At 48.2% G+C, this 138,158-nt stretch overlaps 2 protein-coding genes and 6 long non-coding RNA genes across 14 annotated transcripts; 6 read left to right on the top strand and 2 right to left on the bottom strand.

Moving 5' to 3' along the window:
- Positions 1 to 161: 161 nt before the first annotated feature.
- Positions 162 to 2,424, bottom strand: LOC121073433. The gene is made up of 3 exons (XR_005821711.1): positions 2,021 to 2,424; positions 1,440 to 1,603; positions 162 to 441 (listed from the first exon to the last, which is right to left on the bottom strand). It is a non-coding gene; the product is annotated as an uncharacterized LOC121073433 (long non-coding RNA).
- A 511-nt stretch (positions 2,425 to 2,935) lies between these two features.
- Positions 2,936 to 41,214, top strand: SGPL1 (sphingosine-1-phosphate lyase 1). 3 transcript variants are annotated; one of them, XM_040564616.1, is made up of 14 exons: positions 2,936 to 3,060; positions 18,856 to 19,021; positions 20,870 to 20,937; positions 22,847 to 22,994; positions 24,574 to 24,653; positions 26,219 to 26,347; positions 33,108 to 33,196; positions 33,995 to 34,100; positions 34,552 to 34,650; positions 35,691 to 35,840; positions 36,051 to 36,289; positions 36,910 to 37,056; positions 37,996 to 38,116; positions 38,212 to 41,214. In XM_040564616.1, the coding sequence occupies exons 3-14, from the start codon at positions 20,917 to 20,919 to the stop codon at positions 38,350 to 38,352; spliced, it is 1,470 nt and encodes a 489-aa protein (XP_040420550.1). In that variant the 5' UTR covers positions 2,936 to 3,060; positions 18,856 to 19,021; positions 20,870 to 20,916; the 3' UTR covers positions 38,353 to 41,214. The 3 variants fall into 3 exon arrangements, with proteins under 3 accessions (XP_040420550.1, XP_040420548.1, XP_040420549.1); XM_040564614.1 differs by lacking the exon at positions 2,936 to 3,060 and adding an exon at positions 10,812 to 11,444; XM_040564615.1 differs by lacking the exon at positions 2,936 to 3,060 and adding an exon at positions 18,346 to 18,554.
- An 808-nt stretch (positions 41,215 to 42,022) lies between these two features.
- On the bottom strand, positions 42,023 to 47,006 carry PCBD1 (pterin-4 alpha-carbinolamine dehydratase 1). Its single transcript, XM_040564617.1, has 4 exons — positions 46,616 to 47,006; positions 43,675 to 43,806; positions 43,231 to 43,311; positions 42,023 to 42,719 (listed from the first exon to the last, which is right to left on the bottom strand). The coding sequence occupies exons 1-4, from the start codon at positions 46,955 to 46,957 to the stop codon at positions 42,621 to 42,623; spliced, it is 654 nt and encodes a 217-aa protein (XP_040420551.1). The 5' UTR covers positions 46,958 to 47,006; the 3' UTR covers positions 42,023 to 42,620.
- Positions 47,007 to 57,039: 10,033 nt separating this feature from the next.
- LOC121073598 lies at positions 57,040 to 61,290 on the top strand. The gene is made up of 3 exons (XR_005821833.1): positions 57,040 to 57,117; positions 60,057 to 60,161; positions 61,157 to 61,290. It is a non-coding gene; the product is annotated as an uncharacterized LOC121073598 (long non-coding RNA).
- Positions 61,291 to 65,463: 4,173 nt separating this feature from the next.
- LOC121073596 lies at positions 65,464 to 97,110 on the top strand. Of its 3 annotated transcripts, none has more exons than XR_005821831.1 (12): positions 65,464 to 66,121; positions 75,637 to 75,782; positions 77,508 to 77,697; positions 78,104 to 78,352; positions 78,662 to 78,756; positions 79,374 to 79,455; positions 79,904 to 80,167; positions 82,923 to 83,064; positions 83,511 to 83,642; positions 84,494 to 84,657; positions 85,737 to 85,966; positions 97,078 to 97,110. It is a non-coding gene; the product is annotated as an uncharacterized LOC121073596 (long non-coding RNA). The 3 variants fall into 3 exon arrangements; XR_005821830.1 differs by lacking the exon at positions 97,078 to 97,110 and adding an exon at positions 95,547 to 95,846; XR_005821829.1 differs by lacking the exons at positions 78,662 to 78,756; positions 97,078 to 97,110 and adding exons at positions 78,792 to 78,899; positions 88,144 to 88,441.
- Positions 97,111 to 97,811: 701 nt separating this feature from the next.
- On the top strand, positions 97,812 to 113,857 carry LOC121073597. Its single transcript, XR_005821832.1, has 5 exons — positions 97,812 to 99,311; positions 100,689 to 100,806; positions 109,104 to 109,318; positions 110,735 to 110,800; positions 113,772 to 113,857. It is a non-coding gene; the product is annotated as an uncharacterized LOC121073597 (long non-coding RNA).
- Positions 113,858 to 116,971: 3,114 nt separating this feature from the next.
- Positions 116,972 to 124,297, top strand: LOC121072984. Of its 2 annotated transcripts, none has more exons than XR_005821457.1 (4): positions 116,972 to 117,095; positions 118,212 to 119,098; positions 119,709 to 119,831; positions 123,626 to 124,297. It is a non-coding gene; the product is annotated as an uncharacterized LOC121072984 (long non-coding RNA). The 2 variants fall into 2 exon arrangements; XR_005821456.1 differs by lacking the exon at positions 123,626 to 124,297 and adding an exon at positions 121,102 to 122,631.
- A 284-nt stretch (positions 124,298 to 124,581) lies between these two features.
- Positions 124,582 to 133,225, top strand: LOC121072983. Of its 2 annotated transcripts, XR_005821455.1 has the most exons (4): positions 124,583 to 124,832; positions 130,242 to 130,329; positions 130,411 to 130,522; positions 130,986 to 133,225. It is a non-coding gene; the product is annotated as an uncharacterized LOC121072983 (long non-coding RNA). The 2 variants fall into 2 exon arrangements; XR_005821454.1 differs by lacking the exon at positions 130,986 to 133,225 and having other exon boundaries at positions 124,582 to 124,832; positions 130,411 to 130,505.
- The last annotated feature ends 4,933 nt before the right edge of the window (positions 133,226 to 138,158 follow it).

The raw sequence follows: 138,158 nt of genomic DNA, 5'->3' as shown, positions 1-138,158 counted from the left end.
CTTAAGGAGTTAAATCAGTGTGCTCATGGATACCTGCCTGCTTGCCACAGCAGCTGGAGGTCTGCTTGAAACTTAGAGCCGAGAGGGCTGTGCCAAATGTTGGGCCAAAATAAGTAGGAAAACAATCAACTCATGAAGCACTGAGCATTTATGGTCTCCTTGAAGTGAGCGATTGCTTTACACCAGGTGAAATTCAACACCCAAAAATATTGACTGGTGTATTTTAAATGAAATGTTGTTTTCCTCTCACTCCGAGTTCCCTTGGAAATTATCTGCTGGCAGTGTTACGGACAGAAATAGGACACCAAGCCCCTTGCCCCAGTCTCCAGCACTCATGCTCCAGGTCGTCCTCACCCCTCTGGTCAGCCACGGGGGGCTCGCCACCGGGGAGCCTGCCTGCAGGTCCCAGTGCTGCAGGTCCTGGCGCAGCAGCTCCACGACCTGTTGGCAGCAGAAGGGGGCACAGGCGGTCAGGACAACCGGGTCATCGTGCCCCGGGCTGCACAGGGGACAAGTGGCAGGGCAGAGGGGCACACAGGCACCTCGTCTGCCAAGGTGTGACATCGGAGTGGACTTTGGCAAGGGTGGGCATCATGCCCGGAGGTAGGATGAAACCAGGTGATGGATATGGCAGCATCAAAGCCCATTTGTTGCAAGCCTCATCCCACCCAGGGTGCTGGCACGGCTCTGGACATAACAGGCTCTCCAGGAGCACCTCCCCAAGAAGCGGGAGATTTTTTCTGGTGCAGATTTTCACCAGAAATGCGTAAGGGAAGTAGTGAGACCCAAACTCTCCTAACCTGAGGACTCAGAGGAGAGCCAGAGTGCTGCTGGAGAAGTCCTGCTGTGCCTCAGGGGTTTGCCAGGACAGATCCTGGCTAGCTGGGGAATTTCCAGCTCTGCTTCCAGTATCCCATCACCCAGGGGCAGAAGGGAGGGTGAAGGAAAACTCCCCAGGTAGTGGCCCGCGGTGGCTTTGAATCCCATTCCGGGACACTCATCCTTTCTGCCAGGGACCAGAGGTTTGTGAGAGCAGGTCTGGCTGCAGGTCGAGGAGTGGGAGGTGGCTGTGTCAAACCAGTTCCTGGTTTGGCTCAGGTCCCTGCATTTTCCTTGCTGGGAGCCAGAGACAGCGAGTTCGTGCAGGACGAGGGGATGTGTGGGCAGGTTTGGGGTGGGGAAGCTGGAAGCGTAGGAGCAGGATCGTTCCTGTTGCACCTTTCACCCCGAGCGATGCGCTCTTATAAGCTTCCCTTTTCCCCCAGGGGAGTCCCAACCACCCCAAAGCCCAGGACTTGTAAAAGTGACGGAGCAGCCTCAGACCGAATGTGTTCATCTGCAAAATTGGAAAAACTGAGGATGCGTGAGGAGTTCCCAGGTAACCGGTGGCACTGAAAAATCCCCCAAAGCCCCAAGCAGAGACATTTCTTACCACCCACCTTTGCATGCTGTCCCATGGGAGCACACCAACGAGCAGCCAGCCAGGGGATCGCCTTGTTGGGGGGGTCCCCGATGGGTGTCCACTGTCCTGCCCCCCCCAGGGTGGTGGTTAGGAGGTGGACCTCCATCCAGGAACGGGATGAGAGAGGGCTCGGTGCTGAGCCTGCAGGGAGAGGGGAAAAGCCATCAGGGGAAGGGGTTGGCATCAATACCGGTGCTTTCCCTTATTCCTGGAACATCTCTGCTTCTGCATCTCCATCCAGCTTGGACAAAGTGCGATCTGGAGTAGTTAAGCTGCCATCTCTGTATTTTTTTATTTTTTTATTTTTAATGAGAAGTGAGATAAAGGATGTCTTTCACCAGGAGAGGTGTTCAGCTGGGAACATTGCAATGCATCGGGTGGGATCTGGGAGGGAAACAGAGGAATAGGATGGACATGCGATTATCACCCTTGATGCACTGAGGATTCGCTGTGCCAAACCTCCTTCTAGAAAAATCCGTGCAGATGCCATTCCCTTCCCATATCACACCCTCACCACCCCAGCAAAGCTCCCCACTCCTCTGTCCTGCGCACCCCTACCTTGGACGTGGATTTTCCTGGTAAAGGTGGAAAGGAAAAGGAGCGGTGACTGAGCCCACCAGGGTGACAGCTTCTCCTCCAGGGGGTCTGGTGGCCGCGTGGTGCACCACCGAGCTCACATGGTGATGCCTGCTGCCTCCTCTTTATGGGCTGTGGCGGCATCACCGCGGGAGCAAGCGGCGACTGATGCGGGACGGATGCCAAGAGGCAAGTCACCGCTGAGCCCGGTGGAGGTGCTGAGGGGCAGAAAATGGAAATGCAGGGGAAAACCCTGGGAAACAAGACTCGTGCTTGCTGGTTTCCATGCAGCTGGCCGTGGCCAAACATGTCCCCTCAGTATCTGCTGTCACTTGAGTGGGTCTCTGGAAAACGGGGACCCCGGTGGTTATTGCAGCGCTTAGCCTTGCTGCCTGTGGGGCAGATGCTGCCCGTAGCTCCCCCATCCCCTCCTAGACTCCTGCAGAGCAGCACCAGGAGTGAAAATAGGGATGGTGCTGCAGCTCCACCTGGTCAGGATGTCCTGGAGAATGGGGCCACCGCTAGCTCTCACCATGGTGCTGACAAAACCCAGGGGGTACCACTCTTTGGTGCTCGTGTTTATGGATTTCAAGGTTGGGGGAAATGTCTGTTTGTTTGATTTGATTGGGTACTTCCCAAGCACTTTTCCAGTTCTTGTAAACGCAGGCAGACTCTTGTCCTGCTAAAAGACGATTTACCACAAAGGGGGGCCTTTGCAATAACTCCTGGGGCCAGGTGTCCCTGGGGTAAAGCTGAGGGCACTACTGGGCCTTAACAGCCCCAAACAACCTCACCTGGGGCCTCCACCACCCCCATGGCCCCTGGAGAATATTTAAGTCCAGTCTCCAGCTGGGCTGGGTTTCTCAGTCTATGAAGTAGCTTTGTCTGTGTCCCTTTCTGCCCCATCTCTGCTGCTCCTGGATGGGAACAGACTTGGTTTGTGACCTTTGGGGCGGTAGATCCCTCAAGAAGCTGTGGTTGTTCCCAAAGCATCCATCTTCTCCTTGCTGCGGGTCTCTGAGGTAGGTGGGATGTACCCTGGGGCTTTCTGTGGGAGATGGCTTTGTGCTGGGCAGCCTGGGGTTTGTCCCTGCCCCTGGGGTTCCCCATACAAATGCACTCAGCTCCAAGGAGCAGAACTCTGCAGGTCTGGTATTTCTGTAGGACAAATGGCTTGGGAGAAGCTGCAATTCCTGCAAATGCAGCTTGTTCTGCGAGCAAGTCTCTGAGTGGTGCCAGTGTTGCCTGTTTAAAAAGCAAACAATAATCAGACAGGTGAAAATACTTGGGCAGCAACAGTAAAAGCTGGGCTTGGAGAGGTTTGGAGCTATTTTTGTATGGCTCTGGCCTTGAAGCAGCCCTTTTTGAGACGGTTCACCTAAGCTGAGTCTGATAAGTGGGGTTCTCCCTTCCCAGCCTATTTTTAGGCAATTGTTTTGCAGGGAAAGCCCAGAATGTGCTATCTGGGTAAGGAAAGCAGTCAGTGCCAGTGACGCCTCTCCTAAGAGGCACAGAAGAGCGAGTTTCTCCTTGCTGAGAGGCTCCCAAAATCCCCCCATTTGCAAATTCATGCCTTATTGTGTTAGGGTTGCTAGGCTGCATTGCTCAGGGCAGCAGCAACGCCTGCCTCCCTCTCTTTTTTTCCCCTTGTTCCTTCACCCCCCCACCCAAAAGGGGCTGTGGAATAATGCCAGGGCTCATTTTGCATTGCCCACCACAGCTCCATGTCGGGGGGCTCAATGGATGGGGTCGGGGGGACAGCCTGGACATGCAGAGCTGGTAGGAGCTGAGGTCCCCTGAGCCCAGGCTGTGTCTGTATTTCGGGTCTGATAAGCAGAATTAAAGGCTTTGCTGCCTAAAGCACAATGGTGTTTTGTGGAAAGGCAGGGAATACGGCTGGGGTCGCCCGGCCCATCTTCCCTGCTTCAGCAGTGCTGCTTGGGATGAGCCCCTTTGCAAAGACCCTCTGCTGGGGGGTGGGTTCTGGTTCCTATGGTGAATTTATCCCCGTGCCTTACTGCTCTGACTGCTATAAACACTTTCTTCATGCCTCGTCTTGCTGCAGTTTTACCTTATTACTTCTAGCCCTGGCCACAGCTGACATGGAAAGTTGTTCTTTCTTCTTTAAGAGAAGAATTTGAAGATATCTTGGCTGCAACCCTGTTTCCTTCTCTCACCTTCCAGACCCATGTTTGTTTCTGTCATTCCCCTATAAAACTTTGGGAAGCAGGTGAGCCATGGGGCCTGGTTCCCTGTTGAGGTATTTGCTCTTCCTTCATCCCCCTGGGAGCTGCGGGTGAAGGTTTGGTTTGGAGGAGCCTACCCCGCTCCCTTTGCCCAAGCAAACGTTCTTGCTGTTATTTTAATCCCCCTCTGCTCTGCTCTTGGACTTTGGCACTGCTGTGAGCTTCCCTGGGCTAGTGTGAAGCACATGGTGAAGAGAAATATCCAGGAAACTTTTCCTTTTTTAAAGATGATAATGCTTTGTGTGAGCCCTTGAGATGTGACTAGATTTGTTAAAAAACCAACAGTGCATATGCCTTCCCCCACCGTGTCTTCCGTCTGCATGGTTCATTAGTTTGTAATCTCAACAATTGCTAGGGAAACCTTTCTAATCTTGTCAATCGGCAACGCGACTGCTTTTTAATTTAGTTTGTAAGTAGTTTTTAAAGTCAGGCTATGCCTATGCTATTGATTTGGGTTTTTGATTTAGCAAGTGGCTGTTTAACAAGATCTCTGCCACGCTGCTTTAATGCCTTTCTGCGAGGGTCAAAGAATGCACCAGGATGGGAGAAGCGTTACACAGATATTGTTTATAAATGCTGTGTGTTAAATCAACTTTTCTGAAGGGCCATTTTGTGTTACTTGCCTTCGGTGAAACTGAGGTGCTTGAATTGCTTTGGAAAATGGTCTGCACTGCTGTGCGTGGGTGGAGGCTGTAGGTAGGCAACACATCCTTAGCTGACACATTATTCTGTTGGGGATTTTTTTTTTTGGAAATGCAAAAAAACCTACATGTTTTAGAAGATCTTTAGACTACTGTGCACCTTTCCAGCTTTGGGAGATGGAAGTCACTTCTTAATCCAGCTAACACTGGGGGAGCGGATTGCTCTTCAGTAAGAGTTAGTCCTCTACGGGTGCTTTTCTGCTGATGCTGGGAGCAATTTCACAGCCTCGTGTTCCAAGACCTGGTGATGAGATGCTGATAGAGGTAGGAGTAGCCAGAGGATGTGAAAAGCCTCCTGTTGGTGCATGTTCAAGTCCTAGCTGGCCATTAATTTTTCAGTGTGTGTGTGGTATCATCAGCAATGTCTTTGCACGCTGGGGTGTAATTAGCAGATTACCCTTTGTGTTGGGTATCCAGTTACTTGGCTGAGCGTCCTGATGTTGAAGTGAAATGTTTTATTTACCAGTGCAACCTGAGCCAGCAGGATACAAGAGCACACTCCGCTAATACCAGAGTGGCCAGAGCAGCCAATGCTGGGATTGTTTTTCATATAATCCTTTAGGTTGGAAAAGACCTTCAGGAGCATCAAGGCCAACCATCAACCTGACTTGCCGAGTCTCATCACTGAATTACATCCCTTAGTGCCACAGGTGCTCATAATCCCTGCTGCCACCGAAAGCATCTCTGTCTTGTGTAGCACTAGATGACGATGAAGAAAGTCCTGGGTGGTCCCAAGAATGGTGAACAAAGCCACGTGTGACTTTGTTCCAGTTTATTTTTTGCTCTAGGGGGTCTTGCTCTTCAATTAATACTTGATCTGATGTTGCTCAGGCACAAGGAAATCACGGAGGCTTTCCTGGCACATGCATCTTGTTCTCACCAAGCTGCTGATGTGCTCTGGGGTTGGACGTGGCTCATTCATTGGACTTGTTCTGATCCTTGAAAAGCCTCGAGTGCAGCTGGGAAACCTCCTGTTTCTCTCCCTTCGGAGGCGATGTGCGAGTCATGAGGCATCGGGCCAGCTTGTGCTGCATTTTATTTACATTTTTACAATTAAACAAGTGGTTGATAAGATTGACAAGGAAGATATGGCTATGGAGCTTGTCAGACAGAAACCTCTAAACACTTTGGGTGATTTACAGAACAGGAGGATAGGAAGACTGTTCTCCAGTGCAAGATTAATAACGTGCTCACTGACTTAAGTCACTTCTTAAAAGCAATTTATCATTCTTTTAAATGTGCTATTTAAAAGCTATTTTTTATTTTAAAAGCTATAATGCATGATGACTCGTCAGCCGAATGGTGGAGGGTTTTCCTCTCTGATTTCTTTTCCCGTGCTGAACTTCAGCAAGAGCAATCAATCATATTAAAGAAAGTGTTTATATTTTTTTCTCTGTGATCACCTGTAGTTTAGGGGGGAACAGTATCCAGAGTCCTTAATTATTTAATCTAAATTGCCTTCTTCCTCCGCATGTGAGGTCTGGGTGTTGTGTTGGGGAAAGGGGCCAAAATAATTTCTGGGCTGTATATTGGGGTTGGGAGCTCGTGTGCTTCTTTTTGGGAAGGCTAATGCTGGGGAGTCAGCTCCCTCTATGGTCAGAAGAGGGAGAGACAGCTTCCTTCTGCAGGTCTTCCAGTCCATATCATGGAAGGGCTGTTTTTTTGTCTGCTGTGTGCAAATGAAGTCTTGCATCTTCCTAAAACCGTGGTGTAAATCCCACTCGAGGTGATAAATCTCTCAAGTGTGTGAGATGGAAATTGAATCATAACCCTGGGCTAATACACCTCAGCGTGTGATAAGAGGTGCAAAAGCATTTGCAAATGAATAAAATTGGGACTTGAATGGGAACACTGTTCTGTGGTGTAAGACGATAGACCTTGAAATCCTTCTGTGTTGCACTGGAAATCTGGCAAAAATGAAATGCTCAGTGTTAGGTGCTCCTGCCTGGAGGCTGCTGGGGGTAGGGTGAGGCAGAGGAACTGCTGTGTGTGGTTTTTGAAGGTGGTTTTTCAGCCAGGAGCCGGTCAGGATTTGTGCTGGTTATGGGGTTGTGGCTTATTAGGCTGCAGGAACCCCTTAAAGGGTGGCAAGTCTGGTTTATTTTCCAGGTTTATTTTGCAGCTTCCAAGAAGCATCGCTTGTTAGCATCACCTCAAAGTATTTATTTTCTAGTTTGACAATATGCAGCTTGGACAGCTGGCCAAAGCCAGGACGTGGTAATTCATGGCATTGCTCCAACCAGGGCTGGATCCTGGTGCTCAGGCTGGTGAAACACCATCACTCACATAGCTTCTGCGAGTGCTAACGCCTAAAGCCAGCAGAAAGCATGAGGATCTCTTCTGATGCACCTTGGCATGTTATCTTCTGCTATGTAATTAAGATCTTTTCTGCAACACAGCCCGCATGTGTCCCTGTAGCAGCGTGAGCCAGCTTGCCACCAGGATGCAGCGCTGATACTGCTGCTGATGGCAGAACAAAGATGTTGGTGCTTTGTTCCCCATTGCTGCCTTAAATGGGTGACAGGAACAAGGCGGATGTGTAAACGACCAAAAAATCCCCTGCTCTGGGTGGGGACTTGTTCAGCTTCCTGCACCCTGAGCATCCTCAGCAGAGGACAGCACAGTGCTGGCACTAGGACAAGTCTGGAGCGCTGCAGCGAGGTGTCACCTCTTGAGAGGCTCTCAAACACCTCTGTGGATGCGAACTGGGGCAGGATCCTTCCAGCAGGACCACCCCCTTGAAATGGAAACCTAAAGCATTATGGCTATAGGCAGCGCCAAAAACCCTATGGGGGAGCGCTGGGGTAAATGCTTGCAAGGAACACCCAGGCTGGTTGGGAAATGTTGGTTGCTGCAATCTGCAGCTCAGCAGCAGGAAAAAGATTCATTTGGGGAACTACATGTAGGGCTATAAAACTGGACAGGAAAAGGGGGGGGGGGGGAAATTGCTTTTTTTTTTTTTTTTCCCTCCTACAGAGCTGCTGCTCTTTGGGTGGCTTGCCTTTTCCTGATCTTGAGCTGTAATCACAAAGTGCAGTCATTTCCTAAATTTTCTAGGGTAAAAATGTTGAAAATATATCCCACCGCTTTCTTTAACTCCTGTGGAGTTTATATAAAGCCAGAGTTTTGTGTTTCTCATTGCGTACACAAAAGGCATAATGTAAATGTTTATTTCCAAGGGCTCGTGTTTCAGCACTTTGAGTTGCTTCTGTGTCCCAAGCAACTTGAAAACAAGAAAAGAAATGTGATTCCTCTTAATTCCACCAATTTTGGGGCAATTTTCTATAAGATGAGAACCTATGCTGTCTGCCAAATAGGAATATTTTATGGCGTTTTGAGGAACTGAGCCCATATGTGCACAATATAAAGTTGCATAAATTAAGATTACAGGAAAGGAGCTTTGCTAGTGTAGAATATAGCTACCATTCTTGATCCGTTTACTTATAAATCAAAAAAATCAACTGAAAAATTCTAGGTTAAACCAGATATAATGGTTTCTATGTAAACCCTTGCTTATGCTTTCATTGCAAGGGCCCTTCCTGTTGATTTCTTGCCCTCTGCTCGTGCACAACCATGCTAACAAAATGTGCCAAATGATGGCAGAAGTGAGATTAGGGCTGCATTAACACCATGGTTGCTTTGATGGAAATGTGGGCCTTGTACAGACTAAAACAGGGAACACAGTTTGCTGCTTCCACTCTCTGTTTCTAAATAGTTAGGTTCTTTCCTTAAAATGATCAAATTAACTGTGTTGTGTTTTTATGAGATGACCTGCTTAGCTGATGAATTGCTCACAGTCAGTATCTGCCCTGTGCTAGTAATTGATGGCTCTGTGGGCGACCAGTGTGGCATTTCCTCTCTTCTGTGATTAGGCAGGGGAAGCCAGTAGGAAACACCCTCCTCGGTGTTTCACATTCTCCAAACAAGTAGGTGAACCCTGCCTGGTGGGCTGCTTCACCTGAACTCTGCCCTCAGCTAAAACAGCATGAGCGGGCAGTGCAAGTGACTTTAATTTTATCGGTGCTGCTTTCCTACTTCAGAAGCATGTTTCTGCTCAATAACCAAACAAGACAGCCCCCCACCCCTGCTGTGGAATTGAAACCCTCGTGTGAACGTGCTGAGGACCCTTTCTGGCAGGGCTGGGTCCCTGAGCTGTGCCGGCTGCTGGGGCTGAGGATGTGGTCGCGTGCTTGGGATTCCTGCCCTGGTGGCATAAAGGGTTTGGCCAGCGGAGGAACCCTTGGAGGTCCAGATCTGCTGACTTGACAGCGGCTCAGTGCTGCGAGCGACTTCCCAGCATCGCATACTGCGGTCTTCAGTCAATCAGCAGGGAATGTATGGGGAGGAAATGAGGCTGGGGTGAGACGCAGCGTGTATGTCGTGGTCTGTTCTAGCAAGCCAATGTGTTTCTCATTTCCATCTTCTGCAGGCCATGGCTGGCTGGAGGAGAGGCTGTAATTCCTGCCTGCTGGCGAGCAATGCTGCTTGCTAAGAGCACAGGTTTACTGTGCCTTGTGCATGAGAACAGTGGTTGGAGCTTTGCTGATTTAGCTATTGATTTCTATTTCTTAATGCAGTGGTGATGTGCTTAGGCAGGCAGCATGAACCTGCTTGTAAATGGTGAATGTCCTGCTGGGTTGATCTGGGAAATGTTTGCCCCCTTTTCTAAATTTTCAGCCCTTTTTTTTCCAAGCCAGCCTTTAAAGGAGAGTGTGAGACCTCTGCTTGAGCATGGGCGATGCTGGCAGGAGTGCTGGGTGCTCCTGGGGAGGCAGCTCCCTTCTCTGCGCATGGAAAACCTCCATGGAGTGAGTTTTCCAGTGTCAAGGCGAGGTCCTTAAGCTTGGACCGAAGGCTGTGAGGAAGTTGTTGTCCTTTTTAATGTGCTTTGGAGAAAGTGGCTCTGGCTTTTGAGGCTTGTGAGTTATCTGGCAATGATTGTGCTCCTGATTCCCCAAATGGCATCCACAGGGTTTACACTTAAGTGGCTTCTTACAGCAGTAGCAAGACCTGGCACTGAGTGACCTTATTGTATAGGAACATACGTTATGTTGTCACATAAGAGCATCAGGGACATGGAGGGGGAAACAAGCTCATCGGATAACTGAGTCCAGGCTCCTCTCTGTGCCAGCAACTCCATCCTTTCATAACATCTAAAACTTCACCTACAAATCAGGGCTTTTTGTCCCTGCTTTTCTTGCAGAAAGGCTGCTGCGGAGCCTCAGCTCTCCAGCGGCAGCAAGCCCTTTCCCAGGTCTCAGCCAACCTCTGTCCGTTTGTTCCCATGCCACCATTGGCCCCTTCCTGAAAGGGCTCTTCTCCCCCCTGCTGTCCCTTCCTCCCCACCCCTGGGTTTATAGCAAGATATCATATTCCTTTCTACCTGTGTTTAGCTAAACTGAACAAACCAAGCTCTCCGCTTCCTGGCATTGTGTGAAAACGTGTGAAGCCGAACAAGATTTGTGATGATGCATCCTTAAGAGGCTTTTGAGGTTTTTAAGAAACAAGATTTCTTCCTGCACCCTAAATGCTATTTAGACCTTTTTTAAATAATATTTTTTCCAAATATCAACACTTTGTGAAAGTTTGAGGGCCTCAGTGCTCTTTGATTCAGCAAGTACAGCATGTCTGGAGTTGCCTTAGACTTTCTTGCCAAGTGCACACGATGAAGACCTACTTTGTGAATCTGATAGCGGTTTAATAACAGATCTGTTTGTTCCCTCCTGCTAAAAAGAACATCTGATAGCTACGAATACTTCTAAAAACAATCCCATGAGGGCAGTTTTCTTGAGATAAAAGTGCTGTCTATCTGATGCAAGATGCCATCGTCTGTGAAGAGACAGCTTGGATGGCACAGTGACAGCTGATGAAATGGTTTAATACAGCAGAGTTAAATATTTGCACTAGCCAGGAATGCCCGGAGCTGATGCTTGTGCACTGTTTTCAAAACCCTGCAGAAACAAAGGCACAGGAGGTCAAATGCAAACATTATAAAAGCCATGCAGGAACCTGTGCAAGCTGCTGGATGTACCCCTTTTGCAGCAGGGCTGTGTTGTGTTGTTGACTAAGGAGATTTTGAGTTCATTTTAAGAAACCTGAGTGCCTTGAGTTAGGAAACGTGACCTGAGAGGCCAATGTATAGTGCGTAGATCTGGAGGGCATCGAATAACTGCAGGCTTTGGCCCAGCTCTGAGGAAGCAAGGCGTGCCGCGCAGACACGGTCAGCGTGAGGGGCTGAGGCTCCTCCGTGAGGAATTACTGGGAGATACGGCCCTTTCTCCTTGTCGCCCGGCACTTAAGGCGCTCCCCACGGCCGCCCTGCGGAGCTGCCTGGGCCCTGCTCTCCGGCGCGGCCCGCAGCGGGCGCTGTGGTGCGGGAGGCCCAGGCTGGGGCGGAGCCGAGCGGGGCCGGGCCCCGGAGCGGCGGCGGCCGAGCAGGAGGCGGCGGCGGCGGCGATGGTGAGCGGCGGGGAGCCGGGGCCGGGCGGGCGGCGCTGCCCCCGGGGCACCGGGAGCTGAGGGGAGGCCGGGCGCCCGCTGCCCCCGGCAGGCAGCGTCCCTCGGCGGGCCGGCCGCGGAGCCTCGCAGCGGGCTCCCCGGGGGAGAGCAGCCGGTTGTCGGGGCTGGAAGGCCGCTGTGTGTTCGGGGTTTGGGTCCTCGGAGCAGACGGGGGCTTGGGGAAAGCTGGTTCAGGGGGTGGTGTGCTGGGGGTTGGAGCTTTCTCTGAAATACGGTGTTTCTCCCGAGTTGTGGCGCGAGGCTGCGATCCTGCCCGTGCCCCCAGCAAAAGGGATTGCTTGGCACTGGGAACTTTCTTATCTCAGTGAGGAAAAATCTCGTTTTTCCTCATTCACTGTGCGCTTCTAGCCTCCTAAGCACAGGGTTCTTGGCTTCTCCTCTACCTGAGGATCTGCTGACCCTGCTGATGGAGGTGACACCTCGGTCCTCGCCTCCCATTCTCTGGCCTGTTTCTGCTCCTTGGTGATGTTACATTGAACCTCATCATCCCGTTTATTTACCAGCAGTTTGGCTATGGTTGTGATCAAAACCTTGCTGCGACCCTCGTTGGCAAAAGGTTTTTGGTAGGGCCGAAAATTTCTGTGGATACGGGTTTGTGGATGTCGCTTGCCCCTGGTGCCAACCGCACCATTCTGGCAAAAAAAAACAAACCAAAACAACAAGGAAAAAAAAAAAAAGGGCAGTTTCAAAGTGCTCGCCCATTGCAGAGCCTGCCCCACAGCGAGGGTTGTTTCGGAAGGCCTGACCTGCTTGTGCTCCGTTTTTTTCAGCTGTGTGTTTTTGACCTGTTCTCATTCCCTGCTTCCAGGAGGCTGACAAGATTCCCTTCCACGTGTGAGTCGGCCTTAGCGTCGGAAATCTCCGTGTAGTGGCTAAATGGCGATGGCCTTTACTGGTTAGCACAGCGATAAGGGCTTTGAAGCATGTGTTAGTGCTGTCTGTAGACCATGAGATGAATCTGAGGTCTGGCTCCTCGGTGGTGTAGCAGCAGGCGGGGTGGCTGCGATACTCTTAGCAGCAAAGATTTACATTTCCTAGAAATTCGCGGGCCGCCATCTATTGGAAGCCTTTGTGTGCTGAGATCTTCCCTCTGCTTTGCCCACCCTCACTCGTGGGGCACCCATTGTGCCATGAACCAGGAAGGGCATGTGAGGAGCAAGGGTTTTGCACGGTGCTTTGCTGGGATCGGTAAGGATCCAGTGCTGTGGCGAAGGAAAGGACCCTTCGTCCATGACAGCGGCGCTTGGTTTGCGCTGATAGCGGTGGTTTTGCTTGCATAACCCCGCCGGGGAGCCGTGCCAGGCTCGGTGCTGCCTTTGTGCTGCCTTTGTTCTCCGCTGCCCGCTCCCAGAACAATTGCTGTGCCATCGGCTGCTTTCAAACAGCCCCGCCACGACTTTATCTTCCAGAGCTTCGCATACCTCTGCGTGGCACCGAGCTACTCGCCGAATGTTTCACATAAATACCCGTTTTGTTCCCCAGAAGGCAGGCAGAAAGGACTGCATGATCAGCATCTGAGAGGGTGCCAAGCAGAGGAATGAACAAATGTGCCCAGATGAGCCCCAGCCCAGGGAGGACTGAGCCCTTCTTTCGTCCTTGTTGTTGTGGAGGCTGGGAGGATGTTTCCTCGCAGAAACCGCACCTCTGCGGAGCCAGCGACCCCCAGGGAGAGCTGTAATGGGTTTATATTGAGTGAACCCAGTCCCATCTGAGACCTGTGCTATCTGGAGCATGCCTCGAGGCGTGCAGGCTTTGCTTTTGTAAATCCATTTGTTGTAGAGAGCAGAGTGGACAAGAGGTGACATCTCGTGTGTGTTTTGGGTTAAATGTTGTTGCTCCACAGCGGAAGGCTGTTTCTCAAGCACTGCTTAGTTTCTTCTTGGCTTTGTAGGGGAGCAACTGGTAGGCTTTTCACAATAACTGCTCTTTGTGTTGTTTTTTTCTCTTTTCCCTCGCCCCCATGTGAAATCTGAATTGCACCTCATTTGGAAAGTCCCTTGAGCTCTTGTAAAACTACACTTTTTTTTTTTGAGCCTCAAATCAGCATTTTTCCATCTTGTTTTGAGAGTTTTATGTTTCCTCTCTGCAGTAGAGCCCAGGGGTGCTGCCGGTCTTACTCAGAGTTGCTGCCTTGTTTGTTTTTGTGCTGAAGCTATAATTAGCCAGTCTCTAGCCACTCCCCTTGAACTCAGGGCTGGTGGGGTAGTAAGTGTACATTCCTTTCCCATACACAGTGTATGGGGGGGGGTGGGGAGACAACCAACTAGAGGGAAAAAAAGGCTTTCAGTATGGCAGCAGTGGAAAACATGACCCAGAAGAAGCTGGTGGTACCAGAGAGTTGCAGTGAGATAAGCATGACCTGAATGTGTTTTTCTTTCAGAGTTCAGCCCTTGTGGCTCCAGGTTCACGATTCTTGATTTCTGAGAGATTCTGTCTGCTGTCACCTCGTGTCCCCATGTCTTCTGTGGGGGGCAACATGCTAAAAAAAACTCAGGCTGTGATGAGGAGCTGGCTAACAAATGCCGTGTGCCTGGTGCTTACGTAAAGGTGTTTGTCACCTCTGCTGGGGCTGGGGGTGGCAGGGAGGGACACAGGAGCACGTTTGTTACTCAAGCACGAACCAAACCACTGCGCGTGCAGTGACTCGCACCCTGAGACAGGGGTGGCGTTGCTCAACCACCCCTTTTCTTGTAGGAACCTGGCTGCAGGCTGGGAGGCTGGTGTTCGCCGTGGCCCAGCCGGTTCTGCGGTCGTGCCGGTCCGACATGCCCTTTGCGGCCGGGTTTACACCGGCAGCAAGGTGCTAGCTCAGGCACAGCTAATTGAAGTCTTCCTCCTCCTTAGGTGCGTGATAAATAAGCAAATTGGCTGTCCTTCTGCAGCATATTTTTGGTTGGGACCTCAGCAAGCCGTCTTTGTGGCAGCAACACGTGTGTTCTGCCCGCTGCCCTCGCCGGGCTTCGCCAGGCAGCACAGTTGCTGTGAGTGGTCTTCGTGCCCCTTAATTTACTACGTGCTGAGTCGCACGGCACGCCGCCTCGCTCATCACCTTCGTCCCAGCGAGGGAAGACAAATGGCAAACCCAAACGTTAGGCTTCGGACACGGGGAGTTGGTGGCAGGATTCCTGGGCTGGGAACGTGGCCGGAGCGTGCGAGGAGGCTGTGCTGGTCTTCCTCGTCCGCAGGAGGCACCGCTGACATCCAGCCACGGCTTCCCCCGCTCAGCGTTTGGCACCGAGGCCAGAAGGTGGCTGGAGGTGCCAGGTGCCTGCTCAGGCGGGTTATTTAGGCAGGGTAACAAATGCTGTGCTGTTCATACTGTTACTGGCTGATTTACAGCTAACTGAAGTGTGCGCACTCCAAAAGCTGAGGATGTGGTTTGGTCTTAGCAGTGCCTCCTCTCACAGTCAGCATAAGATTCATGCTATTACTTAAAATAAACTTGCCTTCAAAAACTCCTTTATTCTCTCTCCCACTTTAAATACTGTCCTGGGGGAAGGAAGATTCTGCTGATAAGACCTTTTCCCCACTCTTCCCACAGGTAAACTTTACAGTGCTTCCACTTTACAGTGTCAGAAAGGGGAGGCACTTGTAACAGAAGTGTGAGGCTCTCCAGTATATTGCCTTTCTGTCTCTCTCTCTCTCTCTCTCTCTTTTTTTTTTTTTTTTAAGGCTTATTTGAGTCCTTTAACTTTCAGCCAAGGAAATGCTGTTCTGGCAAAACTACAAAATCTGCTCGTATTAGCTTTGGCAATTTTTCCCTTCTTTCTTTTCTATCATCTGGGACAGAAGAGCATTACTGCAGTTAATTTGTCCTCTTTTGTAGTCGTGTAAGTGCTATATCCCTGGAACAGCTCAGCTGGCTAATGGCTTTTAGAAGTAAAGTCCTAAGGATGTATTCCTAATCTGTAGAGCTAAAAATTCAACATGTAAACTGCTTGGGTTGTTGAGTGCATTAATACCAGGACAAATGAATACTGCAAGTCCTAATGATAGCAATTAGTATTTTATCTAATACCTGGGTCTGTTGTAATGCTCTGAGAATTAGAAATAAATCCTCCAGTGGAAGTTTTCCCCTTTATTTTTCAGTGTGCTCATAAGTAAGGCTTTTAAACTTCTGGAATAGTCCTGTCTGGTGAAGCTTTTGTGGGGGGAAGGGTCTTTTAAGGACATAAAACCAACTTGTCTGCTCTCCAGTAATGGGAAGGGAAACCTTTTTTGTTTCGATATCTTCACAAATAAGTAGATTATTATCTTACATGAAATCCTGCCCTGTGTATTGACTTAAAATCAGGCCAGCTCAGTGTCTTTAGCCCAGCTGGGGAAGTGGTAATGGCAGGGGCGAAGGGATGTTCTAATCCCACAGAGCTGAAACTGCATCTCTGCTTATTGCACGTGGCCAACATTTCTTCTGGCTGAGCTCAGTTAGGAAATAACTGCGAAATGCCCGTGTCCTTGGGGAGTGGACGTGTATGAAGCCGGGGAGTCATCGCCGTGGCAGTAAGGGACGTGGCTGAGTGATGGGGCTCGGTCGGGTTGGTGATGGGACGCAGCTTGAGGGCTGACTTGGTGATTTTGGTCTTTTCCAACCCAGAAGATTCTGTGGTCAGCTGCTGTGCTGAACCTGAGTTTTCTGGGCACGGCTGGTGGGTCTCAAATCGGTGCCGTACCCCCAGCAAGTGACAGTCAGGTTGGTCTTGGAGCTGTGATGTCTCACCAGGAGTCCAGACTGGAGACTGGGTGCCAAACCTGCCTTTTGACTCCAGTGTGAGGGGCCCTTCCAGAGCCGGAGGGGGAAGAATTAAAACAGCTGGGCTAAACGGAGGCATTTATTACCCCTGCCTCCTCCCTGTGAAGTAAGGAAGCAACGTGGAGCTGCAGCAACGAGGCTGCCATCACGCGTTGTTGGGGGTAATAAAACCAGGGCATGTTTGAATGATACCTTTGGAATTAAGTTAGCAATCCGGAGAACAGAGGCCTTGTGTCTTAGTGGATACGTGGGTGCAAACAAGCACTTTAAAATCACTGAGTGCTGAGAAATCCCGTTGCACAGCTAACCAGTTTCCCGTGCCACTTTGCACAGTTGTCTTAATTTCTTTTCAGTATCCTCCTAACTCGATCAATCTCGCCCTTTAAACTCTTGTAAGTATGAAATGACTGAAGGAGAAAGTGAGAGGTACAGAGAAAGCTTTGCTCTCTCAAACTATTCTTTGCAGTGATCCCAAGAGAAAGAAATTCTTGGGGTTAGCATTAACATCACAGATCTTTTCTTGTTTGTTCAAAGCTTGGTAGCATCGTTGGGTTACCAAATAGCAGTGCTGGTGCGCGTGCTTTTGCCTCGGTGCATACTTAAGGTAAAATATTTTGTTTTACATCCCAGTAACGTAAAAGTTAGCTGAGGCATGTTGCCTTGTATTTGCAGCAGGCAGAGCAGAAAGCAGATGGGTCAGCGTGTGTGTTGCCGTGATGCCTTCATTACAAACCTGAGCCTCTTTTCTTTTTTTTCCTGATGACAGTGATGAGGAAACAGGGTTGTGCAGCTGCATCCTGGAGTGTCACAGCTTTCAGATGATCCCGAGCGAAGCACGGGGATGTCTGCAGCGAGTTTGGAGTCGAGCAGCCTGCGTTTACAGGGCAGGTTGTCCCTGTTGGTTAAGCACTCCTTTGCAGGGATTGCTCCCAGAAAGCTGTGCAGCCTTGCTGAAACTTGAGAAGTCCCTCTGGTTAGCGGAAAAGGCAGACCTTCCCCTAAATGCACCCGTTAAATCGTCTTCGTGGTGCCGGAATTGGAGGGCTGGGCGTACACTAGCCGTGGCCTAATTGCGGCGGGTTGTGTGGCTGCCTTTTTTCGGGCAGAAGTGGCTGGTGTGTTCTTAAACTGCCCTTTGCCCAGCAAACGGTTGCTAATTGGGCTTCTCGGGGCTGCTCCTCCCCGTGGCTTTGCCCTGTTCAGTCCCTCTCCTTCACCCTGTGCTGGGGTAAGGGTGATGATACTCCTCTGCAGTGGGCCGGCACTCTTGTTTGACAGATTTTTTGTTTTAGCCTTACATTTGGGTTGCTTTAGTGTTTTTTCAATCCTCTCACGTGTATTTTACTGCTTTTCCAAAGCAGTGATTGCTCATTAGTGCTTTGTGAGGCATCCTGCCTTTCTCCTCTGGCTGTTTGGAAGCACTTGGCCTTTTTAAGCTGCTGGTAGCCTTTCCCGTTGTGTTGGAAGTGATGTGCCACCCCTAAGGGGGACCCCAAAAAAACAACTAAATGCTGCTTCTGTTGGTAACTTGCCCCAGAAGTGAGATCTGTGCAGGGTGCTGAGAAGGAAGTTGTAGCAACTATTACCTTAGTGGTTTATCCATCTTTGTAAGCCACTCCAAACCCACCAAGGTTCTGACAGTGTAAGTATCAAGGATTTGTATTTCTCTTTTGTAGTGCTGGACATTCCCCTGGACGGCCCTCCAGCAAAACTGGGGAACACGGTTTGGGAGGAGGCTTGGGCAGAGTGCTTTGGGGGCTGAAGAAGATTCCAAAATACTTTTATCTGGTTGTAGCACCCAACGAGGTGTGACTACCTGGATCATTCTCATCCCTAGAACACTAGATTCCCCACAGAAAATTGTTTTGGAGCCCCCCTGTTTTGGGGAAATGACCTTTCCCCCTTGCATGCATCCTGTTGTCCCCACCCTGTTCTCCTAGGCTTGAAGATGGCGTGCTTGGAAGCTATTGATTAGTAGGTGCTTGGGCTCTGTCCTGGCAGTGATTGCTAATTTAATATTGTAATTATGATTGCATCACAGTTTTCTGGTGTTCTTTTCTTCCAGTAGCGTTTGCCTCTGCTGTCCTTCCTCTGTAAGGAATGCAATAATTAGATCTCAGCCCTGAGGAGTTGCTGAGTACTCACATCTTAAAAAAAAATCCAGCTCTAGGTACTTAAATAGCCCTGTTCTGGTGGTACGTGGTGAACGGTGGTAGCTCAGTCTTCCCTTGCCACCTGAGCAGATAATTCCTTGGGAAGAGGAATATTGTGGATAACACAGCTGCTTCTCTTGGGCCATGGTAAGATCTGGTGGTGCGTCTTGGGACCGTGAAGCTTGAGCATCCTGCTCGTCTGCCAGTGGCTCTTCTCTCTGAAGTCTCTAAGGATGTGTTTTTATCAGTGGTTTTTAATTGGAAATGAGTGACAACGTGCCCTACCTGTTCCTTTCACAGGCATTAGGGAAAGCAAGAGGGGTCTGTGTGCTGAAAAACACCTCAAAAGACTCCAGCGGAGGGGAATTCTGTCATTCGAGCACTTTTGATGCCCTGTTGGTGTGTGTTTGAGCTTTTCTTAATGCCTGTCTCGTTTCCCTTGGTGTAGGATGCCATTTCTACCTACAAGGAAATTCTGCAGGTGTACTGGGAGACTGCAACGGGCTTTGTGAACGCCTGCTGCGATGGGCTGGAGCCCTGGCAGTTAGTTGGGTTGACCTTTTCTTCTACGCTTTTAGCCGTATGGCTGCATGGCTTCCTCTTCCAGCCCGAGAGTAAGTATTTAAAATGGGTCTTCCCTTTGTGGGAAGGGAGAGGGGACAGTTTTTCTCGGGTAGTGGGGGGAAAGGGGCAAAAAGAGACTGAGCATCTGTTAAAACATGCCTTCTGCTGTCAACCAGGATTGACAAAACCCTATTCCGAATTAGGGTCAGGGCCTGGGTAAGCAGTGAAACATCCCCATTCCTGCAGAGGGTGTGGCAGGCCAGCCTGGAATGTGCCTGCATCTCCTTCCGTTCCTTCGGTCTCCCTTCTGCTTCTGGGTAGGCCCTTTACTCATCACAACACTCCCTTGCTCAAAACCTGGGGAAGTCGATCCAAGAGCTGGGGTCCTGGGAGCTCAGTCACTAACAAAGTGTCTGGGTTGCTTTTGCTCTTGATTGCTTCCCTTCCTGGGGGAGAAAACAGGCTTTTAGTTTGGTGCTGGAAACATGTTTCATCCACAGGAGGTCCAATATAATTGTGTGGTTGTGCTGCTTTTTTTTTTTTTTTGAGCCTGTCCCTACTTTGAGCGATTTCTGATATCGGCAGCTCTTCAGTGGGACCTCTTCTGATGAACCTGCAATATCTTCTGGCTCTGCGTGGTTGTCAGGGATAACTGCCTTGCCCTTGGAGGAGAACAGTGCTTTGCAGATCCCTCAGGCCTCAGGGTTATGCTTATTTTTGTTAAAAACAGCAGAGTTTTTAATTAGCGTCTGTGCCTCTCTGCTCCTCAGACAGGCTTTTTTTGAAAGGCAAGAGTAAGTGAATAGTGGGAACGTGTGCCCAGTATAGGTTCTTGGCTAATGTTTGTACTGCTGCACAGTATTTTTAAAATATTGACTAATTATTATGAAGTCTAATTAGGCTGTCTGAATATTTCAGCGATTTATTTTTCCCCTCAGTGTGGATGTTAGTAATTAAACAGTTTGCACACAAATGTGCAACAGAAAAGTTATTTTCAGAGTGCTGACAAATATTTGCTACAGAATGTGCCAGACTGCACTTACTGTCCTCCTGCAGCTTTTCAAAATATATCTGAAGTATACATAAAATGGGGGGAAAAAGGCTGATGCTGTAGATAAGATTGGGAAGTCCTAAAATGGTTGATTTTTCTTTTAAAGCTTGTTTAGCTGTTTCCTGGTGAAAGTGTCTTGTGACTGGTGCTTGGCTGAAACGGCTGGAGGACTTAGTGGCTATAAAGCAGCTCTGTCATCCCGCGTGCATTCCTGCCTTTAAAGTTACCCCGGGAGTTTTCTGGTGTTTGCCATCAGTGGGTTCTCAGGGACAGAGGGAGAGTGTGGTGCCACGGAGGTGACACCATGTCCTCCCCTCCATCCCTTCTTTCCCCATGGCCTGGGAGCCTGGTTCATGTTGCTGAACGTTTTCATGTTGTACTATCCTGGTTTCAAGATGCAGAAAAAAATTTCAACAAGCTTTTACCTTTTTGCTGGAGACCTTGTCTGTAGCAAATCCAAACTCCCTCTCCTTGTAAAATTCCATGTGTGGGTGCAAGTTCCCATTCAGGCAGGTGCTGGCCTTCCTTATGCCTCGTTTGGAAAGATTTTAGCCTTTTTAGTTTGTATGACTTTACTTGGTGGCCTTAGGAACAAAGTAGGAAAATGAGTCAAATCACTGATTCTGATAGACGATGGCTGCTGTTGTGCAAACCAGTTCCTTTTGCAGCCTGGCCTGTCTGCTTTCTGATGCACTGCTCTGTCTCTCCACATCCCCTTCGTGACTGTTACTTTAGCCTGCATCAGAAATACCAAGCCTGTCATGGGTTGGGGTGGAAGTATTGTGCTCCGAGTCAGTTTTTAGTTTGTTGAGTCATGTTAGGTTAACTTCTGACTCTTGTCTTTCAGGTTTAACATCCCGAATTAAAAAACAGTTCTTTAAACTACTGAGAAGAATGCCATTTGTTGGGGCTATAGTAAGTATTTGAGCAGCTGTTTGTACTGTTATCCCAAGCCCTTGTTTTAGCCTGTGTAGCTGTGTCTCGGAGAACCTACAGTTCTGCGCCTCTTTGCTGTCATGTCACTGTAATCATAATGATCCAAAGGTATAGATCTGGATCTGCTGCCGCCTGGTTAATGAAAGATAACTTCTACCTAGTCTTTTTTTATAGTAGTTTTGCTCTGATAAAGTACCACTTTTTTTTTTTTTTTTACACCAAGTATCAGTGAATCCAGCAGCAGAGTTGTGCAGTGGCAGAATTTTCCAATGGTGTTTCCTCCTTGTTAGATTTCAAGAAAATAACTTGATTCGTGGAAGACGAGGACACGATGAACTTGAGTTGTTCTGGAACAATGTCTTGAACAAGTGTGAGATAGCCAGGCGTCTGTTGTGCAACATGGAAGGATAATTGTTTTAATCGATGACTGGCCACAATTAGTTCAGAGCTCCTATCTGTTAGCATAGTTAGCATTATAGCACAGCGATATCAGAAGCTTGTGTAATCATTAAAATGAGACAGGCTTTAGTGTCTAGGAGATGTTTTTTTACTTAAAAACTTGAAACTACAAATGTCAGCAAGTCTTAGCACGTTAACAACTTAATGCTCAAGAAATGCACAGCTTGGTTTCTTTTACCTGGTACGTGATGGTATCGTACTCGATTGCCCTTTCTGCTTGACGCGTAGGCAGCTTTGCACGTTGAATTGGTGGGGTGTGGGGGGGTGCTGGGTCTGTTGTAGGCAACTTTATCAGATGGAAGTAGTAAAGAGGAACTTTTTCCTTTTGACCTCGATATGGATGCAGTTATCAAGTTTCTCCCCAAGCCCTCTGTAAGGAATAGCATCTCCCCTTCATTTCGTGTGTCCCAATTTTTACCTTCTGGCTCGAGTAGCCATTGATCAGATGAAGTAATTACTAGCTCTCCTCTGCTTATATTTGTTGTCTGTCCCTTAGGCGAGGACATCTCCTGGGTCCCTCTGTTTTGTCCAGGCTTACCTTCTCAGGGCTAGCACTGTAAAGCTCCCGACGTGCCCTACCTGTGTGCTGTTCCCACTCTTTGGTAGGCTGATAACCTATCAGTTGCTTACGGGAGGCCTTGACTTTGAGGCGATCCAATGTCCAAAAGTCTTTAAGGCTGATAACATCCCAACACCTATGTTGTCTGGAAGAAGAGTGTCTGCTTTGAAAGGTTTTCTGAGAGGGAGTCTGGGCCTGCTGCATGTGGGGTGTGAGCAGGAAGAGAGAAATCTCTTAACTGTGCCTGTAAGGGAGATTTCTTTAATGTTTCTGTTTTCGTGATTCTCTAAACTGTGTATGTGACGGCAGACAAGACAAGGTATGAAATATAATGAATCTGAAGACTTATATAAATTACGGACTGCGACTTAAAAAGGTTTGGTGGATAAAAATGAAATGTTTTTGCCTTAAGCTTTGCTTTCTCAGCTATTGAAGGTGCTCCAAGTTCCCACTGCTCATCAGTACCCATTATCAGTGCTCAAAGAGTACCATTTCTCTTTGAATGTGGTGGTGTCTGTGCTGTTAAATGAAACACAGCTGAGCAGTGGCCCATTCTGCAGTCATCCATCCCAGTTACTTGGCTCAATTTTGGGCTGTGCCAGCTAGCACACTCCCTTAGCTGCTTCCCGGAGTGGTTTAGAGACTAGTGCATAAGTGTCCATTCCAGGAGGCGTTTTGGAGAAGGGCAGCTTGTTTTTGGTGGGAGAAGTTAGTGGGAAGGGAGAGTTAACTGCCTGGTGGTACAGCTGAAACAGTTCCTACCTGTTCTGCTCACTGGTTTGGAGGTAGCCAGCGAGTTCGATCTCACACGTGTTGAACAATTATGATCTGGCCAGCACCTTTGTTGATAGGCTTTTCCGTTCTTTTTAGATTCAAAAGAAGATTGATGAGGCCTTGAATGATGTCACTTCCAGTTTATCCTTCCTGAAAGATGAAAAAGATTATATCAAAGCGCTGCCGGAACAAGGCATGAGCCAGCCTGAAGTACTACAGAAGATGAAAGAGTACAGCTCAAAAGGTATGACTGAGTCTGTGCCCTAGCAAAGGTGGGTCTGTTTCAGAGACAGCATTAGACTTACTTGGTTAAATGAGATCTAATGATGCCTGCTCTCAGTTTGATCTTAAATATTGCTCTGCTGATGTTCTTCACTTGCCTGTTTTCCTTTTGGAGGTGATTAAAGTCAGTATTCACAATGTCTACTGCTGTATTTGGGTATTTACATTGAAATTCCCTTTCTTTCCCAAGAGTTTAATACTGACTGATGGGAGAGATGAGAAGAAAAATACAGAGTAAGCTTTTTGAATGCATTTCTGAGCAGTTGCCTTGATGTTAGGCTTTTACCAGAAATGTATTTTCTGTGAAGCCCTGAGGAATGCTCCTAACAGAAAGGACTTCCAAACAGTATTTTTAGGGAGTTTCCAAAAGTCACTTTAATCAAAACCAGTGGTTTGCATCTTGAAAATGCCACTCAGGCAAGGCAAAGCCACGATGATGTCCTCTTGGCTCGAGTCCACATAAGCACTGTCTGAAAGTTAATTTGAGTTGCCTCCCTGGTGTAAATATCTCCATGCTGATTCACATCCTGTTAATTCTAATGAGCAAATTCGGGTGACTTGCTGTCCAGAGAATATATGACTGACCCGTTCCTATCTCCAATCTGATAAAAGCTTGGGATTTTCTGCTAGAACAGTGCATCTACTCCAAATTCAGGAACAGAGTATGCCGTAGCAGCTTCCTTTTTTTCTACTTTTATGTTGTTTGTGCTGCTTTCTGTGTCTGTCTTCTGTCTTGTGTTTTCCCTCATAATAATTACTTCCTTCACTGGGCTTTTCCTTCGTTTTTCATTTTTGTGTCCCCTCCTTCCCACACATGTGCAGTTTTCTGTGGAAGTTACTTGGAAATGAGGGTTGGATTGTGACTGTGTTCACCTTATGTATGCTTGTGAAGCTGATGCCATCGAGTTTTGTGCAGGAGTCTAACAGTTTGGAGAGGGAGCATATAACCATACAGGTGGAAATACTCTGGGTGTTTAGAGGCAGAAACTAACCTGGTTAAGAGGGTTGAAATGCTGTTAAGTGGGGTTCCCGCTGATGCTGTTCCACCCACCTGCTCTGATTTGTTAATGCCTCAGTGGCATTTAGTTTTAGGTAAAATTTAACTGAAGAATCCCATGTTGTAGATTTTAGCAATGCAACCTTGACCTTTCCATCTCAGTGGTGTGATGGGTGCTCTTTGGATGTGACTGTAACTTTAGTGATGAGAGTTGGGCTGTGTGGACAGCGATTTGGGGAGGGTGAGTGGGGATTAGGTGGGTTATGTATTAATATAACTGCTTGCTGCGGCTAGCTCTTTATGTGCTGGCACTTTATTCATCATTTCCTTGCAGTTTGCTAAGTTTATGGGACACAAGCTGCCGGAGGCATAGCATTGCAGGGAGTTATCTCTCTGGTACAAAAATCATACTTGCTTCTCCTCAGTGAAGCCCAAAAGCAAAACCCTTATCTGTAGAACTGCTAGGGGGGACTTCTTTGTTCTTCTGCATGCTTTTTGGGAATGGCTGTGTTTGCAACCAGTGTGCTCCTCTCTTCTCTTTCAGGAGACATACGTTGGGAGGATGGGAAAGTCTCTGGGACTGTGTACAGCGGTGAAGAGAAACTCACCCGTCTGCTCGTGAAGGTGAAGTGCCAGCAGTCTAACTTGGCATCTTTGCACATATTTTTAGCAACTTCAGGGTGACCAGAAACCCCTCAACAATATTCCAGCATCTTTCAAGATAAATAGGGAGGATCTGAAGCTGAGATTGCCCAACTCTGAGGACAGAGCCTAGGGTGTATGTAGGTGGAAGGGGAGTTATTAGCAAAGTGTTGGAGCATTGCAAAATTGGCCAAGTGGCGGTCACTGAAAACACTGTAGAGATAACTAGAATCCAATCGGATAAGATGTTGTTTTGAGTACGAAGGTAAGAAGCTGAGTACAAGTGAATTGGAGGCTGGTACTGACCTTTTATTTTGGGGAATGATAAGAGGCATAAAATTGCCATAGATAGCTTCAGCAAGCCCCCTGACAGGTGTAGTTGCTGTAGGCTGGAGTGAAAGCACCCTTGGCTGCCCTGCTTTGGGGTTACTGGAGGACTTTAGCTTTGGAACAGCTTGATGAAGCAAAACAGGATTGGTCTTGCTTTAAGCAAAAAGAAAAAAGTAGTTTGTAAAATGTTTGGCATTACCGTGCAGTCCAAATCATGCAACAATGGGGCACTGGCATGCTTCAGTAGAGTCTTTGTTAGGTCTGTTTACCTAGTCTGGAACTTCTTCCTTTGAGAATGCTGGGGAAAGAAGAAAACTAAACAGCCCAAAGGTCTGTTTTTAAGTACATCTACTGCAAGAGGTTGTTTTTTTTTTTTTTTTACTAGAAAGGGAAACCTGGCCTTGCTCCTGAGAACAGCTTTTATACCAGTAGTAATGAGCTCTGTTGGGTGGTTGCTATTGCTGTTTTCTTCTGCCCATTCACATTTCTTTGCCACTTCTGGGGAAGCATAAAGCTCAGAGCAGCCTTTCTAGAGGAGCCTCACCTTGGATTGAGTGTTGTGGAAATATTCCCTCTGCCTGTACTGATTATTCGCTGGTTTATTGTGCTGTATTTCTTTCAACATCCCTGTGGTTGCTTTTTGATTGCGGCTGCAGGAGGCTGGAACTGGCCTGTTGCAGCCTTATCCTGTGAGCCTGCAGCTGCAGAATGAGCATGAAATACTGGTTTCCACGGCCACTTTGGGTGCGGAGTGGGTGGGCAGCTGCGCTTTTCTAGCTGCTTTGGAATTACTCTTTACTATTAAACTCAAACTAGTTCTGCAAAGCAAGTTTTTTACGACTACATGCTGGCCTGCTTTGCGTAAAGCAATCATAGGGCATATATATACCTGAACTTGGTGGACAAAAGAAGGGCAGATAATTGTGGTCTTTTTAAAATAGCTAAACCATTAGCAATATTGCTTGTTGTAAAGACAAGGTTATGTTATATAACCATTCCAGAGGCCAGAATGCTCTAGAAAAACAAATGATTTCAGCCCCTCCGCCCCCCCCAGCATAGCTTCCCTGCTTGTGTGTACTCACAGCAGGAAAAAGTACTGCAGATCTGCAGATAGTCTGTTTATATACTGTGCACAGTGAGTTCCCAAACCTGGACCTCTTCACTGATAATCCAAGGCTTCACCTGCAGGACTAACTTTCTGTCTCTGTTTTCTGAAGGTGTACGAAGAGTTTGCCTGGAGTAATCCTCTCCATCCGGATATATTCCCTGGTCTGAGGAAGATGGAAGCAGAAGTAGTGAGGATTGCCTGTACTCTCTTCCACGGGGGCCCCAACTCTTGTGGTGCTGTAAGTAGCTTGTGCTCAAGTGCCCCGTGAGCATTTGGATACTTCTGACTCGAAGTGGAAATGCACTTTCTGCTATCCATCCAGCTCTGAGACTGAGGTCTTTCTGGTATACAGTTCTGGTAGGTGCCATGCCAGCATAGCTGTCCAGGAGATGGTTGGTAATTGCTCTTCTCGGGGAAGCTTTATGAGAGATGATTTAACTCCAAGTAGTTCTTAAATGATGATTTATTTCACCTGTTTTTTCACACCCTTAAATGAGACAGGCTTGCTGGCGGTAGGAAAAGAGACCCAGTGTAATGTACCATAGAAGCCTGCCTGCTTGTCAGTGGGGGATGCCAAACAGAGCAGCGTCACTTCGAGTAGCTCCCCTCAGGTTTAATCTGTGAGCCTGCCAGAATGCTGAGACTGAGGACAAGGCTGGCTGGCTGGTCACCAACAAGCAGCTTGAAGCATTCGTGGTCAAGCGGGCATGGCACTTACTGTCACCTCTCCAGCTGGAAAGCTCTCTTTCCAGCCTTGTGTGGCCTACCAGGGTGGAAACCAATTTTAAAGCCTCCACAGAATTCAAAGTCAGAGTCCAAATGTGTGCCCTTACACTGATGTTTTCAAATTTCATCAAAGAACAAAAGCTGTCAAGTTGTACAGTGAGCTATTACTGTATAAATAAGCCATGGCTTCTTGCACTCCTTTCTCTTGGTTTGCCTCTTTGGTAGGAATTCTGCGTTCCTCAGGCAGGCCGCATTCTCTGCCTGTCTGTGGTGCCACAGGACAGCGAGGTCTTATCTCCTAGCATGGTGTTTGTATGCAACTGTGACACAAAGACTGCTTAATAACTTGCAAAGTAATAGTTCCACTTGTGAGGAGAATCCAGATGAGACTTTTCAGAGGCTGAGTGTGACATGATTGCATCTGTAAACATGCCAGGGAGGTGGAAGGCCTGCAAAGGCTTAAGATTGATGTGGGAAGGCAGTGTTAACATGGGTTTATGGGGTGAACTGGCACTGAATAGGCTTAATCTGCCCGTTGGGAGCTTGGTTGTGTGAGGAGGTAGGTAGAATAGCCTTACGGTAGGACTAGTTGCGACCAAACTCCATCTGGACTGAAGATGGAACTTGATTGTGCAGTAATGTAAGATGTGATTGCCTTCGACAGCAGGAGGTTGCACCTGGTGACCTGAGCCGTCTCCTTGGGTTCAGGGTTCCTAAACCCTCCTCTGTGCTGGGAGGGACTGTATTCCTGGTGCCACCCTTGAGCCTGGAGAAGCAGCGTGTCCCCTGGCATCTAAAAATAATCTGACCTCTTCTTGCTGACTTGCTGTGCTGAGACTGTCTGTGGAGGGGGCAGGAGGCTGTTAAAACTTGTCTTTATCAATACCTGAGAAGCTGATTGATGCAAGTCAAATAGATAGCTCTGTGACACTTATCATGTGGCTGGAGAACTTTGCTTGCGGAAGTCGGCAGTGCGAGTTCAGCTTTCGTTATGTAGGGTGCGTGTTGTAAAAGTGTCAACCTTGGCCCCCTGGGTGCTTCCACTGAAGCCTGGAAGTAGAACTGTGTGGGAGGAGAAATTCAGAACAGTAAAAAGAAAAAAAATAAAGCCCCCAAACAATCAGACAGTGATCACAGCCAATGTGAGACCTGCAGACTCTCTGGGGAATCCCACTTTTCCCTCTGCTGCTTCCTCTTCCCCTCCCTTCAGAGGATCATGCTGCAGAGCCGCAGCTGAGTCAAGCAGAAGCAGTGAATGGGGAAGCGTGCAACCTGCCATGAAGTTAGCCTCTAGCTGGTTGAGCAGGCAAATTTGTAGGGTCAGAGGGAGGGCTGAAAAGGTGATTGGGTGGAAGCAGAGGATTAATTGCACCCCTGTAATTATCTTGTCCAAATGAGTCTCTCCAGTGGACTTTTTACCTTCCTCCTGCGTTGCCCTTCCTGTCTGAGCGTCCAGAGGAGCTGGCAGTTGTTGGAGAGATGTGGGAGGAGATAACAGCTCACTTGCTCTTTAAGCACTTGGGCTCAAAGACTTCTTTTATTTTCTTCTCCCCGAAACAGAGTTAGCATTTCAGAATGATTTCTGGAGGTTTGCACGGTAACAAAGCCATTTAAAAAGAGCGTTTTCTCCAAACTGCAGCTATTCTTTGTCTCTGAAAGGCCTTGCTGTAATTGGTAGCTCGGACTGCCACAGTTATGCTTTGGTACCCAGCGAGGCTGTGAAATACAGATGGCCAAACCAGGGCGGGTGTAGTGCTGCGAGTTACTTTTATCTCCAAATTGATCTGTTCAGCAGGTGCTGCTGGCTTTTTCTAGTGAGAAGGCTCCTGCTTCACTTAATTCAACTTTTGCAGTGCTGTAAACTAAAACAAATGGTTTTTTTCCTGAATTCCACCGCCGCTCTCTGTGAGAACCAATGGATGTGTGTCTATTGCCAGGTCCCTGTCCGCTGGATTTACTAGCCTGATGGAAGCAGCGGGGGCCGCCAGCCCAATTTTGTTGGTGCCTGCCTCCTGAAGGTAGATGGAGCTTGGTGGTGTGTCTGAAGAGCTCGCTTTGTGGGGTGGGAGAAGGAAAAGGTTGTGCTTCTCAGGCAAATTCACTTCCTTAGTGCTCTGGTTTCCGTGGTAAGGAGCAAATCAGTGCTTTTTGGGGCTGATATTCAGGTGCTCAGTCTGGGAAAAGCTGCTCAAAGCCACACTTTTGCCCTATTTCCAGGGCTTTCAGCAGCCTGGGCATCTCTGCACAGTCATGTGGACATCTTCCCAAGCAGCGTCTCTGGAGAGCAGTCTGCTGCTGCTTCTTTGAAGGTTTTCGGTGTGTTTTGTGAATGTTAAAATACAGGGTGTCATTTCAGATTTCTGAATGCTAAATTAGGCAAGTAGCTTGCATTATTTACAGGAGGTGCCTTTATGCGAGACGTGAGGGCTGTAAGTCTCCGTGGTTCAAACGTGGACATAAAAACGCTAACACTTCCCTCGTGGTGGGGTTGCTCAGGCATACATTTTGCCTTAAGTTTCACCAAGAGGTGTCCCAGGCTTTTAAACAGTGTTTAAAAAGTAATCATTTTCAGCAGTGTATGGATGCTTCCTATTTCTCACTAATTACTACTTCTGTCCTTTCTTCTAATCACGTTACGCAAGAGCAGAGAAAGCATTTGGTGACTTTTTTTTGGCTCCCAGGAGATTCTAAACACATTCCTGCAATGATTTGGAAGGACTAATTAAGCTCAGTACGTAGAGGAGGAATGGGGAGAGTTCGTTGTCTGATGTAGGCAAGTGTTCCTGGTCACAAGGTGCTCTGCTTTGAAGTGCTGGCTCTGAGGATTTCCCCTCTAATTTGAGGGGGAAATTTAAGGTTTTTATGCAAGCCTGCATAGTTTTATTTTTTAGTATTTTTTTTTTTTTAACTTGAAGGGGCAGCTTTGAGTGAAGTGCAGAGGAAAACTGAATGTGGGGTGTATGTGTTTCATGTTGCACCTGCTTTGCAGCTGAGCACAGGAGGGAGTAGCCAAAATCAGAAGATGCAAGCCTAAGCCTCCCGTAGAAGCCTGCTTGTTCTTCCTCCCCAGTTCTGGGGCTTTCAGACTTTGTCATAGAGCTGCCTGCTCCTTTGGTGTAGGAGTTTAACAGTGAAATGTGTGCACTGCATCTTGTGGGGGGCTTAAACTCTGGCTTGTCCTTCTGCAGATCTATCAGTCTTCATCTTTCATAAGCAGGTCACCTTGAGAGATAACTGGGGGCTTTTACAACCAGCACGTTTACAGGGGTTTTATGCAAGTCTGCCACTACGTTATGGACATACAGAAGGTTGTGGTGTTTTCTTGCCCTAATGCTGCCTTAGAAATAAATTGTAGCTCACTTTTATTCATAGCATAGTTCAGCTCAGGGAAACTTGGTCAGCTTTGTCTCCAGGGTCTGGATGGATGTGTTTGCTAATGTGAAATTCCAGCAAAATGGAGAGACCCCAAGCTGAGCAAGGTGGCTGTTGTGTGTCTGACAGCTTGACAGAGACTGCAGGTGGCATGGCAGAAGAAATCCCACAGCAAGGACTGTGCCTCTTATTGCTGTTTCAGTGCTGAGGCTCCAGAGCACTGGGATTTGGAGGGAGTGAGTAATAGGAGGGATATACCAAGTTGAGAGAGCAGGAGGGTTATGTGCTCTCTCCTTTTCCTTCCCGTTTGGAAAAAAATAAATCAAGAACAAAAGTGTGTTTATTTGCCTTTTTCCCCACGCTTCGCCTGGCTTTAGAAGATAGCGCAGGGCTGGAAAGCTGCTTAAAACAATGCCTGTTTCCAGCCCTTTTCCCCGTGGCATCGCTCGTGCCTGTGCACTTTCATTTAGGGGAGGGAGGAGATGATGTGAGTGCCATTGGCCGGAGCTGAATCACTGCGTGCTGGCCAGCTGCCGGCGTGCCGCAGGCGGTGGGAAGTTGTCCTGTGACCGTGATTCAGGCTCTGGCTGGGGCAGGACGAGCTCACAGCGAAGCTGATGGAGCCTCTGAGCAAGGAGCAGACTCCCTCTGCAGGTGTAAGCCTCCTGGACCAAGCTGCATCCCGCTGCTCTGTCGCATCTCCGTGGTGCGGACTCGTCTCGGGATGATTTAGGAAGCTTGCCTGGCTGAAAGTCAGCTCTTCGAGTGGATTTTCAGCTGGAGCTGCTGGCTGAGCAAGCTTTCTGCGTGGTCATGTACGTGCCTGGGAAGAGGGTCCGTCCTGGAGCCGATCAGCTGGTGAAAAGTGATTATGACTTCCCCAAACCTGCATGGCTCAATGTTTGCGTGCAGGTGATAAGCCAGGCATTGGAGGCAGGTGCAGGCTGTATAAGGGTGAGGCAGTGGTGCTTTGGTGGAGAGACTGAAACACACAAATAAGGCTGTTACAGAGGCTGCTTTCTGAAGAGCGGATTAGGATAGGGTACAGGTAGGAGCTGCTTGCTCAACACGGAGCAGGCCTGGTCCCATAAAGTGTCTGGTGCTCAGTAACGCCAGCCCTGAGATCCCCAGATCGTGGCCAGCAATGTTTTCACAATCGCTGCAATATTGTAAGCGATGTTGACGTTACAAGCACGCAGCGATTCTGCTCCTCTTCTCCCACCCCGCAGCGGCAAGGGAATCCGCATTATGCCGGCTGTGATTTTCCAAAGATAGCTGACAGCTCTACAGATCTCTTTATAAGAAGGGTTGAGAAGTGAATGACACAGCCCGTAAACCGCTGAAGACGTTGTGCTGCCATCTATTTACTTCACAATTAATGCAATGATTTCTTTATCCAGCGTGAGGCTCTTGTAGGGCTTTTCTGCAGCAGCTGCTGCTTTACAAAGTGGAGAGGAAAATAAAAAAGCAGAAACTGTCTGTGGTGTGACAGTCACTTCCGCGCTGCCTGTGGTGGCAGCTGATGCTAGCTTGGATCACATTGGGAAGAGATGTGGCAGGCTGCTTTTTGTGCCTGTGAACTTTGTTCCTTATCACTGTGCTTAATGTTTAGTCACTGTCACGCTGTCATGCGTCTTCCTTGTGTTTTGGGGTTTTGCGGCAATGTCAGCGGGGAAAAAACCAGAAGAAAATGCAGACTAGCAGACGGCATAAGGCATACTAATGTGGCTGCATCCTTTTTATGGTCACTTGGGGTGGCGTATTAAAAGCAAGTGGCAGTTTGTTCATGGGGATCGAAAATCAGTCCTCTGTAAGCGTTGTATGTAGCTCCTGATTCCTTTCTTTCACCTGAACCATGAGCACCTGTTGTAGGTACTGGCTGTGCCCAAGTTACGGCTCACCCCGTGCAGCAGTAACAGATGGAAGCGTTAATGCCTGCAGGCTGCTTGAAAAGCCAACCTCGTGTTTTACGAGATTAAAATTTTACCTTGGCTTGTGCCCACACTTTTCTGTCCCTTGCACACCAGGACTCATAAAGGCTTGCTGAAGATAGTCCTCCAGTTTGAGGAATTTCTTATAATAAAGTGTTTCATTTATTTGCCAAAAGCTCTTGAATGTGCAGTAGTGAACCTGATCAAAGGGCTGGTGTGTGTACCTTCCTCTTTCCAGCCCCACGATGCAAAAACCCCTTGCTCACCTTTGGTCGGGGGAAGGGGGCTGGGACAGCACAGATACCAAGGAAGGAGCTGGGGAGTGTAATGCAGAAGTTGCTTCTTGGGGCCTGGAGGGCTTAAGAGCTCCAGCCTGGTACTGACCAGACCTTGCCTAGCTTCTGCAGAGAAGGGGCATGAGGGCTGTGCACTCTGCTGTGCCCCAGGTTCTGGGAAGGTTTCTTAGCCCAGGAGCAGTGCCAAGCCTGCGCTGGCTCCGTGCCTCAGCGTGGCACTGCTCCAGACCTAATAAACCCTGCTGCACTTCAGTTAGCTTAAGACAGAATCAACGTTGTTGTTTCTCGATACGTGGCATCATTAATCTGTAATCCAGATAAACAGTCCCCGGGTAATCAGGGGCTAAGCAGGCAGTTGGAGTTTTGTGAGGTGTGGTCACCTCCACCAGCTGGCGACGGTGCGGTATTGTCCCGTCTTGTCAGGCATCTGTGTGTATTTTTTTCCATGTTTTCACTCCTTTAAAAAGCAGAGTCAACACTTAAATCTGTGCTTTCCACCTGAATGTCAGAAAGCTGCCTTCAGCTGTTCAGTGGCTTCTGCTGCCCTTGAAAACCTGAATTGTCCTCTGCAGCATTTCTGTACAGAGATGCTATGGCTGCATCGCTTTTGTTGTTTTACTCTCCTGCAACATCCACGTCAGTGGCTGTTTTTCTCTGTTTCCTTTCATGGCAGATGACGTCTGGGGGGACTGAGAGCATTCTGATGGCTTGCAAGGCATACCGGGACCTGGCTTACGAGAGAGGCATCAAACATCCAGAAATGTAAGCAATACCTTTGTGGCTCGGTTTTTGCTTGTGTGACTGGCTGTTCCTCTGCGCTGAGGTGGCTCTAGGCCCCCCGTAATCCTTCACTTCATAGCCTGTTACCACCACCTCCTTGTCCATCTTTGTCTGGAGGCCTTGAATGCAGGAGAAAAACCCAGGTGAATGAAATGGTGCAGAAGCACAGGAACTGTTAAGCAACCTAGGATCCCAGGTGTGGATGTGGGCTCTGGAGCTGGTGTAGCTGTGCCATGCATGTGTATTTCTGCGATACCTGCATGCAGCTCCAGACAGAGCCTGCTCATCTCTGCTTTGGGCCCCTCTTGTGCAAAGATTGCAAGGCACTTTGATGTATTTAAGGGTTTTGATTTTATTTGGATCAAAGAGGGTTTAGCCTGAAAATCCTGGGACTGAAGTCGGGGCTGATTGGAGCTGAAATGAGAAACTGTGCTAATCATTATGCTGCTAATAGAGGATTTGCTCTCTCTAATGTGCTGCTTTTTTCTAGACAGTGCGTCAAAAATATTTCTCTGGTTAATTGCATAAGAGAGGAAGACACAAAGAGAGATGAAACGCTGGTGTTCATCTTCTGCTGAATTCCTGTGGCTCTTTTCTTCCCTTTCTAACATTTTTGCATGGTATTAAAGGCCTCAGTGAAGATATGATGCCTCAGAAAACAAGGTTGACTGAGGCAGTTTGGTCACTGCTATTGGAGATGGGAGTCATCAGATGTTATTTTCATTTGGTTAAAGCTTAGATGCTGCCTGGGCTGAAGTCTGCAATCTGTTACTTTTCTAGGTTGGTCCCAGTGAGTGCTCACGCAGCATTTGACAAGGCAGCCCACTACTTTGGACTGAAGATGATTCACATCCCCTTGACCAAGGCTATGGAAGTGGATGTTCAGGTACCACTGTAGGCAGCATGGCACTCTTTCTGTGGGAAATGAGCGTTGTTAGGAAATCACGAGGAATCTACCTACCCAGAGAGATGAACCATAAGGGAAGAACAGTGGGATTAAATGCATGTCATTGCATACAAAATTTTGTTTGAAATGAGTGGATGGGATGTAACCCATCCCTTTGTCCTATGTCATTAATTTAGAATCAATTATGTGTATCCGAAATAGCCACAGGTTTCAGATGAGGATGAACAAACAAATGTTGTAGTATTTCCAAGTGGGTGAGTTAAGTGATTCAGCTGATGTCTGCTCATGCTTTGTAGCTCAGTGCTTTGCTTTCTGTAGGCTTTTGTGTGTTAGCTTTTAAGACCAGATGCTGCATGTTTTATTTTTCTTTTTTTGGCAGGGTGACACTTGGTAAATGGCATGTGAGCATCTTCTCTCTTTAAATCTTCAGGCAATGAGGAGAGCTATTTCGAAGAACACAGCCATGCTGGTCTGCTCTGCTCCCCAGTTCCCGCATGGGATTATGGACCCGATTGAGGAGGTGGCAGAGGTAGGAGGTCCCTGGGTGCTGCGGCAATAAAACTGGTGCATCCTTCTGCACAAGAAGTGAGCAGGGGGGTCCAGGATCTCAACCAGTGAATCTGGTGGGAGCAGCAGACTGGTTGGGATGGTACTACTGCCATTAAATCGGTTGTTAGTCAGCGGCAGGGTATGTAGGGCACAATTTGAGGAGGAATGTAAGACTATCTCATTTTGAGGAGGAATGTAAGACTATCTCATTTTGCACTTATTCAGAAACTGCTGTGGGAGGGTGGGCTTTAAATACCAGATATTGCCCCTGGGCATTGTCATAAAGCTGTTTGCGTGGGGCTGGATTGCAGACTTGAGCTGCTGCATGCAGTGTGCCATAGCAAGGCAAAGTGACGGGCCTTTAGCTCCTGCTTTGTCTCTGATCTCCCGAATCTGTGCCATAAACTTCTGCTGTAACTGAAGGAATGTACTGCGTATGCGACTTAGACCTCTGCTGCACCCTCTGCGAGACAAGCCAAAGGGGCTTGTCCTTTGATATCTGAGAGGAAATAACAGCAAAGTAGGCCACCTTGTAAAAACACTTTAATTTAGGGCCTACTGGTTGTAGCAAGCTTGGTGCAGAAGCCGGAGGAATGCAGTGTGGCGGGGGGAGGAGGAATCAAAGGGCTGGGATCTCAGTTTTCAAACACGCCTTTTGTTTTTCTTCCCATGCTCCAGTTATTTATTTTGTATGTGACCAGCAAGGGGCTCTGACCCTTTTCATTTGGATCACATCATTACACTTTTTTGTGGATACTGCTTTCGGACCAAGTTGTCACATTTCTTTGTCAAATAGAGCAAACGACCAAAATATGATGTTTTTTCTCTTGCTGGCCATCTGTATGTATGTGCAAAGTGTGAGAAGGCATCTTACAAGTAGCCAGCCCTTCCAAAAGGGTCCAGAAAATGTTCAAATGTGAAACGTGGAGTATATTTAGTGGCTGGAGTTTGGGTACCCCACCTACCTCATTTTTGTCCCTGGTTGCGTGTTACTCACCAGAGCCTCTTGTTTGCGCACAGCTTGCAGTGAAATACAAAATCCCCTTCCACGTTGATGCCTGCCTGGGTGGTTTTCTCATTGTTTTCATGGAGAAGGCCGGCTTCCCTCTAAAGCGTCTGTTCGACTTCCGTGTAAAAGGCGTGACCAGCATTTCTGCTGATACCCACAAGGTAAGAGGGGGGCAGAGGGGTCTTCCACGCTTTTATTTGGGGGGAACAACTGATGCCATCCCTGGTGCCAAAGGGCAGGGGTAAAGGCTGCCCTGTTGAGATGCTTTGTGCAGTGCACCAAAGTATGGGCAAGTGGGATCTTGGTGGTCATATACAAGAGGTGCTGCTGAGCCCTCCTGACTCTTTTTAATGCTTTGTTACCCCTTGCAGTATGGCTACGCTCCCAAGGGTTCCTCCGTGGTGCTGTACAGTGACAAGAAGTACAGGAGCTACCAGTTCTTTGTGGCACCTGACTGGCAGGGGGGCATCTACGCCTCCCCCTCCGTGGCAGGCTCCAGGCCTGGTGGGATCATAGCCGCCTGCTGGGCGACCCTGATGCACGTGGGGGAGCTGGGCTACGTTGAGGCCACGAAGAGGATCATTAAAACAGCTCGGTTCCTTGAATCAGAGTACGTGCGTGCCTTAGCTTCTTGCTTGTACTCTTTAAACCTGTTCTGGACTGCCTCTCCCAAACTGTTTTTCTCTTGCAACTTTTTTTTTTCCCCTAGAGAAGCTATTGCATGTTACCTGCGAGATGGGGATCCATTGGGCATTTAGAGGAGAAGATGCTTTGCTTATATCTGGGTTCTTTGCCCTGTGCCAGGTTGTTGAGGGGCCCAGAGAGGAGGGGTGCTGGCATCTCTATGTAGCTGCCTTTGAGGCAGAAGAAACTCTTGAAGCAGTCATGGCTGAGGGGAAGTCACTCGATGATGAAAGGAGGGTTATAATTTCTCTCGTTGGGATACCTGCATTGCTGTGTGAGCTGATGGTCTCTGCTGTGCTGTCCTCCCTTGCCTCTCTCCTCACTCCTTCTCCATCCCTAAGCATACTTTAGGGCTTAAATCACCCAAGTCCTCTGCTAAGTCCCAGTGGCCTGTGCTGGTTGCATGATTTTTCGTGGGAATGTGCTCTAATCTTTTCCCCTCTCTTCCTTTGAGGCCCCAGAGAGATGGACAGAATGTCTGACCCCTTTTTGCCTTTTAATTGTAACCATCCTCAGTCACTTTTTTCTTCTTAATGTTCCTTCAAGGTTGAGAAAAATTGACAGCATCTTCATTTTTGGGAAACCTGAGGTGTCAGTCCTCTCCATCGGTTCAGACACTTTCGACATTTATCGATTATCTAATCTGTTAGCTGCAAAAGGATGGAACTTAAACGTCCTACAGTTCCCACCAAGGTGAGTTTGTGGTCCCAGTGGGAGCCATCATTCATTGTGGAGCAGAGGAGCAACGTGCATAGCCAGGGCATGCAAGATAGCTGTCGTTAGGCCACCTAGCTCTCTTAATTTGCTGAGCGTTGCCCGTTATCTAATAAATTGTATGTAGACTTTTCCTCTGCGGAGAGGCAATTACGTTTGTAATTGCTGATATATAGCAGCAGTAGTTATTTTAATGAGCTTGGCAGAGGGCATATCTAAGGCTCTCTTTGTGTTTAGCTCTGTTTAATACAAGCAGAAATATATAAATAGCTGAGATTTTGTCTCATGTCAGCAAGTGAGGGTTTGTAGGTGTTTATTTTTTGTTTAAGTATCTTCTTCATCTTCAGTGCGCAGGAAGATAATTGAGAGAACAGCGACAGGCTGATCATTTTCAGTGATCTTTCCACCCTGATGTAAAAGGAATGCTTGTCAAAAACTTCTCTTGAGTGGGTAGAAGTTGCCTTTCTGTGGGTGAAAGGGGGCAAATGTTCTAAGACAAATGTTCTAAGATAGAGCTGCACTGAAAAAGTTTTAAAATTGCAGCTAGCTTGAAGAGGAGTTTAGAGAGCCTGAAGTTAATAGCTCAGAGGTGTGAGCAGCCCTGTTACTTCTGGTGAGTGCCAACTTCCACGCTGGGAGTGGCTGACAGGTTACCTAGACCTTTAACAACATATGCTGATGTCAGGAAGGGAAGGGGGAGTTGGCATTTTGCAACAGAAGAGCTCAACTTCCCGCAGCTTGGTTCCAGCAAGTATTTTTCAGGGATTACCTTTAATTGGAAGGGAGCGGATAATCTTCTCCCTTAATCCCACTAGCACCTTATTTTAAAGAGGTAGGCACTGGCCAGGGAAGAACTAAATTGCTGTATGTACACGAGGTGGCTAATATCTCCCTTCTCCCCTCTCCTCTGCCTGCCAGCATTCATCTCTGCATTACGCAGTTACACACGAAATCAGGCGTGGCTGAGCAGTTCCTGAAAGATGTCAAAGACAGCATTGAGGACATCATGAAAGACCTCAACGCCAAGACCACAGGCATGGTAAGGAGCCAGGATATAGCAAGGGTGTGTTGGGTGAGCATATTTCCTGGGTGGCATTAATGATCCCACGTAACGACCTCTTCTTCTCCGCTTAGGGAGCCATCTACGGAATGGCCCAGTCCATCCCCGACAGGAGCCTGGTAGCGGAGATTTCTCTGGCCTACCTGGATGGCCTGTACAGCACCGAAGTTCCTGGTGGTGAAAAGCACATGAATGGCTCTCCTGGCCACCACTGACTGTAGCGCAACTATCGGTGCCTTGCCAGCTAGCACTGGGGTGGTTTTAATGAAAGGTTTCCTAGGGAAAGAGATTGCAGTATAAGCCGTTGTTCCTACAAGTACAGGTCTGATGGCAGCTTGATCTCAAAAACTTTATTCCCCATCACTGTCTGCTCTGACATCTGCATTATTTTCACACTCAACTTTGGTTTTAGGGCTTTCCTTCCCTTCTCCCTGCCTACTTTCATCATGAATTGAGCGTCCATTCCAAAACTCCAGACTCCTCAGGTATTCTGTATATCACTTCATTCCTTGCTGTTTCTTCTCCTCAGACGGTACATTCAGCCGGTGTCCAGCCAAGCATTAGATTTAAGTTTCCATGTTGTGTTCCAAGGCTTCAATCTCCCCAGAAGTTGAAGGTAGAAAATAAATTGAAAAATTTTTTTTTTTGAGTATTCCTCCAAGCTACTGCATTTAACAAACCATGCTGGGAGCCTTATATTTACGTAACGCAGAGTTGATAGATTGGCAAAGGAAAGATGATCATGTAACTTTTTAAACCCCCCTCTGGAGATCTCAGACTGCAATCAATATTTATTGAGGGTGTCGGGGGGAAACAGCACACAATCCTTTTCTGGAACCTCTCTGTTTGAATAACAGCAGAAATAGACAGCAAGTGGGTGGTGTACGGAGAGGAACTGGATGGTACTGAAAATCCTAGGTACTTAGTATCTGTTTTGCTTCCCTGCCTCTTCTAGAAGACATGCATTGACCACCTAGAGTGCTGTCGCACCTTGAACAGTTCTGGAGAGATGTGCAAAACAGGGATTTCACTGTTCATAACTTGAAGGTTTTGCACTATCTCACAATGCTGTAGTCGAGTCAGTGAAGCCCTAGCGTGTATCATGGCTAGGGACTTAATGTGCAAACATATGGCACCAAAGCTGACTTTTTTTTAAAAAAACCATAATCCTTTAGTATAACACGGTGACTTTTGTAATAGAAGTAGTAATCTGTCTGCTCTTTGCACTGATTCTTTTAAGGCACATCCTCAAAAGGGCATTCACCATTGTGCCTTGATGCTTCTCTGGCTTTTTGGGGGATGCCAGGAAGGGTTTGAGGGGTCAGCTGTTGACTGACTGCAACATTAGCTGCAGTTTCCTTATGGTACTATACTGAAAACAAAACCTCAAAGGCAGACTGGCCGCAGGTAGACTGTGCTTGCCCATAAGGCAGAGTAGTTGTGCTATTGAGCCAAGTCCCCTCACAGTATTACAAAGATGCTGGCAGAGCTCTGAAAGGAAGGAGATGGGATGCAGTAAGCTGGAGGTAGTCGAGCCTTGGGCATACAGGCTGTTTTTCTCCGCTGTTTTTGCTGTGAGAGTTTTACCACTGTGGCTTGGGAGGCAGTTGTTGCCTTCAGGATGAGCTAGAACCCCTTGAGTTGTTAAACAGTGGTGGAGTTGCTCCTGCAGGGCTTTCCTGTGTGTTTCGTCTCGGCTTTTGGCATGCTACTGAGAGTTTCCCAGGCAGAGTTCAGCACCTGGAAGAAGACTTTGTGCCATGACTGCAGCATCTCTGCCGAAACGGGCTTGTTAGCCCCAACCTGACCCCCACTGGCTTAACGCAGCTGAAGCACACGCTTGCTCAGTAACTACACAGGCTGAGAAGGCTACTGACCAGCCGCTGCACACCCAAACCTTGGGCCTGGAGAGTGCTGGGAAGAACACTTTGCTTTTTAACAGTTTTATTATCCTCAGTGCTAGGAGACAAAGCATTTTGGCCCTCTCCTGTCACGTTGAACTGATGGCTGCAGTGCATGTCTCTGAGCCCTTTTGAAAACATCGCGTTTGAATTGCCTGATAGTCTCTAGGTGTATTACCAGCCCTGGCAGTCAGCATTTGTATTGGACCTATTTATTCTGTTAATGCCTTGCTAACGTGACCATTGCTGCATCTCTCAGTTTGCTGTACTGTGGGGAGAGTCTGAAGTGTCTGTCTACTGTGACGGTTCTCTTTGAACCAAGGTTTGGAAAACAAAAAAGGAGGCTACTCGTTTTGTTTCTGCTTTAAAAGAAAGGGGGAATGGATTAGGGTGGGGTAAAAACTCCCTCCTCTGCCCTGGTGCCGTCTCCCCTGAGGAAGTGGGTGGATCAGTGCTCCATTTCACATTTTTGAGTGTATTTGAAGATGTCATTTGTAACTCAATGTACTCCATTCTGGACTTCACCTACTAGTAATTTGTGGGTTTAATTGTTCGATGTGTATATGTTCTGTACTGTAAATGTAATCCTGTGGTCAGGAACAGGCCACTGTAATTTACTGTTGTGTAGTCTTTATTCATCCTGGTCACCTAACATGTAATCTGCTTCTCCTTTATCATGCCAAGTGGTTTTAGAGAAAAATGAGATTAACAGGCTATATAATTGTCTCTCTCCCAAAAAGAAAAAAAGGACTGGATTATGATCTGGAGGGATTTTCCCAACTGTTAATTCCTGCGAGATTTCGGACTGGTCAGTTTTTCCAAGCGAGACACTAAATATGTTACTTGTACAAAGCACTCCCAAGGGAGTTGGCTGCTCCTAGGTACTAGACTGAAGAATATCCAGTTGGATGGGCCAAGAAGAGATGTCTGTCTTCATGCCACGGATTTCATCTGCACTTTTCTGGTGACATGGGGGAATGGAAGGGTTGCATACACCACAATAATATCTTGACCAATAAATTCATTGATTTTTTTTTTAATGAACAGATCGGATGAGTTTCCTCTGATGGCAGTATTTGATATTGCTCTGGTTTGCCACTGTAAAACTGTAAGCTGAAATAGCTGAGGAGATGGTGAAAATGGGCCTGGTTTGCATTAAAATGATGCACTGAGCTACCTAGGCTCATTGAACTCTTTATTTTTATGTTTCAATGCTCATTTGAATGGTTGGGGACCTGTTGCTTCTGATCTTTGCTCTTGTGTGCAGCCTAGTCTGTGGCAGGGAGAATGGTTTATGAATTGTATTAATTCTGCCCGAGAGCTGCTCTTTTATTCTGTCAAGATGAAAGTGGTGTCTGTGACTTCCTCTTGCGATGTTCAAGGGTGCCAAAAATTGTATATGTGTAAGAGCTGTGGGTTTTCTCTTAATGCTTTATGGAACTTAGAGGGTTGAAAAAAAAGAATGGAGTTGTGTGTTCTAGTATTTCTTCCAGGCTGTTCTGCTGAGAACAACTACTGTTGGTTTCACAGCAAATCCTTCTTGTTACCAAAAAGAAACAACACAGAAATTCAGGCACTGCCTGAATGCCAAGACACTGTTACTGGAGTGAAGATCCACCAAAGTCCACCTAAAACCCCTCTTGAGAGGTACACCACAGCCCCTGCTGTGTTTGTGCCTTTTGGTTGTGTTTTCCCCATGGTTGTGCCTCGGATCTGATAGTTGCACTTTGGATTTTAGCACAAGCAGTTTTTACCTGATCTGCTCCGGTTTTTAAACAGTACTCTGATAATCTCGTTCTCTTTCAGACCGTGTTTACTTTGAGGTGCAGGCATGTGAAGGCATGTGCCTCTTCTCCATGCTGCTTCGAGAAGCTTTTCCATGGCAGAAGCACCTTCCTGAGACAGAGCAGTCAGGGCAGTACCTAGCTTGGGAAAACCTGTTGGCATAATTCTGACAGTGAGGCCACCTTCTGAACTCATATCAGGTTAACCAAGAGCTTTATTGTAAACAATTTCAGTTGGTTTTCTACTAAAAGCCGGTTACAACAGGGGTGAGATCACATGCCTGCTTATAATACTGCCAGAGAGAGGTTAAATTAATAACCACGTTGCACATCACAGTTGTTGGTGTGTGATAAAGAAACCAAAGGGTTCACATACCACCTAGTGAATAGTAAAGCATATTTTGGTACACAAGAAGCGATAACATGAGCAGATGGTGTCAAGCTCCGGAAAGATTTACTGCAATAGTGTAACTTTACTCCTGGTTAAAGGGTATGTCTCCTGAAAGCCCCCGAGGCTCAGCAGTCTGCGGGCGGGTAGTACACAGGTAAAGGGCTTAAGCACAGAAGTGGCAAGGTCAGAGATGGATGTAAGCACAGGAGGAAAGGCTTCCTGGATGCCTCCATCCATCTGAAATGCCAAGCTGTGTGTGGCAGGGAGCTTGGTGTGGTCTTAGGCAGTCTGGGTCTAGGCACTGGCTTGGAAGTAAGTGGGAGAAGGCTCGAGGTGCAGTCGTCCAGGTGAGGCATGGGTTGTGGCTGCGGTAGAGCTGATATTTGGCTTCATGTGTCTCTCTCTAGTCAGGAGAGGGAAGCTGCAACCTGCTCAATGAAGCTGGCCAAGTTGATGTCTCTCTCGGATAAGCCCGTGCACTCATGGGTGCTCAAGGTGATGTGAACCTAAAGCAGACAGACAGACCGACCAAGTGCTGCTGGCAGAAAGAGCAGGAACAGGTTCCCCCAGTGCTGCAGACAGCTCGCATCTGATGAGGCAGGTAGTGCTGTTACTTTCTCCACTCGTTAGTAAAATTTCCTGGGGTTGGGAAGGTGTTAAGGCATTTTTCATGGTTTTCTCCTTGGCTACAAGCAGTGACTGCTACCCCTGCACTGGTCTTGGCAGTCAGCTGTGCCTTTCAACTCACTATCCAGAAGCTTTTCCCCTTGCCTGCTGCTTTTGGTACTGACCTAAAAAAGTCAACAACTCTGGCGTCAGCTTACACGTGTCTACTGCTCAGCTGGGCAGAAACAAAAGGGGAGGAAAGGGGCTGTAGGTGATGGCTGTAGGCTGTCTGTGATATGCTAAGGGAAGAGGTCCTGCTCATCTGCCCTGGACTTGCTGCTGTTTTATGCCTCACAAATGGGATTCTCTCCCTGAAGAGCTCTGTTTGTTCCTGTCATCCTTGTCTCTTACCTTATTGTACACATTGAACCATTCAGGGTGGTGATCCAGTTTTTCTGCCTGTAGAGCTACTCTGGTCATGAAGCCAAAGGCCTGCCCAGGGAAGTGAGAAGAAAAGTTAGCTCTGGACCACTTACCTTGTGATATGTTGTTGTTCACCCCATTGCTATTAATTTTATACCCCATGTTTCTAGGAATCCAGGCAAATACAAGACCTGGGATGTTCTATATCTTTGTTGGGGTTTTGTATGGGTCTTCCTCTTTTGGGGGATCTTTTCCCAGACAAGCATTGTGCCTGGCTGAGGGCTTTGGTGTCTTGGGTAGGTTATCTTGCTCAGCCATTGTGTTTTGGGAAAAATGGAGGGGTTACTGTGGCTGAGCCCTGCAGGTAGGACTCCCTGCTCTGCAAACCAGGTCTCCAGCACTGTAAAAACTTGGTTCCACTGATACTCGTACCCGGTTGAAGTCCTTGAAGTGGAACTCTTTGAAGATGGCATCTCTTCCTTCTACCTCGTTCCACCCCACGGCTCTCAGGTTTGGCAGCAGCTGCTCCCTCTCCTCCGCACTCAGCCTGTGGGCTTTTCCTGCCTGGCACCAGGGAAGGGAAGAGGAGCAGGTCAGCACGGCAGAGGTAGGATGAAGCAGATACACAAAAAAATGGGCATCCCATGGGTTGTGGAGTTGCAGCTCTGTGTAGGCAGCAGCAGCAAACTGGATGGGAGGGATGTGTGTGTGTGCAGACCTGAACTAGGGGCTGCTGAGCATAGGGGATATCAGTGCTGCCCTCTGCTCCCCACCTTGGGTACCTTTCTGCACGTACCTAGCTAGGTCAGGTGAAGTCCAGCTTGTCCCTTTTGCCTTTTGACCTGCAGGGCCTAACGAGCACAGCCTCCTGGGACACTCCTGCTGCGTGTACGTGTTCATTATAGCCTGAAGTACTAAGAAAAGATGGCTCTGGGTGGTTAAGCTCCAAAATGCATCACGTATTGCCCCCCTGCCTCAAAAATTCTATATCTATAAACACTTCTGGAACTGAGAACCACTTGCTTTTGAGGTTTGTGAGGTACCCTTGGAAGGAGGAGGGCTTTAATTGTAGGGCAGCTGTACCAGAGACCTCTTCTAGAGCAGAAAAGAACCGGTGTGAATCACAGACATGAGTCACAGTAAATTGGAGTTCAGCTCCTTTTCCTTCAGAGTCTCCCTTATGTTAGGATGGATTTTAAGAGGCTGTTTGTCTGCGAGTAACAAAGGGCAGAGGGGAGGGACTGTGATTTAGCATTGTCTTCTGCTCTTGGGCAGAGCTGCTGTTACTTTTTAAAGGGGGGTGAGAGGGGGAAAGCTGCAGTTCATGGCTTTAGCAAGTGAGTATGGGCAAATACGAAACTAAAGCTGTGAGTTTGCAGGGATGGGGGCTGCCCGAGCTGGTGTGACCTCCTGGCTCGGTGGGAAGGCAGGGATGAGTGTGCAGAAGTGTTGCTTTTCGTGGAAGCTGGTGTTCTGGCAATTAAATCCTTTCCTAAGGGCGATCTGATCGTTAACCTTGGGGAGGATTGTTGTTTCACACTGGCAAAGACCAACATCTTTTTGCAATTTGCTTTCCTTTGCGCTTTAGGGCAAAGCATGGCGAGTTAGGGGTGAGTCCCAACAAATGCAGCCCACTCTTCCTTGTGTTGCTCAGCTGCTTAAGATGCTGTTGCTGAGCGTCCATGCCCAAGCAAAGGGACTGCTGACCAGAGTCGTCCTTTTCTCCAGTTTAACTACTCACCATCAGTAAAAAAAAAAAAAAACAAAAAAAAACAAAGGGATGGCTGAGGAGCTGAGGTTTTTTTTGTGGCCTTTTCTTTGTTTTTTGCTCTTTTTAAGGAAGACTGGGAAAGTTAAGCCCTGTTCTAATGTTATTGGAGGTGCCAAGCCATCCAGCTGTGTGGGTGCCCACCTGCTGGGGTGGCTGGGCTGGATGCATGCACGGGATGGACCCGGTCCCTGTGGCTGTGTGCATTTGGGAAGAGCCTTCCTCACCCGTGCAGGATCTGGCCTCGCTGCCGGCGTGCAATGCCCAGTGCCACCCTTTGCTTTGTGCAGCGCTTTGGCTGGCCCTGCTTAATGTCAGCCGCTCCCGAGCGCCAGGTTTCAAGGAAAGGTAGTGAGTAAACACTGCTCAGAGCAATAAACCCTCAGCCGTTGCCCTTCCGTGCCGATGGCGCGATAAGCCGGGCGCAGGTAGCTTAGCAACTGGATAACGTGGGGACAGACGGAGGCTGCCTCCGCACGGGGCCGCGGGTGGGGGACTCCGGTGGCAGCGCCAGGTTTTGGGGCCGAGGGCTGGAAGCTGCTCACACACGGGTGGTGGGGAGAGGGAAGGTGGTCTAAAGGCCGAGGTGGTGCTTGCCTGGAGCAGAGGGGTGTGAATGTCGGGGTCCAAGTGCTGATCCCCAGGCAGAGCGAGAAATGAGGCTGCCTGGGGGACGCGCAGCTTCCTTGCTTTCTGAACCCGTCGTGACTGCACGGGGGGAACCATCCCCGGGCCTTTTTGCAGGCCTGGCTGGATTCTGGCTGGCAGACCGGGCAAAAGCCAGCTTGTGGCAGTCCCCCTGCCTGCAGCACCCTCCGTGCTCTCCACCCCATCCTTCCCTGCTGCTTCCCCCCCTTTCTCCCCCCAGAGCATCGGCCCGCCTGCTGTTTTGGTGGGTACAGCATGTCCGTGCTTTCATGTGCACTTATTTCTTTAAACACGCATGCTTTTCATTAGGGAAACGCAATTATTTTGTTTTCTTTTGCTGGCTTTCCACTACTAAGGCATTGGATTTTCTTTTTCTTTTTTTTTTTTTTTTTTTTTTTTGCCTGCAGGACACTATTGTGCAACCAAGGCAAAGGAACCAGCATGGGAAACTGAGAGCCCATCCCTAAGGGTTTTCTGGAGATGAAACAACCCTCCCTGCCCAAATCAGCAGCTTCCCTTTTAAGTGTGGCTCCTCACCTAGGGGAAAAAAGGTGAAGGGGACAGCCTGGCATGAGCGGGACTGCGGGCAGGGCTGGAGTTGGTTGTGCCACGAGGCCCCCACTGCCTCTTGCTCGCCTCCCCTCTGCTGTGAAAAACCTGCTCAGAGCCCACATGGGCCGTGGAGATGGAGCATGAGTGGAGCTCACTCCTAAGGTAGGATTTGAGCAGGGGCCATGCTCGCTGTGCTGACAAACCTTTCCCTCCCCCTGCGGAGGAGCCAGCAAGCTGTGGCTCTGCTAATTCAGAGCTGCCCGCGTTACTCATTAACCACAGCACAGAGCTCTGCTCCTTCCTTCCTTTCCTCCTGCCTCTTAAGGGCTGCAGCTGCCGCCTTAAACCCTCCTTCCCCATCCTTCCCCAGCGAAGCAACAGCCGCGTTGCCCGCCGGCGGCTTACCATCGCCCGCCGGTGTCCGCGGCCTCCGTCCCCGGTCCAGGCTGGGTGTTGCGCGCCGTACCGGAGCCCGACAGTGGGGTTGGGGCCACGGGAGGCGTGGCGAGGGGTCGGGTCCACCCACGGCGGACCGTTGCCCGTGCCCCACGCGTTTCCCAACACCACCCGGCAGCGGTCGCCCGCCCGCTGGGCTCGGGGATGCTGGAACACGGGCCCCTTGAATCCCCGCATGGGGAGCGGTGGTCGTCCTGCTCTACCCATCCCTTTCCCATCGGGATGTTTTCGTAAGCTGTTGCAGGATGGAGAGGGGCAGTTACAAGCCCCTGGGTGCTGCCGGCAGCACATGTGATGAATTTGATGCTCTCACGTGTGCCTCCCGGCCCTTCGTCGCTCCATGCAGTGACAATCACAAGCTTAGGGCTGCGTTGTATGGGGACAGCCTGGATCATTTCACAGCATGGTGATGAGCCGGGTTAATGCAGGGACTGTGCGTGATACAGTGCCCCTGTGCATTTTCAAGGCGTTTCCTCCTGTTGCTGAGGGAACCGTGTTCCCACGGATGCTGCGTGCTGTTCCCCAGCGTGTGTTTGCTCTCCAGGGCTGCCGGATTTGTGCCCGCGTCCTGCGGCTTGTCGCCTGCTAAACCCGCTCACGTGGTGGGCAATCTTCCAGTGCTGACAGTTCTGTGCCTTGCTGATGTACGTGATGTTGTGCAAGCCCAGCAAGCAGCGAGGACAGAAATTCAGCACCCCGCTATACCCTGATGCCTTTCCTTACCCTTGAGCCAACTAATTTTGGGAACTTTTTAATATAGTGTGACACACACCCCTTGTAGATACTCATGCATATCTTGTTTTCCAGTTCCAGAGTTCTTGAGTGCCACAGAGACTATTTGTTTCTCCAGCAGGCATGTTAGAGGGAAGCAAATTCTTCTGCTGTGGTAATGAAAAAGAAAAATGAGAATCTTTTCTGTCCTGGGAGAGCCTCTGCCTCCATCCAGGGAGAGGAGACTTGGAAGGCAATGTAGCACCTGGGAAGAAAATAGTTGTCTGCAGATATGAAGCTGGAGGCTTTGATATGGAAGGCAAGAGGAGTGTCATACCGTTTTCAGCAATGAAATCAGGAGGTGGGATTGTTTGTAGGGTCGGGAAAGGCTAGCAGAATATTTTCTTGGCGTTGATTTGAATTGCAGGACTGGCACTTGGACCAGCACAACCCCGGGGAAGTGCCCCTGTAAACAGTGGTGTAAGCAGGAGGTAAATGAAGCCATGTTATAGCAAAGGAGCAGGTGGAAATATGGATGTTGTAGGTAATAGCTATGCCCGAGTCGTGTTAGCTGCAGTCTTCTGAAGAAAACTCAGTGGCAGTTCTGATATTGACTTGTCAGGGCCTCAGGCACGCCTTGGTTAGGTGGCAGTGCCTCTCCTGGCCTCCCTATTGATTTGGAGAGGGGAGGAAGCAATCTCCCACCTCTCACGGTGCCCTGCTTTCCCTCTGTGGTTTTTGTTCCAGCCCAGCTGGGAGCTGATCCTATTTACTTTGCCAACGCACGCTGCCAGTGCAGAGCAATTGACAGACACCTCAGCTTGTTAAAGGTGAGAATTTCTGTGGTAGGAGAACATCAGGAGAAAAACGATTAATTATACCGTGTCTGCTGATTACCCAGCTCCTTTGTAATGCCATTTTCTCTCCTAGGTTATAAATCAGCACTTAACTACCAGCCTTACATGTGAGATCTGTCTCTGGTAGAGGGATGTGCTTCTGCTGAAAGGTGTCAACAGGGCAGTTGTGATTTTCCTCTGTGTAGGTGTGAAACTGTGCCTGGGCGATCCTCTGGCTGACTCTGATTCCTGTGCCCCCGAGTGCACGAAATCCCCCTCTGCACTGCTTTAATTTTCCTTTTTGAGATGGGACTCTTTAGATTTAATGATTAATTGAGCGCTGTTGGGCAAGGTGTTTGCATAGGGAAGTTTGCAGCCCTGTGCAAGGGGTGTGCCTGTCACTGGGAAGAGGCTTCTGCTTTTTTCCTCCCTTTTTGCCTAGTTTAGAGCTGTGTTGTTTTGGGGCTAGGTCAGTGGCAGCTTAACTCATGCGTGCATTGCTGTAGCATACCCATGGGGGCTTTTGTGTATTTGGATGGAGCTCTCACATCACTAATGTATGATTATTTCTGTCTATACCATGTAAACAAAATCCAGCTTGCCCCAGAAGCTGCTTTGGTTGAGATTCATATGCTGTCAACCATCTTGAGATCTGCTTTCTGAATTTCCTCCCCCAGTTTTCTCATTCCACAGACCCAAGGAAGAGCGACACCATCTTCCTTCCACGAGGGTGTCGGCTACGATGCTGGGACTGCTTGCAGTCACATGGGAGATGTGGAGAGCATGATCCTTGCTGCTTATGGGACAGGGAAATGCTCTGCAGGATCCTAGGACTCTCCAACACAGTAACAAGTGTTTTTTGTTGTTTTTTCATGTTTTGATTTTTAAATTTTTTCTTCCGTGGTCTGTGCTGGCTCCTCACTTAACAGTATTAAAGATCTGCTCAGTGTCATCTTCCTGCCTGGATGCTTTTCCAGGCATCCCTCAGGAACTGCTGACCCGCGGGGTTGGTGTGAGCATTAGCATGGTTCGAGTCGTGGTAAATTCACTCTTATTTTCACATCCTGGGCTCTCTCGCAAGGCAAATGGGATTAACCAGCAAAGAAAGAGGTGGCTTCTACCGTCGTCTTTGCTGTGGTTGTCAGTAAAGCTGCTGACCCAGCTCTGCGATGTTTGCTGATGAAGGGCAGGTGTCCTCCAGCGCTGCATGAGAGGTTTGTCGCATCCAGGAGGGGCCTGGTGGAGTTACCAGAAAACAAATCAAGGGGAGATCTGGGCTGAAAATAGGTGAAGGTAGAAAGAAGGAGAAGCTTCGTTTGTGCTTGTCTTCTTCGAGTGTTTCCTAGGGTCACTCCTGGCTGCAGCTGGAGAGAGGATCCTGGGTGAGACAGACCCTTGGTCTGAACCAGGCCATCCCTCAGACTCCTTAGAGAAGAGATTTTTTTTAGATATTTGCCTTTTTGGAAAATCCTGGGTATGCTGTCAGTGTGCAGCATCTTTAACTGGTGCTCTTGGCTCTGATGCCACCTCCATTTCCCTCTTCCCACCTTTAAGAAAGGAGAAGGGCTTGCAATGCTTTTTTTTCCCTAAATGGGGAGACCCAGTGCTAGCAACCCAGGAGATGGGGGAATGTATTTGTGTCTGGCGGGTACTGAACCGTCCATGTGCTCATGGTTTTGAGGTCACTGGTGTGATGAGACCGAAACCCGTGTGTTGTGGGTAGGGAGGGATGACTGCTGAGTCAGCAGGGAAACAATTAACCAGCCGCAGTGCCTCAGGAATTCAATGGGAATGCATTTTGAGAGCTTGCACCCATGTTAACAGCTTTAGAGCCTGCAGCCTGGGGACAGGGTCATGGTCCCCTGGTGAACCTCAGCCCCCAGAGGGTGTTTGGGGCCGGGGTGGGCCACCTTCTTTCATCATCGACTGTTCTGCTGCTATCTGAAGTGTTGCTCCTGTGGCACAATAGATTTAATTAGAGTTTGTTTAGCACTGGAGGGGATTTATGGCAGTTGTGACAGGTTTAAGTTGACAAAAGGGCCCGATAAATAGAGATGAATTGTTAATTATCCCTGCGTGAGCCTTCCTCTTGTAGAGTCATTCCCCTCAAAGTCAGCGAGGGCTTAAAGTTTGCCTCAGCACAGTTAACAAAGTAAGTTGGAGGCTGCTACAAACTTCTTCTGGGCTGTTAATGCAGTGCTTTGGGTAAACGGCCTTGCTATTAGGCTGTGTGTAGGTACCTCTGGAGAAGGTTAGGTTGAAAAAATGGCAATAAAGGTGGTGTAACCTCTTTGAACGCAGAAAATTTGAATACTCAGTGGGAGGCAGCTGGTTGCAAGAGGCTGGAATGTCACGGCGTCTGTGTTCAGCTCCCTTCCTGACTTCTGGTCCCCATCAGAGTTCCTCTTCTGGCAGATCTGTAGGGGTTGTGGAGGGTGGGTATCTTGATGGATCTGGAAACCTTTCTGCATCTGAAAGTGAGTTTTGCTTTGTTTCTGCAGGCAGAGCTGGGCGCTGCATGTTAAGCAGCTGCGGTACAGCCACGTCTTGTCACTAGGGGTCAGGAAAACGCTGAGAAACAGCAATGCTGCCTGCAGCCACAGCCACTGCGGGAGGGGGCAGCTTTGGGGCTCTCAGAAACCCGCCTGGTCCCAAAAACCAGGAGTCAGGGCTGCTGAAGAACGGTTATGCTCAGCCAAGCAGCTCTTGGTCTGTAGTCCCTGCTCCTGGGTGCTGCCTGAGTTGTGCGGCCGGTGGGTGGAAATGCTGAAACGCTGCTTTCTCTCCGCACTGGCAGTGGAGCTGGCTTACATCGAAGCTTGCTCCCACCCCATCTCTCAGAGGCTTTGCTGCCTCTCTTGGAAAGCCAGCTCTCAATCATCACAGCTTAAAACCCAGGTGGGAAACGTGCTGAATCTTCATGGATGTGTCGTCTCCTGAGAAGCACCTCCAGGTCCTTTGGTGCACCACCAAAGCATCGGTGCCACTCCTGGGGCACTCTGTCCCCAAAATGTTTCAGCACTGAGGTCTTTGGGTACCATTCTTGCTTTCAAGCCCTTGGATTTATCTCCAGCTTCCCAATCTTGGGTCTTGCAGCGGCTGCCCTGAGGTTAGGGACTGGAGCCGGGCTGGATGTAAAGGCAAGGTCTGTCTGCCCAGACCTTTTATTAGGGCAGCACGTAGGATTAGAAAAGGTAGACAAGCTTTTGGGCATACAAGCTCTTATTCCAACTTGAGCCAGAAACAGCAGGCTTCACAGCTAAATTAGCTGAGAACAGTTGCTTGGAGAATAGCGAGATATTTGCCACGTGTGGTTGCTTTGGAAGGAAAGAGTGGCTGCAGCCTACAGGGGAGGATGGCAGGTGAGTGGGGGAAAAAAAAAAGATGTTAAGGCATTATTTCCTTGGAGGTAGCAGCAGGTACCTTATGGGCTGTGGCATGCGGTGAGGCTGCTGGAGGGGACAGCAGCCAACTCCAGGAGCCTCGCTGTGCACTGGAGTTGTGAGTTTTGTTTCCCAGACCTGCCTTTGGGAGGTGTTTTGTAGTATGTTTTTTTTTTCTCAGGTTGGGGCTGAGAGCAGAAAATTATTATTATTATTATTTTTTTGGTGATAAATGGTTCTCTGCTGGCTGCTCGTTGTGCTTGTCCCTCACAGATTGCATGTGGGAGTCTGTTGGGATGCTCAGCAGGTGCTCAGCGTCATCTCCAGCCTTCCTGGGAGGGTGCTGGGTGAGCTGCATGAGGTGTAGCACATCCCTGGAAGCACCGAGGTAATACCCCGGCCTGGAGCATGGTGTAAGAGAGGCTGCTGGAGAGAGATTGGCAAATCTTGCACTTTTTTTTTTTTGTGCATGCTTGCACAATCTGAATCTGATAGCAGAAACTCATGCATGAAATTCATCTCAGGTGCAGCGTTGTTTTTTTTTTCTTGTTAGCATTAAACATGCTCTTTTGATGAGGTTACTCTGTTATTTATATTACCACCTCTATTCCTCCCCAGCCTAATGAGTTTGTACTGCTTCTTCCAGACTGAATTCATCTGCTTTGCTTGTTCTTGCTATTAGTGGGAACGACCACTGGACCATGCTGTCTGCACTGTTTGTTCGAAGCAGGATAAAAATTAATGGGAAAATAGTGTACACAGCAATCTTAAGAAACCAAAACGCCACTGTGCTTCACCCGTTGGGGGTAGGAAATTAAATAACATAGCAGCTCGCTTCAAAGTCTGAGGATAAAGAGTTCCTGTGGCAGGCATGGCAAGGAGGGGAAGAGATGAAATACTACAAATTGTCACTGATTCACAGCCTGGGCTGGGGAGTTTGCTGCAGTAAAATGGAGCTGTGTTTAATTCCAGCCATCTCTGCTCCCTCCTGAGACAGCTGTGTCCGTGCAGGGACTTCGGGCTCAAAAAGAGGGATCTGTTGCTTTTAATGGTTTGCCTGGGATCTTGGACCTCTGCTTCCATCCCTCTGAGGTGCTGTTGAAGGTCAGATAGGATACTAAACTAGTCTGGGAAACTGCAGCTTGGCATAGGGTGGATTTATGACCTTACAAAGGTGCAGTGTTGAACCTGGTGGGGAGGAAGGGGAAAGTAGCACCTTTCACCAGGTGCTGCTGCTGTCTTCCTGAGGCAGCACCAAGAGTTGAGATGGTGGTGACAGCCTTGTCATGCTGGGAAGGAGACCTGACTTTCTGGAAGGAGGCTGTCCTGTAGGACTGCTCCGAGCCAGGAGCAGAAGGTTCTTGGGAGAGCTTGGTCCTCCCACCGGCCCCGTGAAGGAAGGTGAGGTGCAGCTGTGTGTTCTGCAGTGGGGGATGTAATGGGGTGGGAGGGTTTCCAACACGAGGGTGGTACTGGGGAGGCTGCCTCTGACATAGCAGGCTCAGGAGGGCACATCTACAGGAGTGTCCCCCTCCTGAGCCAGCGTGATGGCTGTGGACAAACTGCCTTTAAATTTAGAAGCAGGAACAGCTGGTTTGAGCAGAGCTGGGACAGGAACAGACCCAGTGGCCAAGGGCAGAAGAGAAGGGAGAGAGAGAAGGGATTTTTTTCTCCCCAAACTCATTTTCCTAGGTCAAACAGATTGTGCTAGTCAAAAGGACCAACAGTTCCAGTGCAACTCAGAGATGTACTATCTACCATGACAGCAAGGACTCGCATCAGCAGGATCAAAAAGCAGCTTCTGTGCTGTGGCAGAGGCATTGCTCAGCAAAGAGGATGCTTCTCTCCAGGAACCAGCTATTGATCAGCAGTTCACAATCAATGCCCAGCTTGTAAATAAATACAGATACTCTGGTGGAGCTGCAGAGTGGAGCCTGCTCTGGAGACCTGCATGGCCATGTGCTCAAGGATAACTCAGCCCTCTCATCTGATGCACGATTGAGCAGGTGAAACTGATTCACTATAGGCTGGTGATTGCAGCTGATTTGCCTCCTTAAGCAGGTAATTAGTGATTTATATGACTGGCCAGTATCTTAAAACTGCAGAGATGCTCAGTGAAGTACTTTAAATGTGCCTCTCTGTAATAGATGCTTGGGAATCTTGCTTTTGCTACCGGATTCAGCATAAGGAGGGAAATGAGATTAATTTTTTTAAAGCGCCTACATTTTTGGGTACCCTCCTGGTGCCTCTGAAGGTCTCCAGCGCACAAACTACAACTTAATGTTGTCCTTTCTAGCAGTGGCGCACAGCTTTCATCAAATACTGTTGCAAATTCTTGCAATACAGGCTCTGAACCAGAAGAAAACATCTTCATTGCGGTGCTTCTGGGTCATGTTTTGCATGCAATTCATTGACAAAAATAACCAGCCAGCAGGGATGAGTTGGGTAAAAGGTTTTTACTGTCTTTGTGGTACCATCTTCCAATTAAGTTTCAGAGGCAACCTGAGATCTGCTCTGTTTAGTTTAAGAGGTAGGAATACTGCGCTGGTTTTTATTTTACTCACTTTCGTTTATGCTGCTGGAGGGTTTAGCTCTGCTTTAGAACGTGGAATTGCTTTTTCTCCTTACAGAACCCCAGAAAGGGCATTTTAGAGCTTGGAGGAAACTTTAACAAACTGAAGAGCAGGCCAGGATCTTTTCCCTCTTTGCCCTGCGCCTGTATCTCTCTTGACAGTAAGCATAGTGCAAAAAGCACCTGTCTTATATTCCAAATCACTATTGCCAGTGATCGAGTCTGCCATGTCAACAAAAAGCATTAAGACCTCTGCTTTCTGCTGATGCAGAATGATAATTTGTGGCTCAGGCATTACTGAGGTGTTAGACACCGAAATTATGACCACTCTGTCAGATGGGCTGGATAATTTTTACTCCTAAACCTTCCACCAAGATGATTTTCAGGGCTGGGAAATTAGTCTTACTCTGCAGAGCTGTCAGTGTCTCCTGGCTGTGTCAGTATTAGCTCTAAAAAATGTGTGTATGTATGATACAGCTATTTCATCATCATTCCCTGCGCTCCTCCAGGCACCCAGGAAGCTTATCTTAAGTGAAGCTCTCCTCTCCCAGGGGTCACTTTTGTTAATTTTTGGGTTGTTTTCCAGTAATGTAGAAAAGCTCCAGTACAAGGTGGTTTTTTGGTGTTTTTTTTAAGGCCCTGTAGACAAACGGGGAGAGATTTCCTGCTCTGAGTAGCTTGTGCTTGAAATGGGTTAGAGGTGGTTTTGTTTCTACAGCTAGGAAACTGAGGCAAGGACAAATCAAGACCTCAGAGGTGTTCAAGACCCAATTTTCAGTAACAAGTTTGTGTCCTCAGAAGGTAGGAGGCAGAAGATCATTGCATAGGAAGGCTGTGCTGGGTTCTCTTGGGCAGTTCTGAAGTGGTAGCAGGTTCCCTTGCAGAAAGGGAAAAGCATCGGATCTGTTGAGAGACAGAGCTCCCATCTACTGACCTTCCCCATCACCTATCTGCAGCTGTGTTGCTGGGTCAGTGGAGAGGGACCACCTCCATCCTTGCAGCACTGTTGCTCCCGAGGACTCCTGACCCCATAGCAGCTCCTCCTGGACGCATACCTTCCTAGCAGGAGGTGGGAGATGGAAACAAGCCCTCTTGTGCCTTTCTTGTCTTCAGTGAAGGTGAGCTGGGAGCCTGTGGCTGCCTCCTCTTCCTTTCAGACATGCTCCTCGGCTGATTGGGGCTCTATTATTAGTAGCTGATGCGCCACTAGAGTTGCACTCCTTCTAATTAATCAATTGCTCCTAATTAATCAATGCTCCTAGTGACAGCTCTTGGCCATTAAATAGTTTTCATTAGTATCCAGAGCCCAACAGCATGGATGAAACTATCTTTGTTGCCTCTTGGATTGCAACATCAAGAGGAGCAGCCATGTGTGACAGTAAAAGAGCAATTATTTGTCTAGTCCCTTCCTCGTCCCAGTGAAAACTGACCGTTATGATCTTTTTCTCCTCCTTTTTTTAAACTTTCTATGTTGGTTGAAGGAGAAGATGGGTAGTAACTTCAGCTCCTCTCCTATCCCAGGTGATTATCCTTAGGTAAAGTGGACAGGATTGTCTTTAAAGGTAGGTAATGTATGATTATCCTCATTTTGCCAGTTATCTGAGAATGTTTCTCAGGTCAAGAAGGAAGAAAGCGAAGATCAATACTTATTGATGTCTGAATTGCCCTCCTCCATGCTAAAAATTAACTTTGCCAGTGGTGTAGCTGCAGCTGTGCGCAGGTAGCCCTAAATTGGCTAAAATTGTATGTACAACCTCAGCACCAGGAAGGGAGGGTTACGCTGCTGGGTAATATTTCCAAACCTCACTGAACATCTGGTGTTTTCCAGGAAACAACGAGAAACCACTGCTGCACGCTCAACCTTGCTCTCCAGATGGAGAGGGCATCGCTGTCCTTGCTCATCTTGCAAGGTTATTTCCTGAACGCAGCTGTAATGTGGCAAGTATTCGGTCACATTGGGAAGCCCTGTAATTTCCTTCCTTCCAGCTGAATCTGCCCTGAAGTGATTCCTTCCTTTTGTCAGGTTAACGTGATTCAGAGTGAAGAACTGAAAGGACTCGGTTCTTCTGAGATGCTGAGGTTTGTCCTTTGCTCTTGGATTGTACAATGTGGTCTTTCGATCCTGGAAACTCATAGGGGTGGTGGGTTTGGTCCCTGTTAACTTCTCTTTTTCCTAAAGTTCATCCTTCTGTGTTGGAAGGGGGAGAAAAAAGAGTAAAGGCCAAGCTTTGAAGGATTGAGCTGGTTCAGCAGCTTTGCCAGCTTCCTATTCCCACCAGCCAATGTACATCATGCAGCACACAGTCCCTCATTTCCGTAGAGACCAAATCATCCTGAAGTGGTTTGGAAATCACCTTCTACAAGTAAGTGGCCTGAAATGCAGGCCACCCCAAACAGTGGTGATCTGTGGGGCAGGGAGCTGTCTGTTTTCAGTAAAAAATGCAGAAATGTCAAGTAGGCTTTGCATAAGGCTCATCAAACCCAGAGGAGATGGCTTATTTACCTGCACTATGTTGCTCAAATAAATCAATTGTGAGGATATTTCATGGGATTGGGGTGTTTCATCAGGCTTAAAAGCTCTTAGAGACTTCTCAAGAGGTGCAGCACCAAGAAGGTCTGTTTTGATTACAAGGAATTTCCATGTGCTCCTTCAGCTTCTTGCAGTGTTGACACCACATCCTGAAGTGGCCCAGGAACTGTGCAGTCAATGATTATACCTTCAGCACCCAGAGTGCAAGAAGCTGTGCAAAACAGACATTATTTGTTCAGCCTGCTATTCCCAGGCTGTTCTGCATAGGCACAGCTTGGGCTCTTGTGTTTTGCTCTATTTTTCCATTAGTTTCTGTTTTTTTTCTCTTCCTGTAGAACTTAACTCAGAGTTACCTCCGTTGGTACGTGCCTGTATCTGCTGAGAAGCCTTCAATCAGTCGCTTGCCTGAAGCCTCCCCTGTAAGTTATTTACACAGTGATTAGTTAAAGCTTCAGATATTTAATGCAACCTTTAAATCACGCATCCAGCAACAGCTATCGGTCATATAAAATTTCATTGAGCGGTGGCTGTCACTTACTGTTTTTCTCAATGTGTGCATATATTTAATTTTCTACAGACCTCTCTTGCTGATATTTTCTGCTGAGTAAATAGTAAATCGAGGGACTTCAAAAAGTGTTTTGGTGCATTGCAATGAGTGAATTATTTGGAAAGGGAACGTGGAATATAAAAATTCATCTTGCAAAAAAGTTGCCCTGTTGTATGAATCCCATTTCTCTGTTAAAACAGAGTCAAACCTTAAAGTGAAATGTACTCTTTCACAGCAGATGTAGCTAGCAAGCGATCTTTTAATCATCTAGCTTTGAATATTCAGTCTTGGGTTTGTATCTTTTTGCCCCTTTTGTCTCAGTTTATAGTATGCTTATGGGACAACACATGCTTTGTACTGGGGGTTCAAAACTGTATGTGTAAATGCTTGAATTCAAAGATATCATCAGAATTTAATATTTGTAAGTTGGCTTAGAAAGCCAAGTCCTTGGGCTTACCGAAGGAAAAGCAGCTTGGAAGAAATATAGGTAGAAAATGTAAAGCTGAAGTCTTAATGAAGCAAACTTAATTTATGGAGCAAGTAGTAAGTAAAAAGTGAAAGGAGATTATGCCTGGGTGTGCAACTGAAGTAGCAAGAGCATGTTCCAGCACTGAGAGTTGGGCTGTGTCCAGGCCATCATAGACCTCGAAGTGAAGCATCTCTAGATACCTCATCGCACCATGTGGTCCAGCAAGAGGGCTTGAATGAGTCTCAAGGGGTGGTTAGGAGCCAGGGTGGGTTGAGCTGCTCTCTGAGGGTCTGGTTGTGACCTGAGTTGGACCCTACGGTGGCTAGGACCAGCAGCAAGGAACCTGGAATGGGGTGGATTCAAGTGTTTCTGGTGCAATGTAAATCCTTTGGTTTGGGTGCGTGGGTCGGTTTGGAGAGCCACAGTCTGCCTTTGCAGAGCTGCCTTCGTGACTGCACAGCTACCCTGTAAGTCGGAGGTGTCTGCATCCTGCTCCTCTGCTCTCAGGCTGCACTGTGGTGAGCAATGCAAACCCCAAAGCAGTGCTGGGGAGCGACAGGCAGGTGTTTCTACCACCCTTGGGGAAACAGCTGGGATATTTGGAGCTCCATCTGCTTGTGAGGTTTGGTGGAAAGGAAGGAAAGTTGCCTGGAAGACTGATGCTGGAATGAGGGACATGCAGTGCTAACGAGGGCTCACCTTGCTCTGGGTGCACGCACAGCCCAATTATGCAGCCAGCAACTCATATCTCTTAACCTGGTTTTAGGGAGAGGAGAGGAAAAGGAAGGAATAAAAGGAGAAACCAAGGTTGGAGAACAGAAGGCGCAGGCTCTCGGAGGGCAGCACAGACAGCTGGGTCATGTAGCAGCCACCAGCCTGGCCATCGCCGGGGCTGATAATGCGTTCTGTGACTCCTGCCTGCTTGCTGCAGCCCATTAATTGATTTGGCAGAGCAAAAAAGGAAAACACTAGTGACTGAGTGAAGTGAAACTGTGTATTTTAAATTATCCCCCTGAATCCTGGCGAGATTTCCTTCTCCCTCTTTGGATTGGTTGCAGTGTTGGTTCCCTGCTGTTCTGTGTTCCCCTTGCCCAAGGTTTGATGGATGCTGAGGTCTCATCTTTGGTTAATAATTGGGATTTCACTCATTCTGGAGGCAAATTTGCTACTTGTTCCTGTGGCAAATATGCTACAGGCAGTTACCTGCTGCCCTTGCTGCAGCAAAGGCAAACGCTGCTGTCTTCATCAGTGCCATAATTAGGTCATTAATTAAAGAGCTCTCTGAGTAGTTCCTCTCCACACATTTGAAATAAGGATGGAATCAGACTTCATTTGGCCAAACTGGACTTGGTGGGGCCATGTAATAAAAAGACAGTGGCAGAGGTGATGGACTTGGCCTTTGTGTCCAGAGTCCTGCCCGGGTGTCTTCTCCCACCAGCTGTGAGCACTTCACTCCAAGCCCTGTTACAAAGAGTGGCTTGACCTCTCCTTAACTGCTGCTGAACAGTACAGCTCCTTCCCAGCATTAACTGATACAGTGCAAGGAAAGGTTTAAAAAACAGCACCTCCACTGACCTCAGTGGACTCTTTGCAAGTGAGAGGGAGCTCCTGCTGTATACGAAGTTCAGAGTGAAAGTGTCTTTCAGTACATTGTATTTAACTTGGTCCAATTCCGTCCCCTTTTCTCTGCAGCGATAAAAACCACTATTGCTCTTTCATCTCTCCCCCTTTTCTTCCCGAGTAGGTTCTGTGAAAACGATGTTTGGGGGCAGTAAATCACAAAATAGAAGCATGCATTCATAAAATGCTTTATGCCTCCCTCCATCAATATTTCAACATGGAACACAGGCGCCAACATTTCATTTTAATTAAGCTGCAAATTTCCCTGTCGGGGAAGAAAGCTGAACTCCACAAACCAGCCCAGCCCCATCGCTGTCCCCATCCCCTCCCCGTGACATCTTATTAGCAGTGTTGTTCTTGTATGGGAGCTGGGGCTGAGTTTTATGGGGTTCCTGGGGCACCTGGTGTGTATCCCTGGTGTGTGTGTCTCTCCTGCAGGAAGGAGGGCTTCCAGTTGGGTTGCATCTGGACTGGTTCGTCCTTTTCAAAACTCTTCTTGCCACGGGGCGAAGGGGTTCTTGATGCCATTTGTGCAAGTTACCTGTGGGAGCTGGCTTCCAGCAAGCAGAGAGGGTGATCCAGTACAAACAGAAGGTTTGGGGAGATAGGCTCTGACAGTGATTAGAAGCAAGGGAAGGCTTCCCTGCTCCAGCCAGCGTCTCATTTTTTAAACCTGTCCTTTCTCAGGTTGCATTAACTGCTAGGACTGTTTCCATCCGCAGGAGAAAAAGGATTTGACCAAGGTGTGCAAGTGACTGAAGAGCACAAGGCAGTCAGCCCGTGCCCTCGCAGCCTTTTCTCTGAGGAAAGTGGCAGTGGCAGGAGCGGTATGTTGCACACCCAATTAGTGCGTTAACCTGCAAAACTCATTGCCAGAAGGTAGTGCTGACTGTCAGGTTTTCACAGAGTGGCACGTTCACAGGTATGTGAGCTAGGATAAAAGTACAAATGACAAAATGCTGAAGGAAAGGAGGGGGTCCCCTAACGCAAAGGAAATATGACCCTCGTGGTGGTGCTGTTCCATCATTGTCAATTATGAGGAGTGTTAAATGTTCCTTTGTAGCAGCTGGTGTGGGGTATTATTGTAGAGAGGGCACTAAATTAGATGGGTTATCAGTGTAATTCAGTATGACAATTTCTGTGGCCATATCCTGAAGACAGTGGAAAATGTGGGGAGAGGGAGCAGCGCCCGTGACACACACAAATGCTAACTGGAAGGGAAAGAGGCATTCATTTCTCGTTAGAGCATACGAATGTAAATTTAGTGATTTATGTAACTTCCCAGAGCTTAGCTGCTTGCTGCCTGAAGAACTATTCTTAAAACACACATCCAAATTAAGATGCTATGTATCAGATAAATTGCTCCATATAGAAACTTTGTTTGCAAAGTCAACGTTTTTTCCAACAGCCTTTTTAAAGTCCTTAAAACAAAAACAAAACATCGTAGGGAGAAATAAATATCTGTGTTGCTGCTGTCAAGGTCCAGGAGGTGACTTTGGGGCTGACCTTGCCAGAGAAAGCTGGTGTCACAACAGTCCTTTCTTGGAGGGATGTGTTGACATCTTTGGGTGTATTCCCATTAAAATAAATTCAAGTTCAAATGCCCCACCCAAAAAAGATTTAACAAATGAACTGCCTTATTTTGACCTGCCTGAACACAGCAATTTGGGATTCTGTCATGAAGGGCTACGTGTTGCAGACTGAGCTGGGGAGAGTGGGATGTGTTATATTTCATCCAACATCTTAATGCAGCATTTCCTCTGCGAAGGAAGGTGTGAAAAGTAAAGTTAAAGCTGTGATCTCTGCTTCTTCCTCTCCCTAGCACTGGTATCTCCGTTTTACTCAGAGCTGTACCAGGATCGCAGAGAAGAGCTCTAAGGTAGTGTTATCCATGGGGCTAGGGGGTATTTTCCTACTCGGTACATACGGGTAATGTACATACAATGTCCAAATGATGTAGGACAAGAACAGTTGCTATTCTGGAGAACCTTGTTCTGCTCTGAAAAGATGTAGAGCTTCTGGGAGCCCCACTTCTGCAAAAATCAAGCTGATGTAAAGCCAGAAGGATGGAGAGGTACGGACAAAGCAGGGGGCCCTGAAATGAAGCTCATTTGTGGAAAGACAACGACAGATTAACAGGCAGGTCTTCGTCTGGGGGTCTGGATTGAACTACATGATCTGAGAGCAGTTTGGAGGATGTGCGGTGGGGCAAAGCCTATAGGCACGCCACCCAAAAGCATTTCTGAAGAGGTGAGACTGGCAATTCTGGTTGGGGCATGCCAAGTGCCAGGTGGATCATCCCATGCGTTAGCAGGAAGACTTCTTTGCGTGGTCTTAGCGTGACACAGACCCAACTTAACAGCCAGCTGGCTTAAGCCAAGGGGGTTGGTTTGAGGGCTCGGCCTGCTGGAATTTCTGTCCCTTCACGGGAAGGGGGTGCTGGCAGGTTTGGGTTGGTCTGCAGGGGAAGAGGAGACTGGATGACAAGAGTTGTTTGCCAGGATGATTTATCTCCCTGTGCTTTGCAGCAGTTGTCTGAAGTCAGTCTTAACCTGCAGCTGATGTATGTGGCCTGTAGATGCAGTCAGCAAGGTTTTTGGGGTGAGAGCTTTTTATTTGAACCCTGAACAATGGGACTGTTAGAGAGCAGGAAGAGGAAAAGAGAAAACTGGTGTTTTCCGAGCACCTCCTCCCCAAACATGCGCTGGCATGTCCCCATGCAGCGCAGAAATAAGCAGCAGAATCTGTGTGTGTGGTTATGGGTCTGCTGTCCTTGGATCCTGTTTGAATACACTCTGTCCCAGAGTTGTTTTGCATTTCACCAGGGAGTCTTTTGTCTAAAGGGCATCGCTGCTACAGCAAAGTGGAGTGTGTCCCTGCCCCTGCTTTCTCCAGTGGATATCACATTTCATTACCCTGATGAGCCTGAGTGAATTCTCCCGGTTGTGTTAATTTGCCCACAAGCCAGCCTGTGTCACGTCCGCAAGAAGCCTGTGACATTTTCCAGCCTCCCCCATCATTCCTGGTTTTAAAACCTTAAATAATAATAATGTCCTCATCCCTTTTTCTACTTATCGATTCTGAAATGGAGGGGAGTGGGCTCAGAGGGACCGAGACACCCCCTTCCTGTCCATGCCTGCGGGTGCAGGGATGCTGTTGGCCCCAAGCCGAGCAAGCGTGGGCAGCATTTGCTTTTTGGGGCTGTGCATGTTCCTGGTCTGCTGCAGTGCTCTGAGGGTCCTTGGAGGGGGTTTTGGGGGTGTGTGTCTTTGTAGGGCTTCGGTCTTTGTGCTTTGGAGCCAGTGGGTGAAATGGAAAGAGGATGGTGGTGAGTGGGGTGGCTTTTATGGCATCGTCCTCCTGTTTGGGCTGTTGTGGGGTGAGGCATAGAGTGCTTCTGTGCATCTGAAGCAATGGTGCATCCCTGGGGAGAGGTGCCCCTAGGAGGACGTGACCATGTAGTGCTGGACGAGGAGTGCATTAAACCCAGGATCTGTGTTTCAGAGTGCCCTGCAGGCAAAGCTTACAGGAGGGATTTAAAATTAGCTGTATGGAGGCAGGTGAGAAGTAAAGTGTTTGTCTTCCCAGTGTGGTGCTCTTCCTTCCCCGTGCCTTCAGTTTAAGCTGTATTTCAGACTGCAGCGACAGTGCTGGAGAGTTGGGACTGCTTTCCAAAATGTTGGTATCAATGTGAAACGAGGTGTTTTTCTGTATGCATCACAAATGATATTGTTTGTTTTTTTTAACTTTAAATAATGAAAGTTCTGCTTTAATAATAGCTTTCAATAATGATAATTTTTCTGATCTAGCAGCACTGAAGTTGAGCCATTGAGAAATCAGTGGTGCTTGTATCAGCCCTGCCACGAGGACAGGTATTAATTTCTCAAGAAGTCAAACAAGCCGTAACAGGACAGAGAGAATTAGCTACTGATTAGTTGTGGTTTTAAGAGACAAGGATGCATTCTTTCAAAATACTTCTCCCGTGATTATGCCCCTCATCAAACCATCCCAGGAAGGCAATTCAGCCCGGCGAGGCTTAGCTGTGCCTCGTGCTCTCAGCTGGTTATTAGGGCCTTTTGGATCGCCGTCCTTCTGTGCTCCCATCTCTAAGAGGAGAGGTTAATGCGCGTTGGCTCGTAAACACCACTCGGAGCGCGCTGAGATGCTTTGTGCGGAGCGTACGAGAGCCGTGGTCACGTGTGGATGAGAGTTACTTGTGCATGGAGAATGGGTGCCTGAGGAAAAGTTTCAGGCTAAGTGTGTGAAGGGGCCTTTGAATGGGTTTGGTGTAATACGAAGATGTTTCCGGAGAGCTCTTTGATGGGTAGAGAGGCTCCCATTAAGAGCTGGTTACGCGCAGTGTATCAGAGATGAGGGGGATTGGAGGTAAGTGGATCTTGCAGTAGAACAGGGCAAACCTACAAACAATGGGATACAGAAACTGAAGTGAAAGACAATGGTGGGTAAAAGTAATGCAACTTGAAGCCCTGAGTGCTTAAAACCTGGAGAAGGAGCTCCGGGAGCTTCGCTCAGCCCTAAGTGCCTAGGTTGGATGAGGAGTGACCTGGGATGTGCTCCTAGGTGGGACAGGGATGGTCGGGGAGGCCAAGGGATGCGAGGATGTTGGGAAGGATATTTTTGGGGATGTAGCATGTGTGTCTCTCTTTAGACCTGCCCTGTAAGCAAAACGCTTGTTTTCTTCTAAGAAAAGGAAAGGCTAGGATGCCCAGGCAAGCTGGATATGGCTTGGAGGCTTGCTGTGCACCAAGGCAGTCGTTACTACCACTTGCACAGCTTGCTTCATGCCTGGGGACAGATGCACAGCCCCATGTATCCTGAGGTTGTTGCTGCTGATTCATCTTAACTGTTTTACTTAAAATCAAGGTCATAGGGAGGTTTCAGGTGGTGTTAGGGGATAAATGAGGAGGATATTTAGGGTGTTCTGCTTCTCCCTCCAGGAGCCTGTGATCCTAACCATGTCCCTTTACAGGGTCCTTAACATTTAGGACATGAACGTACCTTCGTGGGACGAAGTAAGGTGCACCCCAGCCTGGGCAGAATTGGATGATCCAAACCTTCTCCCAGCGCTCCTCCCCTGGCCAGAAGCTGCTGCGGTGAGTGATTTCTAGCCCAGAGAAATTTCTTCTCCCAGCATCCCTCCGAGACACTTTTGTCTGCCCTGAAAGGCTTCCTCCCTGCGTGTTGAGTCACGCTTGAAGAAGTGCTTGTTAAATAAGTACTGCTCAGCTCTGCTTAAAACAAATGAAGTTGATTTAATAGGGCTATAGAAGGGCCAGGTACCTGTGTTATTTAAGAGTATTGGCACTTTGAAGGCCGAGTGCTAAAAGCACTTCATTTTTATTTCAGCCGTTAATTGAAAATCAGCTGGTTTGTGTTCTTCTTTCTGCTACTGCTCCTTCTCCTCTCCTGTCTGCTCTCATCCACCCCACCCTGCCACAATAGGATAGCAGCTGTTAATGCAACACCCCTGCACAACACACGAGTAAAAATGTGGCACCGAGCCAGGCTTTCACTTGTGCTTTATTGGTTTAATTAACCAGGGTCTTGCAAATACTTCTTGGTGAGGCGGGAATGAGAGAATCTAATGTTTCGTGGTCTGGATCCTTACATCATTTTTAGGCACCTGGTGAACACGCCAAGGTAAAAGCTTGGCTTCTCTGATTAACCTTGACTGAATTCAATAATACCTTGGAGTCGCATTATTGCTGACCTTGTGCTTTGCCACCTTCTCATCTTTCTAATTTGTCTTTTCTTCCTCCTTTTGCAATAACAGTCAGAAGTGTTTTTTTTTTTTTTTTAAATCTCCTGCTGTCTCATGGGACAGCTCTACTCACAGTGAATTTCTTTTTTTTACTTTTCAGTATATTTCCTGTTTGTGCTTTTCTTGCATTTAAACACGCTTATATATACATGATTGCATGAGAATAGCTACTTAGGAGGTGTGTGGAGGTGACCTTGTAATATTTTAAAATGAATTTGTGTGACATGCTGAGTACTGTCAACTGTCAAGATAATTGGGCATTTGTTCATGGGGAAAAAAAAATTCTTCCATGTGCCGTTTTATGGAGATGATCTTGACAACATTTGTGAGAAAAGCAGCATCAGAGCTGGGAGGCCCACAAAGAGAAGTCCGGGTGCTGCCTGGGTTTATTTTTTGAGTGATTTGCTTTTCATTTTTTATTCCAGGTTCCTGCTGATATGATGTCCTCTCATCATTTTGGTCTATGCTGCTGAAGGTGTGTGTGTTATTTTTGGATGTGGCATGAAACAGAGCATCTGAGCACTCATAGTTATCTATAAACACTCTGGCATCTGTTTAGAATAAACTCCAGGGCCGCGTTCAAGGGAGAGTGTGTGGGCGCAGCAGCAATCACTTACAGATCAAAGGACAGTAAGTCCAGATCTTAAAATCCTTTAAGGATTTTGAACACCAGAGGCCTGTTGCAATTCCAATTTTGGGGTAAATGCCAATCATCCTTCCCTCTTGAACTTTCTCATCTTTGCTTCCTTTTCCATTAATGACAGCAAACGTCATACACAGTTCCTATGGTCCACCCTAGGAAGCAGTGGCAGTGATTCTTATGCACGACTTTGTATTGATCTTGAGGGTGTTGGTTGTGTTATGGAAGAGAGGTTATTAATTATTGTCTTAACTGACAGTTCTTCCTTGCTAGGATCTCTTCAAACCAAGCCTGTGACAGGTCACATTCCCATGTGCCCAGGGTATCTGAAGGAAGTTGTCAATTTTGGGAAGCATTTGGGTCAGGTGAGTAAATAGTTCAGTTAAGACTGTCTTTTGTGAGCAATGTCTCCGTTACTGAGAACTTTGGGGCAGAAATGTGGAGCTTGATTCAGGACAACCAGTAAGAAAAATGCTGTCACAGATGCATCCAAAATTGATACAGCCCTTGGCCTCTGGTCTGTGTGTGTGAATGGCTCCAAGACCCAGATCCAGGTAAATGGGAGTGCATTGCCCACAGCAGGCTGCTCTGTGAAGCTGAGATGTCAAAACAGGCTGCAGGGTGTCTCTGGAGTTTTTCCAGGATGTAGCCCATGCAAATGGAGGCAAACTTTCTCGTCCTTGGCACTCTTGTGATGTTGCATTGCAGTTTTGTGGGTCATGGGCAATTAAAGTAACATCATCTGTTTCATGGGTGATAAAAGGTAGATAGACCGCAGCTAGGGTAAACTGCATCATGCTCTGTCTCCTGTCTCCTCCTGTAACTGCTGTGATGTCCCCTGAGTAGCTGCAATAGGCTCACCCAGAGCCAAGCTTAGGGAAACGTCTACAGTAGTCTTTGCTGGAGTTTGTAGCTAAGGTGCGTAGAGTATTTCTCCAGAAATACATAGAAAGTATTATGCAGCTGGCTGATTCGATCACTACTGTCATCTGTGTCATACAGGCTTAGCCAGAAAGCCCTTGCTTTTAGATGTGGGCAGGAAAGACCAAACCTTTGGTGAGCTGTATCTATGGGCAACCTGTGAGACATTGAGCCTAGAAGGGTCTGGGGAGCTTCTGTTGTCCAGAGCCATTGCACAGGCACTAGGGCCCTGGCTGGCTGCAAGCAAAGCCCCATCCTTGCTTATCCTGATGTGCAGCAGTGGGAGCAAGCTGTTTTTGAGACTTGTAATGCATTCCCAAATGCTAGCAAGGATAAAATTTGGTGACTGTATAGTTTTGGCTTTTTTTTTTTGCTTGGAGCATGTTGAAATGCTAACTGCCTGTTTACTGTCTGGTGCAATTGAAGATACTGATTGGAAGCACAAAGCCCTAAATGATATCACTTCTGGCTACCCAAAAGATTATCTCCTTGCTTGCGTAATGCTTCTTGACTGCAAATCACAATCTTGATGTGCAGTTCAGTGTCTGGTGGGTTTGTGTAGGACCATCTCATTTGGAAGCAGATTTCATCTCTCAGTGCTCTGCTGACCAGTCGGATCCATCGTAGGTTCCCATCGTTCCTCTGGGGCTTTGGGAAAGGGGTGCTTACCAGATGGGCTGTTCTATCTTTCTTTGGGAGTGGATGCAGTCCAAGAATGAATCAATACAGAATTTCTACCTGTGGGTCAAGAGGAAGTCTATGCGTATTTTTAGAAACAGAGATAGTCAAGCCATTAAATTCATTTGTCTTTGCTTTAATAAAAGCGCTCCTTGCCTTCAGAGAATGATAATGGCACTAGATTAATGTATCCAGGAGTACCATTGTGAGTGGCAGCTGGAGAATGAGAACTTGATGGGATCTAAAATGAAAGAAAAATGTTTGCAATCAGTTTTGTGCTTCATTCTCCTCTTACCCCAGCTACCTGAGATGTTCAACACACAATTCTACAATTACGTGGTGTTTTTTAAAAGAAAGTCATTGTAAGTCTTCCATAAGAAACTCTCAAGATGCTATTTTCATGCAAATAGCTTTGTGTGCTAAATTGAGGAACTTAAGAACCACAGAAAATATAGGAAATGTGGGCAGAATGCATTTGAAATGTAAAAAGTTTCCTGGGAGTTGTCAACAGCTCTTTAAGGAGCCTATTGCCCGAACCTTTCAGGGACTTCTCTTTGTGATTGCTGGGGAAAAAAACAACAATTACTGAAGTGAAAAGATTGCATGTAGTTGTTGTGCTGAGGAACAACTCGGAGCAGCGATAATGGAGCGGAAGATGTTCTGCAGCTCGCCTTTCTGGCGTCGACAAAAATCAAGACGGCGACAGTGCCCAAATCCTTTTTCTAGTTCGTGAGCTTAAAATGAGAGGATACCCGGTTTTCTGGATGGCTTTCCCTTTTGGGTTCTCCGACATCTTCTAACACGTGTCCTCGTAACTGTGCCTTTCCTTCGCTGGCAACCCAGGCAAAGAAACCTGAATTTCCCAGTGGTAGGTCCTTTATCAATCCCACAATCTCCTGCAGCACACAAGTGTGGAAGCCTCCATTCTCGAGGGCAAAATCAGCCTAGAAAGCATCCTCTCGAAGCTGTTGTGATATGAACAAAGCAAGTGACTTTTCCACACCACAAAGATGAGTGCTTTCTACTTCACTGCTACAGATGATTAAGGAAAACAATTGCATTCTGACAACATGCATTGACATTTTAAAATGAAAAAGAAATGAAGAACAGATTCTGGGAGGTTTGCCATTAATGATAATAGATTTCCCTGAATGGGAGCCTTTTCAGAAGTCTGATTCTGTTTTTTTTCATACCGTTGCCTACAACAGGCAGCTGTGTCGCAGGGGACAGCTAGTAGGTCAGAGGAGTTCAGGGGGCAATCTGGGGAGTAGCTCTCAAAATGAAAGGAACAAAAGTGGCTGTACGCGCACGCTTAAAAATAAATGAGAAAAATGCCTCTGAGAGCAAAGTGAGGAGGGGAAGCTGGGTTAATGCTGATAAATGAAAATCTGATGTTTAAGTTCAACTACCATTTGCTTGTAAGTGAAACACTATTGTGTCAGCACTGCAGGAGGTGCCTTGTTTTTTTTCAAAGGTTAATTCTTCTTCGAATTTAGAAGAAAAAAAAAGTGAGAAATAACGAGTTTAAATGATAGACACGCTGCCTGCAGCACATGCTGCATGTTGGCAGCACAGCCCCAGTCGAGTATTTGGCTGGAGCATATGCAGCGAAGGAAGAGCTTTCCGGACAGGTGTAGAGTCTCTTGCAGTTAGCCATTTTGCTGCAGGAATTTTGTGCTCCTTGTGATGCTAACTCTCAGCTGTGGGGTTGAAACTGGGGCATTTACAGCTGCATCTTTTTATAGGCACCATGTGATAGGTAATTTTATGTGAAAAATCTATTTAGTCCCCTGATGGAAGAAGTAAACTTAGGTGAGACTTATTCTCCTGCAGATTCCTGGCATGTCATAAAAAAAAACATTGCTGTTCTCCCAAATATTATCTGTAAAACTTGTACTTTGTTAAGGTTACAATCAGAAGAAGCAGTAAATGGATTATTTAACCCTACATTACCATGTAACGTTCATCTCTGGGCACTTGGATTTTGACTCTGCAGCCCCGTGCTTTGCCTGGCAATGTCACGGTGGCTGCTGGGGTGGAAAAACACAAACCCTCTTTTAAATAATGCATCCCTTCCCTGCTGTGCCTCTCCTTTGGTTCAAAGGTAGTCCCCCTTTAAAGTTTAATCAGTAGTTTTATCATTGCTCACAGGCAGAAGGTACTGATCCAAAAAAGAAAAGTGCCTTTGGATGGAGAAGTCTGACATGGGGTGGAATTGCACCTTCTCCTCCACTCCTGCTGGTTTTAATTGATGCTTCCTAAAGATGTGTGCTTGCTTGGGTAGGGCAGCCCTGGGAAGGCAGGCAGCTTGAATTTGGACTTATGTCCATGCCTGGTGCTCCCTGTTGGATCCCCAAGGGCTTTTGGAGGTGGCTGCAGCAGGAGTGGCTTGGTACAGGCTCTTGTGACACCTGTGGGAATCCCCTTTGTTCAGCCCCTGCCACCGGGACGCGCGCCTGAGTGTTACGTACATAAAACCCCAGCGCAGGGTAAAAGGCTCATTTCTAACCCTGAGTCACCAGTATTCTCTGGAGTCTTCTACAAGCCTAAATTTGTTTTACAAATCTGGTAAAAATGGTTCAATTTCGAGCTGCTCACACAGAGGCTGCCACTGGTGGTGCTCAGCATGTACTGCCCTGGCCCTCCCTCTTTTGCTTTTCCACCGAACATTTTTCTTGGTCAGCCTGGCTGCCAGTTTAGATCTCTAGTTCTTCCCGTGCTGCTTTTCTGTTTGAAGAGAGATGCAAGAAAATCACTCGGTAACAACCGGGGCTGTGAGACATTTCAGCCTTTGAATAAGCTGTGTGGAGTTTCTTTTTTTTTTTTTTTTTTCCTAGGGACTGCTGTCTGCATAGGTAAAGGCAGGCCCGGTAAATGCTGATAATTCAGATAAAATGCACAGCGTTTAGGCCTTCTATTGTTAGATATGGAGAGGAAAAGAGGTGTTCAGCACAGCTTTGCAGCGCACTGATCCTGGGCCAGAGCAGGGAAGTTGCTGGTATGGAGATTTCTCAGGAGCTTGGTGCAGGATTTCTCTGCATGGCTTCCTGGGTAGCTGTGCAGGTATTTAACCACCTTATAAGTAGGAGATTGGCACCTTTATAGATCTATTACGCTTGTGTCCTCAGCTCAAGGTCACCGTCCTCTTTGTTTCTTGCATGTAGCTCATTTGCTGCCTCTCCCCATGCCTCACGCTTGCTCTGGGACTGGCGATCCATGCTGCGAACTCTCCTGGCTCTTGTCCGTAGGTCCTGTTGTGCTGTCTCGGGTCTGCGGGGCTTTCTCCTGGGAGCTGTAATGTGCCGATACACTTCTTTGGTGCTGCATGGATAACTTTTAAATCTGTATTTTCTAATTGTGCAGATTTTAAGGTGTTTTTTTTCCTGAAATCTTGTCTGTTTGAGGGTTTTTATTCTTGGGAAAGCACTGAAGGTCTATTTTGTACCTTTTAAGTGTTCCTCGTCTAATAGGATGTGTTACTTATGAAACCGGGTGTGTTGCTGCTTTTAGTCTGAGCTCGATGCCTAGATCATGGCAGGTTGCTTGAAGCATCGCAGAGACCTAATTTACCCTCACCCTCGCACCCCTTACCTCTGGGCTTTGTCTTCAGTTGGAAGCCAAATGCTTATCTAGTGCCTCTGAGGAGCCTTGAAGATGATGCCGTGGAAACGTGCTTCTCCCGGAGCTGCCTCTGCTTTTTTGACATGGAAACTGCTTTGGGCAATGAATTCTAGTCTGGCTTCTCCTCTGGGAAGTAAGGGAAGGTGGCTCCAGATGGTCAGGGAGAGCCAGGTAAGCCCTTTCTGCAGCAAGTTCATTCCTCCGGACCATTGCTGGTGTATTTGGGCATGGACCACGTCTGTTTGTGATCTCTGGGTGAAATGTTTCAGAGATGACCTGTTTTCTTATGTCTAATTATTTGCTAGACAGTATTTTTTGCTTGTAGTTTTCAAAGCACTCTTAAGTTTCTGATATTCAAAACCTGTAACTGATGCGGTGGTTAATGTTGCAAGGACATACCAATTGCCTGTTCCCTGCTTTAGAGGAGGAATTTGTATCGTGAATGTTCCCATCTGTCAATTCAGATTTCATTTTGCAAATGCTCCCTAATATTCCTGTAAAATTCAGTTTCAGCAAATGTTCCTTCTGGAAACTTCATCTGCTGATCCATGCAGAGAGGTTGGAGCACAGAATAATGCAGGTTGCTAGTAGGCAGTCTTGGGAAGCTGCATGCAGTGTTTGCCTGCAAGATGATATGGAGAAGCCCATACCTCTTGCTTCTCTAAGCTATTTAATAATATTTCTGTGCAGCCCCAAGGCTCACGTCCTTCCCTGCTTTTCCACCTCATAGCCTGCTTCTCCTCCCCACCAACCTCAGCCTCCTCGTTTCGCTCGCCTCCCTGGAGCAATACCTTTCCCATCCAACCTTCAAGGCTTTCTCGCTGGCAGAAATTCCTGCAGGTGGAGCTGGAACGACATCCTGCTGCTGCAATAAGTTAGGAGGTACGGGTTGTCACAGAGTAATTGCTTTCCCTGTGGTTCCCTGTGCTCTCTATGCCTGTGCGTGCAGCTGCCTGGACAGAGCATCCGGCATGCCCGGCGTCCTCGCTGTCATCAGCTCTTGCTAACTGTGGCAGTTTGGCCACCTCTGGTACTCCCCTTCTGTGATCCAAATGATATTATGCAGCAATGGATGTCCTGATTTAATTCTGATAGGAGGACATCTTGTTCCATGGCTTGTCCCCGAAGGATGGTGATGGAAGGCACAGCCTGTAGCAGGAGAACAATTTGTTACTGGATTCAGCTCTATCAACGTTACCCACGATAAGGCTGTCCTCACCGTGGCTTTACAGTGATTTATCTAGGGAGGCCTCTTGGGCAGCCCAGAGGTACACAAGGACAGTGAGAAAAATCAGGGCGGGCTGCTCTGGTGGTGGCTAACTCCTGTTGACTTCTTTGACTGCAGGTGGCTGTTGCCTCTGAAGCTCAACCTGGAGATGAGAGCCACCGGTTGGGCTCCTGCTGTACCTCAGCTGTGCTGTTAGATCCCACCAGCAGAGTGTCTCCCAGGCTGAGAAATAACAGCTAAGCTCAGGGGAGCTCCACAAGGTTGGGAACGTGCTCAAAACACCAAAAAGTAGGTCTGCACAGGACTCCAGGTGTGGTGGGGGCAGTGTGAAAGGCTGGAAGCTTGTGGGAGAGAAAGGCAGGTTGGGTTGCAGGTGGAGGCTGCAATGAATTGTAGAGGGGCTGGGATGTTCTCATCCCAAGTCGTTCTTCATCCTGGAAGGATATGGTGTGTCCGCTCTGGAAAGAGTGCCCCTGTCTCACTGTTTTCCAGTCTAGGGGCATTTTGCAGCTCCAGGGCTTCCTGAGCTGGAAGTTAATCTGTAACTTTGGGTTTACTAGCCGTTGATGGACTTCTGCTGGTTTGCTTAAATATTTGTGCTGTGGGCCCCTTGGATGCCCTGTCGCAGGAGCTCTGTCTCATGTGGCAAAGCTGGAGGTGTTTCACTAATGCTCCAAAGCCTTTGTTTTTCCTGATACGTTGAATTTTTGTGGTTATTCCAGGGCCTTCTGCCTCCTCTGACCTCCCTGTGGCGGGAGGAGCACCTTTGCAGGCAGCGGGCGAGGAGCTGCTGGGCAAACTGAGCTAGCGCCGGGGCTTGGCGTGGATCCGACAAGGCTGCTTAAAAAATGTATGGTCTCAGCTCTGCCCAAGCAGCCCAGCTCAGCTCAGACAGCTGAGCTAAGTCAACCAAGGCTCTCTCCCTTCCCTGCTGCTCTGCTCTCCTCAGTTTTCCTGTGGATACCTACTGGAAGACCTCACATGTGCCCCATCTTGATGGCTACCTGGGCAAGCCCATCCCCTGTGTGCATGGAGCTGATGTTCTCGCAACTCCCTCTCCCCTTGGTGTTTTCACTTTTTCCCCACTGTTCAAGAGCCCAGGTTATTTTAGTGCAGTAAACATTTTTTTTGGACAGTTAGTGACATGAATAAATCCATTTCCTCTCCTCCCCCTAGTTTATTATTTAAGGGGAGAAGATGATTAAATCCAGCAGAGCTGATTTGAGTTTTCTGCTCGCAGGAAGAGGGCGGCTGATGGGGGTCTGTCAAGCCACAGTGTTCGTGTTCATCAGCATCTTGGGAGAAGCGGAGATGCCAGCTGCCTACAAACATCTGGTTTTGGTTGTACCCTCCCGCCCCCCTTGCTTTTGCATTACTTGCTTTCTCTGGTTTTGTAGAGTTCAGCATCTCCGACTCTGAATGTTGGATCTGGTGGGGGAAACGCCTTGGTTTCTCCTCTTCCTATCGAGTACCACAGCCCTACCAGGGTCCTGGGTCAGAGTCCAAGCAAGGAAAGCCTGAGCAGTAAAAATCCTACTGTGTGGTTGTAGGTTTCTAAAGGAAAAGCTCTTTCTGTTTGGGGCTGGGCTCTGGTTAACATAATGCCAGCCAGAGCCTGCACGGGAGGGAAAGCCATGGGCCCTCCGTGCCGAGGGAGGAAGTGTTTCCATGCCACCCAGGTCAGGAAAACACAAGCGGTTACAGCAGAAGCAGCCCCAGTAGAGTTAATTAAGAGTTGCATTTAAAAGGTGGCACTGAATGGAATTGCTCTGCATTTATTGAAGCTGGCCTTTTCAGCTCCCCGCTGTGCCGTGAGGAGCCCGGTGCAGCACGAGTGGGGGAAACCCAGTCTGCCTTCAGCTGCCCTTCGATATCCCTGAGCTTCCAGGTTGCAGGAAAAGTGTTTGGGATGGAAAGGCAACCCAGAACAGTGCAGGAGGGCACAGTGGTTGTGAGTTTCTCTGAGCAGCATTTTTTTTTTTGTCTCACCAGCAAGCTCTTGGCCTGCCCGGTCAGGAAGGATGCAGAAGCAGAGCGTCCCATCTTCTTTATCCATTTTTCCATCATGTTGACTACAAAATGCATCTATAAAAGTTGGTTCCTGCCACACACCAAACGAACCAAGCTGGTACATCCCCAGAGCAGGGTGTTATCTCAGACTCAGATCCTGCTGTTATCATTTCCTGGATAACTAAGCAAGGGCAGAATAATCCGGGCAGAGCCCTGTGCTTGTCCAGCTTGGCATTGGCTAAGTGCGGACATCCCCTAAAGGCTGTGGCTTGGCCGGCGCTGGGGTTAGGAACCCGTGGCTTGAAATAATGGGTGCAGGTGACATTGAGGGAGGAAAAACTCCAAGTAATCTTGTTTGGTGTCTTGACTGTACCTTGCTAGAGGGGAATTTTGTTCCACTAAAAAATAACACGGCAAACGTGCGCCAAAAGGAGCGGTTTGATGTATAAAGTAGAGCGGGCTCCTGCTTTGAGCATCAAAACAGAGCTCCTGGCCTCACCTGGGCGCATTCCCCACCGCCAGTATTTCAGTGGGATAGATTATGTCTCTGTATTTTGGCGTCAGAGAATGACTTGCAATATTTTAGGTTTTCCTCAGGTCGTCCTTTCGCCTGCCTGTCTTCTCCCTTCAATCTCCTGTGCTTCTGATGGCTGACTTTATTATCTTTGCTATTTCTAACCCTCTTTTTGGTCCCCGTTGGAGCTTGATTTCTGCTGGGGGGAAGATAGAAAAGGTCAGGCTCTCGCTAGCGAAGCTTATTTAATTTGTTTGCTGCATCTGTGTGCAGACTTGCATGCATGTTGTTAGCGTGAAGCACCAGGACCAGTATCCTTGTGGACACATGGGTGCTGCTTATTTATTTACCTCTTTTCTCCTCTGTTTTTTTTTTCTCCCACCTGGCCCAGTATTCCCAATTCTACCTCTTCTACAAGAGAAGAGCTTAGTGGGCTCCAAGCAGTAAATAAATCTGACATTTGCAGCAGTCAGCCTGATACAGCAGGACAGGGATGCAGCAGCACTCTGTTTGGACTTGTTTCTACTCTTTATTTAAAGCCTTTTTAATCAGGAGCTAATGACAACTTTTGGTTGCGAAAGCTGATGCACAGGAAAAAAAACCCACAGTTTGCATTCAAAATAATGCAAACTATTATAAATAGGAAGATCTGCAAGGATATAATCAAGCTAAATTGCCCATTGTTACTCTCACCATAGATGATTTCTTGCCTCTGCTCTCTGGGTTGGGTTGTCGTCTGGGTTTAGGGAAAAGTCTTCTCTTTATTCTGGTTACAAACCTGTGCAGCAGCAGCTGCTTGCTGCAAGAGTGGGTTTTGCTCTCTTTTTTTTTGGGTGTGGATCAAGCAAATATTTTGGTGGCTTGGGTCCTGCCATTCAAATTGTCTCATAACCCCTCTGTTTCTGCAGCTAAGCTGACCCCTAAAGGTGGACCCGTCTCCTTGGGGAGTGTGTTGCAGGCAGACGTAAAGAAATCTTGCAACAGGTCAAAGCAGCAGCCTGCCAGGAAAGCAACTGTGACTTGGGAATAGAGAAACTATCTCTGCCTGCAGATGGTATGCAATAAGCTCTGGATTTTAATGACTCCGTGCAATTTACCCTATTGAAAGTAGCTGAGCCTCTAAAGAATTGGTAGCTGATGCTGAAGTCTCCAAACAGATCATAATACGTTTAATACTTGGGTAGTTTTTGTTGTAATTTTCCTCACATGTGTTTTACATGAATGCAGTATAAAAGCCGCACGCTTTCCCATACATTTATCGAAATAACATATTGCGGAGACAGCTTATAATTGGACAACAGTATTCTGGCCTCCTGATTTCTCTGTTAAATGCCTCTGATTTTTTTTGTCTAGCTCGGTTGGTTGCTTTTCAGTGGGCAGTGCTGTAAGAAGCGCAGATGCTGTCACTTCTGGCATGAGAGTGAAGCTTGCCATGAAAACATTACGACGTGACAAAGCTCTCGTGGTTATGGAGGGCAAGCGCTGCTCGATGATGTCACTTTTGTCTGAAAACAGTCTTTTGCTCATTTATTCTGCATGTGTCTCTCTTGAAGCACTTTCTCCTTTGCTTCATTGCGTGTAGAGCAACCTTTGCTAACAAATGGTAGCATCCTGAGGGTTAAGTGACCTAATTTTGTCTGTGCTGCTTTCTTCTTTCTAACCTCAGAAGGCAGAGACCCTGAACTGAAAAGTACAAAAAGATTGTAATTAGCGGGACAAGTAATAAAGGAAGGCCCTGCTTGAAAAGGGGACGGATTTTAATTTTCTAAATTAACACCAAGGGCTGAGTTAGATCAAACTCTAAGTGTGGCACCTACTTGAGTGCTCAACACCATCGGTGTGTTTTTTTGCCCTGGTTCTTGGTAGGAAGGCAAGCTCCTTGGTGGAGTTACGTCCATCGTTAAAGAGTCATCTTCCTTGCAAGTGCTGACAAGTCACAGTTGACGAGGGCATCAGTAAAGGCCACGCTGACAGCCAGGAGGCAGCTGTGAAGGAGAGAGGTGAAAGTTCCTGGTCTGGCAGGAATACCTCCCTTCATCAGCACCTGGAAGGCCCCTGGTTCATGGCTGAGTCCTCTGGGTGCTGAGAGCTTTCTCAGCCTCCTTTGCTTGCTCAGAAAGTCTCACGAGGAGGAGCTGCCCCTGGAAAGATGAATTTTGGGGTGACTGGCACGTAGGGACTCCCAGGGTTAGCCCCGAGGACATCACAGCTCGCAGCATCTTCAGCCTAGTGCCTTGTGAGCTGGTGCATTTTGCTGAGAGTTTTTTTGCTGGATGCTCAGGGAACTTTTTCCCCACCTGCAGTCGTTCGGCTGAACCTTCATTCATCTGTATTGCTATTTTTCTAATTCTCCCCTGGGCGCCTAATGACTGTGATTACACCAAATGCAGCACATTTCGTGTACCATAGAAATGATGTTCAGGCCCAACTGTCTCACTCAGTGCTCGGAGGATCATTAAAGATATTGCTTTTTAGAAGTAAGGTTTTTCTACCCACCCATCTATTTCCAATCCTACGTCAACCTGCAAAGTAATAAAATGGCTGAATTTATTATGTTGTGTTAATTAATTATCTCTATAGCAACATGCACTGATGTCATAAATATGGGAATTCAGCAGCACAGTTGGGTAGAAGGAGAGCTGATGGATATATGGAGGGAAAGGCTTTTTTAAATGCTCAAATCTCTTCACTAGTGAAGAAACAGAAAATTACCAGTCATGTTTTGCATAGTTCCTCTTTTGCTGCCCCACTTTTTGACTGAACCTTCTCTGTTACGTAGCTGCTGCATGTTCCTGCTGAAGTTTTCCACGCTGCTGATCTCCCTCCACCTGCTCTGGGTTATCTCCTGCATGCTTTTGTCCAGGTAGCCGGAAGTGCAGACTGCTGGGCTGCTGCTCGCAGGAGGAATCCCTCCAACTTCAGCAAAGCTGCCCTGCTAGGGATGGATGGTTCTCCAAGGGGAAGGAAGGGTACGGATCTCGGGAAGGCATTATGGCTAATTTTGGCATTGTGGGAGGGTGACACGCTCCTCAGTTTGTAGTTGATTTGATGCCCTAAAAATGCACGAGCGACAGTTTACAATGACAGCTGTAAAACTGGGCCGGGAAGACGGCAAGTCCTTGTTTCATGGGATGATCCTTCTAGTAATTGCACTGCAGGTCTCAAGCTCCCCAGAGGCCGAGATCTGGTGCTTTTCTAGCTCTTTTTTTGTCAGGTAGTCTATTTGCTGAACAGTTTTGTTTTGCTGTTTGTTTACCACCATCGGCTGCGAAGCTGATCAATTATTACCAGTCCGGCACAGTGCTTGAGGAGTGACGGCACTCTTCATTGAATAATTTATTCAGCTAATCTATTTTGATTTTTGGCATTTGACAGGTCCCAGGCAGGGTACAAGATGTCTGCGTGGAGGAGTCTCAGTAGGCAGCGCTGCTATTTATACAGCATCCCAGCTACAGGAAGCGCTGCATGGATGTGCTTGGCGGGGTGAAGAGCTTGTGATCCCGGGGAGAGACGTTTTAGGGTGCCAGACGCTGTGTTCTGCTTTGTACAGGAGGAAGAGGCTGTGGGATGCTTGCTTAATTCTGCGCTGAGGTGGAGCAGAGAAAGCTCGAGGGATGCTGATAGGTGAGCAGCTGGGCAGTCCCTCGGGATGAAGAGTGGGTTAAAAGCTGTGTTTGGACAGCCTGGGTTGTCTGCCACCCAGCATCTGCTGGGAAAAGAAGGCCCAAAATAGTGATCTGCTCCACATTTAACCAACTGCCCTAACTCCCAAGGCAGGGAGGGTTTAACAGTGCGGGACGCTGCACAACCCTCACTTTACAAAATGAGGTAAAAAAACAGGTAAGCTATCAAACAACCTGCCTTGTTCTGTAGAAATAACCCTCCCCCCTCAAACAACAAACCGTTAACACAGTAATATTTTTATTTCCACAGGAAAGTGTTTATTTTGGTAGCACGCACAAAGTTTCAGCTATTCTAAAACACCGAGATTTCACAGCCAAGCTTTCATGTTCCCAGCAGAGAAGGAGGTGAGATACTCAAAGAATCTCTGTTCTTATTTCAGCGCTGCACTCGCCAGCCAAATTTTCAGAAGAGCCCAGTTTGCTGACATAAATGGGGTTGCTGATGTGCCGAAAGAGAAGGAAGTGCTGGAGAACACATTCCTCACTGGGTCTAAGTCTCTTCCATTTTATCTTTCTGTTCCATATGTTTCCCCTGTAATGAGAGGAATTATTTATAATTAAAGTGATATATAGTTCAGAAATTAAAGTTAAAATTAATGAATGCTTAAATTAATTTACTGACAAAAATAAATGTCCTTCAGATCCTATAATTTTAATTGGAGTGGGCTACAGCTTAATTAACATGTATCGATTGTAGTCCTGCATGCATCTGTAGGTGGGTGGACTGTGTGGCAGTGCTGGGAGAAATCCTTGTAGATGAAGGTGCGTTAAGATTCGCTGATAGCGCTCTGAATGATTGTCTTGTGAAGAGACAGGAAGATCTTTGGTCTCGAGCTGTTTTCTGTGTGGAAAGCTTAAACAAAATATGTTGTTTAAAATTAGGGCTAAGAATTGGCACGGCTGCTTTATGGATGGGAAGAGAATTTGTTCCAAAAACGTTAATGATCTGAATCATTAATTAGGTGCATGAAGAACTCAGAAAATTGGAAGGAAGATACAGAGAATATAGAAGCTGACCCAACTGGAAATTTTTTGGGGAAAAAGGTAGGCTTCGACTTGGTCTTGGTTCCCTCTGCTCTTTCCTCCTGGCTAGCAATTTCCCATTTCCCAGTGGGTGATGGTAGGAAGAGGAGCATGACGGTGCGGGGCATTTGTGCCCTGGATCCTGAACCTGTGTTGGCCTCATTTTAGGTCCTATGCAAGGGAATTGTCACCATCACATCCCAAGACCCCTTCCAACCCAAAATGTTCCCCCAAGCCTTGGGGCAGGCACCGCGCAAAGCCCTGCAGGCAGGAGCCTGCAGGGGGAGGAGAGGGAAGGCAATCCTCACTCTCCAACACAAAACCCACCTGATGCTGAAGACTTTTTGCCTGACCTGTTCTGCATGCCAAGGGAACCTCTCCTAACCTTTATGAATCAGTTTCTTAAAAGAGAGCACTTTATTCTTTGGCGTTTAATGTTTTGTGTTTTGTCAATACTATGAATTAGCAGAATGGAAGACGTGCAGCATCTCACCTTGCAGCAGTGGCCCGCAAGCTGCCCAGCCCCTCTGAGTGATTCAAGGTGCGATTCCCTGGGGATCACGCTGCTATCCACAGCATCAGAGATACCCGCAGGAGCCAGCTCTTTTTTCTTCAACTCTGAAATTAGCCTTCAGGATTGTGTGTGGGGTGGTGACCCAGCGTGGCTCAGGACCAGCTGCCTCCGATAGACATGTGTCTTCAGCACTGTGTTGTCTGCGAGGGAGAAAAGCTGGTAAGTGTACGTGCTCACTTCCATCAGTCTTGTGTTTGAGTGTTTTTTCTTTCCATAGCACAAGCTCCTCTTGTTCCAGACAGCTTTTTTTTTTTTCTAATTGAATCACATAGGTGTGAGGGGGGGGGGGGGGGGGGGGAATCCCTCTAGACTCAACTCACAGCAAAATGTTTATAAACCCGGATTTGGGTTATTTGGGTTGGCAGAGGGAAAATGTAAAATAAAGGAAGAGACTTTTTTAGGGCTTGTGAAGTCCCATCTCCCCTGAGCTTGAAGAGCCTCACAGCTTTCCGGCCCTGCTCTCTGAGCAAGGGATGGGGAAGGGAGCGAGCGGCGATGCTCTGGGGAGCTCTCCACCATCTCTTCTGCACAGAAACCCAACTTGCAGCTCCACATGCTGTTTCTTGCTTTGCAGTGGAGCAGAGGTATTAAAGCAGTCACAAACCTACAAGCTAATTAGGCAGTGGCATTTGAGGTCATGGCTGAGTCACGAGCAGAAACTGGAAGAAACAGCCACAACCAGTGGCTCCTTGTGTCTCGGGTCCTGTCACTGCTGGGGCATGAGAGCACTGTTGCATTTGAGCCATCCTTTTTGTAAACACACATCCTCTGACCTATAGCGTCCCCTAAAACTGCTGTAGGTGATCCTATAAGCTCCCTGACCAAGTGCGATGCAGGTTGCAATCTCGGAGATGGGGGGAAAGCACTGCAGCTCGTTAGTCCTTGAATTTCTTGGGTTTCTGAGCATCTTCAGGCAGGCATAGTATTTTATCTGTTTTTCATATTTTGCACAGCATGATCTGGTTGCTGCATGGGATAAGGATGTCCTTGCTCTTTCTGACTTTTGCTAATTAAGGTTTTTCCCCTTTGGCCTACGTGCCCTTCAGAAAGGGCGTTTAATTCATCCAGCAGGCTTGGATAAATGGAGACTCCTCTTCCAATGTGTCTAGCCCATCCCTTGCTTTGTCTCCTTTTATTAATGTGATGCACAGGCAGTGCCTTCCTGGAGACCTTTTTTTTTACCTCAATATATTGAATAAATTCTACATCAGGAAGGAAAGTAACTTGCATAATGAAACATCACTGGTATTTAAGATGCTTTAATGGGTCACATTGATGTATCTACACTTTTTCCTGTGAAGATCACACTTGGCCGTACCTTAATTCATATTTATGTCAGAAGAAAATATCAGTGGAGATGCTCAGGAACAGCTTTTCCTGCTCAGCAGCCAGATATAAATGTGCAGATCCTTCTAAAATTCTGCTGAGTTTCTGGAAAAAAATAAAGTAAATAAAACCCAGATTGTTTAGGATACTTCTCTCTTGCATAGAGAAGATCCTTAAAAAACTGGCTTCTCACCTAAGATGTAACCCAGGTGGGGTGTGCTCACAGGCCCAGAAGTGTGCAAGGCTGATCATCTTTAAGGTTACCTTTAAGGGCATTTTATCGTACTTATCTTTTTGCAGTGCCCTGCTTTGCATGTGGCTGAAAGAAATGCGTAGACATGAGAGATGCCCATAGGCAGTTTTGGCTGGTTTAAAAACAGCAGAGGGAAAGAGGCTAGTCTAGTTACCCAATAAAAGCCATGGAGGTGAGTAAATCAATAAGGTTGCACTTCCAGTCCCGTCCCATGCTCATTATTCCTTGGTGGTTGGACCCCTCTGAAGCCAACAGCCAGGCCCAGACTGGGGTATTAGTGGCATTTAGGTTGTCTGCAGCGGAAAAAAAGATGAAATAATATTTAAAACCATTTCTCTTGGCCAGGGCAAGCAGTTCTGTCTTGATCTGCCGCTGCAGGAAGATGAGATAAAGTTGCAAGTTCACTCGGTCGAGATAGATGAGGGTGCACGGGAAGGCAAGGAAATAATAAAAATTATTGGAGCTGTCTCTGCGAGGCTTGGAGGAAGGGACAAACATGACTAATGCTGCATGAATGCTTTGCACAAAATGATTTCTTCGACAAACTTCGCCTTTATAGAGTAAACTGTTAAAGGCCACAATGCAAGTTTTTCTGATGTGTTCATGAGTCAGATTATTTAATGAGTAAATGGAGCACCCGTCCCCGAGGCCCTGCAGAGGGTTACCCAGGGGATGAAATGCTCCTCTGCAAGAAAAATTCAACCACTGGTTCCAAGCGAAGAGAGCTTGTTCTTGAGGTCACTCCAAGCCATTCCAGGTAATATTAGGCTGCTTAATTTGAGGCTTTCACGGGGAGTTTGTATGTAATGCCATGATACATGAAACCTAAGAGTGAAAGGGGAGTTGGGAGTGCAAATGTGCAAGCGTTGATGCTGGTGCTCCCTGTCTGTATATATTTCTAGTAGTTTGTCTGTACTCACTTGATATTTTTCCTTTTCTGATATAGAGTCTTATGTTTTTTCTTTCTGTCGCCCTTTTAGTACATGGTGAGAGTCATCTTTATCCAGCCCTTTGTTCAGTCTGTTTATCTGTAGCAGAAAGCCAACAACTTAAAATTAGCGGTTTTGCATAAATTAAGGCTAAAAAACCAAGCTTTTTTTGAACGTGCATAGTGCATTTGTTGAAAAATATGGTTTCAGGTCAGCTGACGTTATTTGTCTCAAACTCAACACAGGAAATAAAGCAGAAAGTAGCAATTTAAAATAAACAAACCACTTCTTCGCACGTTTCTGAAATGGATTGAGTCCTTGTTTTGAATACTAACCTTAAAAAAAAAAATCACCCTCCCCCAGTGAACCTTTTTTTCTTTTTCTCTCTGCTTTTAATTTTGTTTAGAAAGAAGAAAAAAAGCAAAGTTTGCTTGCCTCGGAATGACCCACCTCCCTGCTGAGCAAGAAAAAAACCCAACTCTGAAGTAGGTGGTGTGCTCTGTGCCCCCATGGTCTGCTCCCGGCCAGTAGATTCATGAGTTGGACAGGTGAGTTTAAGGGAACTCGCAGTCTTTTCATCGTTTTGATGGGTGAATGGATTTTGTTGCTGGGAGTATCTTTAAGCTTTAATTAAATCAGGAGTACACCCTGCAATGATTCCCTGCTGCTTATCAGCCTCTTAAGGCCTTGATTCATTCTCAGTAATATTTTTTCAGCCTGAAATAAGCTTTAAAGACCTGTTATTGGAGAGATTAAAGTTATAACATAAACAAACTCATATGCATGTTGTTTTCACGCAGAAGATGCTTTTAGTATCATATTTGATGTTCCAAACAAAACCTTGCTTATAGATAGGACAGCGAGCTTTGCAGCCTGGATGCCTTTGAAAGGATAGATACGGACTCTGTTGATCTTGAGCTATTTGGGGCTTTTTATTTGCGTTTTGTGGCCCTTATCTTGCAAACAAAGCCTCCTTTATACGTCTGTAAATCAGGATGTCATCCACGGAGCTCTGCGAGATGGGAGATGGCTCCGGAGGGTGCAAAATGCAAGTTCAGGGGCAAAGGAAATCAGGGAAATGGAAACTTCTGCTGCAAGGCTTGGCTTGTCGCAGCGAAGACTGGAGGTAACCATTTTGTTTTCCCCAGTTGAGTTTTGAAGCAGTTCCAGGCTGCAGCTAGTGGACCAGGGGAAGCACTGGTGGGGTGAAGCTGCTCCCAGCACAACTACTGTCTGTATGAGGGCAGGGAGAAGAGGTGTAGAAGGGTTTTTATTTGCTCAAGGGATGCTTGTGCGGGGAGCTGCGGTCAGATGAGGGTGGTGTTAGGGGAGGGCTCTGTTTATTGCAGGCTCTTTCCTTGGTGTGCAATAACCTGAGCCTTTGGAAGGCTTGTGCCTGTGCTCAGGTAGGCTTCCTGACTCCTTTGGAGAGGAAAACCCAGCGGGAGTAGTAGGGAGGCTGTGAGCATCCTGCTGCACGTGCTGCTTTGCCTTGTGCATCACGCATGCATGGGACACAGGGCAATCCCGGAGTGGCGTCTGGTCCTGAGTGTCCCTTGTGGGGAGCCAAGCCTGCTACAAAGCCCCCCTCCAAGTCAAAGCTGCCTCCAAAGCCACCCATGCATGGTAGCAGTGCTGTTCTGCGATGCTCTTGTGGTGACAACCAGAGCATCAGCCCTTCTGGAGCGTGCACAAATGAATCGGGTGGCTGCGCGTGGGGCAGTTTGTCTAACGTAGTTCTCTCTTGTTCCTGTAAAGGTTATAAAAGTAATAATCCTGCTATAAGTGTCTCCCCAGTCCCTGCCTAGCTACATGGATAACTCTTGCTGAGGCTGTCTTGTGGTGATTAATATGCTACAGAGTGAGATGATTTTTTTTAAAGGAGCCGAGAAGTAAAGCTGAGAACATGCCTTGAAGAAGCTTGTTCCCTTATGTCCCCTGTGCTCAAGGCTGATTAGCTTTTGTTTCTTCCTCCAGCCTTAATTGGGGGAACTGCTGTGTTTGTTTCCCCTCCTCCCCCTGCAACATTGATCCCCAGCAGTGCGAGGATTAGCAAGTGGCCAAATGCATCGGGAGGTGACCTTGCTCTGCCGTAAGCACTGGGCTGCCACGGGGAAGCAGGCAGCATCCCCATGGACCAGGTAAGCAATGCTGAACCTCTTTTTACACCCCACGTAGTGCCTGGGGAGTCTGGAGAGGTACCAGGGAGGAGGGGAGGCGAGCAGGGGTGAAGCACGGAGCTGGGAAGGAGTGCATCTGGCCCTGTGCAGGAAGGGCAGAGATGTATCCCCCCTCCCTTCCCGGCAGCTGTGCTGTGCTGAATTAATATTTATGCTAGCTCTGTCTCCGTAATGGGTCTTCTAGCACTCTTCTAGAGAAATGGATTAGGTGGGGCCTTGGGCTGGAGCCAAGAAAAGGGAGACCACTGGGGACTTGCTCGCTGCTGCCCGGTATTCCTCTGAACATCATGGCAGGGAACCAAGCTCATGTAATAACAGCTACCAGGTATCATATGGCCTAGGTACTTGGTGAAAGGCCACCCCTGTAATGTCCAAACACAGTTGGTTGCTTACCACCACTGTGATACTCTGCTGAGAGCACGGTGTGAGGCATACAACCAATTTATGAGAACGGGGAGAATGAAGTTCTTAATATCACCTCCCCCTCCCTACATCCCATGCATGTAAATTGCCTTGCATGGGATTTAAATTCTCCAATTCTGTGCTCCCTAATTTATCACAAATGCTAAATCTTTGTGGACCACAAATGTTTTCCTGAGCCACCCAGCTCTGCTCACCACAGATGCAACTTCTCCAAAACTCTCCAGTCAGTGGTCACATCTCTCGGCCTTTGAAAGCTTCGGCTCAGGAGGGAAAGTGTGGATGCTGCTCCCTGCGCAGGGATGCTGCGAGATAAATCCCGCCGTGAAGAAGTGAGAAGCATCTAATCTTCCTGCTCCCTAGATTTAGCTGTGCCATTAGCTGGACCTTGCACATAAAACTAATTTTATAATTTGTAAACGTAGCTGAGTGGTTTTTATGGACGAATGTCGGGAAGTGATAAAATACCTTCAATAGATTTATAAAGAAGTTTAATGTCAATAGTTCTGCCCACCCTTTTCTCCCCTCCCCCTCTCTCTTGGAGTTGCATACAACAGAAAACATGCCCACAGTGAGGGCTTTGTGGCCAGCACTCAAGCCTTTAATTTTGCTTTTACAAGACAGTTTTACAACGTCAGAAGAATGGAAAAGCTGCAAGGCATGCATGCTCAAGACGCTGTGCTCCTGGAAAGCTTTGGATGGGCTCCAGGCAACATTTGGTGACAAAGAAAGATGAAGGTCTCGAGGGGAAAAAAAAAAAATCAAGTCTTCATCCTACAACCTTCCTGTTCCTGCGAGCTGGGAATGTTGTCGAAGGACAGGAAATGTGCGTTCTTGCAGTCGTGTCTTGGTGAGTTTTGATTGCATCAGGAATAGCTTCTTCCATTCCACCCTTTCTCATATACCTTATGTAATGAGAAGAAGTCATCCCGTGCACAGCAAGACTGAAGAGTCTGCTGCTCGCCTGTGGTTGGGCTCATCATGCTGCTCCCATGGGGTTTCTCTGGGTTTAACGAGGGACAAACTCCTAATTGCTGGCTTTTCCTCTGAATCAGACAAATGTCCCACTGTCTGCTTTCATGAGGGAGGGTGAAATTTGCAGTACCCAGTGATGTTTTCTGGGACCTCTTCTTTTCAGATGTGGTTAGAAGGGGCTGACAGGTTCAGAAATGATTAGTGTCAGACACGGACGTTGTGTCCATGCCTACCCTGTATGTGGGCTATCAGGCTGGTAAATGCACCCAGGTAAGTTGCAAAAGACCCATAAGCATCTGCCTCAAACAGCCCTGGCCCTATACAAGCACTCAAAAGGTCCTGTGGGGACAGACAAAGCGTTATGGATGTATAGGTCTGGATTAGCAAGCCAGGGCCAGACTGGCAACTGGTGTTCACAGAACTGCCTCATAGCCAGCAACAGCCCTCTTTCCCCCACTTTATCACCCACAGACTGAACAAACATGTTGGCCAACTTTCCTCCTTAGCTCTCTGCTAAGGATTATCAGGAGATCTTGCCTGGTGTGGAGGAGGCTCCTTCCAGCCTGTTTGTCCATCTCCACCTCAGCAGCGTACAGATTCATCTCTGTTTTAAGGCCTCACATTACCTGAGAAGTGTTGGAGGCTGGCTCAGAGCTGGAAGGGTTGCCCGAGCATATTTTTCTACTCCATCTTTCTGTCTTTGTTTTTATCTTTTGGTTGTGTTTTTTAATGATTCCCAGCTTGGCCTCTTTCATGATTTTTCTTCATTTTTTAAAAAAAACTTTTTTATTGAACACTGATGATGGAAAAAGAGTGTTTTTCCTCCTGCCTAGCTAAATTTTTGGCTGACTTGCATGGAAAGACAGTCACACTACTGCAGCTCCCAAAGCCTTCAAATCATCAGGGGAGAGGGGAGGGAGGAACCGCAGAGGGAAGGAAATCATTTGTACAGGCGTAGAGTGAAGAATCACCTCCTTTTAAACTCCTGATCTGTCTGTGTTCATACGGATTGCTGCCTCTGATCTTTCTTCTCTGCTCAGTATCTCTTTTTCTATTATCTTTCCCCCGCCTTTGCTGTCATATCTGTGGTATGTCCCTTGTGCTGGGACATTTTGCTCCCAGGAGGGTTTGAATAAGGACACGAAAGCAGTGGGACTCAAAGATCCAGATTATTGACAAGGGATCATTACTAAAACCTTTTAATGGATCTTCTGTAACTGATACAGCCATGAGGGGAGGGTGTTATTTTCCTGTGGACACAGGTTTCCCCCTACCCCCAAGCCTTTAAAAGCACTGAGCACGGTGTCCTCCAGCCATTTCCTGATGGCTTAAAATGTTTTGGTGCCAGATGCTTTGGGGTCTGTAGATATTGCCCTGTTTGCTGCTCATGGACAAATCCAGTTGCTGGCAACCAGATGGAGTCCAAAGTAGCCAGCAGCAGAAGACCCCAAGAGGCAGAGTGCTCTACCCCAGCTAAGCACCATCCTGTACATCATTACTGTTTTTTTTTTTTTTTCCTGTGGAGCTTCTTGGCCACCTATGGATGACTGTGGCCCAAATTGTGGCCCTATTGACCTGAGCTAAATTGCGATGAGTGGTGATCTGAGCAGGGCTGAAGGCACACAGACCAGTTAGCTGGGCTGCTGGGGCAAGCAGCAGCCTGGCTGGGGTGAGGGCAGCAGTGTTGGTGTCCGTAAGGAGCCCGAGGAGGAGGCATGGGAGTCCCCTGGGGTGAGACTTGGCCAAAAAAAAAAAAAAAGAATTGTTCTCAAGCAAAGCTGTCTTCTGACCATCTTCCTTGGCTTTTTTTGCTGGCATCTGTTGCTAGGAGATGGGAAGCACAGACCCTTTTGAAGCATCTTCAGCTGCCTTCTACCTGGAGAGACTTTTGTGCAAAGTCTCCCTGCTCCCTTCATCCCTTTCATCCCCCTCCTCTTGCTTCAGCACACACTGGTCAGGAAGGACTCGATGTCTCCTCCCGTGCTCACCGTGGGGCGCTTGCTCCATACACACCGTGAACCCTCTCCCCTAACCACATTTATTTTTTATTAGCATGGGGTTCAGCAGCAAGCCACCTGCTTGTGAATTTACCTCCTCCAGCAGATGCTCGTGTTCCTCCCCATGGATGGAGGAGCCAGGACAAGGAGAAGCAACAGCCCCTGTGGCACATATGGGACTCCCGTGTGTGAATAAGGACCACTCAGGGACCCCCCCATGTATCTTCTTGGCCAAGGCTTTGGTTTTGGGATGTGCAGTGGCTTCTTGGCCGTCAGCAGGTATTTCTCTGCATGGTGGGCTTTGCTGGGGCAAATAAAAAAAAAAAAAAAAGAGGGGGAGAACAGAGGTGGGTATGTGGGTAGGGATGTTTGCCCCAGTTTTGGGCTCCTGCCCTAAGTCATTGTGTGGCTTTAAAAAATCAAGTGAACGTTTAAAAAAAAAAAAAAAGCGTTCTCAGTGCTAGACATGTGCTTGTAACCTGCTCCGGCATACGCAGAGCAGGTGGTCACTTAGGGCAGCAAAATGTTTAGCGATTGCCTAGTGAGCAAGTGACATTTTCCAGCTTGCCTAAGGAGGCAAGAAAAATGCATACGTGCCTGCACCAGCCCCGCGGGCCGGCGCTGGCCTATATACATGCACAATTATTTACCCGTGCAGACGCCTGCTTCCCCACCCCAGAGCAAGGGGCTGAGCCCAGCGTGGCCGCACGCCAGGACGAAAAATAGCTGGTGTGGAGTTTCTCCAGAGAAACCCCTGGCTGTGGGGATGTTTGAGGAGGGAGAGGGCTCGCTGGAGCTCTGCGGTGTCAAGCTGCTGGTTATTTGCCTTCAAAGCTAGAGATGAAGCTGAATTTTGGGGGTGCAATGAAAAATCAAAGCAGTCTGGAGCTCAAGCTGGCTGGTGACCTGCCTGGCGGGCAATCCGGGCTGGTAGCCCTCTGGTGCTCCCTCCTCCTCCTGTCCGTGCTGATTTACCAGTGCCCATATTTCATTGCTGTCGTGGCCCCCGGCTGTCACATTTGGCGACTGCTTTGCACATTCATCACGCCGCGGGTGTCACAGCGTGATGGCTGGTGCCTTTGTCTGATTTCCAAAAAAACTCTCCCCCACCAAACCCCAAGTCCGAGCCAGTTTTAACCTACCATCGATGCTGTGATTGCAGGAGAATTTTCTGTGGGAAGTGGAGAAGTTTTTAATAATTTCTTGCTCCTTCCCCTTTGAAGCTTCCCCATGAGTTTTGGTCCCAACAGGTAGGTTGTTGCAGGCAGTGGGTTTCCAGGGGATGCTTTATTTTGGGATGACAGCAGTATGGAAGTGTCCCATGCTGCGGTGTGGCACGTAGCCCCGGCTGTAAACGTGGTAAGCGCCATGCTAGAAGCAGCAAGGACTTGCTGCTCCTCCTGCCTGCTGTCATGCTTGGGAACACCCCGCTCACACCAAACCTCAGCAAGACAAACTGCTCTCCTCATCCCCAGGCCACCGTTGGCAGCGTGGCCACCCTTCCGTCCCACTTAACCACCCCTGCTAACGAGGAGAATCAATCACGCTGCCGTGCCGCCCCGCGGCTGGCCATCCATCTCCGCCAGCGATGTCCCCTCCTATGGGGCAGCTGCTCCCCGGTTCTTCCTTGGTGGCTTGGGGGACAGCCTGACCTTGGGTCCCCCCTCCCCAAGCATCTGGCAAGGGAACAATGCGGGCTGTAGGGAAGCAGCATTGCAATTAAAAGCTGATCCTTCACTAGCATGAGATGCTCTGCATCAAGATGCTCTTGATATTAATAATCTTCCCTTAGCTGGGATGCTTTCCTACTAGATCTACTTGTTTCTAGCTGGAAGAAAACCCATTGCAGTACTGTCCTGAGTCCTCTGTAGTGGACACTTCTCCCTTCTGACAGCATTCATTGGTTCAGAAAAGCCCCAGCAGCTTGGAAGTGAGGAATCACACACAAAAATAGTTGTCTTGGAGAATGCTGGCTCTTTGTTTTTTTTTTTTAACACCCAATTCCTGCAAATCCCCCATGGAGGTCCTTGGAAAGAACATATTTCCCCCTCTCTTCTCCTGCTAGTTTTGTCATTTTGACAATTTTTTGATGTATTGGTTGTGTTTCTAATGCTGTTGGGAGCTGTCATGGCTTGTGTGTCTTTGAGCCAGCACCAGATGTGATTTCCACAAAGAAATGAGCGAGTGGCTGGAGATAACTGTTCCTCTGGCCCTACTGCACTCTGCTACAATTCGGTCTCGTGTGCGTAACGCCTTGCTATTTTACATCTCAACAACAGCTTTCCTTATTTATTGAAGGGTTAGGTATTCTTTGAGGATATTTCCATTTCTCTCTGCTAGTTCTGGTAGCTGTGCTACAGCAAATGGGTCTCCAGCTGCACCTTTCCTCCTCCGTTCTGGCTGGAGGAGCCTGCCTTACTCACTGGGTGACCAAAATCATCCCACAAAACACTTCCCAGTCGTGCAGTGAACCAATGGGGAATACAATATTAAAATAATGCTTTACTCAGCAGTGATGTGATGGCACGTGGGAACAAAATTGGGTCCCTCCTTACTGCCTTGTAGTGCGCTGGCACCTCCCTGGGGTCAGTGGCCACCCAAACCTCATACCAGCTGCAGACACCAAGTTTTACTGCTCCTGCTTTTCTTAAGATGTCCCATCCAGCGATTAACCACCCCCCAGAAATAGTTAGGGGGGCGATTGCCTTGTACCCTGAGTCCTCAGGCAGTTAGCTACATTTATAAATCCTTTTTTAGTTGTATTGAAGGGAAGCTGTGCTAAGTACCAGCATCTACGTTGACATGAAATACTAGTGGCATGACAAATCTGTTATTCCTTTTGTTTAGCAGACTTTAAAGAAAATAGCAATAAGGCCAGTTTCCTTAAGCTCCGTGGATTTCCTTGCTATACCCCGCTCTGTATGTATATTGATATGATGTTGGCTTTTTCCTTTTTTGACAGCTTTGCAGGCTCTTACTAAAGTGAACATTAAATGGTCCAAATGGCTCCTGAGCTGGCTCTTTTAAAACTCTTCAACATAAGTTTCCTAGCCTTGATCACCTAAATGTATGTAACTCTTATAGTGGCCATATTCTGCCACTTTTGCATAACCATTAGTTGTTATGAAATCCATGGATTTGCCTTGGATAAGTAAAGCAGGAATATTTACATCCCTCAGTCTGCTGTGAAGTTCTCCGTCAGCAAGAGAAGTGGGAATGACACTTCTTATTGCCCTCCGTTCTGCAGGACATAGCTTTCTCCTCCTGCAATACGATCTACTTTCGAACCCCAAAGAGGACAATATTTAACCTGTCATTCATCGTATGGCCTCACAAAGTGGCAGAACGTAATTGGAAAAAGAAGAACAGTTCAGGATCGCAGCGAGTCAACGTCGCCAAACTGTAAGCTGAATACATTACGGAGCAATATGGGACCTGCCCGTGCTCCAGAACACTATTTATGATCTTTGACTGAGTCAAAATAGCTGATGGGATAAAACACGAGCCTGTCTCTATTAGTTTGCAATTAGGCATTCTGCTCATGAGCATCTGTTTTCTAGGAGAGAGCACTGCTGGTGATTTTATGGCTTGTGTTTTCCTCAAAGGGACACCGGAGCTGGACCCAAGAGCTGGGGCTGGGAAGGGCTACTAACACGATAAGAGAAAGGGAGCTCATGTTCGGAGGGAAGGCGAGGAAAGCCTGACTTAATTAAATTAGCAAAATTAAGCTGAGGAAGAGTGCTGCGTGTAAATACATTGGCGGAAGGTGGGGAGAGGGGAGAGCATCAGCGAAGGAGAACTATTTATGCCTGAGGATAGTGCTGGCACAAGGACAAATGTACATAAACTAGCCCAGAATAAATTTAGCCTGGAAATTGGAAGATCGTTTCTGACAATTAGAGAGCAATCAGCCTATGGCCCAGCCTCCCTGTGGGACTAGAGGGGATAAAACCCTTCCTGCTTTTAGCGGGAGCTCGCAGGGGGGGCAGCCCCGATGGACCAGGAATGCTGTGTAGGCCAGTGCTCCTGCTCCTTCCCTTATTTTCCTTCGATTCCAGAGTCAGCCTTATACTCGTGCCAGTTCTCATCGCTGCCCTCCTTCCTACTTGTCCCTGATGCATATATGGGTTTCTGGACTCACTCTCTTCCAAATGCAGGTGGCTTTCTTCTGACCGAAGTGACTTTTCTGCCTGGTTAGGAGCTTGCCCTGTTCTTGGTGCTTTATATTATTATTGCACACGGTTTTAGGCTTTCAGTTCTGTGATCCTGGCCCTTCTAGGAGGAGAAAAAAAAATCAATTGTATAAAATGGAGCTGTCTGGGATGTTTTGATAACCTGCTCGCAACCCCCTGGATCCAAGCATTCTTCAGTTTTTATCTCAATCTCTTTATCAATCTCTTTGTCCATCTGTCCTTCTTGAATGGGGAAGGAGCCCAAACGGGACAGACAGCATCCCACAACCCAGGTGGCTCTGCCAAGCCCCACACAGGTAAAAGCCTCCCTGGAGGGGTTTCCACTACTTTCTGCGTGGCTTCAATAGGCACAAAATGGTGTTGGGAGCCTATTTCCTGCCCTTGCACAATCTGGCCCTGAAAATAACATGTCCCACTGATGGAGGAGGACTTTTTTGGAAATCCTACTTACTCCTGTTTGCCTCCCTGTAAGCCACAGATGCCGAGCAGCCTTGGGAGTCCAGCGGGAGTAATTTGCAATCTGAGCTCTGGGAGATGCCCCATTTACGCAGCTCTTTCTAGGACTGGGAAATGAGAGATGCTTCCTAATACCCTAATCACGTTTTGGTGTGCCTTTGCTCATGTCTCCGTCAAACTGTTGTGAGGAGGACACAGGCAGGGAGATTGCTGAGCTCACCTTGGCTTGGCTTGTAAGATTTATAAGGCTTGCTTGGCTATTTGTTTGTTTGGGGTGCAGCAACACATCTTACATCTTTAAGCTGCCTTTTTGCTAAAAAAATATGGGCGGTGGATAGATGTGAGGAAGAACTGGGGTTTCTTTTCTTGCAGGTTGTACCCATTACACCAGGCTGGAGCCTTTCTTCATGTTATTACTATAATAACTAGTAAATGCACTCTGAAGCTTCCCAAAAGGCTGGAGGTCTTGCAAGAAGAAGCATAGGACCAAATTTCGCTTGCAACCCAATCATAATACCGAATCCCAAGTGTCCATAAGGGGGAAAAAAATCGTTGTAGCGTATCCTGTTAGCTTTCTGGGCTATCTCAAGAAATCTCTTCAGCAAGTAAGTTGAAATACAGGGTTTTCACAGGAATTAGATGCTTGCCTGTGTGTTTTGGGTACCTATTTTCTTTAGGGCCCTTAAAAGTGCCTGCCTTCATTTGTATTCTCTGAGTGTCAGTGCTTAACTAGCCTTGGCCACACGCATGCTACATCAGATATTCAAACAATTCCTCTTGATGAAGGAGCAAGGCTTTGTGATAATGCTTCTATTTTGCAAGAGCTGTGTGCATGCAGAGGACTAGCGAGTGCATCTGCTTGAACTTTACGCTCCCTTCATTTCATCTCAATTATATATTTAGTTATCGTTATCAATCTTATCACGTGTGGAAGTCGGGGGGAAGGAAGGAAGTTTTTGTGCAGCCAAAATAAACCCCCTTCGCTGTGATGCTTCACCTCATTTCCTAACCCAGTGCCTCGCATGCGGTTCTAACCCCCTTAATGCCCATCTTTTACAAAACTCCATTCCCTTGCCCTGTTGTTATGGCAGGTTTTAGATGAATTCTTATCAATTCCTTTTCATAAAGCAACGTGGAGAAGATATCTGATCAGAATACGTTAAAAAAAAAAAAACAAACTAATTTAGTAAAGCAACAGTTGGCACACATCAAGGTTTTTTATTCCCTTAATGCATTGGCATATAACTGGGCTGCAGGTGAAGTGGAATAAATTATTGGTGGGAGGACCAGAGACCTGGGCTTTCTCAGCAGGGCAGGAGCCCTCTGTGCAGCAGATTCTGGTGTGTTTCCCTCTGTGGGGAAGGGCAGTTGAGTGCCCAAACCTCATGGACGGGACCGGGAGGAAGGGCTGTGGAGCTAAATGAGTGCCTTCCCCTAGCTGGGAAGAGCTGGCCCTGGAGAAGGCTGGGCTTGGGTGCTTCAAAAGAAGAGCTGGAGAAATGCAGCCCTAAAGGGGCCTTCCTCTGCCCCAGGGGAATTTCCATCTTTGAGGTGCTCAGCCTCCTGGGAGAGCTTTATTTATTTTATTTATCTTACCCGATCTTGTACCTGCTGTCAGCCCAAGCAGTTCAAACCTTGCATGCTAAATCCAAGCTGGTAGCTCTGTGTCCTGGGCTCCCCCCAAATTAAGCCCCTTGTGTCATGCCTCTGTAGGAGGACTTCAGAGCGCCGCATATCCAGGTTTGTTCTCAGACTCTGCATTCGGTGCTTTTTGGTCCTAAACTAGCAAAAAGCATATTGAAATTCCTGTACCTTCTCTTTATTTATTTAGTGTTACCTCGGCTCTCCTTGATGAGGATGCCTCGGCATTAAGATTTTACTAGCTGAGCCCTGCTGTGCGGTGCAGGGGAGTGCTTCTGCTCACAGACCCCTGCATGTGGCTGGAGAGCAAATCAGGAACTCTTTGGTAGCCTATGTGCCATGCAGCGCCGTGCATGAGTCCAGCTGCTCTGCCGAGCACAGCCGGTCCCTTTCTGATCCCCTCCTGCTGTCACTGCACTAACGTGCTGCCTCTGAGCTCTTTTGAGGGGGAAATTGTTTGATGAAGTGGAAAACCAGGCACAACTCCTTGCTGGAGCTCGGAGCTGAGCTGCCTTCCTTCGCACGTCTCTGGTGAGCCTTATCTCCTTGTGTAAAGGAAAAAGTCTTTAATTTTCAGCCTAATCCCTGCTCTCGAGCTCTTTCTCCTGATGGCCAGCAGCGGTCTACGAGATGCCAAGAGAGCTTCTGTGCCCGTGCCGGTGGGATTTGCTTGCGGGTGCCGTGGAGCAGCTGCTGAGGAACAGATCCACGAGGGGTTTTGCCCTGATCTTGGGGGCTGGTATTGGCTAAATGGAGAAAGAAAGAGAGGAGGATGTGTTCAGTGGCTGTTTTGTGCTGCCCTGTGCTCCGTGACCCGGGTTGCAAATATCAAGGTGCCGAATCTAGCAAAACACGTTTGGTTTTTCCATGGGGTCCAGCAGCATCCGTAACTTTGCTTCTAACAGTCTTCCAAAATGACTATGCATTATTAGGTTTTGGGCTTGGAAAGAGGGACCGGCTGGAGACCTCCTTGAGCTCTCTCCAGGGGACATGGGGGTTGGAGATTCCCCACTCACGTCGGGTGGTGACTTTTTGGTGGTGACTCTTTCATCGGGGTGATACCTGGCGTCCTCTTTCAGAGTCCCATTCTGGACTTGTGAAGGGTAACGCTCTAACAGAGTCAGTACCTGTGAGTCTCTGCCTTAGTTGTCTCCGTTTGCTCTTTCAGTACGCTTGTGTGGAGAATCCTGTGGGTATTGATTGGCCCTCAGAAAGACACTGCTTTGGAGAGGAGCTCGAGTCTGTCTTCCATGTGGTTTGGTATCATGACCTTCCTGATCCTGAATAACCCTGAAAGCCCCATCAATGCCTGTGGATGCTAATTGTGGCTGTTCGTGGTGCATTTTGTAAGTAGGTGTCTTCCAGATGCATTCTCCTGAAACGTCTAGGTCGTCGCAAAGCAAAACCCCATCACCGATGCTGTCACTGGAGAAAAATGTATTCATTATTATTATTATTATTATTATTTTAAGGAAAGATGCAATCTCACCTCATGCATAAAATTAGTTTAATGAAACAGCAGGAATGGGAAGGGATATTTGCTTTCCTCTGCTTGTTTGTGGAGTGAATGAACAATTTCTTTGCTCCCTCTCAGGTCTTGGATGAATGATATGTCATCAAAACTGTGTTTTTAGCTGAGGTGTGTCCATGAAGGCAGCAGGGAACCAAGAATTAGTTTCAAAAATTATTCTTTTTTAGAAAAAGAAAGGATTTATGAGCTTCTAAACATAGTCCTTGAGCAACCAGTAAGGCTGAGACCTGAGAACATCTTAGGGAGAACAAAAGGGAGTTGGCAGCGGGGGAGCAAATAGGTTTGTGCTCTGTCTTGTAAGCCCTCAAATTGCATTTTGTATAGGGGGCAGGGTGAGAGAGGTGCATGACACTGGGGCTTGGGGGCTCAGACCTCGGTCTTGCACTGAGCTGAGGTTGCGCTGTGCTTTTTGGGGTCGTTACTGCTGCTTTTAGCTGCAACAGTGCCAACAGGCAATGGTGGTTGTGCTGGTAGCACTGTGAAAGTGCTGTCTTGCTTGACTGCCCCTCTAAAAACTTTCACTTAGCTCTGGGGGTGTTGGACAGGAGAGATGAGGATGAAGGCACTGATGTCAGGTCAGGGCAGCTGCATGGTGGTGATGGCAGCACTGCGAGGGCTCTCGTCCCCTCCAGCAGTCCCATGCGGCTTTGTCCTCCAGCTCGTTTCCCGCGGGACTTCGGGTTGTCCTGGCTCTGGAGGAGAAAATGCCAGGGGAGAATTTTTAAAGAAAAGTGAACTTCAATTAATGTTTCCCTCTCCTGTGGAATCAGTAACTTTGTAGAAATGTCAAATGGGAAAGCGCTCGCCTTTAAGTGGCAGGAGGATCTCCCCGTGTGCTCGGAGGGACCACTTGACCAGAAAACTGAGTTGGGTGCTGGCTGGTGGGCTTATTGCAGCTCTGGGCCCTGGGGTTTAGGTGAGACCAGGCCGATCCTTTCACTGAAGAGGAGGGATGCCCCTCCTAGAGAGGGGAAGGAGGAGAAAAGTGAGGTGGGAAGTGTGGGCAGGAGGCAATTACAGGCAAACTCATTTTAATTCCATCAGGAAACATAAGTGAAGCTTAACTTGTAAGCTGGGTTCTGTCGCATATCTCCTGAATCCTTCCTTCCCTTGCAGTTTGTATGGGGTATTCACACTTTTTTCCCTTCCTCTTCTCTTCCCTCTTCAGCTGCGGGAGATGGACACTTTTTAAAATGCGAGGTGAGTTGTTTTTTCAGCTCGTCAAATCCTCTCTAGTGGCGCCAGGGCTCTGAGAAACCCCAAAGAGACTTTGAGGCTGGCTGTGTGCGGTCTCATTTAGCTGGGATGCCAACCCCCTGTACTCCCTCCTCCAGCAACCTTGCTTTGTTGTGATGGCTTCCCCAACAGCTCCTCGCCCTCAGGCTCCTGCAGCTCCCCCAGCACTGCTGCTGCTTCTCCCTGCAGTCCCCTTCCTCCCTCCAAGTTAGCTTGGGGATGGACGGGGACCAAGCACATCCTTAAAACTCTCCTCTCCACCTTCAGACATCTCCTTTCCTTGCCTCCACGCTCATGATCCCCACCACCAGCCCTTCCCAGAGGGGAGCAGGGAAGCAGTCAGTGTCTTTTTATAATAGTTAGTCTCATGCAGCAGTGCCCAGGCTGCAGAAACGTGCTCTAATAAATGTCACGCCGCTGAACGCTGCTGGCCGCAGTGACCAACACTTACCGTTTACATTCTGTTGCAATGACAGGGGACAAAATCTCCCTGAAGCCTTGAAGCAAGTGAAAACACTGCTGTGAATGAGCATCCTGTGCTTTGGGTGTGGAAATAACTCTGTTGGTATACAAACAGGGACATATATATATATATATATATAATCTTTTTTTTAAACCTGCTTTTCTTTTTTCTTTCCTTCTGCCCTTGCTTGTGGGCTTGTAGGGAAGAGTTGCTTTGCTGCGAGTGCACATTTGTGGCTGCTGGTGCCGAGATGATGGAAGCATTGATCCAGCCTGCTGCGTGACCCCGTTCAGCACGGCGGTGTGCTGTGTTGGCAGCATTAAGTTTGTCTCTAGAGCTACTCTAAGCCAGGATCACAGGACAGATTGAATCGGAGGAAAACCTTGTAGCTTCTTCCAGGGCTCCTGCGCTCCAGGGGGGATTCCCAGAGCAGACAGGGCCTTGTTAGTGACAGGGGATCTTGAGTAGAGCAAGCCTTGCTGGGAGATTTTATCTGTTTTTATAGCTAGTGCAGGTGGATTTTTATGTGATAAAAGCTGTAAACAGTGAAGTAGCTGGACTGTCCCTCCCTGGCTTGTAATAATCAGCTTTTAGCTCTGAGTCACCCCAAACTAATAGGACTTGCTGTGCAACTATGGTAGAGGTCAAGCTGTGTTTGGAGGAGATAAGAGTCAATCCTTGATCCAGGCTTTCAAAGGTGAGGAGAGGGAGCTGGGCAAAGAGGAGGTGTGGTGCTGGTGCTCCCCTCGGGGGGAAATTCAGAGCGACCCAGGCCCTTAGTACACATCAGAGAATCTACCCCATGCCATTCCCTCATTTACTGGACTCTGTTCTTGCTCCTGCAAAGAAGGTGGGCACTGCTTTGGGGTATCAGCCACTGCCAGCTGCTGTTTTACCTGGCCATAGCATCGTCTTTTTTGCCCTCTCTCCTATAAACTGGTTTTGAGCAGGAAAATGGTTCCTTTTCCAAAAAAAGTTCTGGCCAAATTGATGACAACCACAGTACTTTGGTTTAGTGAGTCGACCTTGTAACAAACAGACCCAGTTTGAATCCTGTACCAACTATAAACCTCAATTTGGGAAATTGATTTCAAGTTGAAATCTCTTTAAAAAGCAAATCAATTTCCTTGAGAGAGGGGGGGAAGGAAGAGTGTCTCCCTCTGTCGTGCTCCAGCAGGCAACAGAGAGGGAGGAGGAGGACATTTTTGGCTGCGTCTCTGCAGGGTGCCCTGTTGGCAACCTGGATAATATAATACGGTTTTGGCCTTGATGCTGTTCTGTGGTCCTTTTGGACTATGAAATCTCCTCCAGGAGCAAAACCGGCAACTGGGGGTTCAGACCTGGAGGAGAAGGTCTCTTTTAGTGGTAAGCTTGTAACTTTTTGCCTTTCTGTTGGCTCAGAGGAGAGCCGGGGAGCAACGTTCTCAGCTCCTTGCTCGCCCTCAAACTGCAAAGACGCGTCTTACCAGCCGCATAAAGTGAATTTATTTAGTTAAGGGAGGTGTTAATTAAGAGATCTCATTTATTGTGTCTCTGCAGACAGCTCTCGAGGGCCTTTTGAGTTGTCAGCTCTGGTGACAGCAAAAGCTAATGGTGTCACACGTTAATGGTGGTATGATTCATGTCGAGGAAAGACGCGGCAGCCGGTGGAAGAGGTGGAGAGGGAAGGAAGGAGACGTGGTGGAGCTTGCCGTGGGGGCTCAGTGAGTCGCAACAGCCTGCCTTGCCCTTCCCAAATAAATAAATCCTGGCAAAGATGGGGCTGAGCTGCCCGCAGAAGGACCTGCCCATGGGTTAATGCTATCTCTGGAGCTGCACGAAGTGCTGGGCTGCGCAGGGGGGAACATTCATTGCTCCTCTCCGTCCCACCGTATGGCGGCTCAGCAGGTCCGCGGGTGGCTGGGCATGTGCAGCCAGGGGTGTATCTGCATGGATCGCCTTAAAATAACTGGCTGTCCCTGTGAGCCGAGCTGGAAAAGGATCTTTGATTTTGTTTTTAAAATAATCAGCGCTTTCTGCTCTCTGGGAGGTTAATTCTCCTTGGTTAATCAGGACATGTCAATCTGATAACCAAGGGTAGGCCGAACGCCCAACCTACGGCTTTGAATTTAAAGTCTTGTAGAAAATAACAAACGCTCTTTATCTGAGGGAATTACATGCTCCAGTACAGCTGTTCCTAGGCACCTCCTTCGGTAAAAGCTGCGCCAACACTTTTTTCCCCTGCTTTTTTCTTCTGGTCTCTGTCAAGTTGCTTTTGGAGGGAAATTGAAATTCTCTTGATGGAGAAAATAGGCCAAAAGGGAAAAAAAAAATAGTCCAAGAGAAGTGCTAGACGCTGTGAGGAGGTGCTGCTGCCTTCTCGCGCTTGGATGTTTTGTGTTTGCAGGTACCAGGTTGTCAAACAAAGGCAGCAGTGCTTGCGTTTGGTAAATCATACCCATCTCTGCCGGGCTTGTCTGCGATGTCCTTAAAGCTTACAAATGAAGCTCTGTTGTGAAGCCAAACTTCCAGTTTCTGTACCCAAACTTCCAGTTTCTGTACCCAAACTTCCAGTTTCTGTACCCAAACCAGGGGAAGAGCAGAGGATGCTGTAGCCATTCTCCAGCTGCTTTCTGAGCCGTGGAGGAGCCTCCACCTGAGCTGCAGCAATTTGGGCAGACAGGGCAGTATTTGGGGGGAACACGGCGCACCTATAGAAAATGTACAGCAGCCAGAAGGCGATTTTAACCAGCTTCTGTTGCCAGCTAGCCATTTTCTCCAGCTCACTGATTTGACTTTAAAACTCTGCCAGCGAGCATGTGTTACCTTCTCCCTTTTTTAAATGACTTAAAGTAATTTAAACCAGGGCGAGCGTTGGCCTCATATAGGCTACTTTTGCTTTCATCCTGACTTTTTTATTTCTTAATTATTTTTAAACATGCAGGGGTTTGCTGCAGCCACGCATCTCAGATGTGTCCCTGCAGGGTTCTGGGGGAATTTTCTGCCGTAGTGAGTTCAGGGTTAGGGGGTTTGTTGCACTCAGTATCCATCTCCCAGCTGTGTGGATTCTCTGCTGTTCTGTACTGTGGTTGTGTCCGCAGGGCTGCCTTGTCCTGCCTCAGAACCGCTGCTGTATGAACCCGCTTGCACAGGAGAAGCAGCTTGAAGGAGTGAGACCACAGGGAGAAAAAGGGGGCAGGAAGGCCTTGGATAACCCGGGTAAGGCTCCCAACACGTCCTTGTGGCTCTTGACTTGGTGGCGGTGACCGCTTAGGGCAGCAAAGCAGCAGCCCAGGCCCTTGCACATCAGAACCCAGCACAAATGACAGGAGATTGGCAGGTTGGGAGGCGAAGGGCAGTGTGGATGCGGCTCCCAGCCCACCCGGGAAGGATTCCGGCTCTGCACAGAGTGGCTGAAGCCCAGAGGACAGGGTGCTGCGGGAGGGGGCACGGGAGGGAGGCAGGATCATCGGGGATTCGCTTAAACTGCAGTGTCAGATCCTATAAATCGGAGGGCTTTTGCATATTTCCATATTTATATATGAAAATTTCATGAAGTGGCTTAGAGGCAATTGAAATAAAAACAGGGCTGTCAGAGCCTGAAAAGTACCGGCAAATCTCTACCAGACCATTTAATACAAATGCAGGGGCTCGAGAGAGCTCCAAGCGGGCGGAGGATTTCTGCATGCAAATACCTCGCCGGCCCCGCGGGCACTAGGGACTGTGTCCCAGGGGTGCTATCAGCACCTTGTGGGTGTGCTGTAATGGTTTTGGGGTGGATGGAACCCAGTCTTTGTAGGACTAAGGGATGCTGGTGGGAGCAGCAAGGCATTTGCATGGGATGGAGCAGGTAAAGCAGGCATTTTGTGCCCTGCACTGGCTGTGTTTTGGCCCAGGCTGTCCCCGCTCCCATTCAAGACCTCCTCCTCCACCTGAGTGTGCCCTTTCCTTTCTGATCTTCAGCTACTGGTCAAAACAAGAATTCTCCAAGCCGCTGGTCTGCGTCACCCTCACTGACCTGCTGCTGCTAGTGAATCTCTTCCCGTGGAATAACTTGAAGCAGCATTACAGAAATTTGTGTTTCATACCTGGTACAGGCCCAGAGGGATACAGTGGCCCTCCAGGTTTGAAAGCTGACTGCTCAGGTAACCCTGTGTATCCTTGTGGGGGTTTTGGGATGCTTTTAGGTGTTGCCTGGCTTGGGTACGTTGCTAGTGCCATCAGCCTTGCTTCAGCAGCTCACTGTGTCGGTTCTCCCTGAGTCAGCCCCAAATCTCAGTGAGTGCTGTAGCTCTCAGCTTTGGCCTCTGGTTTTTATTTGCACCAAACATCTCTAAAGAGAAGCTCCTGCTTGCGTGATGCCGGGACAAGAAGGAGCCTCCCCATCCAGTCTCACTCGGGGCTTTTTCCCCCCTTGCTCCAGCCCCACGTCGGGTATCTGGAAGCACTGCGGCATCTCTTCTTCTGAAGTCTCCAAATCAAAAGGAAATAATTAGTGGAGAGCTCGGATGAAAACAAACTGTCAACAAGAAGAAGGTGCTAATGTGCTTGTCATCCCCAGGGGAGGAAGGCTGGCTGCTCCATCTCTGATGGCGGCGAGGATGACCCTGCTTGCCCAGCAGCTACGGCTGTCTCCGGAGATCAGTTCTCACCTCGTGAAGGCGCCGGCTCCTTCTGCAGCTCCCCATCTTGTGCTTGGGAGGGAATTGGCCCCAAAACCTGTTTTCTTTTTTTTTTTTTTTTTTCCTGCTCTGAAAAGCCTATGGACACAGCCAGCCTGGACCTCGACGGCTGCAACTTCCCCAGCACGAGTGCTTTCAGCTCAGGTTTTATCCGCTAACGCAGACGCCTAAAATCGATTTGTATCCTAAAAGTGCCTATTTCTCTTCATTACAGAGAGACAGGCGTGCAGAATGAGTAGCTCAGACGTAGGTGTCTGCAGTTATTAAGTTAAGCAAGACGAATCCCAATGTCAGCATCTCCCTCGGTTTGGCTCGGGAGTCCTGCAGGACTCCTCACGGTGACTTTGGTGTGGGGTGACATTGGTGGTGGCTGTGGGGATGCTCGCTGGGTGTTTGCTGTCTGAGGTGCCACATCGCTTCCCCGGGGGCAGGTGGACTCTGAGACCATGTTTTTCCCCACAAAGCTCTTTGTTATAGGATATTTTCTTTTAACATCTGATTCAAGAAGCACATAGGGTGTTGCCTGTCGTGAGTCTGGGAGAAGGCGGCTGGGACAAAACCTTGTCTGGGTGCACCATCTTCAGTGACAAAATGCACTCCAGTTACTTCATTCCCTGTTAAATTTGGGCTCGAGGATTGAGCTCTCACTCCTCGCAGGTGTTTCTTGCGTGCCCTTCCCTTGCTTTGACAAGCCACCATCACACGCAGCTGTGTCTCTAAGGGCTCTTCAGCAAGACACTCCTGGTTTATCTCTGATGTTGCTGTCAGCTCAGGCAGTCTGGGCTCATTTTCCTTTGTCAGGAGTGAGGATGAGACTCTGTGGAGGTCTCTGCTCGTTCCATCTCACCATCCTTCATCCCAGCTGTGGTATTGCTAATAATGGTCCCTGCGGGGCCACTTGCCCACATAGGAGGACACCCTAGTGCCCTTGTCCCCTACGTCCTCTGTGGTTACAGCCCCCAGTGGCCAGCAGAGGTGCAGGGGTTGTTGCCACCTCTACCAGCAGGGGAGCCTGGGGTTTTGGGTAAGGACCTGGTGGCCAGGGTCCCCGCTGGGTGTTGGGGTGCAGGACACAGCCAGCTCACTTGGTTGCTGCCACCTGTTGCTGGGTGAAGGGAAGGAAGGGGGCTCGGCAGCAGAAATCCAGGGGTGCAAATATCTGGGGAGCTTGGCTCGAAGTTTCCATTGCCTTTGGGTGTGCATCTCCCAAAAGCTCTCAGCGGGGGGCCTCTCACTCCTCATCCCCCTTCTGCATCAGGTGCTTTCTCCTCTGGGGTGCCACCAGCGATGGGTGTAATGGGAGGCAGGTTTTAGGGCTGGTGTTGGTGGGGCCAGGGCTTGCAATTTTTTTAAATGAATGCTTCAACACTTTGGTGTCAGTTGTCTTGCTGCAGGCAAGCAGAGGAGGCTTTGCCCGGCCAAGGTGAGCATGGGTGGAACATGAGTGCCCCAGCCTCCAGCAAGACTTTTGCCCATCACTTCTCTGCAGGGCTAATGATTTCTGAGAAAAAAGGGGATGCCTGCCAGTAAATACCTAAAATACCCTGTATTGGGTGCGCAGTTGGGTGCTGCTGGTTTCTCCAAAGATGCAGTTTGGCTCTTGCTCTGTTGTTGGCAGCATCTCTCACCTGCTCATGGGGCTTGCTCTCGAGTCCTGCCACCTTTCTCCAGACTTGTGTGCCTGTGATTTCCTCCAGCACCCATCCCCTTTCCCTCTACCTGGCATTAGAGGGCAGTCAAAGGAAACCTTCCCTCTCCTCCCGCTCCCCGAGCTCTGCGGGCTGCCGGAGTCACCCCGGGAGCAGAGAGCTGACCCCAAAGCACGGCCCAACTTCCAGCCTTTGCCTGCCCTCGCCCTCCCTATCTTGTTTCGGGTTGCTGGCCGTGCCTTCGCCGCTCGGAGCTGCTCTCAGGGTTTTGTTTTTGACATTTGGGAAATGGCATCTGCAGCACTGATAAATACTGCGTGCTACTTCCCCTCCCTCGCCCTCCGTCTCCTCCTAATTGACATCTTAGAGTCTGTCTCCGTGTGACAAATCAGGCTACTTATTATAAGTGATGACATGTATAAATATTGCAGGCATTCGTTTTACATCTGGATACCCTGATAATAAAAGCTATCAGGATCTCTCCCCACCCTTGCATAGCAATTACGACCAAAAGGTTTTCTCCTCCATCACCAGAGCAGGATTTGGAGAGTGAACTGTGCCTGTGACAGCAAGATTTCCCTCTTATGGTGGGGGAGCATGGTTTTGGACAGTAAAAGTGCTTTGAAAAAATAAAATTTTATTTATTTATTTATTTATTGATGAATGCAGCAGCACCACTGTGAAGCCATGTAAGCTGTCACATGTAGCTAAGAGGTCTCGCAGGAGCCCTTTTGGTCACAAAAACCTTGATTTTGTTGTTTTTTTTTTTTTTTTCTTCTGGGATTTGCATGGATCTGCATGTGAAGGTGAACACCAGGAGCAGGTGATGCAGCGGAGGAGGTCTGCAAAGCCGCAGCACCCAAAGTCTCACCCTGAGCACCCATCCCTGTGTGCCAGGGTGCGGGGTGACCCTGGTTGGTCCCATGGGTGCTGTTGCTGCTGGTGGGTGCTGTCCCTGCGCTCTCCATCCCCACCAGCAGCCCCAGAGCCCGCAGTCCGGCCAGCCTGTGCTCCGGCATCCTCCCTGGCATGGGCTGAGACTGTCAAATTGCAGGGTAGTATTTTTAGCCTGGTTTCCTGAGGAAAAGAGGCTTACACGATTGTACTGTCTGTCAGTGCTTTTCCTCCCACCACCCTCCTCTTAACAAGTTTTGAACCCCTTGTCAAATGTACGGGGAGGGCTGGGGAGCTCCAAGACATGAAGCTTCTGCATGTTTTCACGCGAATTAGCAGCAACCTCGCCACGCCAGTACCTGGGGCGGGAGGAGATGCTGGGGAAGGTGAGAGAGGAAAGGCTGGTAGGAGGGCATGTCGTCTCTTCCCTCTGTGACCGAAATAAGGAGAGGCAGTCCTGCGCTGCTTTGTCTTTGCAGGAGGTAAAAGGATGCTCTCCCCAGCAGCCAGCCTTTGTTTGGACGCGGCACCTGGAAAAGGGATGGAGAGGGAAGGTGCAAGGTGAGAGGCTGCGAGCGGCCTCTGTTGAAGGCATGTTCTCAGATACAGATATTAAGTGCTCATGCCTTAATTGAAGTTAATTTCTGGGAGAGGCGTTTTATTAGAAAAGACTTCTCCAGCTCAGGCGTGTCCGCGCCATCTGCTCGGAGCTGCCGGTGGCGAAGCGCTCGACCTGCGGAAGCGGCCGCTCTCAGCAAAAGGATGCACCGGGCAGAAAAGCCTCTTCCTCCTCTCTGTTAGCAGTGCTGATTGTTATTGACAGGGATTCATTTTTTTTTTTTCCCAGAGTTTAATGCTTCTGTGTGCAGTGGGAGGTGCAGAGCTGGATCTCCTGTGGCTTTCCCCAGTGGGGCTACTCTGATGTCTCATAGTGAGGTTGAGCAGGCTGTCCTTGGTAGGGCTATCACCTCTCTCATCTGTCTGGCCACTTGTTTTCATGAAGCTTGCAGGAGCTGGAGATTTCTGCCCTACATCAAGACTGGACGAAAGCTATTAAATGGTGGCTTAGCTGAGATGGACATGTGTGCACATCCATAGGAGCTCTTGTTCCTTAACAAAGCGATCTTAATGAGAGACAGCTCCTGTTAATGACTGCTTAGTCTTTCAGTTGGGGTGTTTGCTGGGAATGGAATTTTTATGGGAAAACTTAAGTGAAACGATGATAGTAATTAGCTGTAATCAGAAACAGGGAGGGAAGGGACCTGGTTCTTTCCGATCCCATAACCCTCCCTGAGATTTTGAAAGAAGTTCATTTTCTACATTAAGATGAAACCAAGATTGGTTTATTATTATTTTTATTAAACCATAAGAAGAGTGTGAAACTCTGGGGCTGGATTGTGGCCGGGGCCTCACTGGGAATGTTGGAGGCAGAGAGGTACAAATCCCTGCTTTGAAGGGCTTGAATCTGAGCCATCTGCATCCCTGGCCAGTGCCCAACATACCATGGTATTTGTGCTTTGTGAGGCTCTTTTCTTTCTTCTTTTCTCTCTTTCTCTCTCTTTTTTTTCACATTCTAAAAATTATTATTTTTTTAACCACTGACAACTCCACGATGACTCTGAAAAATCTGTGGCCTGGGTAAATAAATTTGCTATTTGAAGTGGCCTTTCTTCCTCCTCTCTGCGAAATCTTGTGTTTGGCAAGTTGACATTCTCTGATAAAAAACCATTTTGTCTCAATTTCTGACAGTCCTTACTCACAGTGAGTGGGTTTTGTCCATAAACAGAGAACTTACTGGGTAGACCTGAGTAATTCTCCTTTTAGAGACAGCTTTTGGTCCTGTCTTCTTGCCTCTTGAATAACCTTCTGAATTTTGAGGCCAATTGTCATGTATTTTGATGTAAAACCTGAATCTGCCTCCTGATTTACTCAGGAGGGATCCAAATTTACTTAGAACAAGCCCAGGATTCCTAATGAAATGTTCACCTGCTTAAGGAAGGCTTTAAGAACACTCTTTATTAAGAAGAAAAAAAAAAAAAAGGAAAGTCCTTTTTATCACTTAATGCAGCGATGGATTATTTTTTTTGTGCAAATTTTAGATAAAAGGGGCAGAACTTCTAATTACATTCCATAGGGAAGCTTAATAATGTTTACCCAAAGAATCTTGTCTTGAAAATTCACCAGGGTGAATTCTGTTTAATTTCTGCTAAAATCCCTTAGCTTCATTCCTACTGCTCTTTCCGAAGACCTTGTGCATAGTCCTGCCCAAGGAAGGAGAAACCAGGGGTTTGAGTTCCTCTCTTGTATTTGGAGAGGGCTGGTGATGTTTGAAGCTGCTGCATTGCGTGACTTCCCATCTTTTTTGGTGTTTTGGGTTTTGAGAAGCTATTGATATCTGTATTCTTGTGAAAAGTCTTCCTAGAGTGAGTGAGAAGGAAAACCTTGCACCTCATTTTCCCATGAAGGCTGACTCGGGCTCTTGCTTGCAGACAATGGGCATTAAGTAGCCAGGATATGATCTCCCCGAGATGTTCTTCATTAGAAGGGAATAGTTTTAGAATTATTTGGAGCTGCAGATGCCTTTTTATGCTTGCATTGTGTCAGTGCCCCCCTATATGTTGTAGGACAGCTGAGCCACGCAGGTGGCTCTCCTCATTCCTCATGTCCAACAGCTTTCCATCTAGCATGGGAAGCTGGTGCCACCGGTCATTTAGGCCTGGTTTTTGATTTTTGCACCACTGAGAGTCATCAGGTCTGGTTCTCACAGCCATCTCTTCCTTCTGAAGTCCACCACCACTCATTGTTTTGGGTTGTTTTGCCTCCTGAGAAGCGAGTTTGATGAGTGTTGGCTCCCAGTTGTTGCGGAAGTGTTGAACGCGAGTAGTCACTGAACGGCCTGCTCAGCAAAAGCCCTCCAGACTTCCTCCTTTTTTGGTATTATCTATTGTAATCTTATTTTCTTTATGCAGAGCTTTTCTTTGATTCATAATTCTTATTGTAATGTTCCCCTCCTACAGTTTAACAAATCACTCGCCCATGTGGCGCAGTATCAAATGTTTTTCTGAAGTCCAGATGGTCAAGCTCTCCCACAAAAGACAAAGATTGGCTTTTGTTTAAAAAAAGCCGTTATCTCCCGGAAAAAATATATTTACCAGGCCTGCCTGGCAGAATCCGTCTGTGTGAAATCCATTCTGCGCTTTATCATTTTTTTAACTTATCCATTTTCTTATTTTTTTGCCTTTGAGTTGGTTCTGAAGCTGGTGGGCTGTTAAGATCAGCCTGAGCGACCCGTAACCGCCTCACCTGCATCCCCCCAGCCCCTCTTGAATATTCTCCTTTAATCTTAATAATCTTAACGCCGTACCCTCGCTCCCCCTCGTCAGATGAGTTTAAAATAATCTGCGGAGAGAGAAGTCTCTGGGAAGCAAGGCAGTGCTGCTGAAGTGATTATTTCCACTGCAGTAAAGGTTGAAAACCGGTTACAATTACGGCTCCCAGTTCTACGTGTTAAGGGATTTGCCTTTGGGGATTAAGCAGGTGAGCGTTGTGTTTTGCTCCCCTCAGCCATCGGTTTCGGGGCTGTCACAGAGTTTGCAGAGGAAGCTAGAGGAGGCCACCCGTTCCCTGCCTCCCGAGAGCACCAAGCACGGCTTGGCACGCAGCAGGACGAAGATGATTGAGGTCTGACACCTGGCAAGGGCACGCAGCGCCTGTCAGTGGGGAAGATTCATCCCCCCTCGTCTGCAGGGGGAAAGTTGAAAATAAAGGTGGTGCAGGTTGCTGAAGCATCGTTTGTGAGCATGATCTGTGGGCTCGGGCTGAGATTTGCTGTTTGTTTTCCCATTGCCTGCGCTGGCTTTGACCTCGGGACCGCGTGCGGATGTTCTGCGGGTGTGCTAATGGATTAACTCCTGCTTGCGAGCTAGGAGGCTTCCCTGCCTTCGGAGATGCATTTCGGGTGGTTTCAAGGGCATCTCGGGTGCCTCTTCAGTGGTGTGACTGCACTCAGCAGAAGTACGGCTGCTTTTAAAACTCTTCCAGGCAATGTTTCTGTGGAGCAAGAGGCCATAGAGGAAAATAAACTTGGGTGTTTCAAGCAAAAGGAACGAAGGAGGCTCGGTTAAGCTTCTTGGTGCTTCTTGAGGAGGATGAAGCTTCCAGCCTGGATTCCCAGGCTGAGGGCGAAGAGTCACTCTAGGCAGGAATTTTCCACTTAATTTTTCTTTTTGATGGAAAATGTCAGTGTAATTGAGGTTTTTTTTCTTTTTTTTTTTTTTTTTTTTTTGGGCAGGCCTGTGCTCAAACCACTTCAGAGAGCTCTCAGGGCTCCTTGTAGATGCGACGAGTTCCTGCAGCTTCAGCTCCTGCACTGCCCACGTCCAAATCTGGGCCTTTGAAAGGACAGCATAGCTTCGTGCCAGAGACCTAGGGGACAGAGTTGCTGCCTCCTGGTGAAGGAGAAGAGCTAGGAGACCTACTGGAGCAGTAGACCACCGTAGAGATCAGGTGGGTACAGCCAGCAAGCAGGGCAGCACATCAAACATCAGCACATCAAACATCAGGCTTTGTTATAAGGGGTAGTCCTGTACCACAAACCCCAGGTCCGATTCACGCCAGTGTTAGGGGATTTGATTTCTGCATAATGCACAAATCTAGGTTTCTTTGAGAAGATAAAGACCTTTTGCCCCTAATGGGTCGCCTTCTGCAAACATCCATCCTTACAAGTACAAAATGTCCTTTCTGTCGTTCCTCCCTGAGTCAGGATTGCCTCAAACACCCCAGAGTAAGCAGCCCTGTTACCCCCTTACCATTGGTGTTAGAGAAAAGCTGGACCAGAAACAGTTTTCTGTGGGGAGGCTGCAGCTTTTGGAGATGATTGGAATGAATCAAATCCCCTGTGAATTAATTGAAAGGGTCAATGTCTGTAGTTAATCAGTTGAAATTGCCTATCGTTATCCAGCTGTGTCTTTCATGTCAGCTAGAAGACGGCTGGGAGGCAGCAGCCATCAGATAAGTGGACTGAGGGAGTTTGGTGGGTGTTTTTTCCTCCCCTGTGGCAAGTGGTCTCTCAGTGGGCACACGGACAAGTCTGTTTTTGACGTATATCTGGATTTATCGGCGATATAGTTTTGCCTCTATTCCTCCTTGCTGTTTTCTCTCAATTAGGTGGTGGCTGGAATAACTTGTCTTAATGACACATCCTCAGCACCGATTTCAGTGGTGACAGTTATTAACGGTTTCACGATAAGAAACAGGTGTTTCAGCATGGTCCATCAGGCAGAAGAAGAACAATGCCTCCCCAATGTCATTGTTCACGTTGTATTCAATGACTGCTAGCTTTTTTTATGAAGGTTTTATTCAACCTCATAGGTAGCATTTACTACTTAGTATGCAGGCTTTGGGCAAGCTAGTGGAGTGGAAAACCTTTTAATTTCTTTTTAATGCAAACATGGATCTTGCAAGACCTTGTCAAGTGATGGGAATAGGTATGGACTCTCGCTTACAGCTCTCAGCATCGCTCAGTGTTTGCCTGCAAAAAAAAGTCCTGGGTTCTTCTAATGGGAGCTCTGTGGTCCAACAGACAGGTCCGAGCATGAAGGGATTGGGCAGAGAACATTGTTAGGATAATGGAGGTGTTGCAACAGCTCCTGGGCTCTGCTGCTTCCCATGCTTTCCCATGGTGGGGTGGGAAGGGAGCAATGTTTGTGAGCATGAGGCTGTGAAATACCCTGGGTAGTTTTTTTTTTTTTTTTGACAAGGCATGATCATTGATCACTTGCCTGCGTTGTGAGGGTGGGTTTGCTGGTTGTTTTGTTTGGCCAGGACTCACACAGTGCATTTTTCTATCCTCCTGCTCCCCCTTTGCTGCTGTTTGCACTTCTGTGATGCACACTTGTCTCTGTTCTCCATCTGATCTTGCAGTGAACAACGTGAGAGGCCTTGGGCTCAGTGTATGTGCTCCGCAGAGCTCAGCTGCACCTTGAGAAGGTGAGGGGACAAAATTTGATCTCTACCATTTGCATCACGTGCTGAGATTGACTGGAGGGCAGCTGCTGCAGCCGCTAATAACTGCATCCCACCGGTGTGCTGCGCAGGTCTCGCTTTCTCTGGCTGTGCTCCCGGTGCTGAGAGAGGAGGAGGAGGAGGTGAGGAGGAGGTAGAGAAACCACACTGGCCCTTTTCCACGTCCTGTGCAGGAGATATTCCCAGAGAGAACTGCTTGTCTGTGATGCAGTGGGGCTGGCCATCTGATAGATGCCAGAGGGGATATTGGGCATTACGTAAGGGACACATTTCTACATCCTTCATCTTTGCAGGAGGAAGCTCCTCAGGGCGGGGAAGAGACAGAGCCCTTGGTGCTTGGGCATTGGGCATCTTCACTTCTTGTTCATCCTCTGGTCTGTGCTGGGGTCTGGTGCTGACTGCACTGTGAGGCCATGCCTGCCTGGCCTGCTGGGGCTGCTCTGTGAGCCTTCTAAACAGTCTCTCCAGCTTTTATTTTGTACCACCATCAGCCGTGCAACCTATTTATTTCCCCTTGGCATTTGGGTGTCACTAAGGGCAGATCAGAGCAAGGTTCACCAAAGGTGCCCGATGGGTCCCCTTGGCCTTCAGCAAGGCAACGCTCTCTCCTGCCCCAGTCTGACTGCTTGGGCTCCCTACTGAACAAGGAGGGGAAAAAAAAGATTAATTGGTGATAAATAATGCATTTTGTTCCCACCTAAAGGTTGTTTGATCTCCGTAGTCTTCATTCCTCCGGTGACAGGGAGCTCAGTGTTAATAGCTATTTGTCACCCGGTGCAGTGCTTAAACAGCCCGAGCAGCGCTGCGTTCAGCTCATACGTCCCTGCCACAGGCAGGGCTTCCCATTATTACTTTCTTTACATTTTTTTTTTTCAATTCAGCTCTCCTGTGGTGGTTTTTCACAGCAATTTCCAGAAGTGAAACAATTAGCAAACATTAAACATCCTTTTTCTGGGAAAGCAGCAATCAGGAGGGAAGATATAGTATCCGTCTAAAGTCTCCCCGTACGTAGATACATGCACACAGAGCCCCTTCAGGCTGAGCAGAATTGGAAGTGATAGTTACCAGTATAATATTTAAATGAGCATTAATTACCATAAACCGTTCGGGTTTTAATGTCTCCTTCTGTACAGTATGTAAATCAGGGCTGGAATGGGCTTGTGAGCATGCATCGGGCCTCTGGTGGTGTGGATAAAAGGGCTGGGTTTTAGTACTGGGATTCAGCCATGCCATTTCCATTAATGTTAATGGGAGCTACAGGGCCAAACCCTGGCCACGGAAGGGAAGGTTTCCCTCTCATCCTCAGAGACAGCCCTGCCCCGAGGACACCTTGTGCTTGCTTTTCCCATCCCAGCATACATGGAGAGGCTTCCCGAGGAGGAGGAGGAGGAAGGAGGATGCCTAGATGCCAAAATGACTCAGCTTTGGGCTCCCAACCGGCAAGGGCACCACAAGGTGCAGGTTTCAGCTCCCCCTCTGCACAGATAATGTGGATTTACTAAAACGCTCCGTTTCTCGTGGTGCCTATGGCTGGGTGGGAATTTCCATCCCTCTGGGGCCATGGCTCCATGCTGCTGCTCTGCTGCCAGCAGCTTGGGTTGCAGGGGTTTGCTCCCCATCCCCTTCCTCCCATGCTTTTGCTCTGCTGCCCCATGCTGCTGGATCTGCAAAGCAGTTTGGTTTTTAGCCACAAATGTCTCTTTTTTTTAAATTTATTTTTAGCATCCAGACCATGAGACAGGTAATTCCTGGGCTCACGGAGGTGTTTGGGACTGAGGTGGCCTTTCTGAGCACCCCTCGCTGGGCAGCACCATATCCCATCCATCTCCTATCCAGCCTGCCCTGCCACCCCGAGCACAGGGAGCAGGACTCCACCTGAAGCTGCTGGTGATGGGCAGGTCTTCAGGTACTTTACAGCTCCTCCCCAAGCCCCCGTGTCCTTCCTCTTCGCCCCCCTCTCCCTCGGTGGGGACCTAGTTTGCCTTGCAAAGTGGTCTCATTATAAATGCATCAGCCTCTGCCGGTCTCGCGCGCGCTGCCTTCATTTAGCCCTCCAAGCTCGATTACATCTGAGGATGTCTTGGGGTAATTAAGTAATATTAGAACATTTTCTTTTCTATTTTTTTCCCCTTCCCTAATGCAGCTTTCAAAGCACAAGCCTTGGTTCTCACCCACCGGAGCCCACTTCGCCGAGCCTCTGAATTCTCCCTAATGTACCTTGCCATGAATGAAGGCTAATTACATTTCTGAAAGATGTCATTAGTGTCATATTCATGCTGGGTTTCAGAGAGCTAGCACGCAGCAGGGAACGCTCCCTTAGGTGTCTTTCAGCCTTACTGTACGCGGTTCTGCCGCGAGGAGCGGCTGGGCTCTCTGGCCGGAACGGGGATGTTCAGCCGGCAGAGGCTGAGCTTGGTTGAGAGCATCTCTTCCCATGGATGTTTTGCATCCTTCATCTCCGGAGCTCATCACGGTTTACAAATATTAACTAATTAAGCCTCTCAGAGCGCCCATGAGATAAGTAATTGCTACTCTAATGATTAGCATTGTAGCCACTCTCTTCTCTAGGCATTGGACAGTGCTTTTTGCTATAGAGAAGCAAGGCGGCAGTTCTTAAGCATACAATAAGATAAATGATACTTTTGGATGATCTGGCCAGCTGACCTGCAGGTTGGTGGCCAGAAATCCAGAGCCGCCACAAGAGATACCCATGGCATTGCTTTCGAAGCCTGCCGTCCACATTCTTCCCTCTTACGTTTGCACAAACCCACCTGAGCCCTACTGACTTCAGCGGAGGCTCCTTGGAGACTTCCCCAGAGGGAAGAGGACCCAGGGTTTATCTACTTGGGTAGCTCGTTGTTTGCATCGCGGATGGGATGTTGGTTCCCAAGGAAACTAAAAGATGGTGGTTACCATTTTATTTTTCTCTCCCAAGATTGTCCCAGGGATGATATTCTGGTTTTACGCTGCCATTGCTCTCCTGTTCAGTCCAGTGTGAGGTGGCCGCCAGGCTCCCTCAGGGGAGTACTGCTTTCAAGGGCTATTAGGTACTCATAACAAGAAGTCACACATTGCATTTTCATGGTAATTTTTCCTTAGATCACTTAACATTGTACTGCGTTGCATTTTGTTGTCCTGGAGAGATGCATTAGGTCTGTTAGTGGGGATCGAGTTTGCTGCCACTGAAAGAGGTCAACTCTCCCAGGCAGTCCCGACTCCTGACAAGTGCCTGATTTCCCTCTCCTCCCTCCTCCAAGGCTTTTTGGAGCACTTCTGTAAGCAGGATAGCAACAGGGATGCTGCTGCCGTGGCCACAATTTTTTTTCCCCCCTGGTTTTGTTTGATTATCTTTTCTCCTTCGATACTTGAAGGGGAAACACCTTCAAGCTTCACCCCCCTGCACTTGAGTATGGGCTCTGCAGTTTTTTTAGGTCGAGCTCAGCTCTGTAGCACTGTCTGATTTGGGGTGTTGGGTGGGCAGCTGCTTTTGGAGGCATTACATCCTAGGCCAAGGCTGTGGAGCCAGCTTTGCCCTTGGGTACCTCTGCAGGGACAGACCGAGAGATTGGCTTCTCTGATTCATGCATCGGTGTGAAATTAAAGGTATTTTGGAAAAAGGCTGCACCAGCAAAGCTAAGCTGCCCAGGGAAATGGGAGGTGGAGAAGTTAATTGTCCGAGGTGTGGGAATTCCAGGCTTTCCCACGGACTCTGCCTTTCCAGCCCCGGCCAAGCTGCCAGCTCACCCCGCTGCAGAGGGAGATGGGCGGTAATTGCCAGGCTGGGTTTAATTTTGGGGGCGAAGGCAGGGTCTGGGCTGCGAGAAAGCTGCAGGGCTGGGGAGAAACTTGGGCTCTTACCAGTCAGATAGGTAGGAGAAGCCTAAAAGAGTTACTTGTGTGTGGCGTGCTCTGAGATAAGCCCAGAAACCTGCCTTGAGCCAGTCCCAGGTCAGGGAACCACAGCCTCTGGTAGCTGTCGAGGGTTTGAGGCTGAGCAGAAAAAGCTGCAGAAACTTTTCCGAGTGGATTTAAATCACGTGGGGCTGCCAGGACTCCAACGACTCATTCTGTAGATTAGGGAACCTAGTAATTACAGCTAATAAGTCCAAAATGTGTAATTACCCTGCAAGCAGTTGGAGCTGGAAGGCAGAAATAAGCGTGGTCGTTACACCCTTGTTAGGTGATCTATCAGTTCCCTCCTTGCAATCCAGGAGGTGCAGAAGGAGCAGCTGCTCTTTTCCCCAGCCTCCATCTTTGCTGGTGCTGGAGGGAGCCAGCTCCTTCTCCTGCATCCATTGCTCAGCCAAAACAGTCCCAAAATCCAGCTTTCTTTCCTTAAATAACACCATTCCTGATCAGCTTTCTAGATCTGTGGTGGGAGGCTCTTTAGGAGAGGTTGTGTTTGTTTTTTTCCCCTGCTAGTTTGTTTTCCTTCCTAATTAAAGTAGCTCTTTCATCAGTCCCTGTATTTCTTTCCACCCTCCAGTTTTCCCAAAGAGGCTTAGTAACATTTCCTGCCTCTAATCAATACACAATTTATATGCAATAACTTTGTCAGGAGAACAGGGAAGCAGCTCGCAGAGTTTCTCCTGTAATTTCAGTGTGCCGTAGCCATTGGCTGAAGGTCAATGCAAGCTTGACTGTGACTGATTTTTACTGTCTTTGGACAATCTGTCAGCAAAATGCAAGCTTTGTAAAACCTCGGCTAGACGCGGGCCGTAACAGATAGTGCTGTGCAGCCTTCCAAGCACACTGTGAAGCTGGCTCCCTCGGCAGCGCCGCACACGGTAAGGCTTCGCCTCGTGCCTGCCCTGCCCTCCCTGCTGGAAGGAGGGGACCCCATGTCTCCATGGGGCATGATAGATGTCCTGACAGATGCTATTTTCCCCGGTAATAGGGGTGGTGGGTGCTTTGATAGTAAGCGAAGCTGGTTCCTGCTCAGTGAGTGCAAGGAGCAGCTCCATTAGGTGCCCCTGGGGAGCGCGAGACAATTCTGCAGAGGACCGTGCACTGGAGGAGTGGGCACCTCGCTTAACCTGCTTCCGTGTGCTCATCTGTCTCCTGTCACTTGTGATCCCACTGTCACCTCTTCATCATCCCTCTGGCTGCGGCCGTGCCAGAGGAGCTCCTGCTGGGAGGAAGCTTCCATCCTCAGAAATGAAGCCTTAAGAGATGGATGTCATCCTCTGTGCTTGTGCATACCCTAGCCCTCCTGTGGATGTTGCTTGGGATGAGTGCCTTGTGGTATGATGACATTCACCCCATGGGCATGGCCAGCAGGGATGATCAAGGCCACTTGATGCCGCTTTCACGTGTCCCATGAAGCCTGGCAGTGGTGGGATCAGCCTGGGACACTTGGCTCTGACATGCTTAACAAGCAGGGAGGTGCAGGCTCATGGCCGTTTGGCGTCTTATTAATCACGTTTAATGCGTAGGTTGCTTTAGCGCTGATCATTTTAAAATTCCCTGTTGGAAAGGTTACCTGTATAATTATAGGTATAAATCTCGGGGACGTTCTTGCCAAAACAAATGGAGCATCTAGCGCTCAGACCAGGGATAAACCCAAGGAAGCCGTAAAAAGGGTTTGTAATAATGGAGCGCGAAATCTGCACCCATTGCAGGGCTGAGAGGAGCGAGGCACCACCAGAGATAAATTAGGCATTTGTGCAGGTAGTTCTTGCAGTCATCCTGAAGTTCTTGCAGTTTCCCTGACATGTACAGAAGTAAGAGCTGTTGATCTATGGGCACTAAGTTGTGTCACCACGTTCTGGTGCTGGCAAACCCCGGGGTTTGAAGGGTCTTGGGTGGGGGTGAGGATAACCTGCTTGTGAAACAGGTCTGGGAAGTGCTGACAAATACCCTGGTTAGCAGCAGAAAGCTTCAGTCTCTTTAGTCACTGGCTGAGAAATGTGAGATAGATATATCTATATATAATATAGATATATACAAATAATCAAAATATGTATATATAATCAAAATATAACCTATCTGTATATATATATATTAACATTTGAGATGGGTTAGGTGTCTATCAGAGCATTTTTAAGTTCACACATGCCCTTAGAAACCTGGCTCTTGGGATTTGCCTCTCCCCTGCTACAATCCCATGGGAAAACTAACCTCGTTCCCTATCCCCTCCTCAAATTCCAGGTGTCTCCTGACCAGAGCAGATCCCGGATGGAGAAGTTCACCCCACTTCGCGCATGTCGTCTCCCGAGGGCTGTTTGTCCACCTCCTGCCTTGCTGGAGAGGATGTCAAGTAGGTAGGTGGAAGGAGAGATGCTGATCTGAGTTTTTTGGTCTGTGCCTGTGCTCAGCACACAGGAGGGAGGATTAGTCACAGTTCACGCTGTCATAATAAATTAAGGTGTAAGGACAACAATATAATAGAAGTAAAGCACGTGCGAAATATTCTGCATTAGTAGTAAGAAGAAGTATTAGACTCGAGTGTTTTGGATTGCTAATTGCAGGATGTGTTAATTGCAAGGCAAGCAATACAGCCCCTTATATAAGCTCCAATGCACATAGCTTGCATTATGAATAGGAAGAGGAGTACGTGGGAAGTTGTCTCGATGAAACCAAGACAAACATCTAAAAACACTTAAAATACTCATCTGAAGCCCTCCTCCTGTCTCTGTGGGTATCCCTGTTAATCACAGCCCGCTATAAAAGCACTGCCTGCATTTTGTCTCTTAGGCTCACGTTAGTTGCTTCCAACTTTCTCATCAGCCCCATCTATAAATTCAGACTATTCTTAAATAAGACTGGTGCCACACAAAACCACTTCTCCCATCCTCGTGCACTGTCTAACGATTATTCCCTTATCCCTTTATATAACTGAATCAAGCCTGACACTTAAAGCACTCCCTTAGGGAAGTTATTGAATTTAACAGGGCTGAAACCAACAGGGTTCTAGAGAAATGCTCTAAAAACCTGGGCAAGATAATGGAAAACAATATCTTTGCTGTAAGTTTCTGAACCGCCCTATAAAATTCTATGGGAAGAATGAAATTCTCGAGGACTCTTTTTGCCCATAAAAGCTGATTATGAGTAAGTTGGTCCCAGTGCTTTTATTGTTGAGCCCCAAAAACTCAGTGTATACTTTCATCCTGCTTTCTCTCTCCTGTGCAGAAGGATGTTTTGGCTCTGCTCCTTAGCGGTTTGTTCTCATTTCACTCCCAGATGGGCTGTTGTTTAATCCAGCCCCGTGGTACCAAGTTCTGCCACGACTCGCTCCTTGAATAGCTTTTCCCTGTGAGTCCCTCACCTTCCTGTGTCTCTGACAATGTTGGCTGCTTGGTTGTTTTTTTATTTTTCCCTCTTTTTATTCTGACTTTGGAAGAAAGCTTAACTTCTGCTCTCCATTTGTGCTCAGGGGAGAGATAGTGATTGGAAGAGGAGAGGCACTCTGAAACAGAAACAGGACAACCAGCGTTGCCTGCCAGCGGTGAGGGCTTCTCCAACCTTTTCCAATACTTCTCCAAGCTTCCCAAGCCAGAAAATAACAGCTGAGGCCCTCAGCTCCCAGGAAAAGATGTTTTTTCAGTGGACAGAGGATTACAGAGTGTCCGAAGCTCTGACACTGCCAGGGATTTTGCATTACCGCGCCTGATAATTCTCCCAGGAGCCTGTGCAAATATTCTCATGAATGAAAACTACTGAGGTACTTCACTGGTATTTGCAATTCCTTTTATTCACGCCAAATTTTTCTTGCTGAGGCTGCTCGCACAAAGGGCGAATAAATATTCAGAGTGCTCCTGCCTGAAACGCGCCTGCCGATGTTATGAAATGTTCTTCTTATTTTCCCAGTGCATTCAAACAATTTCAGTCGAGGAACCTTTAAAGAAACTCCTGCTTGTAAAGGGAAGGTGACTGAATAGGGGAACAGAAAGAAGATCACACGATCACCTCCTCACCTAAGTGAAAAAAACTAGCAGTGACTCGGGGACACCCAGATATTAATTGAGAAGCCGAAATGAGCCATTTAATGCTCTTTGCACAGATAGTAAATGTTTCTCCCATTGACTTGTTTGCATGCATGTTTTGTTTTGTGCTCTTTAACAAGAGGAGGAGGAAGGAGAAAAAGTTGCAGCCAAAATACTTGGTGTGATTCCACTTGCTCTACTCTTTTCTTAAGCACGGTGCCTGTGTTTGAAGACATATTTCAGACGGTGCCCCTTTCTCTTCAGGACATGCCTTAAAGCTGGCATTCAGCTCAGCATGATGTGATCGGAGGTGACATTGCATTGTTTGTGGGACAGGGTAGGTTAAAAAAAAAAAAAAAAAAAGAGCTGAAAAGGCACTGTGAAATTCGGAGCTGCTGAAAGCTCCCGGTGGGAGGGATGAGACTTTCTGGGAGGATGGAGGCAGACGTGGCTCTTTGCATCGCAGGTACTAACGCATCTCTAGTCTAGCCTCAAGCTTTCTCTCCCAGTATCTTATTCTTTGTCAATGTACAGCAGAACTGGCTAAAGAGACCCAGAGATTTCTCCCCAAATTGTAGCATCCCTCTGCTCAAATCCTGCTGCCCAACGTGTGTCAAGTGGGACCATTTCTCACTGACAGCCCCAGGCAAATGGGAACAGCTGCCTAAAGCCAACTGGGCAAGATGGCCACGGAAACGTTCACCGTGTGGAAAAATCTGTGCGCTTTCTTCTTTAAGCAATAGAAAGGAAGTTGTACTTCTGGAATTGTTTTTACATAGCTCTTCACGGTTCAAAATGCACAGCAAGGCTGTCAAAGTAGCCTCACATAAAGGCTGCAGGGCTGGGAGAGGGACCAGACAAGTCTTTTGTCCAGCATGAGATGTTGCTGATATCTGGGAAGAAACCCCTCGCTCTGGGGTACCCAGTGTAAAACTCCTCTCCCTTAGGTTGTGCCTTTACCCCTGGAGAGGATGCTGAGCCCACCATTGTGATCTCCTGCACCAAGGCTGAGCGTGTTGAGGACCATTCACCGCATCCCTGAGCTTGGAAAGGAGGACGTGACACCTTAGGTACAACGGGTCCCAGCCATAGTTGGCAGAGACCCCACACCATCCATAAATCTCCATCAGGGGCTTCAGCAGGAGGGCGGCAGAGACACCAGGGGCTGTTTTGGGGCTGAAGTGCAGAATGGGGCCATGTGGCGGGGCGCAGCGCAGGGGCTGCAGCTCGCATGCTGGCAGAGCAGCTCCGAGTCCACCCCTCATCACTTCTGGGGGCCTTGTAACCGAGCCCATTTGCTGTTCCTGGCCCCATAAAATTAATAGGTTGTGGCAGGTGGTGGGAGGAACGGGAGCATGCCAAGTGCTGAGGAGCCCATCTCAATAACTTGGGGTTATCTTCCTGGCATGACCGCTCCGGCCGGGGCTGGCGGGGCCGCACCGTTTCCTCATTACTGCGCCGCAGAGAACTCGGGTGTCCAACCCCAACTATCAGTATTTTGTGTTTCCAAGGCAACCCCGGCTTTAACAGCCTTCGTAATGACATCATTTGGTTGAAATGAGCATGCATGATCTTTTGATTAGCACTGGATGTATAAATTAGGTTACTTTCCCTACCCCCAGCCACTTGAAAAATAAATGCATTGGAGTGTGTGGGGGGGCACGTTTGAAAAAAATAAAAGGAGCTCGGAAGAGGGTAAATGGAAAAATCAATTTTTACATTAATGGAGTCCTCATTCAGCATTTCTTCTCTTTATAGATTTAGATAACAGTGATATCTTAGTTTCACAGAGCAAAGAAATTAATTACTTACTAATGGTGCAATTCAGAAATTAATTTATGTTATCCATTTAAATGTGTCATTATTAATCAATTTAAACGAAGGGACCTGTAAGCCAGCACCATCTAAACTGACTTAGGATGCTGGAGGACTCATCCTGCCCTCTCGTTGCTGGCAAACACACTGTGCCTGCTACCTGCAAGCTGTTGCACCTCCAAGTGCGCTGGCATCCCCAAAACAAGACCTAAAGGGTTTCCGGGCTGTTATTAAACATTTTAAAGCTCATTTCATATTTAAGTTACTTGAATTTCTGATCTGAGGTTCGATCGTCTGGTTTTATTTTATTTTTTGGCTGGTTTTTCTCTTAAAGTGATGTACAGAAGGAGGATGCTGTCTTGCAGAGATGCGCTTGGCCTCCCAGTAGGTCTTGGCCATGCTGTGGGGTCTTAGCTCGTCATGAACCATGGGTTCCCTTTTAGGGTTGGAATGGGGCAGCCACATTAGGTGGGTAATAATTAAATTGTCACAGATCTGATTTTTTTTTTTTACTGCTGTATTTAGAAGAAAAGAGGTAACAGACCACGGGACTCTTCTTTTTCTGAATAAAGTTGGTCTCAGGCTGAAAAGGGGGACCCTATACCATGCAATAAATCAGGATTAAACTAAACAGTGCTGCTCAGAAGCCCTCAGCTGCTTTCTCCAGGATTTCAGTATGTTGCAGCTTTTCTGTGCCCAGCTGCCTGGGCCTTTTTGTGGTAAGCAAGAGTCTGATTTATCGTTTTACGCTGTTTATGTTATTAATGCCTCTGAAAATGTTGGATCTGCCACATATTTCTTGGCGCGCTCCTTGGAGTAAATGGCAACTGTGATGGCTTTGGAAGATGATTTGCTGAAGGATACTGTATTAAAATTCTGTTTGGACATTTGGGCTGCTGGTATAAGGATGTGATAGCCATTTCCTTCCTGTAATGATATATTGTCATGTTAATTTTGATGGTATCTCACTGTAAAATAGAGGGATTTGAAAGCCTGCAATTTGAGAGCCTGGAGTTGTACCTATCTGTCTGTATCTATATTTATATACAGGTTATTTCTTTTTTCTTTTTCCTCTTTTAAAGTAATGCTTGCACTTAACATTTGCTGTACCGGTGATGATTCTTTATTAGGTCTGGAGAAATTTAGATGTGTGCTGATGGTAAACCAGCTTTTTTCGAACTAAAAGGGTTTCAGATGAGTTTCGTGTTCTTTCTCAGTGTTTTGTTTTTCAAACCAATTACTGCCCTGCTGCCCACATCAGGCAGGTTTCAGCCTGAAAGTTCCCTTTGTTGAGCTAAAATATGGTCTCTGCTAAATGCTGAGCAGCGATGGCTAGAGATGAATAAGCAGCAGGTTGCAGAATTAATCAAGAAATCATTTAGCACCTGCAAATAAATACTTGTAGCTGAAGTCTTTTTCTCGGCTCCTGCTTTGTTTTGGCTAGGTCCCTGGCTTCAGAGCAGAGGTGGGAGAGAAGCAGCTGGGATTTAAGTCTTCCTCCCTTCTCTGCCCCTCTTTGACCTGTGCCCATGTGCTGCCGCCTCCTCTTTAAGGGATTATCTCTGGGCCAGGCCAGGACCTCTGTCCCCACAGATATTTGTTCCCTGGCTTATTTTCCCAGCTGGTTCCACGCGCCACCACTCCTCCGAGGCTCGGGCAGGGAATGGGAGCGCTCCCCATCTGCCGCAGCAGCCCTCTAGCTGGTTGGATTTGTGCTGGAACAGGTTTTAGAGCATCCTCGCCATCCCTTCTGTGATCCCTTTTTGGTGATCTCTGCGGTGCACCAACCCATTTCTCCTGCAGCCGTAAGTCACAGGGTAACCTTGGCAGTGGCTTTACTGACAGGGCTCTGGAGGGTTTGATGTAGGAGTCCAGCCTTTATTCATTGCCAAGCTAAAAAAAAAAATAATAATAAGGTTAGTATATAAAACATTCAAAAGCTTTCTTGCTTTCTCAGATGTAGAAATTGAGAAGGAAAGGTAAACCCAGGTTAAAGACCTGGACTTTCAGATGCTTGCTGCTGATTGTTTATGAATCTTGTCCCTTTTTAGGATGAGAGAGCAGTCTGGGGCATTAGCAGTCAGATATCTATTCATTTCCCTCCTCTTTCCTTCCATCCATGTCCAATAGCCACAGAATATTTTGGTCACATCCTTTTCTAATGCCTTAGACTTTTATGGGGGCATGCTCTGATCTTTTTTCTTTGAATCCTGAAGCTTTACTGCACGATGAGAATCGGTCTTGGAGCCTTGCAGGGTGCCAAGCTGCTGGTGACTGTGCCCTTAACCCCGCAGCCCGGGGATCAGAGGTGGGGGTTTGGTTATTTCCATTGCTGCCTCATGTCCCCATGCAGGAGGACAGCTTCGTTTCTGCCCCATCGCTGCTTGCTGGGATCTTGACAAAGCTCCGTCTCCCTAATCCTGTGCCGCGTCCCCGCTGACAGCTGCAGCGGTGCAGAGCAGAGCCCCGCGGCAGGAAGGCTTAGGGCAATTTGCTCCCGAGCTGAAGCTAATCCCTAAGGATGGTAACTGGCTTAAGACCAGAAAATGGGGCCTTTTTGTGGCTTCCTCTACCATTTCTTTCTCTCCTAGCGGGATCCACGGGGTCTTCACACCTGCTGCCGCAGCCTTCCCTGCTCCCCAGGTGCAGTGTTTAACCTTGCGGGTGTTATCCAGGGTGATTGCCTGGGGGCATAGCTTGAAAATAAGAGCTGAGAGCCATAAGTCTGGCTTCTCAAATGTGGGAAGAGAACCTGGGTAAGGGAATAAAACGTCTCAGCCTAGAAGTGGGCTGGCATGTGGAAGGAGAGGCAGGGAGCAGTGCCCTGCTGCGATCGAGTCCCCTCACTCATCTTCAGGCTGGGCAAGCCCAGCACATAACAAAACTTCACAGGAGCAATAACCACAGTAAAAAAAAAAAAAAAAAAAAAAAAAAAAAAAGATATATTACAGTCAGAAATGTTAGGGGAAGAGGAGGCTGAGGTGCATCCTGGCAGGCCATTGCCTTTTCCCATTCTGTGACTGATTTGGACAACTTTGGGTCCTTGCAGGCAGTGTAGGCGGCTGAAGCCCAGCCAGCACCCCCCAGGGGCAGCTCCACTGTGCTGCAAATGCAACTCTTCTTCCTCTGGGTGGGCAGCGAGGGGAACAGGGAGAGGAAGGCTGAAGGCGGAAGAAATTTGGAGGATGTTCAGCTGGAACCCGACCCCTTCAAGTGGCAGTGATGAATGCTGTGCGCTCTGCTACCGAGCGGGCTGAACACGTGGTAGGTGTCTCCCAAGGCTTCCTCTGAAGGCATTTATCTCGTAAAAAGGAGTTCTCTGGTGTGTTTGACAGATCTTGATTGATTTGCATCCTGCCTACCTCCCTGGTGCCTGTCTCTTGAACACCACAGTGTATGTGGGAGCTTTCCCCGGACACGGCCAGCCCTGGAGCAGCGCTGTGGTGCAGCTGGGGCCAGCTCTGGCTGATGCCCATCTCCTTGCCCAGCCTGCACCCTGCTCTGCCTCCAATACCGATGCCCTCCCCTTGTAATGAAGCACAAAAATCGAGGAGCAGGGGCTGAGCAAGCCAGGCTGGGCAGGGAAAAGTCAGGCAAGGTGTGGCTGAAAGAAGTTGCCAGGCTCCTTGCCATCCCAGAAGAGATCAGGGCACGGAGCATCAGCAGCCTAGAGCTAGGAAAAAATGCTTTTATGTACAGCAGGGGCTGATTTTGCATACATAAACCTGACAGTTTATCCATAAGAGAGTCCCGGGATGGACTCAGATTATCCACATAAAGATGCAATGTGAGGAAAAGCTTCTCCCGGGCACTTCTACCTCCTTTTGTCTCACCCAAACCTCACCTAGCCCCGAGGCACTAAGCAATGCCAGTGAACACAAAGCTTCCTTTTACACCCTGCTTCCTTCACATGGGTTGTGTAGCCTCCAAGTGGTGGGGTAGGGGCAGGAAAATACAGTGTTTGTAAAGCAGTCCTTGATTGATAAGCAGTTTAGCAGCAGAGTGCCCTGCCTGGGAAGATGCTGCCAAGGAGGCACCTTAAGAAATCGAAAGGTGCACCTGGAGCCACTTAAATGAAGGGACCTTGTTAGGGAGGCCTAATTGGGCTGCAGGAGTTAGCCCACCTGTGAGGCAGGGCTGCAGGAGCTCACAAAAGCAGGAGTGAGCTACTCTTGCCTGGGAGCCTTTTTGCGTCAAGTTTTCTCCTTTATTCTGGGAGTTGAACTTGGAGGAAGCTCGAGAATTTGGGACAACAGGTAAGAAATATTCTGTGCTTGTGGGAGCAGGTTGGAGCTAATTGGTTTCTCAGAGGGCTGCAGCTCTGTTAAGAAACTCCTTGTCTCCTCTTCTGTCTTGACATGAGATGCACGCGTGGATGCAGCGTTTTCAGAGTCCTTCAGGGCTGTCTCTTCGCTCACAAACAAATGCTTTTGGGACTGGCTCAGATCTGGGGTGCCGTGTCGCAGGATGCAGATGAAACGATGTTTATCGCTGTATTCCTAGCGGGGTGAAATGAAGCGTTGAGTAAGATGTGCTTACCTGAAGAGCTGAGGCTTTGAAAGTGGCACAACTCTTGTGAAATCTCTTTAAAGGGCTGCGCAGTGCGAGCAGGGCTCCGTGGCTGGGAGGGCAAGCATTGCGCCTACTGCAGAGACTGAAATAAGCTCGGTTCAGAGCTCCGTGACTCCCTTATAACCTCTGCTGCTCGGTCCCAAAATGGAGCACGTAAATAAGTTAACCCCTATTTTTTCAGACTGTTGCAAGCTACAGGGATGGAACAATCTGGGGCTGAGCCCTCTGTTCCCTTCAGAACCATCCTGCCTGCCTGAACTCAGGACAGGGACCCGTTCCTCTCACCTGATGAATTTGCTAATATTTCGTATGAGTGGAGCATGGCCTCAGGTGCTTCTGTGTTCTCAGCCAGGTGATGACCCTGGTTCAGTTTCAGCTGGTGTAGCTCAACCTCCTGGCCTCCCCCTTTCCCCTATATCTCCCTCCCCATTTCCCATATATCTGTCTCTATCCCATCCCAGGGCTGCAGGTAGGAACAGTGGGTGCTCTGCAAGATGCTGCCTGGCTTCAGCTTCTGTGCAAACAGCTGTCAGGACAAGGGTGACTTCTTTCTTCCCCCTCATTAGGCTCTTCTGATTTATGCCCCAAAATGCATTAGTCTAGTTAAATACCTTTGGTGTAAGGGCAGAAATGTTGGCTAATGCAGTGAGCAATGCTTGACCCATTCAGGGTCTTTTGCACTCAGGGATTGAAGCAGAGAATTTTATTTCTGGTTTTCAAGATTACTGACCCTCTTATTTTTTATTTTTAATTTAAAGTGAGCACTGTGTTGTGTTAAACAGCCTGAGGTTGTAGGAAACCAAATATCAAAGGATCTGCTGTGATGAATGCACCTGGGTAGCACACCACACATGGTGGCTTCTGCTGCTCCCCCGTGGGCACCCTGCTCTTGTCCCAGGTCCAGGACCTTCCTCTCTACATGGGTAGAAGCCTCCTGTTCCTCCCTGCTGTTGTCTTACGTGGATGGGAACACTCTGCCTGGCTTGGCAATCTGCTCAAAACCTTGGCTGGACAGTAGGTACCAGCACGTTGGGGATATATGGCCACCACTGGCAGATGGGTTCTGGGGAAATGGCTATGGGTGCTGAGCAAGTGGCTGGAGTTCTCGTGTTTAGATCTGGCAGGCATTACAATATTTGTGTATTTCTGCCTCTCTGGGGTCCCGGGTGGGCTCCCATACCCTTTAATTGCTGGCTTTTTGACCGATGCTTGACGTCCTTGTTGAGCTCGCTTTATAGGATCTCCCATCCCTGCCCTGATAAAATACAGATAACAGGATAATATTTCTGAGGTCACCACAGCCCTGCTGTGAGTGGGTCTGGCTGTCTGTAGCTGCAAGTTTTGTGTTTAAAAAGCAACAAAAAAAAACACCCACTGACCCTATTTTGTGTGGCACCATGCTCCCGATGCAGAGCCCATCGTGCTCTTGGTGATGGACCAGCAGCAGGGATACCCGTGTGATCCCAGCCATGAGAAGCAATGTTCAGAATGAAGGATGATGAAATCTTTTCATTAAAAAATAAAATGAAATGGGACCGACTCACTGTTTCTCCTCCGTTACCCCCAAAAGCGCTCTGTGAATTCCCCTCTGAGCAGATCTGTCAGTCTGCGGTGCGTGGGGCTGCCTGCGCCATCATTTATCTCCAGTTATTTTATTTCTGCTGGTTTCTAAGCTAATAACGAGTGATGAGGGCTCATCTCCTGCTCTGGGCACCTTCCCATTACTTAACTAACAATTAATAAACCAGATAATGGAGTGTTTCTCCCACATAGGAATAAACACTCAGCCTGTTTAGCGGTGGCAGCGCAGCATCCTTAGTCTGCTCCAAAACTGCCGCCTGTGTGTGACACAGTGGCCTGCATCTAAAGAGGCATTTCCCTCAGTTTGCAATAGGAAAACTGCTCAGTTTAGAGATTTTCAGGCCCATTCACGTAAAATTTCCCCCCTGCTGAGCTCCAGTAGCGTTGTGGCTGTGCAGCCCAGGGGGGGGTCTGCGCCCCTCGCGGGGGGGGGGTTCCCTGGTGGCTGTCACCCCAGGAAACCTCTGATACGTCCCTCAGCATGCAGTTGTCCTTTTAAATATCCTTTTATTTTTTTTCTTCCTTTTGCCTCCTCCTCTTGCCCCTGAGTCTTTTGATTGTTTCACCTCAATCTGTCCTTTCAAAAACCAGCCCCTGCAGGATGTTGCTGGTGGCGGCGCATACTTTTTTGACATCCAGAAGTGTGCTAGACCACTGAGCTGCCATTTGGAGAGATCAAATGATTCCCAGGGCTTTAAAATTATGACACTAGCCTTGAGGGCTGGAGGAAGTGGATAGTCATGAGCTGAAAGCTGTCCCTTTGAAGTTTGGGATTTCTGGAGATGTCATCTTTTATATATATCGCCAGCCAGGTTGCTTTTCATTTCATCCCAGGGTTATTCTTGTCTGGATTCTTAGAGAGCGAGACCTCACTTCAAGGCAGAAGGGATGAGGAGAAAGATAGATGAGCCCGGACGTTTATGCATTTCATATCCCTTTGAAATATAATAGTGTAAGTTTTGTCAGAAATCACAATGCGCCAACACCCCATGCATTTGTATGGAGCACATTTCCCCTTGGCGGATATAAATTGAAGCCTCTGCCCCTGTCCTTGTGCAGGAGCACACCTAGCCCCTAACCCACGGGCTGAGCATCACTTCTTCACCTGGGTGGCGAGAGGAAAGCTTGCTCTGAGGCTGAAGGATGGCTGGTGATCATCAGGTGGGACCGAAGGGACGGGTACAGGAGAGCTAAGATGCGCCTTCCCCCTCCTTAGAAGAAAAAGGGGGAAAAATCTCTGCCTAGGCTCAAAAAAAAAAAAAAAAAGCAAAACTGTTCAATGCATCCTGTGGAAACCCACTGCCAAAAACAAAAAATAAATAAAAATTACTGGGGGTGTGTGGTTTGACTCGAGCCACCTCCTGCTTCTCACGATCCCTGTCTGGCCAAGATCTCCTGACCAGACTCGAAGCAGTAGGCTCTGCCTGCACGGGTACTGGCTTGAAAATATGCTATGGCCAAGCAGGGCTAACTAAACTGAATTTTTGCCTGTGGTCTGTGACCTAGATGTTGTGCCCAGGGAGAGCTGGTGGGTACAGTCCTTGCTAGTAGAGGCAGAAGCTATGGCAGCGAGGGCTCTCCTGTCAGGCTCCCACATCCGTCAGTGTCTTGTGCCCGGGAGGAGCTCCTGGCCAAAAAAATAAAAATAAAAGCCCCTGTGCGCACAGAGCGGTGACGGATCTGGATTGTCTGGAGAAGATGAAATAATTTATAAGCTTGGGTTTTAATGTTCCTGTTTTTTTTTTTTTCTGCAGCTGCCACCTCCCCACCTTCTGTCATTGTCGTCGAAATGAATTTACAAGGGAAAGAAAATAGTTCTCGCTAATGTTTTCACACAAACGAAACATTAGCTAGAGAGACAAAAAGAAAATAATTGATTGTGAAAGCAAACCCCCTCTGAGACAGCCTGAGCATTATCAGGAGCAGCCTGGGAGGGGAAGAGGGGGGAAAGGGAGAGGGGAAGGGAGGAGAACAGGCCGGCCTGGAACAACAAACGTAGCATTTATGATAATTATCCATGTTTTAATCCCCGTTTCCAACCAAGCATTCACTTCCTTTAATTAGTTCTTGATTAGAAAGAGATTATCTAATAAATTGCATGAGTAGGGAACGGGTTATCTTTGCCGTGTTCCTGCACGCGAAGTTCGGAGTGGATGGGGTTTGAGAGGGGTGAGGACATGGAAAAGCTCCGTTTGCTTTTCCCTCGTTCCCTTGGCTGCAAATATTGTCCGTCGCCTGCATTAGCAGCGCGGCCAGTGAAGTAAATCCGTAATTAAGCTGAATTAGCATGTCCTCGAAAGTTTTACATGCACGGACACAAAGGAGGCTCCTGCTTGGAACCTTTCCAGCACGATTTGCAGGGAGGGGAGAGTGTGGTTTATTGAAAGAGCACACTGCTGAAGTTCTGGGTGGTGGTCATGGTGTGTGCTGAGAATATGAGTTGGGGTTTGCTGGTTGGATGGGATTTCCTTCATCCACCAGCGAGCGCTGGGAGTGGCATGCCAGAATCACCTCTACATTGCCCCGTGCGGCACCTTGGTGATGCTTGGGTGGTGTCCTCCAGCACCAAGTTGAGTCTTGCATTGCCAGACCAAGTTTCTCCAAACTGTGGCTCTGTAAGAAAGGAAAGGGAGGTGGAAGAAGCGGTCATGAGGCTGGGCAGGGTCTGGCCAGGTTTCTCAGAGCGGGTGTTTCAGCCCAAAGTGACCTCGCTATCGATCGAGGCAGTCGATAGGCAGCTACTTAAGAATAAAGTTCCATTTCCCCATTTCTTCTTCTTCTTCACTTTAATTATCTAAGATAGATAAGCAGCTGCAGGCCAATTAGAAAACAATTACCCGCTGTAATCAATGCTGGCTTGGAAAAAGAGGGAGGGCAAAAGTGTAAATGCTGAAGAAGTGCCTTAAAATGCAGTGCCGAGGTAACCCTGTGTGCAGCTCTGTCTGAGAGAGCCACAAGCATCTGTGCCCAGAGGGCTTGGGGCAGGAATGGGACACGGCAGAGTGACACCCGTGACCAGCATGGTGGCCTCCGAAGGCTGTGTTGGGGACTTGGGACGGCACAGGAGGGGACACAGCCATGCTCTGGTCTTGAGAAAGTCCCTCCGTTTCCTTAATAATCCTAATTTTATATGGACTGTAATGGTTCTGCACTGAGTATTGCCAATGGGGTCTTGTGGTTATAATGGGTAGCCGGATGAAAATACAAACTCGGTTCTCAGTGGCAGGCAAAGGAAGTGAATCAAATGATAGGAATTAGCAGAAAAGCAGAGAAAACCAGAAAATAGTATTATGCTGCCCCAGGGGGTGCATCTGTGTTGGGAGCACCACTGGCCTGCCACCAGCGGGGAGGGAAGGATGGGGAGAGGCAGTATGGGTGGTGGGATGGGGAAACGCTTCTTGCAGGGACTGAATAACCAGGGCAGGGTGATGGAGCCCTGCTTTTTGGGGCAGTCGGTAAGGAAGTTAGGCTTTTTTTCCACAAAAAAAGGGACTTTTTTGCATTTTTTGCAGCCTAAATCCATCAAAACCCTTTCGGGTGTTTCTCTGATGTCACTGTGGCAGTGGCTGGAGTGTCACCATCGCGCGTTGTGACCTCACGGTGAGTGCCCAAGGAGGGCAATTGGGTGAAGCAGGACGGGGTAAGCCTTGGGTTAAACAGCGATGTATTTTATTCCATTAGTGCTCAATTACCAAAATCCTCGCGGCAGGAAATGTGTGCACCGGTGCCCTTTGGAAGTGTTGGTGTTTAACCCTCTGCACTGCAATTAGAAAGGGGAAAAAAAAAAAAAAAGGTAATTTTCAACTAGATACTGGTTTTCATTAAGCCACAATGGGCATTTAGAAAGGAAGCTGTGGGCACCTGTGAGCACACCTGATTTCACCACAAGCTGGAAAATCAAGGTGCCAGGAGCGAATGGACTACAGGCAGCTCTGCTGGGGCAGAAATGGGCTCTGCTTTCCTGTTCTGCAACAAACCTAAGCAATACCTTAGGTGAGACCTGTGAGAGGGACAGCCTAGCAATGTGTGTGCTTGTCTGGGGGCATCCCAGCTCCAAAAGAAACTCTGGATTTGGGCCTCAGCCCGCTGGCACAACTGGGTTGTTTACACGAGTCCTTGCAAAGCAGAACAAACGTTTTCACTCCTCTTAGCGACTCCGTTGCCTTCTCTTTTTTATCTGCAGTTCTCAGCCTTCCTCTGATAAAGCTGCCTTTTTTCCTTTGCTGCCAAAGCTTTCTTCATTACCTTTTTGCCAGCCCAGCTCCAGGTTGCGCTTGCATGGATGTTTTCTGCCCTGAACCATGCCCGCATCCCGTGACAGATGGTCACGTTAAATCTACTTGGCGTTAAATCTACTGCCCGTGTCCATGAAACGCAGCGACTGAAACAGAGCATGGGGTGACCGGTTCTTAGAGATAAAACAACCCTTGCGGTCCCACAGCCCATACCCTGTGAGATGAAATCCTACAGAGATGCAGGAATGACCCCGGTGCCTCCCTGCTCATCCTATATCCTGCTTGCATCGTGGACACTGACTGCGAGGTGCCGAGTTTATATTTGTAATATAGATGGACTATAAATGTTGGACTGGGAGGAGTCTGACACCTCTGAGCCATGGGTGACGAGCTTGGAGAGCCCCCGGGACACAGCAGAAGCTGTCCTGGGCTGGGGTGTGCTCGTGGGGCTGCATGCAAGGACCCCATCCTGCTCTGGAGGTGATGCTGGGGTCGGTGTTTCACCCCAAAGGGCTGCTTCAGAGCTGCTAAGGGATGGCATCTGATTGCCTCCCGTGGTCACCAGCGTTTCTGTTTCATCAGATGCAACACGCAATCACCAGAGTTTGGTGAAGTGTTCACGAAACAAGTGTTCCTTCCTTGTACGGAGCCGTCTGCGCAGCGATGGCTAACTGCAGCGTAATTATCAGGCCGTGGTGAATAATTCATAGCGAGTAATTTAATCATCCCAGCCCTTTCTGCCTAAATCAGGTAGTGACTCACGGTTTCTGTGAATTATTCTTAGAGCAGTTTAATGGCACCAATTTTATGAGGGGAGGTCAATCAGCAGCGTTTGAAGCCCGGCGGTGGCAGGTGGCTCTGTTCCTTGACCGGGCAGGGACAGGTTTTTTTTTGCAGGAGCTTGAAAGAGGTGAAATAAAAATGGTTCCCTCTGTACGGACTCACTGCTCTGAGACCTGTTAGTCCAGAATGGCTTTGCTGGTGAAATTAGGGTGCTGAAATATTCACGGCAAAAGCAAATACAGACACAGTGAGGTTGGGTTTTCATTGCTTACCCGGGTGCAACGATTGCGGACCACCACGGATCCACGTGTGGAGCCCCTGGCCTCGAGGAGCTGCAGGGATGGGAGGAAGAGGAGGCTTTCTGCCCGCAGAAAGGATGCCAGCAGTAGAAGCATCGTGTGCATTTCCCTGCCAGGTCTTCTGCCTGGGGAGCTTTCTGATCTATCTCCCCAATTGGCTTTCCCCAGGAGCGCGTGCGCTGCCTTCGCCTCCCAAAACACACACGATCCGTCACAATTTGCAGCCTCCGCTTCAGCGAGGAGGGGGCAGACGAATTCATCTCTATAAACGCTTCCTTTTTTATTACAGTTAATGCGCACCTTTTGCCTTGTGTAATGGACCTTTCATTTTTTTGGAAAAAAAAAATAAGCTTGACATCTTCCTATTTTATGTCTTCTTTTTCCTTTTGCTGCGCACAGCATCCTGCTCCATCTGCGTGATCCAGGCAGAGTAATGGGGCAGGATGCGTGCAGCTTTTCTTTCTCCACATCACCCTTTGAAATTTTGGGGTGCAGTGCTCTTGGGATGGATGCACGACCCTTTTGTTCCGCAAGGACTGCCTGCGGCTGGGCTCCTGCGGTGAGGGACCGTCTCCTTTGGCTTTGGCGTGTTGGAGTGTAAAAGAGCTGACCCTGCCAGGATCAGGCTTGACCCCAAACTGTTAAGGAAAAATGTCGAGACAGATTGGAGGCCCTGACCGCTTTGGTTTTTCCCCTCTCGTGTCCTCGAGCTGTTTTCTGCAGCTGCAAGGAAGTTTCAGAGTGCGGTGCAGCACCCCTACCTGCCTGCTCTGGTGCGTGCCCACATCCCTGCGTGGTGCTGGTGGGTGTCAGCCCATGGTGCTGGGTGGCTGTAGGGTGGCAGTGCATCCCAGGAGAGCATCACCCAGCTCCTGGGTCCTGAATTGGTGGTGCTCCGTTGCTGAGATGGGGCAAGTCCTAGCTTTGGGCTCATCCCCCTCTTAGTGCTCCCCACTTCCATCAGGGGACAGGAAGGCTGAAGCCATATGGAGTCTGGCTTCTGTTTTCCAGGAAGCCTTGTGAATCTGTCTTTAAAAGAAGAAATCTATTTTATTTTTTTAAGGCAACCTGCCCTGGAGGCTTGCTACAATGCTTTTTAAACTGAGACTGTAGCTTGCACGGTGCCCACTTAAGAGCTCAGCTGGAGGGAAGATGATCCGGCTTTAGAAAAGTGCATGTGTAGGGAAAACACTAAAACAAGATTTTTTTTTTATATTTTGCGTCACTTGATATGGAAAAAAAGCCCCCACAAAACAACTGCTTTAGCACCTCCTGAGGTTCCTGTTACCCGTTTTGAAAGCAGCTGGGTGGGAGCTAAGGGGAGAAGGCTGTGAGCTGTGCAGGTCTGGTGCGTGTGACAGCTCCCTGTCCAAGGGGACACAAAGGGGTTAAGGTAATGTTTGTCTCTTTGTGTACAAAAACATCACTGAGAGGGTGCTCCTCCCTGGAAATGGGTGTCTTTGTCCCCTTCTTTTGGACCCTGGGGGAGCAGAAACCTCTGGGGAGAGGGAATGAGGTGCCCTGAAAAATATCAGGGTGTGATGCTTGGGTGAGCAGAGTATGTGGCTGGCCTCCCCTGAAGCTGTTCTCTGGGGAAATCCCATCCCTGGGGAAAAATGGAGTTTCTAGGGGAAAAATACAGGCAGGAATCACTTGTTTAGGAGAGCAACCTAGCACAAGGTCTGTCCTTGTGCACCAGGAAGTCCAAACCCATGTAACTTGGGCATTTTCTTTCTGTTTGAAAGAAGCAACCCCAAAGCCATTTTCCATGTAGTGGAGTAATGCATGCATCTTTCCTTTCCTCTTCTTGACAAACAGATGTGAAATCTCATCAAAAAGTGAGAAATTTGATGTCAGCTCCATGTTCGCATGGAGGCCTGGGCAAGAGCTCAAATTACCAACCCTATACGGAGGATGACAACATGGGAAAAAAAATAGCCTATTTTCTGTGTGTCTGTGGGGGAAAATGGACTGCATGCCTTCATACGTGGTCCAGATTTGGGTTCTGTGGGAGGGGTACGAAGTGGAGGCATTGCTTTTGCTGCGGGCAGAGCCTTTCCATGCCAAAGCGCAGTGGGAAGCCGCGGGCCGTGCCTCCTCATTATCTCATGCATCCTCCTGGCTGCACTTGGGGCTTTTCACAGACCCCCATTATTTCCCATCCCCTTGGCTTGTCAAAAGCAATTTGGCCCCTCGTTACCAGCCGGACAAAACAGCTCTGGGCTCCGCCGCCCCTCTGGGGGGCCCGGGTGCTTTCCAACTTTCATCCCTCCCGCTCCGTGCAGGCTCCTGGCTCTCTGGGCAGGTCCCAGCCCCAATTACCAGCCTTTTTTGCAAAAGGGCCGGAATTTTAATTAGTCAAGCAGTCAATTATCTCCATGGCCACCCTGTGCCCTCCTGTCCGCCCTGCAGCTGTCCCCGTCTGTGCCCTATGTGGGGACCAGCAGCTGATGGGGGGACCCGCTTGTCCCAGATCCCAGTGCTGGCTGCCAGGGTTGATCTGCTGGCTCCGTGCCTCTTCCTGGGGCACCAAGGAGCTCGGTTGTCTGTCCATCCATCCCTCTGTCCCTCCAGCAAGCAGTGTTTCAAGCCAAAAACCAGCCCGTGCACAGCACTGGTCCTTTGGCACAGGGTGCAAGCGGTGGCCATCTAGCTGCGGTGACACGTGCTGGTCACCCAGCACGGTATGACGAGGTGGTGGAGTCTTCTCCAGCTGCAAGCTCTGGGTTCTGCAACGTGAGTCAGTCAGCAAGGCCATGTGTACAGATGTCTAGGTACATGCAAGCGCTGTGGGCACCTTGTTCTGCTCCGCAGGGGCTATTATATATCCACAGCAGAGGGAATGTTATCGGGAGCTGATGATACTCGATGGGGAAGAGACACTGAAGCCATCTGGCTGCACTGTGGTATGGGTAGCATCTGGTGGGTGGGTGTCAAAGCGGGATTATGGTCAGAAAAGTGATGGGGGGACCAACGTCCTGCCCTAGTTCCCTTTTTTCCCTGCAGTATCAGGTGTCCCCAGCTTGCGAGTCAGAGAGTTTTATCGGGGCATCGAGTATACGTGTCTTAATAGTGGGAAGCACAGGTTTGTTTCCATCTAAAATGGGGAAGAAGAGAGGGTGGAAAAAAAGGTTGGCAGAGAAGCAAGAGGCCACAAAATAATTTGCCGTTGGTCATTCTGGCAGTAGGTGGCCAAGAGAGGGACACTGGCTGTCCTGCAAGGTGGCTGGTACACGTAGGATGCCTGCTTGGCAGGGTGCTGGAAGAGCCTCCCTGCTTCAAGCCGACGTGATGTTGGGTGGATAAAATGCTATGCAGAAACTAGGGTGACGTTTCCTACCAGGAAAAAAAAGATGAAGAGGAGAAGACTGGAGCCAGGTTAGAAGACAACTGCTTCTGGTTTCAGTCCCTCAGTGTGTCGTGAGTCGGAGATCCGAGATAACCGTGCGTGGCTGGGCGCTCAGTTGCCTTCCTGCTCCCTCCATCATCCATAAATATTGCAGAACGAGCCCAAAACCGGCAGTTCTGTGAGTGATGCGTGACGCAGAGCCAGATAGAGCAACTCTGAAGGGCTGCTAACAGTGAGTTCTCAGGGCCCTAAATAACAGCCAAATTTTTTCATAAGGGTACCACATCCAGCAGCTCTTGCTATTGCTGGGCTCACTTGAAAATACTAGCTGTAATGGCTGCAATTATGAGTTGATGGCCTTAAATTCACCATCAGACCTAATGCCTGTTTTTTCTGTCCATTTCTTGTTTCCATTCTGCCTTTTTGTTGGCATTCCACAGCCACAATTATTTGTCATTAGTGATTAATCTTGAAAGCATCAGCTTTTTCTTTTTTTTTTTTTTTTTTTTGTCCCTAGGAGCTGTGTTGCTTGCTCCCTGGTTTTATTGTTCACCACTTTCCATCACTCTTTCTCATGCCTCGCTCTAATCAGTTTTGCGCTGCTCGAAAAAGTTGTTTCTTTTTTTTTTTCTCCTTTTTTTTTCCGATGGGGGAATAAGCAGTGCAGGGAACATGCCCGAGAGATGTGCTCACAGCTGAGGCTGCCTGCAGCTACGTGATGTTTATGCCCAGCTTGCAGCCATGCCCCTTGGGAAGAGGACAGCACTGGGGCATTTTTCACAGGAGCTGGGAGGATGCTGGGTTTTGCTGGTGCAGGGAGGAGGTGCGAGAGGCATCAGGTCTCTGTCTCCAAAGCAAAGCAGCAGTGCTGACTTTTTTCTGATTTGTTTGAATCCTTGGGTTAGAGGGGGGAAAAAATGTCATCATGGTACTTGTTGTTTTTTTTCTTATAATTTTTAATGCTCTTCTAGCACTGGATGTGCAAGGAAAGCTGTTGTGTTTTAATGTGCAAGGTTTTTTGGCTTATCGATTGTGCCCGTTTGTAAGGCAGTGATGGATGGTGAGCGAGAGCTGGTTGTCGAAGCAGGATGGATCCTCGGCTTCCAGAGCAGCAAAGAGTTGCAAAACTTAGTCCGTACCCATGGGGACGGTTCTGTGCAGGAGGGTGAGATTGTCAGTGGGGACACCACGGTGTTGGGTTATGTCTCATCTGCCTTTGGTCATCCAGACATTGCCTCAGTGCCTCATTATAAGGAGATGCTCCTTAGGATCGCTTCCTGCTCTGAGATCTCCATCATCTCCCTTTGCCTGCTCTGAGACTGACCCTGATGGTGTTTTTTCTCTATTTTTGAAGCTCTTCCCGACCATTGCCAGGTTTATCTTCCTTCCCCTCATCCTGGATCTTTCCAAAGATGCAGAAATGGGAGCAAATGGGATGTCTGGGAGAAGGGTTAAGGGCACATGAAGAAGCAGCCCCAGAACCATTAGGGGCTGGTGAGTCTTTCAGGAAGAGAATGTCCAATAAAATGAGAGAATTACAGGAGGAGAGAACTTGTGAGATTTAGTGGATATCCCCCAAATTCAGGCAGATGTGTGACCAACACTATAATATTACAGTGTCTGGGGACTGGAGCCATTAAAAACAGCGTTGCTGAACCATGCCCAAACCACCCGTACGGTCTCCTCTTCTCTATTATTAAACCCAGGGAAACGGTGGTTGGGAGGAAGACGGGAGAAAAGGGTTATTTTTATTTAAATATTGTGGGACTAGAAAGGATCAAAAGCTGTGCCGAGTCTTCCCTGAAGCACTAAACACTCCTCGTGCCAGCCAAGTGCCCAGAGCTTGGCAAGCTTTCATCAGCTTGAGCGCTGTCCAGTAGTCAAATGCTGCTATGGAAAGCTTCCAGATGGCTGATGCCTGATCATTAGCATTGTTTAAAAGCACGTTCAGCGCTCAGCGTTGGGTTAAAATGTGTAAGGAGCGTGGAGACGTCTTCACCTTTTGAAGCTGACTAAACGCTTCCCAAGGCGTTGGAGCTGCCTGAACCCCGTGTCAGCCTTTGTATGGAAAGGGACGAGGACGGTGAGATTTGGGCCATGTTGTTGGAGCTGGTGAGGTTTTTTGGCTTGGTGCCACGTGCCCTTGGTGGCCGCCCTGAGGTGGGTCTGCATCCTTGCCTTGGTGGGCTTTGTGGTCACCAGAGCTTCAAGACCTTGGTTGTGTTCCCCCAACAGCAATGCCACATGGTGGTTCGGTTTTGTGTCTCGTGAGAAGATGGCTGGGCCAAGAAGGAAAGCAGAGGATGATGCACGTCTGAAGGGGGTACAAAATTTCTGATTAATTTCCCTTTTTGACTCTGCTTCCCCCTGGGAGATCCCACCAAGGGTTTCCTTGCACCTCTGGGTGAGGAGCGCTGGAGACATCATAGCCTGCTTCTTTCCTCCTCTCCTCTAGCTTCTACCAGAAGAGAGTCAAGGGCTGATACCAAAATCTTCTCCCCTTGCCTTTTCTTTGCTTCATGCATTTCCAACTCTTGGCAGCAAAGGCTTGGAGATGTCAGCCCCCACACCAGGCACCGCCTCCTGCTGCTGCTGACCAGAGGGCCTCCGTGTCCCCCCCTGGGTGATGGGATGGCAGGAGCGGGGTGGTGTGAGGTCTGGGGGCTCCTGCGGTCCTTGGAGGGATGGGGAAGGCAAGGAGAGAGCTGTGTTTGACACGGATTGTCCAATAGAGCTTAAATAATGCTTGTGTGCTCACAGCCC

This window comes from Cygnus olor, chromosome 7, assembly GCF_009769625.2.
Source record: "Cygnus olor isolate bCygOlo1 chromosome 7, bCygOlo1.pri.v2, whole genome shotgun sequence".
Taxonomy (NCBI): domain Eukaryota; kingdom Metazoa; phylum Chordata; class Aves; order Anseriformes; family Anatidae; genus Cygnus; species Cygnus olor.
Note: the sequence above shows the minus strand (reverse complement) of the source record. Positions and strands in the feature narration are given on the sequence as shown.

What these genes read in the sequence shown, in the direction of transcription:
- PCBD1 (XM_040564617.1), bottom strand. Translation starts at nt 46,957, where the DNA reads ATGTGCTGCCGGCAGCACCCAGGGGCTTGTAACTGCCCCTCTCCATCC. An exon ending in GCGGACACCGGCGGGCGATG is followed by an intron (nt 43,807 to 46,615) that starts GTAAGCCGCCGG and finishes CCCTGGTGCCAG; the next exon opens with GCAGGAAAAGCCCACAGGCT. An exon ending in GGTTCAATGTGTACAATAAG is followed by an intron (nt 42,720 to 43,230) that starts GTAAGAGACAAG and finishes TGTCTGCTTTAG; the next exon opens with GTTCACATCACCTTGAGCAC.
- SGPL1 (XM_040564614.1), top strand. An exon ending in GAAAGAGTACAGCTCAAAAG is followed by an intron (nt 22,995 to 24,573) that starts GTATGACTGAGT and finishes CTTCTCTTTCAG; the next exon opens with GAGACATACGTTGGGAGGAT. An exon ending in CGATTGAGGAGGTGGCAGAG is followed by an intron (nt 34,651 to 35,690) that starts GTAGGAGGTCCC and finishes GTTTGCGCACAG; the next exon opens with CTTGCAGTGAAATACAAAAT.